This window comes from Callospermophilus lateralis, chromosome 1 (genome assembly GCF_048772815.1).
Source record: "Callospermophilus lateralis isolate mCalLat2 chromosome 1, mCalLat2.hap1, whole genome shotgun sequence".
Lineage (NCBI taxonomy): Eukaryota > Metazoa > Chordata > Mammalia > Rodentia > Sciuridae > Callospermophilus > Callospermophilus lateralis.
Genome location: NC_135305.1, coordinates 208,386,358 through 208,504,112, shown reverse-complemented (window position 1 = coordinate 208,504,112; position 117,755 = coordinate 208,386,358). Strand labels below are relative to the sequence as shown.

General features: G+C 40.1%; 6 protein-coding genes and 2 pseudogenes across 8 annotated transcripts; 4 read left to right on the top strand and 4 right to left on the bottom strand.

The window, feature by feature from the left end:
* Positions 1–16,238: 16,238 nt before the first annotated feature.
* Positions 16,239–26,681, top strand: LOC143392190 (uncharacterized). Of its 3 annotated transcripts, XM_076845092.2 has the most exons (5): positions 16,239–16,381; positions 20,943–21,002; positions 21,767–21,893; positions 22,381–22,441; positions 23,222–26,681. In XM_076845092.2, exons 3-5 carry the CDS (start codon positions 21,860–21,862, stop codon positions 24,630–24,632), a joined length of 1,506 nt encoding a protein of 501 aa, XP_076701207.2. In that variant the 5' UTR covers positions 16,239–16,381; positions 20,943–21,002; positions 21,767–21,859; the 3' UTR covers positions 24,633–26,681. The 3 variants fall into 3 exon arrangements, with proteins under 3 accessions (XP_076701207.2, XP_076701187.2, XP_076701197.2); XM_076845072.2 differs by lacking the exon at positions 20,943–21,002; XM_076845082.2 differs by lacking the exon at positions 16,239–16,381 and having other exon boundaries at positions 20,704–21,002.
* A 14,108-nt stretch (positions 26,682–40,789) lies between these two features.
* Positions 40,790–41,713, bottom strand: LOC143399804 (vomeronasal type-1 receptor 3-like). The gene has a single exon (XM_076856826.1). It carries the CDS (start codon positions 41,711–41,713, stop codon positions 40,790–40,792), a length of 924 nt encoding a protein of 307 aa, XP_076712941.1.
* A 7,675-nt stretch (positions 41,714–49,388) lies between these two features.
* LOC143399797 (cytochrome c oxidase subunit 6A1, mitochondrial pseudogene) lies at positions 49,389–51,999 on the top strand (annotated as a pseudogene).
* Positions 52,000–55,844: 3,845 nt separating this feature from the next.
* On the bottom strand, positions 55,845–56,783 carry LOC143399793 (vomeronasal type-1 receptor 3-like). Its single transcript, XM_076856800.1, has one exon. It carries the CDS (start codon positions 56,781–56,783, stop codon positions 55,845–55,847), a length of 939 nt encoding a protein of 312 aa, XP_076712915.1.
* Positions 56,784–75,035: 18,252 nt separating this feature from the next.
* On the bottom strand, positions 75,036–75,959 carry LOC143399788 (vomeronasal type-1 receptor 3-like). The gene has a single exon (XM_076856786.1). It carries the CDS (start codon positions 75,957–75,959, stop codon positions 75,036–75,038), a length of 924 nt encoding a protein of 307 aa, XP_076712901.1.
* Positions 75,960–89,336: 13,377 nt separating this feature from the next.
* On the top strand, positions 89,337–90,230 carry LOC143399785 (vomeronasal type-1 receptor 3-like). Its single transcript, XM_076856771.2, has one exon. The coding sequence runs from the start codon at positions 89,337–89,339 to the stop codon at positions 90,228–90,230; it is 894 nt and encodes a 297-aa protein (XP_076712886.2).
* Positions 90,231–100,896: 10,666 nt separating this feature from the next.
* Positions 100,897–102,657, bottom strand: LOC143409661 (cathelicidin antimicrobial peptide-like). The gene is made up of 4 exons (XM_076870099.2): positions 102,460–102,657; positions 101,808–101,915; positions 101,591–101,662; positions 100,897–101,028 (listed from the first exon to the last, which is right to left on the bottom strand). The coding sequence occupies exons 1-4, from the start codon at positions 102,655–102,657 to the stop codon at positions 100,897–100,899; spliced, it is 510 nt and encodes a 169-aa protein (XP_076726214.2).
* A 13,680-nt stretch (positions 102,658–116,337) lies between these two features.
* On the top strand, positions 116,338–116,752 carry LOC143409654 (DNA-directed RNA polymerases I, II, and III subunit RPABC3-like; annotated as a pseudogene).
* The last annotated feature ends 1,003 nt before the right edge of the window (positions 116,753–117,755 follow it).

Sequence of the window (117,755 nt, the reverse complement as noted above, 5' to 3'; positions counted from 1 at the left end):
GACTAAATTCTTCAATCAAAAGACATGGAGTATCTGAGTAGTTTAAAACAAAACAGAACCAGGATTGAACTATAAGTTTCTTATAAGAGAATCACATCTTTAAATATACACAGTAATAGAGGGATAGAATAAAGAAATTACCTGAAAATAGGATTCAATAGAGAGCAGGAAAAGTATAGTTATAGGAGATAAAATAGACTTTAGGTCAAACACTAGAAAAAAAAAAGAAAATATCATTATATATTAACAATTTCCTCTACAATATCAGTAACCCTAGTTATTTGCTGGTTTGTTTGGTTGGTTTTGTTTTTGTTTTTTTGGGTAGTTCACTTCCAAATATATATGAGATCATTTATACATTTAGTTATAGTTTTCTTTAGTTCTGTGAACGTATTTTAAATGTCTACATTGATGTCTTTTCCTGTCAAATCTGACTTCTGTTGTTTTCACAGTTTCTATTGCCAGCCTTTTTTTTTCTTGTTGGTACATGGGTATCACCCTTTCTTTGCAGTTATCATGATTCTTGTTGCAAATTGGACTATTTAGATAATACATTGGACCCTCTCAGAGTATTTCTATTTTTTTTTTTTTTGTGTACTGGAGATTGAACCCAGGGGTGCTTAATCACTGAGCCACACTTAGCCTTTTTTAAAAATACCTTATTTTATTTACTTTTTTTTAATGTGGTGCTGAGGATGGAACTTAGCACCTCACACATGCTAGGCAAGTGCTCTACCACGGAGCCACAATCCCAGCCCCAAACTCAGCCCTTCTTATTTTTTATTTTGAGACAGGATCTCACTAAGTTGCTTAGGGGCTCACTAAGTTGCTGAATCTGGCAATGAACTTGGGAAAGTTCCAAGAAAGCCTCAGTGTCCTGGGATTACAGGTGTGTCCCAACGCCACTGTGCCCAGCCTTATTTGCCTTTTTAGTTTAGTGACTGATGGTTATTTTGGTGAAATCCATTTCTGCCTCACAGTTGTCCCTGGTACAACTGGAGTGTGGATGAGACAGTTTTTGGAAAGTCAGCCAGGACATCAGTGAAACCCTTCACAGTTGTCAAGCTTTTCAAGGAGAGGTCGGTGGCTCCACTATGATTCTGCCCACAGTCATCCTGAGATGACATGGTAATAATGGGAATCTCTTCCTCTCTTGGACAGCTCTCAGGTGTTAAACTACATTAATTGGTGACTAGTGACTCTATTGTTTTCAACAAAATCTATGGAAAATTTGCCCTATAAATCTACCCAAAAGTATTGTATTATTTGTTTGTTTTAGAGATAGGGTCTTACTAAGAAGCCCAGACTGGCCTTGAAGAGTCTTCCTGCCTCAACCTGTCCTAGCTGGCATTATAAGTGTGTGCCACCATGTCGGGAAGTGACTTCTTTATAGAACACTGTCTATGGTTAGTGTTCGATACTGTTTCAGACCCTTAATGAGCTTCTCTTAACATTATCATTTCCTTGTTCTGTCCTACATACAAGCTGGCCGACAGTCTCAGCTGAATCTTCTTTAAATCCATGAATCCCCTGTAATTTGTCTTTTACCTCTATTTCCACCATCTGGAGTGTAGAGTGCCCTGTGTCTTGAATTTCTCACATTCTGTTGCAATGGCACTTAATATCTTTGACAAGCAACTAGGAGCTGTCTGTTTTATGAGGCATAATGACTCTAGCAGGGTTCTGAAACTTGAATAGGGACAATAGCAAGTTGCTTCCTAAGTAATTATCTCTTTCTAGGAACTAACTGCTCAGAATCTGATGTCCTCCTGGCATATCTCTCCTGGCTTGGATCTGAACTGGGGCAAGATGGGTCACTTTCCCAGTATTTTGAGCACACCATGCTCAAAGTACAACCTCCATTCTATCAGTAGGTACTGGGTGCAAGGTGTCCCCAGTTTTCAAACACATATACATAGGATATAACTCAGCAATGGATAGCTGGAGGTAGGTTGAGAATGTTCACATTCCGCTCTTTTTTCAAAAAAGCCCTCTGATTGGGTGCCTGGGGATAGATAGAGGACCTTGTGTCTTGGCTGCATAGTGTTCATGGCAGGGTTCACCTCACTAAGCTGAGATGCAGGAAGCAGAAAGCATCCAGGATTCTAATAACACATACTGTGATGTTCCTCACAGAATATTCATAGAGTTTTTAAAAATAGATGTCCCTCTGACGGGCATGGTGGCACATGTCTGTAATCCTAGCGGCTTGGGAGGCTGAGGCATGAGGATCACAAGTTCAAAGCCAGACTCAGCAAAAGTGAGGTGCTAAGCAACTCAGTGAGACCCTGTCTCTAAATAAAATATAAAATAGGGCTGAGGATGTGGCTCAGTGGTTGAGTGTCCCTGAGTTCAATCCCTAGTACCAAAAAAAAAAAAAAATGTCCTTCATTTGGTATTTAACTTTAGGGTGTATATTATCCCTAAAGTAAAGGGGGATAGTAAACCCCTATGTCCCTGAATTTCCCCTTTCTGTTTCCCCAAAACCTAGCCAAGTTAAGGGAACAATGAGAGCAAGCCTGAGCTGGAAAGTCCAAATACATATTATCCTGGAGGACAATGGCTCTTTTTTTTTTTTTTTTTTTCCTACACACTGGGAACTAGGGCAAGTGAGTGTTATCTGTAGAAAGCTAATTTCTTGTATGTTCACCAGGACAATTGCTACTTGGGATGCTGGTCATGCAAACTAACTAAGCAAGATAATGCTGATGATATTGCTGCTTCTGCAGCCTGTAAAACTCCTCTCTGAGTGAAGATGGGTGCAGAACTGAGGACACTGTAGAAAGGATATATGTCACTCCTCCAAAGTGCCATGAGGGACAGGGGTGCTATCAACCTGTAGCCACTGAACTCTTCTAGGAACAGTCTCTGATTCTTGTAAACTTCCCCCAAAACAATATGTCTCCCATGCTGTCTCCAGGTGCTTTATTTGGCCTTTCTATAGTCTACCCCCACTTCCCTGGCACAACTGGAGTGTCGATGAGACAGTTTTTGGTAAGTCAGTCAGGACGTCAATGAAACCCCTTTGAGCACAGATAAAAAGGAGAAATATATTGGGGGAACTCCTGGGATGGCCTTCTACCTCTAGTGGGGAAGGGTTGTGGCTATTATGGTTACTGGGAGGCCACTACATGAGTATGTCGATGTCCCCAAACACCCCAAAGATTGAGGGAATAATGTTGCTCATGGGCTAGCAATATGTGTATGAAAATAAAAGAGCCATGTAAGATAACAACAGCAGTGGGGTGGCCCCTCCTCATGACAGTGCAGGCAGCAAGGGAGGCAGAGCTACAGCCCAGGCCTGGGTGAACAACTGCAGGAGAAGTTAAAGCTGGAACTTGGAGCACATTTAACTCAACACGACTGAGAACAATTCCTTGCTCATGTGGGAAGTGCTGATACAAACTTGAAAACTCTAGCCTGCTGCTTTGCTAAACTAAAAGGTAAATGTTTATTAAAAGCTAGAGTAAGTCTGGTGGTTACACAAAAGGACTAGGACCCCATAAGTGGGACCCCTGTTAACCCAACATCTCAGAAGAGAGTAAGGACTGGGATGAGGCAATTAAGATGCTAGTGAGTTCTTTGAGCATGTTATGTGATCACCATAGACCAAACACATTTATGTCTTTCCAATCAGAATTCATTGAAAATAACAATAAACTGATAGGCTACACCACTTTTATCAGTGACAGTTAACTGAATACTGTGGGTCACTTGGTGGTCATAAGCTGGGCTACTGCATCTTCTTTATTCTAATTTTAATGTCTAATATTTAAATACTCAAGTCACACAACACACTTTAATATATATGAATAATATGTATATTATACACATATATATGTAAATATATATATATATATATATATATATTAGAAATGCTAAGAAAGGGTTAAGGAGGCCACAGGGGTTCAGGAGGCTGAACTGAAAGAAAAGGCAGAGAGCAGATAGGAATACAAAGAGTCACTGTAGGTGGCCAGATATGATTATGAATCAACCAAAAAATTTGTTCAGGCACAGAGTTGTCAAAGTGCAGGAACTTATTCTAGGCCAAGGTCCAGAGGGATGAAAGTTTCACTGTGTCAGCTTGAGATGGCAACTTGGAGTGGGACTTGTGTGATTGTCACAGCAGGAAAAACTGCACTCTGCTAAAGCTGAGAACAGAGATTCAGAGGTTTGTTGCTGTGACACTTTTCCTGGATGAGGTTTATGACAAGAGACCAGATGACCAGGTCAGGGAGCTACTGTGTCCAGTCTCAAGGTGCCCCTCTTTTTATGGGTCTCAAATGAGAGGGTTATATCTTTTGGCAGTCTGGAGTGTTCGATAAACTCATAGGCCTGGTTTTTCTGATGAGTTTAATACACCCATACATTCATGTACTTCTGATTAATTTGATATGTTCACAGGTGGTCATTCTTATTAGCATGATTAACTGATCAGCTTATGCTTCACGGTTGTACTAGACAGATGGTGTTTGTTTACTTGTACAAGTAAGGTGTGAAGTCATTTCACTCAACACCCTTCACCAAGGATATTGACACAGCCCAACATACTTCATAAGATGGTGGTAACAACTCTGGCCGGGTGGACAAAACTTGACACAGTATAAATGTGTCATTATATTGATAATGTGATATTAACTTCTAAATCTTTTTCCCACCAAGAGAAGGCAATTTAAACAGTGGTGGTGTATTTCCAAGAGAGAGGCTGGGCCTTTGACTTCTTCCTATGACAGGGTCCTGAACTGTCTGCCAAGTCCTCGGGGGTTATCTGGCTGGACACTCCTGTTACAAAGCCCAAGTCTTTCCCATTCTCACGTGGACCTTCTTGGGTGTGTTGAGATGCTGGCATGTCTACTTTCTATACTTAAATGTTAAAACCATCATGGGACTGGAAACTGAAATACCTCAAGGCCTCTTCTCAAGCAAAAATAATTGTAGAACAATTATAGGACTTGGGCATAGTAGTCCAGAAACAGCCCTATGAATTGGATGTTTTTTACTGTCCTGATGGTGTTCAAGTGTGTCCTGTGACAACAACAGGACAATAAATGAGTTTCCTTAGAAACCTGGTCACAACTATGAAAGGGGACAAAAAATAAAGACATTTAAAAACAAGTGCCACATGTCTGTGTGTTATATGGCTACACAGAGACAAGCCCCTCCACCAGGCAATCAGAAAATAAAGTTAAGTATCTAAAAGATGTACCAGCTAAGATAGTGACTGATTGGCTGTGTAAAAAGACAGGACACACACATACATACACACACAATGGCTAAGGACTATTACAGAGGTTCAAGATTAAATGGATTGCTTGGAATACAATAAACTGACTGTCCTCCATGGTCTCCTGTGACACCTATAACTGGCCACATTGGAACAATAAAAGTGGATGTTAATCTAGAACAACACCCATCACTCGTGGATGCAACTAAACAACTGCCCTATGGACTTAAATATAAATCTACCTTCTTTTAAGGACACCAAATATCATGCCTTCTACGTAGTGTGTAAACAAATGACTGTGGTTAAGCCTCTGCCGGGTTACACCATGTTTGACAGCTTGGGGTGACTAAGTGCAACACAAAGAGACTTTTTTTTTTAAGTTCCTTTCAAGGGCAGTACACCTCCATACCCTCTGTACAAATGAGTTTGAGCCCTGTCCATCAGTGTAATTTAGCCATTGTATTCACAGACACGAGACACTTCGGACAGGCAAAGTTGAACAGCATGAATGGCAGCATATTCCTCCCCTTGGTGGTGGTTATGGACATGTGGCACCCATGCCTGGCCATACCTGTCTCATAACTGGATTTGCTGATGTACTTGGGGAAGACTTTGGACATCAGCCTGCATACTTTTTATTTTGTCTATGGCTCCTACTAATTGCTACCCAGTAAAATCTAGGCATAGGGTGACTCAAGTTGCCTGGTAGCTTTGCCCACTTGCTGTACTTTCTCTTCAAGGACAAACATTGTCATTGAGTTTCAGGGTGAGGCTTTAGCTAAGTATTCTGCTGCTGCCTTTAATAATAGAGCCAGAACTTCACTTACTAAAGAAGCTACCCAAATATAAAAGGTGGTACTTCAAAGTAAAATGGTGCTACATATACCAACTGTAACAAAAATGTAACTGAGCCCTCATTAGAATAAAATGTAGTATACGTATCCCTGACAATTATTATAATGTGTCTGACTCTATGTTAAGTTGCAGACTCATAATACAGCCATAAGTATCAATCCCATTTCTATGTGGTTACAATCTCATTTCTATGTGGTTACAATCTCTTCCTGCTATCTAGAGTTATGTTGCATTGTCTACTTGTTCTTATAATAGGGCTTATCATGGCCCATTGCTCTTTGTATTGCTGTTGTGGGATTTGATTACATTGTACATCCTGATGTGCCACCCAAGGCACATGAAAAAAGGTGGGCACCATAAAATTGTAAAGACATTTAAATATATGGAGGGGGGGTAGAGTGTATCATCACTAATGCAAATGGGGACAGTGAAACATCATGTCTCTAAATTCCTCTTTTTCTGTTCCCCCAAATCCTAGCCAAGTTAAGAGACAATGAAAGCAAGCCGGGGCCCAATAGTCCAGATGCTTATTATCTTGGAGGACATTGGCTTTCTCTTATACACTCTAGAAACTAGGGGAAGTTATTGTTATCTATAAAAACTACTGGTTTACATGTGCATCAGGGCAGGTGCTCCTTGGGATGCTATTCATACCTAAGTAAGCTAATTCTTTTTATTATTATTTTTAATTTTTTTTAGTTGTTGATGGACCTTTATTTTATTCATTTATTTATATGTGGTGCTGAGAATCAAAGTGTCTTACACATGCCAGGCAAGCACTCTACCACTGAGCCACAACCCCAAACCTAAGTAAGCTAATTCAGATGCTGTCATTGCTTCTATAGTCTAAGACATAAAACCCCTCTCTAAGTGGGGAAAGGCACAAAACAGAGGACCCTGCGAAAAGGATTCATGTCATTTTTCCAGCTGGCTGCCACTGGGTAAAATGCCACAAGAGAGGAGAGGTATTGCTTGGCAAAGCACCATGAGAGACAGAGGTGTTCTCTATCAGCCTGTCACCACTAAACTCTTGGAACAGTTTCCAAGCTCTTATGAGCTTTCCTCATTAAACCATAGGCCCATGCTGTCTCATGGCCCTTTCCTTGGCCTGTCTGCAGCCTACCCTGAGCTGTGGACAGGACAGGGTGATCTTCAGAGGCTTTACATAGTTGTTTTGAAATACTTATTGTCAGCTTCAGTTTCCTTTGTACTACTTTCCAGTTTGCTGGCTCTCTGATCGCTATATTCATGGGTCACTGTATCTATAACGTTGGTTAAAACTACACCATTTCCTTTCACATACACCCTATTTGAGATTAGCTTTGCTTTGCAAAATTGCCCCTTATAAAGTTATTTGTGTGTGTGTGTGTTTCCCCCTTTGCCCAGCATTGTAACTTCTAAAAGAAAAACCCTACTTCAATGACCTATATGCTACCCACTAGAATCAACTATTCCAGGAAAAGAAGATGAAGAAAAAAACATTGATCTCCAGACCACCTAATCAGTAATCTTTCTTTAGTTTTTCAGAATCCAGAATACCTGATGGTCTCAAATAACATCAAAATGTAGGCCATGAATGTACTAATCCTGTTGTATAATTAAAAGAAGAATGTTTAACTTGTATGAAAATGGAGTATTCATCTAAAGGATTATAGGACTGGCCCAGGAATCAAATGTCATTTGTAATCATGGGAATGTTCCAAATAGAAAAACAAAATCCCCTGAAGATGTTAACTGAGCAGAAGCCTTTCTATCCATTGCCTCACTCCTCTTCCTCATGAAAGCACTTGTGCATGCCTCAATTCTTTGAAATGATCATTAGGACAAGAGTCTGGCCATTTTCCTGATAAACTAGCTTATCATAATAAAACCTGATTTCTTTCACAATAACTCTTTGTGTCTCAAATATTTGCATTCATGCATTAAGACAAGGGCAGCAACAGCTATAATGACACTTGTCATTTAATTTACAAACAAAATTGAAAAAAAAAACATTAATTTCTTATGGTTTTAAAACATTGTACAGCTTGGCAAGGTGGTGTATGCCTATAATCCTAGCAGCTAGGAAGGCTGAGGCAGAAAGATCACGAGTTCAAAGTCAGCCTCAGCAATTGGTGAGGCCCTAAGCAACTCAGTGAGACCCTGTCTCTAAATAAAATACAGAGGAAAAAAAAGGAGGGGGGTGCTTAGGATGTAGCTTAGTGGTTAAGTGCCCCTGGGTTCAATCCCTGGTACAAAAAAAAAAAAAAAAAAAACGATGGGGGGAATAAGCCATGTTCCCAGCCTGCTGGATTTCTCACACTGAACTTGAACATGCCATCTCAGATGGGCTTTCCTGGGAGCTGAATCACCTACCCCTAGTGTCCTCTTCATCTGGTTTATTTTCTCTGTCTGACCCTTAACTTCTCCCTACATCAGCCCAGATACAAGACTTCCCTTACTTGAGCCACCTCTATCCCTGAGTTCAACCTTGGGTTTTAAAAAAAAAAAAAAAAAAAAAAAGAATTAACACATTTTTTAAAAGTTATAAATTATTAAAATAGCGTTAATGTGAAATTTATTGAATTTATCATTAATGGTATACAAGAAATATTGATTGAAAAACTCAGCCTGAGGTTTAAGAGTCTGCCTGAAGACTAGCAATTTCATTACCTTCTTATAAATATTTTCAGCATTTATGTGAAAAGAAGCAATTTAAGCTATATACTTATCTTTCTTCCCTCTGCTATAAGAGGGAAGATAAGATCTTTCTGTGTTGCCCAGGAGATCTATAATGTCTTATTCTCTTCCTATTAAGAGAATTGTGCCAACAATTCTTTGTCACTTGTGCTGGAATCATTTTGTGGTTGCAATCATTTGAGGTAACTTCCATATTTTTCATTTTCTTTTGTGGTTTTCACCCTTTATCACTCTCTTTTTTAAAGAATATTTTAGTTATAGATGGACACAATACTTTCAATTAATTAATTAATTAATTTTTATGTGGTACTGAGAATCGAATCCAGCACCTACCTCACATGGGCTAGGCAAGCTCTCTGCCACTGAGCCAGAACCCCAGCCCCTCTCACTCTCTTCTGTGTTTAGTAAATTCCTGAGTATTACTTCTAGTTTGCTGATTCTCTGATTGCTATGTTCAGTTTGGGTCTTGGGGGTTTTACAATGCATTTAATGTATATATTTTAGCTCAATCAGTATGTCTTTGGTTTTCATGATTTATAATTTCAGTACATCATGTCTATCTATTCTTGATTTGCAGAGGTTTGTTTTTATTTCACTATTGTTTGTTGTAATATTACTATTCAGAGATGCCACAGATTCTTTGCTTTTTTGAAGAGTTTAAATATACTTCATGTAAATTCATCTTGACAATATCCTATTTATTGGATTTGTTTTGAAAGACCCCAGCCCAGCAACCTTAGGCTTAGTTACAAAATTATTAGGGCACGTCACAAACCTGCAGACAATGTGTTTTTCAGATAATCAGTTAAGTGTGACCGATTGAAAAGGAAAAAACAGGATGGTTGGGAAAGAGCAGAAAAACAGATTCCAGGGCATGCCTGAATAAACAGGGGCTAATAAGCAGGAACAGAAAAATCAGAATGCTCATATGTAACTGTCATGTGGTATTGTTCCAGGAACATAAAATGAAAAATAACTTTACCCTTTAGGTAACCTGTATGCTGGGTTCAAAATAGCCAATAAGAAACCTGTTGCTTACCGCACGCGCGAAACCTGCCCCTTGACCCTATAAAAAACCTGTACCCCAAAGCCCGGTGTGCCAGCTCACCGAAGCTCCGGCTGAGGTTTCGCTGAGCACCCACAGGCGCCTGTGTCTGAATAAACCTCATGCGTTTGCAGCCAGTGCCTTGTGCGTCTTTCCTGGACAGGGAATCGATGGGTCTTTCAGTTTCATGCTAAGTGAATTCACCAACCAACTTATAATTATTTTTGGTGGTACTGGGAATTGAACCCAGGGGCACACTACCATTGAACTATTTCCCAGCCCTTTTAATTTTTTTTTTTTTAAATTTTGAGGCAGGATCTTTCTATATTGTCACAGTTGGCACATGTTCTCATGAATGCATAATAATGGAGGAACCCAATGTTGTAGGTATAGAAATGGATCCTAACTGTAAAGTCAGGTAACTGCGGCAATCAAAAGGAAGCATATTTAAAAAGGCCACTGAACAAGGTTTTATTGAGATTCCACTCCCAGGCAGAACTCAGACCCACAGATTGGACAGCAAGAGGGTCTCAGGAGAAACCGCATGGGGGCTCAACTGGACTGGAATTTTATGGGGCTTAGGGAAGGAAGAGAAGGGCTTGGAACAGGAAAAGGGGTTTTTAGAGTCCCTTGTCCAGCTGGAGTTGGTGGTGGTGGTGAGGAACTGGCTGAGATCCAGGATTGGCCAGGAGACCCCACTGATTGACAGGCAGTTCCATCAGTGCCTGATTGATGTTTCTTTTGGGTATGGGCTGCTTGATGCTTTGTTCCTAAGTCACCTTTATCAACTTGATACTCATAGTATATTAAACAATGGGATCAGCATGGCTAAAAAACTGAGCACTGGGAAAGGAGATTAAATTTTATAACTAGAATGCAACTTAAAAATTTCTTCATTGATCTTGAGTTTGGACTTTGTTGGGAAAAGTATAAACGGCAGCCATACCCCAGAGAAAAAACCCCAACATGGCGTCTAAGGACCTCTTCTTCCTACCTTCTTCTTCCCTGCAGTGGCGAAAAGTTCCCGCCCGTGTGAACTCTCCCACCGGCGCCAATTTCAAACCTCGCTGGCGCCAATTTCAAACCTCGCTGGCGGGGAATCTTAGCTCCAATGAGAACTAATTCCTGAGCTTCAAAGCTGATATCTGGAAGAACTTGCCAATAAACGGGTTGTCTGGTACTTATCTAAGCCCTATTATCTCCCCCTTAGGTCTATATAAGCACACAGCTTTTTGCAATAAAATTGAAATTCTCCCGGCGAAGTGTCTTTGCGTGGGGAATTCTTTCAGACTTTCTGAGCTCAGTGTAATTAAGGCTCCTTAGATAATGGGGAACATATGTGCCTATGAGTGTTTCAGCACATGTAATTGGTATGCAAACACATGTGGGCCACACAGGGAAAGTTCTGTGACTGTCTAGAACCCCAGGTAAATGAAGCTGGACCTGCCTATCTTGAACTTTGGAGGGCAGAATGCCCAAAGTTTGACTGAGCAGGGGCCCTGTGATATTGAATCCTCTGATGCAATCCATTTGCATCATCCCAAATGGCATTCATACAAATGGCCTATTGACACAGCCTTGGAACCAAGTCTGCCCTAAAGGAGATGGTTCCTGGGGCCTTGCTATCAGTGGACTTAAGGAAATCCTGGTTCCTAGGGGTAAAAATTAAATGCAGGAAATCTACTTTCCAACATGTGATTTTCACCTGGGTCTTGATCCAAAGCCTCAGAGCAGAAAATGTTGCAGATTCTTCCAGGGGAGTGGAAGAGGCTTGACTGAAAGGAGTCAGGGACATTAGAGTGTCCACCCTGACAACAATAACACACACACATACACACACACAATATATATGTTTACCTGGATGACACTGCAAGTTTCACCTTAACTCAGACTTAGAGATTTATAGACACTTCTAAGATGTTCCCTTTGATTATTACTTTGCTTCTCCTGCAGTTTTCTTTGAGTCTACTTCATCTCACATTTGAAGGAAAGAAAATGTGCATACAAGAATGTGGTGATTGGTGGTTTTTTTCCCCTTTATTCATTTTTTAAACTCATTAGTAAGCCTTCTATAAAGCCTGGCAAGGATTCATTCACTGTAAATGGGTATGCTCTTTTTTCACTTATTCATTTTCTGCTTAATTACCAAGATAGATAATGCCTGGGATCTGTGAATGGACACATCAGTGCATTCTGTATCCCTATCCAGTTTCCTAACCTTCACTTGCACAGAGTTTTCCCCAATTTATTTTGTCTCTTCCTGATTTCCTGTCCTCTTTGAAAGTAGGAAGATAGTTATCTCTTTGTCATCTTTGTACCTTCCCCCTTTTAGGGCTGGAAGCTGAGGGTGACATCATTCTTCACCTTATTCCATTATCTCTGTCCCTCCTTCTGACTGGGCTGGCCCTGCGTGGGGTCAGGTGATATCTCTTAGAAATAAAATCTAAGCCATTGGTTAGAGTTCAGTACTAAGAGGCTGCAGGAAAGTGTCACTTCTTCACAGTCCAGGGTCTATACATAGCATTCCTAATCATTCTATAGAATGGTCACTGCCATTTAAACCCCCACGGGTTTAAGTATCTATAGACTTCGTCCTATAGATATTTAGTTAACTCTTTCAAATAATCTGTGTATAATTATTTCATGCCTAGGATGCTCCATGCTTGAAGAAAGCTGCAAGCCAGGTCAGGAAACAGATCAGTAATCTGTGAGAATCTTATTCCCTTCAATTTGACCCTGCTTCTCTCAGACACAGGCACACTCTCTGTTTTCAGATATTGCCACTGCCAATTCTGTAGCCACAGGTCTAGTTAATGAATGGATGAGGTAAAGTGTCAGAAGATACTTGCAGGTATCTCCTGCTCCTGCTCCTGGGCAGTTTCACCAAAGGAGGTGATTGCTTATGTTTTTTCCCAATACTGGAGTCACAAGTGTTCCCTGTGATAGCTGCCCACCTCGGGAGCAGGGGTGGCCTGGTTATGACCTATCTCATATACCTTTCCGTGTCCAGATGTTTGCTTGTCTTTTTTTATTCTTAGACTCTTTCCCCGGGTTTCTGTGTTTATTCATTTCCATAATTTTCCAAAACTCTGGTTTTGCGTGTTGTAGTGAAAGTGTTTATATGTGCACATTTCAATTCTGATGGCTGATGCTGATTGTTGTTTCTTGACTGGTGTTGGGTCTGCAGCATTTGGGATGGTTGAGTGCCGCAGTCTGGCTGGGCACAAATCACGAGCCACCACACAGCTTGTAGATTCAAACAGCAATTCTTTATTCCCGATCTCACACCGGCCTTCTACAAACACATTCTGGGGAAATCCAGGTTCTCTGCCCAAATCCACACTCCACTGGGCTTCTGTCTCCCAAAATATACTGTCTGACCCTAAGAACTCAAGAGGAACTCAGGCAGCAGGATACACCCTATTCTAAACGGGGAACGCCCTAATCTCCTATTATGCTAAACCAGGAACGCCCTAATCTCCTATTATGCTAAACCGGGAACACCCTAAACACGGATCCGCCCTGGTTCTTGAGCAAGGTCACCTTACATGCAATGTTGCTGCAAAATGTTCTATTTCCATGAGTCCTTCCACTAAAGAAACATGGGGGTACACTGGCAAGGAAATTGTCATACCTACTTGGCTGATGGCTCCTAGCAGTTGAGTCTGATTATGCTCTGATCAGGGCATAACCATTGGTACAGGAACCTCTGGAATGGGGTTTGGCATTGGGGAAGAGACATTGGACTGGATTCTGAGTACTGCATGGGGTAGTGAGAGTTAATATCCAAAGAGCAGTTTTAGGGTCAGTGGATGGATCATTACTAATAGACAATGCAGGGATGAGGAGGGATTCTGGCTAAGTCAGCCTACCAGGATTCTGTCCAGTGTGATTGGACATCATCTGGGGACAGAGAAGGATGAGGAACTGACTAGATAGCATGTGATCAAGTTTCAAGATATCTCAGCAGGATTCAGAATGAAATTAGATAATGTAGAGGCCAACACAGAGTCCAAAAGATGTTGAGGAAGAGCTCCTGGGAGGAGGAGCAAATCTTTGTCAGGGCAGAAGGCAAGGTCACCACTGGTGTCCCAGTTGCCCCAGGCACCATGGATGCTGGAGGGAGATTGTATTTCCTGTCTGCTGAGAGCCATAGCCAAGTAGGAATGACGCATGGCATTTTTGGTTGAAAGGTGACCCCAGCAAGCCAATGAGATGATAATGATTATGTTAAGATGCACATTCAATTGGAGATGAGACCCCTGCTGTCTGCCCTGGCCTGCTACTTTGGAGCTCTCCAGGGACTCCAGGGGAGTTCCTGTTGGTTGGGGAAGTGCGGTAGGAGGGAATTCTGGAGGAGTGTGTCCCGGGAGGAGCCACCTGGCGTGGTTCGGCATTTTTCCCGGGAGCGTGTGTGAAGTGTGCTGGTGGAGCTCAGAAATAAAGTTTGTTCCTGCTTCAGTGGCTCATGATTTGTTCCCAGCCAGACTGCGGCACCTGTCCACAGAAGGAATGGAGAGGAAACCTGCCCTTCCTCTATGCTCTCCACACTCACTAGCTCAGGGGACTATTCTGCTTCATCAGTTGGCTTTTTGCAGCCAGGCACTGGAAGCTCTGTGTCTGAAAATAAACTTGTAATTCCAGGAGGTTTTTGATCTCTGGACTGACTTATCCACTAGGAACAAACTTTCAAGGTTCAGGAAAATGTTTTAGTTTCTCCTAAAATCAGAAAAAAGAACTTTAGGAAAAAAACATATTCATATATCAAATTTATATATTAATCTTTATATCAACATTATGTTGAAAAATGTAATTTCAACATTTTTTAAAATGGAGAATGTGGCCTATGTTATGTAATTAGTGCCTGGGCCTCAAAAATTATAATGAGGTCTTAATAATATCCTCTATTTTCTCTATTCATCTATGATGTGAACTCTCAGAATCACAGAAACTTAATATTAAGTTATTGATGGTTATCTCCATACTGAGTACTAATACAATTTATCTCTATCCTGATGTCCACGCACATACTCCACTCCCAAACTCTCCACATGTGAGTCTCAATTCAAATATATTTTTTTCAGAGATCCCTTTCTTAAACTATTATTTCAGGAGGTTTTTCTTCTCCTCCTCCTCTTCGTTGGAAACCATCAGCCCACTCCTCTAATATCTCCCTACACCTTTACTTGTTTGTTCATTTATTCACAGAAAGTTGAAGCACACAGTAACCTGTTCTCAACAGCCATTGCCTCTCCAATGCCAACAGTCAGATTAAATAATCTTTTGTAGATTAAAAATTAAGTCCATTGTACCTTTAGGGAAATTGTCCTCCACTATTCACAGGTACCAAAGTAGATGTCAAAGTTGTGTGACCAACTCATCCCTGACTTGGTGGTTACCACACTCATGATCTCAGAGCTTCATTTTATACCTAGAAGCATTTCACTGAAAAATGTGTAGAATGAGAAAGAAGTTGTGAGCAATCCTTGGCATGCCTCATTCCCCAGTGCCTGATCCCTGGAGGACCAGGGACTTGTGCCCAAGCTGTGGACTTCTTATGTATGAAGTTCACAACCACCTGAGTGTTACAACCCACAGGACAGACTCTGTTTATCTTGGCTTCTCACCAAGATAAATGAAATCAAGTTATGGTAGCGTTAACCATTTCCCCTAATTTTGTATATCATTCAGATAAATTAAATAAAAACACAAGGGAGTCCCTTAATCCTGTCAAAGTTGTAAAAACCATTAATAGCAGTCACCATGTCTGCTCAGGGGTCTGTCTCACTTCTTTGTAGAATATTCCTCAGCAAACTTTCTTTGTGAGGGTCTTGATGTTTTAGTTGCCTGGGTGACTGAGGTTGTGATAATTTTGGTGATAAGAGAAGGTCCAGGCCACCTGATTTGTGTGACAGGGTCTTGAAACAATAGTTTTTTTGTTGTTGTTGTTTTGTTTTTTAAGGGGATATAATTATGGCTGGAGGAAGTTTTGACATACCAGACCCCCATCTTCCAGGTGCCTGTCAGTTTGTCCTCCCCAGAACCACCACCCATTCATGGCTGACTAGCTACTTATCAGTAATCACTCTACTGGATACTAAGTGTAAATTGATTGCACACACTTGTAAGCCTGTGTCTAAGGGGGAAGAACGGGAATTGCCCACCGAGTACAAGACAACAATGCGCACCCTGGAAAGCCCGGAGCAAGTTCCTCTTAAATCAATTATGTCCGTCTCCCGGCTAGGTCACAGTTGGGGAGGCAGCTGGGCCAGGGAAGGGCTGGGGTTGCTCTGGGTCATTTCAGCTCCGCTCACTCTCGTACCGGATCGCTTTTCCCGTCAGTCAGGCCTCAGGGGGTGGGCACTGGGTCACTAGCCAATCAGGCTCTCGGGGGCGGGGCGGTCTTGCGGTCCAAGCAGGCGCGCTCAGGGAGGAGGGGTGGTGCCGCGGCCGGCGAGTCTGAGGTTCTCTGCCCGCGCCAGGCTCCAAACCCAGTCTCAGTTTTTGTTGGCTGTGAACTCCACTGACCGCAGGAGCTGAAGGGAGGACGCCAGAGACTCCTCCCAAGTCGGAAAATGGTGAGTACGGGAGCCAGGTGTCCCCGTATCCGGGAGGACGGGCTTGTCGCAATCACCAAGAACCGGCTGTGGCAGGACCGGCCTCTCCGGCGTCAGCTCCAGAGTCTGCGGCCGAGTCCGCAGCCGGCGCCGCTGGGCCCTCGGTCCCCTCCTGCGCAGGGTGGGGCTGGGCTGTCCGTCAGAACTCCCGGGTCCTCTCTGTTCCCAGCGCGGCGACTTGGGCCCGGCCCCTGGCCCTGTCGCGCAGCGCTGTGCCCACAGCTCGCGTCTCCCCGGACCACGCAGTGAGGACCGGGGAGGCGCTTTTTGCAATCAGCATGTTTTAATTTCATTGAAGTCTAGGTTATCAGTTTTCTTATTCTCACATCATGCTTTTGGTGTCACATCTGAAACCTCATTGCCCAAACTCAAAGTTGTCTGGTTTCTGTTTACCTTCCAGAAGTTCTAGACTTTGCATTTTACATTTCGGTTTGTGGCCCAGTTTCAGTTTTGTGAAAGTTGTCAAGTCAGTTTCTTCACCTATCATGTCCAGGTGGTTCAGGAACGTTTATTGAAAAGATCATACTTTAGTCATTTAGTTTCTTTTGCTCCTTTATCAAAGAACAATGGATTATAGTTTTGTGGGCTTATTTCTGTTGTTATTATTATTTTTTTCCCTTCTAGATTTTCTGTCAATGTTTATTTGTTATCCACCTACCTCAGTCTCCCAGGCCGCTGGAATTATGGGCGTCACTCCCTGCTAGAAGAGGGTTTTTTTTGTTGTTGTTGTTTTGTTTTGTTTTGTTACTGATAATGTAACTTGTTAGGATTTTTTATTTGGATTATGTTGACTTTGCAATTAAAATGGAGAACATCTTAAAATATTGAGGCTTCCTACTCGTGATCAACTCCACAAATTTATTTATTTATTTATTTTTTCACTACAAATTTGTCGGTTTTGTTGTATTTGTGACAATCATGTATAAGTATTTCTCTCTGTTTTTATCCTTGATGCTATGCAAGTAATGTTGTATTTTTAATTCCAAATCCAGTTGTTCATAGTTGATATACAGGAAAATTAGGGACTTTTCTATATTGATCTTGTGTTCTACAACTTTGCTATATTAGCTTACTAGTTTCTTTTTTAATATTTATTTTTTAGTTGTGGTTGGACACAATATTATTTTATTTATTTTTATGTGGTGCTGAGGATCGAACCCAGGACCTCGCATGTGCTGGGCGAGCCACAATCCCAGCCCAGCTCATTAATTTCTTGAGGTTTTTACTGATTTGGGGGATTTTTTTTTTTTTTAAAAGAGAGAGTGAGAGAGGAGGGAGAGAGAGAGAGAAAGAGAGAGAGAGAGAATTTTTTAATAGTTATTTTTTAGTTATCGGCGGACACAACATCTTTGTACGTGGTGCTGAGAATCGAACCCCGGCCGCACGCATGCCAGGCGAGCGCGCTACCACTTGAGCCACATCCCCAGCCCAATTTTTGGGATTTTGTACAACCAAAGTCCAGTCCTGTCTTCTGTGGACATGTTTGTTTATTCTCAATCTCAATGTCTTTCCTTCTACTTTTTTGAAATATGGGTTCCTTTTCTCTCTCTCTGTCTCTCTCTCTCTCTCTGTCTCTCTCTCTCTCTCTCTCTCTCTCTCTCTCGCGCGCGCGCACCCGCACACTCTCGCTCTAGCTCTAGCTCTAGCTCTTATCCTGTATTGGGGATTAAAAACCAGGGATACTCTCCCACTGAACCCATCTCTAAGCCTTTTTTGAGACAGGGCCTGGATACATTGCTGAAGTTGGCCTCAACTTGCACTTGAGATCTTCCTGCCTCAGCCTCCCAAGGGCTGGGTACTGTGTGTTTTTTTTCTGCAAGTATTGATATGATCATATGATTTTTCTTATTTCACTTGTTAATATAATAGTTACACTGATTTTTTAGTTTTTTCTTTTGGGGTGCTAGGGATTGAATGTAGGTCCTTATACATGGTAGGCATGTGCTGTACCACAATTTTTTGATTGTTGAACTCAATCATCCCTACACACCTGTAATAATCCCCACATGTTTGTAATATATAATTTAGCAAATGCATTTTAAAATTAACTTGCTAACATATATTGAGAATTTTAACATCTGTCTTTCTGTAGTTTTCCTTTTTTGTAGTGTCTTATTTCTTTTTGTTAATAGGGTAATGTTGGCCTCATTCCATGAATTAGGAAGTGTTTGCTTTTATTTTCTGTAAGGTATTTTAGAGAATGGGAGTCATTTCTTCCTTAAATATTTGGAAGAATTCACCAGTGAGATCATTTGGGTCTTGGCCCTGCCTTTTCATATATATATACACACACACACACATACACATACACACACACACACACACACCCATACACACATACACACACATTAACACATACACACACATTACACATACACACACACATATACACTCACATACATATATACACACAGATATATATATGTATGTGTGTGTGTGTATACATATATATCTATATCTATATATAATATATATATATATATATATATATATATATATTTTTTTTTTTTTTTTTTAAGTTGTAGTTGGGGGTTACTGGGATTGAACTCAGGGGCACTTGACCACTGAGCCACATCCCCAGTCCTATTTTGTATTTTATTTAGAAACAGGATCTCACTGAGTTGCTTAGCACCTCGCGTTTGCTGAGGCTGGCTTTGAACTCATGATCCTCCTGCTTCAGCCTCCTAAACTGCTGGGATTACAGGCGTACACCACTGCTCTTGGCTTTAATTTTTGTACTTCTTTTGTCAAGTTGAAACCTATACATTTATTTGGGTGCTAATTTAAACTCATTTTCTTAAGGGTATTTTTAGGTATTCCATTGTATGTGTGTTGAAGTACAATAGAGTTTGTGTATTTTGTTCTTTTTATCTTGGTGAACAAATATTCATCTTGGTTACTTCCAAGTTGTGAAAATTAGTGCATGATGCTGCCCTCCACAGCTTGGTGCCAGTCTTTGTTTGGGACTATATTCTCAACTCATTTGAGTGCTAATTTACATGGGGATTCATCTTTGGGAGTTGGTTTGGGGTTGAGCCACATGGGATGGGGTTGAGAATCATTCCCTCTATGAAAATCAAGTGTCAATGAGTATGTGTGTGTGTGTGTGTGTGTGTGTGTGTGTGTGTGTAATGATTTTAATGATCACATTACAGGAAATAGCAGTGGAGCGTGACACTGGACATTTTCATTTATCCACTTTTTTTGTTTGCTAATGTTATCACCAGTTGATTTACCTAATTGACTATTTATCCTTCTAATAAATGTCTGAGTCATCTACTTGACATTTTATTTGGCTATTTCCTCATTACAACAATGGGATTTTTTTCTATAACTTGTCTTTCTTTCATCTTCTGTCAAGTATGCTTTGGTTATTTACCATTTTTAAGCATGTGCTCATCATATTTACTCTGCATGTGAATCCTTTTATATTGCATGTATTCAGATTTTTCCATTCTGTTTTTGTCTTTTTTTTAATTTTTTTTGCCAACGGACCTTTATTTTCATCTATTTATATGTGGTGCTGAGAATCAAACCCAGTGCCTCACACTTGCTAGGCAAGTGCTCTACCACTGAGCCACAACCCCAGCCCTGTTTTTGTCTTTTAACTGTCTTGATTTTAGAATATTTTAATTTTTTACTTTCTTTTTTTCCTAGCACTGGAGATTGAACCCAAGGCCTCACACATGCTAGAGAAGTGATCTACCACTGAGCTACATCCGCAGCCTCAGTTCCTTTCTCTATGGCTTATTCTTCATGTTATTTAAAAATTATCCTATTATATCCAAGAAACTAGTGACTGCTGAAGGTGTTCTATATTTATTTTTTATATTTGAATCTACAGTGGATTTTTTACTATCCACAACATAGGAGGGAATAGAATGCATATTTCAAGTAGAGACCAGTTTGCCTTGCTCCATGTTTTAAAGTGCTTGTGCTCTCTCCTAGAGCTCCACAGTGCCTGCTGTATTATTACTGTTATTATCATTGGTGGGTACAAGGCATTGACCTGAGGGCCTTGTGCATGCTAGGCAAGTGCTCTACCACTAAACTATACTCCCAGACCCACCTACTCTATTATTAATCAACATTCTATACAAATGCCACCTCTTGGTCTCCTTTTGCTATTTGTTTTCTGCTAATACTAGGCTGCTCTGAATATTTGGTTTGTGAGGCAAGCCATCACTCTCCTTTAGAAAACTTTGATCATTGTTAGACATTTGTTATTCTTTTTAGTTTATTAAAACAAACTACTGAAGACTGCTTTGAAGAGTTATGGGATTTTTGTGAGGTATGGTTCGGAAGAGGTGATATTAATGATGATATTGAGTTCTTTCCAAGAACATGTATCATCTACCCACCGATTTGATTCTGCTTTGACATTGCTCAATAGAAATTCAAAAGTTGTTCTATAAGGTTCATTAAATATTGATCACATATTATACTTAGTACTTTATTAAATTTGGCCTGGAGTAAAGTGTTTATAAGTCCCCAAAGGATCTCTCTTGTTGTAATCACATAGGATGAACTCAGTTCCCCAATGGACAAGTTGTGACAACATGCATGAAATAGCGTCTACCAGGTAATTAGCTCATTAGACACTCAGTGTGCACAGTGTTTATGGGGTCTAATCCTCTAGGCACCTCTGTGAGCATGGAACAAATTAATAGATATTAAGAAGAGAAACAAGAGTTCATAAACAACTATGGTGTTTACATAGATCATTTAGGTGCAGTGAAACATTCTTATGATTTATGTTGGTGAATCACTCCCAAAGTTTCAAGTTCACTGGTACTAGCAAAGTTTGAACTATGTGAGTACTTCAGTACTTAAGACTACCTTTTTTTTTCGATCAGGGATTGAACCCAGGGTTACTTAACCAATGAGCCACATTTCTACCCCTTTTTATTTTTTATTTTGAGACAGTGTCTTGCTAAGTTGCTGAGGCTGGCTTTGATCTTGTGATCCTCCTGCCTCAGTCTCTCAAGTCACTGAGATTACAGGTATGTGCCACCATGCCTTGCTAATGTTAACTCTTCATATCAGGTGGTAGGGCTTTGATATGACAGACACTAAAAACAAACTCTACAAAGAGAAATGAAAGTGACCCAATAACACATCTTACTCTCTGAGCCCAGAGAAGGGCTCCTACTTGCTATTTCCTTTCTGAAGAGCTCAATTCTAGTACTAGAACTGCTGTGTAGGAGGGAGTGTCATCCAAGAACAATGACCAAGTCATGATGGAAATGTTTGGAAACCACAGAATCATGTGACCCTCTTATGAATTGAGTGTAGGTTCTGGTCGGTCGGACTCATTCTCCTGTACATGTATGTGGAATGTTTTAGGACTCAGTGGCTTTTCAGGATGTGGCTGTGGACTTCACTCAGGCAGAGTGGGCTTTGTTGGATCCTTCCCAGAAGAATCTCTACAGAGATGTGATGTGGGAAACTTTCAGAAACCTGGCCTCTATAGGTAAGACCAACATCATTCCTTTACCTAGTCAGTTATAGCACAAATGTTTCTTGGTCATGCATGTGGTTCTGTGATTGGAATGTAAAAAGGGAAGAATTTGGTGAATGAGTCAGAAAAGGGAAGAATTTGGTGAAGAATCAGGCATTGTTACAGTGTACATTGAAACTAGAAATGAATAATTTTTCTAAAATTTCTTCGTTGTCTTCTTTTTTTTTTTTTTTTTTTTTTTTGTGTGTGTGTGTGTGTGGTGGTACTAGTAATTGAACCTAGGGATACTCTACTATTGAGCTACATCCCTAGACCTTTTTATTTTTTTTTAAACTTTGAGCCAGCATTTCATTACATTGCCAAGAATGGCCTTGAACTTGCTATGCTCCTTCCTGAGCTGTAATTACAGATGTGCACCACTGCACACTGTACCTGACAGTTAACAGTTCTTCTACAACTTTTAATAATTCACGATAATTTTTCTTTGTCTACATTTTAGGAAACAAGTGGAAAAACCAGAACATTGAAGAACAGTTTAAATTTCCAGGGAGAATTTTAAGGTAATTTTCAGGTATAAGAGGAAAAAAAAGTCCTTTTAAGAAATCCTAGCATGTCATAGAATTTTAAAAACAATTAAAACAAAACAAACACAATTTTTTTCCCTGGTACTAGGGATTGAACTCAGGAGCACTCAACCAGTGAGCCACATCCCCAACCCTATTTTGTATTTTATTTAGAGACAGGGTCTCACTGAGTTGCTTAGTGCCTCATTGCTGAGGCTGGCTTTGAACTTGCAATTTTCCTGTCTCAGCCTCCCAAGCTGCTGGGATTACACAGTGCCTGGCAAAAACAAACACATTTTTTTTTTTTTTTTAATTTTTTTAATATTTATTTTTTAGCTTTTGGCGGACACAACATCTTTGTTTGTATGTGGTGCTGAGGATCGAACCCGGGCCGCACGCATGCCAGACGAGCACGCTACCGCTTGAGCCGCATCCCCAGCCCCAACAAACACATTTTTAAGTTTATTTATCATTAGAAAAATTTTCCTTGAAGCTACTATGTACTTAAATGTAACAAAGATGTTCAATGCTTACAAAATAGTTCATTTGTAAACTAAGAACTAAGTACTAAGAAACTGAATGTTGCTGTTTTGATAATAGCCAAGTGGGATTCATGTTGCAGAGTATTTGGTCCATGTACTTTTAAGTCTTTTTGCCACCCGTGGGAAAAAATGTACCCTGTCCTTGATGTGAGGAGCAATGGAACTCCAACACTTACTAATAAATACATTTTAATAATTGAACCCTTGCTAATGCATTCGTCATTATTTTTTACAGAAGTTATGTAGTAGAGAGACCCTGTGAAAGTGAAGAAGGTGGTCAGTGTGGTGAAACCTTCACCCAGGCTCTAAATCTTAATCAGAGCAAGAAAATTCCTTCTGGAGTAAAACCATGTAATTGCAATGTGTGTGGAAAAGTTTTCCTATGTCTTTCATCTCTCAAGAGGCATCTGAAATCTCACTCCAGATACAAGGCACTTGAGTATGAGGAATATGGAGAGAAGCCACATAAATGTGAACAGTGTGGGAAAACCTTCATTTCTCTCAGAAGTGTTGGAAGACATATGGTGACCCACAGGATAAAAGGCTCTTATACTTGTGAGTTATGTTTGAAAGTCTTTGATTCCCCCAGTTCATTTCAAATACATCAACAAACTCACACTGGAGCCAAACCCTCTGACAGCAAGCAGTGTGGGAAGACCTTTCTTTGTTCTAGTTCATTTCAAATACCTGGCAGAATTCACACTGTAAAAAAATCTTATGAATGCAAACAGTGTGGCAAAACCCTCAGTTCTTCCTGTTCCCTTCGAAGGCATGAAAGAAGTCATAATGGAGAAAAACCCTATGAGTGTAAACAGTGTGGTAAGGCCTTCACACGTCATGGTTACTTTCGAGAACATGAAAGAATTCATACTGAAGCAAAAACCTATGAATGCAAACAGTGTGGTAAAGCTCTCAGTTCTTCCAATTCCCTTCGAATCCATGAGAGAACTCACACTGGAGAAAAACCCTATGAGTGTAAACAATGCGGGGAAGCTTTCAGATGGCACAGTGACCTTCGAAAACACGTGCGATTTCATATTGAAGAAAATCCCTTTGAATGTAAAAAATGTGGCAAAGCACTAAGTTCTCCCAATTCCCTTCGAATACATGAAAGAACTCACACGGGAGAAAAGCCCTATGAGTGTAAACAGTGTGGAAAAGTCTTCCGATTTCAGACTTCCCTTATAAGGCACGAAAGAGCGCATGCTGGAGACAAATCCTATGAGTGTATACAGTGTGGCAAAACTCTCAGTTGTTCAAATTCCCTTCAAGTTCATGAAAGAATTCATAATAAAGCACGACCCTATCAGTGTAAGCAGTGCGGCGAAGCCTTCAGATTTCACGTGGCTCTTAAAATGCATGAAAGAACCCATGCTGGATATAAACCTTACGACTGTCAACAATGTGGTAAAGCCTTCAGATGCCGCGGCTATCTTCAAAAACACGAAAGGATTCACACTGAAGTCAATCCCTATGAATGTAAACAGTGTGGCAAGGTGCTCAGCTGTCCCAGTTCCCTGCGATATCATGAGAGGGCTCACACAGGAGAAAAACCCTCTGTGTGTAAACAGTGTGGTAAGAGGCTCAGTTGTTCCAGTGCCCTCCAAAAACACAAAAGAATTCACACAGACAGAAAAACTCTGTGAATGTCAACAGCGTAGTAAACCCTTCAGATTTTCCATTCGTCTTCAGATGTGTGAAAGAATTCATGGAGGGGAATACGGATGATAAAAACTTGTGGTGAAGGCATCAGTTTTTTCAGATCTTTTTGAACACATGGAAAGACTCACACTGGAGATTAGCCTTATGAATATATGAAATTTGTTAAATTTGTTCCAGTTCCATTTGAAGATAACAACAACAAAAAAAAATGCATTCAGCAGAAAATCTCTATAAAGGGCCGGTGGCTATACCTTCAAAGGCCCAAAATGCACATTGAAGATAGATGTTATACATTTCAGACTCCAGTAGTTTGGAAAATAAAGGAAAGCTTTTGATTTTTATGATTGCTTTAAAAGTCAATGGGAAAACTCCCATTGGAAAGAAATCTCATAAATGTAGGTGATATTGAAATCTTAATGCAAATTAATTATTACATAATGTTCAGTTTCTCTACATGAACAAAATTTACATAAATTATGAATATAATATGTTTATCAGTGGCCCATAGTTAAAAGTTCTCAGGTTTGCATTTTCCATTTCTTTGTAAGGATACATAAAGGTGAGGATTCTATAGGTGTAGTTGTGTCAGTTAACAAAGGGATAAATTCAGAGAAATGCCTCGTTAGGTAATTCTGTGTGAAGATTATAAAGTGTAGATGTACAAATCTTAGATGGTATAGTGCACTACCAACAAACTTAGGCTAAATGCTGTTGCCCATTTCTTTTGGGCTCCAAACCTGTACATTATTGTATTTAGTACTGTAGGCAACAGTAACACAATGATAAGTATTTGTGTATCTAAACACACTGAAAAATAGAAAAGCTACAGTAAGGATATAGTATAAAAGATCAGGGTAGGGTGGCCCGTGATTGTAATCCCAGCTGCTTGTGAAGCTGAGGCAGGAGGATCACAGTTCAAGGTCAACCTGGGTAGTTTCTAGGGGAGTAGCTCAATGGGTCGAGGGTCCCTGGCTTTGATCTCCAGTACTGCAAAAATAAAATAAAAGATACCTGTGCAAGATACTTACTGCGTACAGAACGTGCTGGAGTACTGGTGGGACTCTGCTGGGCAAGTTTGAGTGATCAATCAGTGATTGAATGTGAAGGCCTAGGACATTGCTGGACACTGCTATTGACTTTATAAACACCTGCACTTATGTTATACTAAATTTATAAAAATAATTTTATCAGCAAGAATAAATTAACCTTAGGTTAGTGTAACTTTGTCACTTAATAAACAATTTTTTCATCTTTTTCACTGTTCTGTAATAAACACATAGCTTAAAACACAAGATGTCTGTATAAAACATTTGTTTATTTTATAAGCATTTTTCCATTTTAATGTTTTTGTATACTTTTTAATGTATTTTGTTAAAGACTAAGAAACAAACGCAGTAGTCTAGGCTCACACAGCTCCAGAATCACCAATGTCACTTTCTCCACCTCCTCATCTGGCCCAGTGGACATTCTTCAAAAGCAGCAACATTTGGAACTGTCATTTCCTATCATGACAGTGCTTTCTGCTGGAACCCTTTTTGTTGTTGTTGGTACTGGGGATTGAACCCAGGGGTGCTCTGCCACTGAGCTATATCCCTAGCTCCCCACTCCCCTCTTTTTTTTTTGTGGTGGTAGATGGATAAAATGCATTTATTTTATTTATTTTTATGTGGTGCTGAGGATCAAACCCAGGGCCTTGCACATGCTAGGCAAGCACTCTGCCACTGAGCTACAGCCCCAGCCCATGCCCCCCAGCCCTTTTTATTTTTTTACTTTGAGATAGAATTCTCAGGCTGACCTCTAACTTATGATCCTCCTGCCTCAGCCTCTCAGGTTGCAGGGGTTACAGGCATGTGCCATTATCCCCACTGAAATCTTTTTGGAAGGTCGTGGATGTCTGAGGCTCCTCTTGGGAAATGTCACTCTTTTCATAAATGTTTATATGATGGTTTTCTTGGTTTCCTTTTTATCATAGACTTCCTTGTAAGCAGATAATATATCATGAATATTCCTCTCTGTTGATGAAAACTTTTTGTTACGGGGTCCATATGTTTAGGCTTAAAGGATCTTAAAGTCTACAGAAGTTTCTACTAAACTGCTTACCATGAATTTTCTTGGGTGTTTTCTTATTTTCCTTCAGTTGTTTTGTTTCTTGTCTGTTCATCTATGCATTGATTATATGATAAGGCATTTTTTGGGGGGGGGTACTGGGTATTGAAATCAAGGGTACTTTGCTAGTGAGCTACATCCCCAATCCTTTTTATTTTTTATTTTGAGGCAGGGTGTTGCTAAGTTGCTGAGAATCCTGCTAAATAGCCCAGGCTGGCCTTGTACATGCAATCCTCCTGCCTCAGCCTCCCGGGTTGCTAGGTTTACAAGCATGTACTACTGCACCTAGTTGTGATAGGCATTTTTTAAAAAAATATGTTTCTAGTTGTAGTTGGACACAATGCCTTTATTTTATTTATTTTTATGTGGTGCTAAGGATCAAACCCAGGGCTTCTACATGTGCTAGGCGAGTGCTGTACTGCTGAGCCACAGCCACAGCTCCTGTGATAGGCATTTTTTTTTTTTTTAAAGAGAGAGTGGAGAGAGAGAGAGAATTTTTTAATATTTATTTTTTAGTTTTTCGGCAGGCACAACATCTTTGTTTGTACGTGGTGCTGAGGATCGAACCCGGGCCGCACGCACGCCAGGCCAGCGCGCCACCGCCTGAGCCACATCCCCAGCCCCTGTGATAGGCATTTTTAAGACCCATTATAATGTTATAGGCTCACCATTGTATATGAGATCCATTGTTGACTGAAATGTGTGATATACGACTGTACTCTTCTAAGTTTAATGAGTAGTATCTTAAGTCAGTTAACGAAACTTTTCTCTATCAACTTTAAAGTGTGTTGGATCCAAGTTTTAGTTGAAATGTATTTCTACTATATAAGTAAGTTCAATATTTATATATATAATTGTCTTAAGTGTTCTGTGATTGATGGATGGGCCACTGAAAAAGAAGTCTTTGTTATTTGGGAGGATTTTCCTACTGTTGTGTGGCAGCTTCTGTATTGTCACACATTATATGTCTTTTACTTTTCTTATGGGAAAAACTACCTTTTTGAAGGGGTATGGAATTTATTTCATTTGTTTTTTGCTAATAAAGATTAGGTATTGGGCTGGGTTTATGGCTCCACAATAGAGCGCTCACCTCACACGTGCGCAACACTGGGTTTATCCTCACCATCACCTAAAAATAAATAAAATAAAGGAATTGTGTCCAACTACAATTTAAAAATAAAAATAAAAAAGATTAGGTATCATAGTCTGAGGATATACCTCAGTGGTGGAGTGCTTGCCTAGCATGCCCAAGGACCTGAGTTCAATCCCCAGTACTGCCATAAAAAGAAAACCATAGATGCCATAGCCAGGTGTGGTGGTACATGCCTATAATCCAATCTACTTGAAGGCTGAAGCAGGAGGATTGTAAGTTTGAGGCCAGCCTTGGCAATTTGGTGAGATCCAGTCTTAAAAAATAAGGATTGGGGTGTAGCTTAGTGGAAAAGCATCCCCAGGTTCAATCCCCAGTATCTTGGGGGAAAACAGATAAAAGAGAGTTGATAACTATTTTTAAGTCTGTCAAGTTTATCACATACTCTTAGGTGAATTATTTTATCTGTTGCCTTTTACTTTTTAAGATATTTTTAGTTGTACATGGACACAATACCTTTATCTAATTTACTTCTTAAAATGTGGTGCTGAGGATTTAACTCAGTCCCTCACATGTGCTAGGCAAGTGCTCTACCACTGAACTACAACCCCAGCCTTGTTGCCTGTTATTTTTTATCATTATTTCTGGCTGTTACTTGTATAATTCACCTTGGATTAAGGAGAAAGATCTGTGGAAGAATTACATGTTGTGTCTAATCTGAGGAGAAAGCTTTCAATCTCACCATCAAGAATAATGTTAGCTGTAGGGTTTTTGTTTGTTGTTTTTATAACAGTACTGGGATATTCTACCACTGAGCTATACTAATTTTGGGGACAAGGTCTTGCTAATTTGCTGAGTCTGACCTTGAACTTGTGATCTTCCTGCCTCAGCCTCCTGAGAAGCGGGGATTATAGGTGTGTGCCATCATGCTCTAAGAGTGGGTTTTTTAATCAATGCTGTAAAGCACATTTAGAAAGTTCCCTTCGGTTCATTTTTTTATAAACTGGGGTTGAACCCAGGGTCGCTTTATCATTGAGCTACATCCCCAGCCCTATTCAGATAGAGGCTCACCAAGTTGCAGAGACTGGCCTTGAACTGGCAATCTTCCTGCTTTAGCCTCCTGAGTGGCTGGAATTGCAGATGTGACTATGGTGTGTTTTATTATGAAAGGGTGTTGATTTTTTTTGTATGTTTTTTCTGTATCTCTTGAGATGAACTTGTGGTTTTTGACATTTATTCTAATAAGTTGAATTACATTCATTGACATTCATATATGAAAACAGCACTGCTTTTGTAAGTTAAATTTCTCTCAGGGAGTATAAGTCTTTATATATTGGTAGATTTGCTTTTCTAGTATCTTATTGAGGCTTTTTGCATCTATATTGAAAGAGTTTTGTGTACATTAACAGCATATAGCATTATCTAGTACCTGAAATATGTACATGTGTGTATAAGCATGTATATAATATGTAGTATGTAGTATAGTTTTGTATATATGACTAGATTGTATGGCATGTAAAGATGCAATTAGTATAGAATATAGTATACTGTAGCATTATAGGATTAGTCATCAGTCTATAATCATGCATTTCTGTTCGCTGTTGGATGACAGAATTTTTCCAACAAACCTTTCACATTCTCTCCTGAGAACCAAGAAGCCTCTCAACTTGATACCCAAAGCCTTCTCCCATCCCACCTGCTCTGTGCTCTGAAGTGTAGTCCCTGGGCAGGACTACATGCCTTCCATTACTTACCTTCCACATCCTGACTGTGAGGGTCACTAACTGATAAGCTCCTGACAACCTTATGTGTGCAGCAATGGTGAAACAGAGCTCCGGCACTTGCTCATTTGAAGGATGTGCCAAGGGAATTAAGACAGACATGTTATCTGATGAAGCACAGCCTAGTCTACATGTTTATCACCTGAGTTTTGTTTCTATAAATTGTAATCGTTTCTATTAATCTAGCTCTTCTCCCCAGTTTGATCAAAATGTACAAAATTTCTTTTTTTTTTTTTCCATTGTTCATTTCTCATGTGGGTAGACAGCCAAATCTGGCCACCCAGGTTCAGGCTGGCTCCCTGACTGGGTTGCAGGTAATGATGGATGTCATGAGTTCAAATCTCAGCAGCCCTAAGCTGCTAATTTCTCCCTCACCAATGGAGTGAGTGTGAGGTTACGTAAACAAATGGCAAGAAATACAGGATGGACCAACTGTGACCAAGTACATTACTCAATTTTAGCTAACAACTCTGGGCTACCTGACTCCATAATACAGTCAATGTCACCTGAGTGACAACCACCAACGGCTCGTTGGCTTTCACTTTGGTCTACACAGGGCTTTGTGTTCTGTGTCAAGTGTGGCCACTTTGTCCCATGTTGAAACACTCATCTGGACACAAATGGCTAATTGACTGACTGCTGCAGTGTGACTTGATAGGTTCATCCTAGTTGGTAAGGAGTTTTTGAGGCACTTACCTATCAAGGCAGCAAAACCATCACCTTAACTTGATTGGTACTTCAGTCCTGATTGCCAAGAATCTGGTGACTGCTTAGTGGTCACTGCACTGGTTGTCACTTCTGGATGCTTGGCATGGCCATGTAAAAAATGTTTATTATTGTATATCCTTGCAGTATGCTCATGGATGATTGTGAAGTCACAAAAAAGGGACTTTTTTTTTTTGTACTGGGGATTGAACCCAGGGGCACTTAACCACTGAGTCACATCCCCAGCCCTTTTTTTTTTTTTTAATTTAGAGATAGGATCTCACTAAATTGCTGAGGGCCTTGCTAAGTTGTTGAGAGTGGCTTTGAACCTGCAATCTTCCTGCCGATGGGATTACAAGCATGCACCACGGTGCCCAGTCCACAGAATTAAATATTTTACCCAGTTGCCTAGAAAGTCATTGTATAGGCAAGAGTAGCAGCAATGACTTTCTGGTGCTGCTGATTCCCTTGCTGTAATGTGCACTCCTGGATCCCCAAGGATATTGGAAATAAAGGAAAGGGGGGTTAACCCCTCCTAATTTTAGGTGGGCACAATATCTTTATTTATCTTTACGTGGTGCTGAGGATTGAACCCAGTGCCTCGCACATGCCAGGTCAGCATGCTAGCACTTGAGCCACATCCCCAGCCCAGGAACTAGTTTTTAAATAGAAAATATGTGACTCTTTTCCCAGTTGAAAACCCCTAGCCAGTATATGGGCTTTCCTTAGCACTGTTGATCACCAGCATGCCCAAATACAAATCTTAGGATCACAAGGCTTGAAGGCCTTCGACAAAAATGACCTTATTGTTTGTGGACTCTCACCCAAGGAAGGCTGAGTGGCACTTCCTGGAAGCTGAACTTCTTGCCCTTTATCTATAGGGAACTCAAATAAGAACTCAAACCTGGGACTGGGGATATAACTTAGGGGTAGAGTACTTGTCTCATGCATAAGGCCCTGAGTTTAATCCTTAGCAGTGAAAAAAAAAAAAAAAAAAAAAAAACCCTCTATAATTTTGGAGTTACTGTATAAAAAAACAAATATACTTTTAACCATGCAAAAACATCTTGCCTAAATTATCCATATTATGGAACCCTTAATCTTCATGGATTCCATTCCCTGATCTAGTGAGTAATGGATTAAAATTGAGTATTTGCCACTTCCAAATATTCTTGACAAAATGGCAGTCCCTTCACCCCCACCAGTTAAAATAAGGTTACAATGGCTAAATTGAGGGGTTTTTTTGGGAATATATAAGTTTGGGGAAGTTTATTGAGTATTGATTCCATTTCATTAATAGACATAGATCTGCTCAGATAACCTACTCTTTTGTCAGTTTTAGTAGACTATATCTTTGAAGTAATTGGTTCACTTGATTTGTGGTCATGGAGTCCTTCCTAATATTCTTTTATTATTCTTTCAGGGTCTATGGGAGGGGTATAATGTTCTCTCTTTTATTTATTTTTTTTTCAGAGAATTTTAAGAATATTTTACATGCCCTAGAAGGGTATTTCTTGTCCCTGGCGCATTCCGCACTCTCGCTCTCCTCCTGGCTGCCATGAGCTTGACAGTTCTCCACCTCATCCTTCCACAAGGATGTGTTGTGCCTCACCTGAGACCCAGAGCAATGGAACCAGCCAACCATGGACGGAGAACTCTGAAATGGAGGCTAAATAAGTCTTTCCTCCTTTAACTTGTTATTATCAGGTGTTTGGGTTACGGGGATGAAAAACTAACACAATGTTTTAAACCATTTTCTAGATCACATCACTACAGTCTGCCCAACTGATTCATCTCCTTTTTCAGGTGAATTTCCATGAGAAGTATAGACAGTCTGCATGATCCAAGCCATGTGTGAGTCTCCTTGGCTCTTACAGGCAAATACAAATCACCAATAGAAGTTTATTGACCATTGTTTCAAGAATTTCAATGTCCTTTATTCTAACTTACTAACTTTTTCCCTCCTGCATTCACAGCCACTCAGTTGGTTTCTATGATGAGAAACAGTGTGTTGGGTTTGCTTTTTTTTTTTTTTTTTTTTTTTTAAAGAGAGAGTGAGAGGAGAGAGAGAGAAAGAGAGAATTTTTTTTAAATATTTATTTTTTAGTTATCGGCGGACACAACATCTTTGTTTGTACGTGGTGCTGAGAATCGAACCCGGGCCGCACACATGCCAGGCGAGTGCGCTACCACTTGAGCCACATCCCCAGCCCCGAGTTTGCTTTTTGTTTGCCCTTAAAAATTCTTTTTATTGGGATAAAATTTACATTTCACAAAATTTAACATATAACCATTTTAAAGTACAAAATGCAAACTTTTTTGTTTTTTTCGCAATGACATATAGCCAACACCACTATCAAATTCCAGATCACTTTCATCAATCCCTCAAAAAAACCTCACAGCCATCAAAGAATCACTTATCACAAGTCAATAAAGACTTGTCTAATGTGGGGAATTCACACAACAGCATCATACTGATGTGGCTTTTTATAGTCCATCTTTGCTCAGTGAGCATGGCATTTCATGCGCTTATCAATGTTGTAGCACATATCATTCAGTCCTTCCCATGACTGCATATTGCATTGTGGTAACTCTCTCACAGTTTGTCTATCTAGTCATACATTGATGTACATCTGGATTTTTCCTACTTTTTTTTTTCTTTTTTCTTTTTTTTTTTTATACTTGGATTGAACCTAGGGGCACTTAACCACTGAGCCACATACCCATCTTTTTTTGTATTTTATTTAGAGACAGGATCTCACTGAGTTGTTTAGGACCTCACTAAATTTTGAGGCTGACTTTGAACTTGCAATCCTCCTGCTTCAGCCTCCCAAGCAGCTGGGATTACAGGCATGTACTACCATGCCCGGATTTTTCCACTTTTGGAGTTTTGCTATTATGCATAATGTTTCTTTTAACCTTCATATACAGGTTTTTGTGTGGAAATGTTCTCATTTCTTTTGGTTACGTAGTTAGTAGTGGTATTGCTGGGCCATGTGGTAAACCTTCTATGGAACTGACAAACTGTTTTCCAAAGGAGCTGCCTCATTTTGTAATAACACTAGCAGTTTAGAGTGGTTCTGATTTCTCTGCATATCCATACTTATTATTGTCGTTTGACAATTAGATGTATTGATTATACTATGATTTTCCCTAATGAATAAGTTTTTTAGGCATCTTTTCATATAGTCATTGGCTACTTTTATCATTTATTGCCATAACATTATATATTGTTGTAAATAATATTTGAAATATTACTCAATAGAATATCTTTATGTAAATTTTATAGCTACAAAATTATTTACTTAGTGTGATTGACTCATTTCATTTTAATATGTTAGAGACTATACATTGATTATCTTATTAGCATGTCTTGTATTTCTGAAATTAACTCTCTTTAAACTAATTTTGTATGTTTACACATTGTTTTATTTTATTTTTTACACATTGTTTTATATCCCAATTAATAACATATTGAATTAGTTTCAAAGTTTTGGTATAAATATATGTAATAGCCAAACAAAATCTTCCAGTAGCTTCTTTTTTCTTTTCTTTTTTTTTTTTTTTTACTGCTTTATAATATAGATTTGAAAATGTTGAAAAAGTCAGGTGCAATGGCACCTGCCTATAATCCCAGAGACTTGGAAGGCTGAGGCAGGAGGATTGCAAGTTCAAAGCCAGCCTCAGCAACTTAGCAAGTCCCTAGGTAACTTAGTGACAACCTGTCTCAAAATAAAAAGAGCTGGGGATGTAGCTCAATGGCTAAGTGCCCCTGGGTTCAATCCCTAGTACCAAATAATAATAATAATAATAATAATAATAATTTTTTAAAAAAGGTTTATTTATTTCTGCTATCAAAGAACAGAATTATGACAGTGTAATTTAACAATCCTAATTGGCTTCATTTTTAATTTTAAAATCAGGTAACACTTCATTCCATAAAACAGAATCAGTTTTCCTATGAGCCAAGCACTCATCAAAAATAATTTGATGAGTTAACATCAGATTATTTATTTTGCTTACACAAAATAAGGACAAGGGAACTTCACTATTTCGCCTGTTGAGAATGGCTGTTCTTCCTCCAATCCAGATTTCTCTTGGAGGACCAGATGTGTCAGCTTGGTTTGACTGACTCCATGTTGTTTTTTTCCCCCCTGGAATATTGTCTCTGTTGAAAAACTGGCTTCACAAAGAAGGTGGCAGCAGGAAAACTTCAGAATCCAAAGCTTAAAAATAAGTCTTGGGTGGTATGGGATTATTTTCTGTCTCTGGGAGGGATCATCCAGTGTCTGAGGCCTGAGGATAGAGGCAAAGTCCCCAGCCTCCCATCCAGAAGATGTCACTCTCAGTAGCATCTAGTGTCCTGACCTTTGCTCGCCCAGGATGACAGTGAGTAAGGAGCAGCAGGTCACAGGGGCCCCCTGACCCTCTGGGCAGACCCCGGGGCTGAGGGTCAACGACTTCCTGCCTGTGGTCCCTGAGGTCCTGGGGCAGGGATATAGGAGGCAGCTAGTGTCATAAGACGTCCCCATCCTCAGCCAGGCTGGGCGCCTGGCTAAGCAAGGAGAAAGATGGGGGCCTGGCCCCTGCACCTGGTCTCACTTCCTCCCTGGCACCGTCTGGAAGGGGAGGAAGTGACACCCAGGGGAAGGCAGGGAAGTGAGGCCACAATCACATTCAAGATCAGGGTGCAAGAGCTTAGTTTGCCCCACAACAGGCCCCATACTCAGCTCCCCTTCATGGGTCAGGTCCCTTCTGAGAGTCACGCCCTGCCCTTTATAGGTAAAGGACCCAGAAGTTCCAGGGACACGCCCATGTTTAGGCCCTCGGATCCGGAAGTGCCTCAAGCATCCATATTTAGGCCTCCAGATGAGGATCCAGAAGTTTCAAAGGCGCACATCCATGTTTAGGCCATAGCATCTGGAATTGCCTCAGGTGCACATCCATATTTAGGCTCTAGGATCCAGAAGTTCCTCAGGTGTCCATGTTTAGGCCCACGGATCCAGAGGTTCCTCAGGTGCATGTCCATGTTTAAGCCCCTGGGTCCGGAAGTTCCTCAGCATCCATGTTTAGGCTCTAGGAAGTGCCTCGGGCATCCATGTTTAGGCCCCAGGATCTGGAATGCCTCAGGCATCCATGTTTAGGCCCCAGGATCCGGAAGTTCCTCAGGTGCACGTCCATTTTTGGGCCCTTGGATCGAAAAGTTCCTCAGTCCTCCATGTTTAGGCCCCCGGATCCGGAAGTTCCTCAGATGCATGTCCATTTTTAGGCCCCCAGATCTGAAAGTTCCTCAGGTGCACGTCCATCTTTGGGCCCTCGGATCCGGAAGTTCCTCAGTCCTCCTTGTTTAGGCTGTAGCATCTGGAAGTTCCTCAGGTGCATGTCCATGTTTAGGCCCCCAGATCTGGAAGTTCTTCAGGCTCACGTCCATGTTTAGGCCCCCGGATCCGGAAGTTCCTCAGTTGCACATCCATGTTTAAGCCCCCGGGTCCAGAAGTTCCTCAGCATCCATGTTTAGGCTCTAGGTTCTGGAAGTGCCTCAAGCGTCCATGTTTAGGCCCTCGGATCCAAGAAGTTCCTCAGCGCATGTCCATGTTCAAGTCCCCGGATCCGAAAGTTCATCAGTCCTCCATGTTTAGGCCGTAGCAACTGGAAGTTCCTCAGGCACACATCCATGTTCAGGCCCCTGGATACGGAAGTTCCTTAGACATCCATGTTTAGGCCCCCAGATTCGGATCCAGAAATTTCAAAGGTGCACATCCATGTTTAGGTGCCTGGATCCGGAAGTTCCTCGAGGGCACATCCATGTTTAGGCCATAGCATCCAGAAGTGCCTCAGGTGCACGTCCATGTTTAGGCTCTAGGATCTAGAAGTTCCTCAGGACTCCGTGTTTAGGCGCCCGGATCCAGAAGTTCCTCAGGTGTCCATATTTAGGCCCACGGATCTGGAGGTTACTCAGGTGCACGTCCATGTTTAAGCCCCTGGGTCCGAAAGTTCCTCAGCATCCATGGTTAGGCTCTAGTATCTGGAAGTGCCTCAGGTGTCCATGTTTAGGCTCCAGGATCTGGAATGCCTCAGGCATCCATGTTTAGGCCCCCCCGGATCCTGAAATTCCTCAGGTGCACGTCCATCTTTGGGCCCTCGGAGGATCCAGAAGTTCCTCAGTCTTCCATGTTTAGGCCATAGCATCCATAATAATAATAATAATATTGAAAAAGTTTTATATCAAATAATAAGAGCCAGATACAGTGACACACACCTGTAATCCCAGCTACTCCAGAAGCTGAGGCAGAAAGATTATAAATTCAAGGCCAGCCTGGGCAACATAGCAAGACCCTGTCTCAGAAACAGTTAATTCATGATTAATTTAGTAAGCAGAACTTTTTCTTGATTTTTTTTAGTTGTGGATGAACACAATACCTTTATTTTTTTTAAATTTATTTTTATGCATTGCTGAGGATTGAACCCAGTGCCTCACATGTGCTAGGCAAGTGCTCTGCCACTGAGCTACTGCCTCAGCCCCAATAAACAACTTTTGACTAATTCTTGTGAAAACACTATTTAAAATTTATGATTTTCTATTTCCTAATTTATCTTAATTCATCTATTTTATACAAGTCACTGTGATTTTTTTTTTTTTTTTTTTTTGGTGGTGTGGGGGATTGAATCCAGGGCCTTCTGCATGTGAGGCAAGCACTCTACCAACTGAGCTATATTCCCAACCCCTATACAAGTCACTTTTACCTCTCAGTTTACCCAGTTTATTACTATAAGTTTTTTCTAAGTGTCAATATTAATGCGAGTTTATTTTTTATTTTATTTATTTATTTATTTATTTATTTTTTTGAGAGAGAGAGAGAGAGAGAGAACTTTAATATTTATTTTTTAGTTTTTGGCAGACACATCTTTGTTTATATGTGGTGCTGAGGATCGAATCCGGGCCACACGCATGCCAGGCAAGCGCGCTACCGCTTGAGCCACATCCCCAGCCCTACTATAAGTTTTTTATATTGGTCCCTATACGTTTAAATTATTATATCACTAGTTTTAAATGCTGTTTATTCTTTATATTTTGGAAGTCCCACATTTTGGCAATATTTTATTATACATTTTATTCTTTTTAATTTTCTTTCATGTAATACTTGTTCTAACTTATACTTTACTATTACATGTTATTTGCATTTAGCTTTTTATTTTTTATTATTAAAATGTTTTAATTATAGATAGACACATACCTATTTATTTATTTGTTTATTTATTGTACTGGGGATTGAACTCAGGGTCTCTTACTTGACCACTGAGCTACATCCCCAGTTCTTTTTTCGTATTTTATTTGAGACAGGGTCTCATTGAGTTGCTGTTTTAGTCCGCTCTTTTGCTGCTGTGACTAACAGGACCTGACCAGCACAATGATAGAGGAGGAAAAGCTTATTTGGGGGCTCACAGTTTCAGAGGTCTCAATGCACAGACAGCAGGCTTCATTCATCATGGCAGAACATCATGGCAGAAGAGCTTAGTGGAGGGAAGCAGCTAGCTATGATCAGAAAGCAGAGACAGCAACTCCACTTACCAGACACTAATATATACCCCAAAGCCATGACCCCAATGCCCCGCCTTCTCCAGCCACAGCCCACCTGCTTCAGTTACCACTTAATCTCACCAGGTGATTGATTCACTGGTTAAGGCTCTCGTAACCCAATTGTTTCTTCTATGAACCTTCCTGCATTGTCTCACACATGAACTTTTGGGGGAAAACTCGCATCCAAACCATAACAGTTGCTTAGGGTCTTGCTAAGGTGCTGAGGCTGGCCTTGAAATGACGATCCTCCTGCCTCTACCTCCTGAGTCACTAGGATTACAGGTGTCTCACCATGCTGAACTCTTCCAATTTGAGGAGCAACTATGGTACAAAATTTTGAAATGGAGTATTTTCATTTCTTTATCTTAAAAATTATAATTATTTAATAAAATACTGTTCAGCTTTTTAGAGATTTTAATATTCTAAGTTCTTTAATGAACTATTTAAAAAATGGAAATGGGTAGAGAGTTATTCTCTAAAATTATTTTAAATTTTTTTCCATATGGGCTGAGAAACGTGATGTAACACCCATATTCAGTAGATAGCTGTTAGGTCAGGCTTGTTTATTGTTCAAATATCTGATTCCTCCATGTTTCTCATATGCTTTTTCTCACAAATCAAAAAAGATCTTGAAGTTATTCATCATGATAAAAAATGTCTTATGATTTTATCAAATATTTCTTCATTGGTTGTTTCAGAGCAATCATATTCCCCTCAACACATGGAAACATGAAGTTTATGCCCAGATATCTTGTCTTACCCTTCCCTGGACAGTGATTGATTCCACTGAACATTCATTTCCCAAGGTTCAGAATATGAGGTCCACCCAGGTGCTTCTTTTTTTTGTAGTTGTAGATGGACAGCATACCTTTATTTTATTTGTTTATTTTTTATGTGGTGCTGAAGATCAACCTGGTGCCTCACACGTGCTAGGCAAGTGCTCTGCCACTGAGCTACAGCCCCAGCCCCCAGATGCTTCATTTTGAACACATTGAGATTATTGCTTAAGAATATTCTGACTTATTTCAAAGACTGACTTGAAAAAACCTGTAGGTTTTCTTTATAACTCTCGTGTTTATGAGCTACAAATTGAATTTTAAGCTTCTTTATGTGATTCTTGTGGATACTTTGTCCCATCCGGGTCATTCTCTATTTCAGTATTTTTTAAATGTACCTCTCTCTCACCTACTCCCCAAATGTCACATATTTTAAATGGCTAAATTTCTTAGATTTAAGGTAAAACTGGTCTTTTTTGGTACAGGGGATTGAACCTAAGGCCTCTTAATCACAGAGCCACATCCCAGCCCTTTTTTATATTTTATTTTGAGACAGGGTCTCAGTGAGCTGCTTAGGGCCTCATTAAATTGCTGAGGCTGGCTTTTAACTCATGATCCTCCTGCCTCAGTCTCCTGAGCAGCTGGGATTTCAGGCATAAGCCACCATGCCCAGCTACCTGGTCTTTGATATCCCCCAATATCTGATACATGATTTCCCCTCCAGCTCCAACCCAGGATACTCTTGCAGAGCCTTCAGGTTTCTTCCTGCTTTATTTTTAGTTGTAAATGAACACAATACCTTTATTTATTTATTTCTATGTGGTGCTAAGGATTAAACCTAGTGCTTCAACCGTGCTAGGCAAGCGTTCTACCACTAAGCCACAGCTGCAGCCCCTCTGCCTGATTTCTTTTTTTAAAAAATTAATTTGTTTATTTTAATTAGGTATATATGACAGCAGAATTCATTTTGATTCATTGTACACAATGGCAGCACAAATTTTCATTTCTCTGTAGTGTCGCACCACATGTACAGTCATACATGTGCCTAGGGTAATGATGTCCATCTCATTCCACCATCTTTCCTTCCCCCATTCCTCCTCTCCACCTTTCCCTCCCCTTTGACCCATCAAAGTGCCTCTATTTTTTCTCATGTCCCCCCCCATTATGGATCAGCATCCACTTATAAGAGAGAACATTCAGCCTTTGTTTTTTTGGGATTGGCTTACTTCACTTAGCATGATATTCTCCAACTCCATCCATTTACCTGCAAATGCCATAATTTTATTCTCTTTCAATGCTGAGTAATATTTCATTGTGTATATATAACACAGTTTCTTTATCCATTCATCTATTGAAGGGCATCTAGGTTTCTTGACTGATCAAACTCTGGCTCTTCTATTTCATTTTAGTTCATTTATACTTTTGTATCCAGAAAATTTCAGAACAATTTTAGGTGATCAATTTAAAGTTATATACTTGGATAATATTTCTATGTTTACAAAGTGCTTAGAAAACCCATTTTTCTCACAAATTCTTAGACTTTAAACTTCTCTCTTGCAACATTTAATAAGAGATTATAAAAGCATTTTGCAAAATCTTTAGTCTGTACTTTACATTCTTAGTTCATGATAAATCCAATGAAGGGAGAGACTTGGTCTATCATTTACATTCTCTCTAGTGTGAACATCTTTGGGTGCTTAAAGCACTACATAAAAGAATGAAGAAATAGCTTCACATTACAGGAAAATGCCAAGGCAAAAAGCATATCAAAAATATAGCTCTGGAGGCAGGGCGGCTGGGGTTGTGGCTCAGTGGTAGAGTGCTCGCCTAGCATGCATGAGGCACTGGGTTCGATCCTCAGCACCACATAAAAATAAATAAAATAAAGGTCTATCAACAACTAAAAAAATTTAAAAAAAAAAAAAAAAGGTATAGCTCTGGGGTCTGGGGTTATAGTTCAGTGAGGGAGCACTTGCCTAGTATACTTGAGATACCGGATTCCATCCTCAGCACCACAAAATAAAAAATAAATAAAATAAAGGTATTGTGTTTGTCTACAACTAAAAATTTTTTTTAAAAAATTAAGTAATGCTCTGTGACCATCTTAGCCTGCTCTATTCCTTCCACAACAGAATGAGTGGAACCCAGATATTTTGAGGTCATTGCTCATGAGAATAAAGGGGCTGACTGTAGGGAAACAAGCAGGGATTAGTGCAGAGATGTTTGCTAGCCATTCATTGGCATCATCATAAAAAGACAAAAAGAATAAAAACAGGGATGAGAGGATATAAAATGATACAAAGGTGCTCACTAGGACAAGGATCCTTTGGGTGACTCTGGTCTCAGGGGAGGATCTGAGGGAGTGTTTGGTACTGTGAATGTGTTTGACCTGCTGCTTGTGCCTATATAAGATGAAAACCATGGAGCTGCTGGCCCAGATCATGAATCCCACACACAAAACATCATAGGCTAACCATAATGCTGTCACTAGGGATCCTGTTATTTGGTTACTGATTATTGCAGAACAGAATCCCAATTCCTTTTTCTTTGTTTTGTTTTTATTGTTTGAGTTTCCAGTCACAAAGACAGGGATAAAACTATTCACCAACATGTTCAGGATCCAGCACAGGATATTGGAGAACCCAATGTATTTGGGAATTTGTAGCCGAAGCTCTGCCCACCTGGAGGTCATAGGGCTGATCATGATGGCCTGGAAGACGCTTAAGAGGCAGGTGCTGCCAATGCACACACCCCTGCCCACTCTGTGAACATAGAACACAAGTTTGCATCCAATATCACTGAAGAAATGTTTCGATCCAAAAGCAGCCATTGTCTGTGGGACTCCTTTAGACAGCAGGACTAAGGAGTTGGCCACAGTCAGGTGCTTGAGAATCAAGTCTGTTGGCCTTACTCGGCATCTGGTAAAATAAAGGACACTATAATGGGAAAGAAAGAAGATATTTCCCATAAATCCCACTGTGGTCTGGAATAAGAAGATTATTCCTGTTGCCAAATCCTTGGAAGCCATCTGACATTTACAGTGATGGATATTCTCATTCAGGGCAAGAAGATCCTGCCTGGAAACATGAGATCTGTTTTATTATGGGAACTAAAATCCACCACCGTATACTTCTTGTTTCCAACCCATACATTCCTTATTAATGCACATTTTTCTTTCTCCAAGAGATTTTCTATAGGAAGAAAAACATTCTCACAGTAAGAGAATTACATTAATGTTTTTCATATAATATTTAGAGCAATTCTTTGAAGAATTTACAGGTGAGGTCATCTCAAGCACAGGAAAGCTGACTGACTTGTAAAATCACCTCCTTATAAGAGACATAACCACTATGGATCTCAACCTCAGACATAGTTATCTTTTTACAATACTTCATACATTTTCTTTTTTTGGTATATCATGTCAGTTTTTTTTTTTAACAGAATGATTGATTATACTGGAACACATTATGATTTTAGCAAGTTTTCATTTAAATAACTTTCATTGGCAACGATCTCCTGTCTTGATCCAGAGGGCCAATTAGAATATAGATTGCCCAATTTGGGATTGATGTTCAAAGAATATTCATGGAAGATCAAGTGAAATCTAATGAATGCCCAAATGATTCTATGTTGGAATTAAAAGAGGAGACTCTTCTCCATCTTAATTAAGACGTCCAGGCATAGTGATGCACACCTGTAATCCCAGCTACTTGGAGGTTGAAGCAAGACGATTACAAGTTTGAGGTCAGCCTGGGCAATTTAGTGAGATCCTGTGACAAAATTAAAAAAAAAATAAAAAGGGGGCTGGGGTTGTGGCTCAATGGTAGAGTGCTCGCCTAGCATGCACAAGGCACTGGGTTTGATCCTTAGCACCACATAAATGTAAAATAAAGATATTATGTCCACCTAAAACTTAAGAATAAATTTTTTTAAAAAATAAAAAGGAAAAATGTTGAGGATATAGCCCAGTGGTAGAGCACTTTCCTAGCATATGGGAGGCCAGAAAAAAATTGTTTTTTTGGTCAGGAGTATAAATATGTTAAGTAAGCAGTGGGACATGAAACTTTAGGGAGAGTGGGAGATAAAATATTGAAAAGGAAAAGCTAAATTACCATTAATTGGGGGGATTATTTGTGGATGCAGAAATGTTAAGTGAAATTATTTTAGTGTCAGAATTCTTACTTTAAAACATGAGCTTACTATGCAAAAGCAGAAGTGAAGGTAGGCTAATAAATTTAGCTAATTTGCTAATAAATTTCAAAGTTCTCAGCTGAGTATTGAGCCTAGCAACGTCATTAGAATTTTTTTTTTTTTAAAGAGAAATTATCAGGGCTTGCTTTGCATGCACAAAGTCCTGGGTTCAATCTCCAGGACCACAAAAAAAAAAAAAAAAAAAAAAAAAAAAGAAAGAAAGAAAGAAATTATCAAAAACTAATGTAATTCTGAAAGCTGTTGAAATCTATGACTTTTTCCTCCTTTTCTTTCTTTCTTCCTTTTTTTTTTTTTTTTTGTAATATGAAAATCTAAGATCATAAAGTTGCCTTTTCTGGATGCTCCTTCCCTGACTTCTAGAAGTAAAGCAGTCCCAAGTAGCGAGGTATTTCCTTTCAACACAAAATCACTGTCTTGTGCCAGAGTGGATTCAAACAATCCTGAATTTGGGGAGGGTGTTGTAGCTCGGTGGTAGAGTGCTTGCCTAGCACATGTGAGGCACTGGGTTCAATCCTCAGCACCACATTAAAAACAATGAATAAAATAAAGGCATGGTGTACACCTACAAAAAGAAATCCTGAATTTATCATTTTTAAACAGAATAAGGTAATTCAGTCAGCTACATCTCATACATTACTACTGGCACAGGGGTATTGTAGAAATATCTATTAATCCTACTGATCTTGTTCTTAATTTTTTTTTCAGGAATAATTAAAGAGATAGCAGATTAATTTCTTAAGTATACTAGAGCATTTTGAACAACAAATCTTCACACATTGAAAATCAACAACAAACTGGATGACATTAAGTTAAATTAATAGTGATTAAGGGGCAGCTTATGGTCTTGGACCTTTATTCCTCTTCCACAAGTTCAGCCCATAACTTAGTAATTATTTCCTACTTCTAACATGATTCTGGAAATCATTAGTTTTCAGCCTAGAAGATGGCTTACTTTGTGTCCTGATACGCTTTCTTCTCTTGCAGACTCTGACTTGCAGACCCAAATATAAAATGCCTGCTTCTTCCAGTTTTCAGGGTGGTGGGCACAGAGTGATGATCATCAGTATCGCCACCAAGCGCAGAGGGAGGCAGCCAGGTCTGGGACATGGGTTGTTATACTGTGGCCTCTCCTATCCACAGGACTGCAGTTATCATTTCAGCTGTCGTGATAATGACAGCTCACGCTTGGGGAACTGAAGATGTTTTTGGAAAACTTGGTCCCAGGCACCAATTACCAAAAACAATTACAGTTTTCTCCTGAGCTTCTACAGAGAGGTGAGGGTGTTTGGAGGAGGCTCTTCTTTTCTATAATCCCTGGAGGCACACAGAGGCTCATGCAGATGGAGAAGGGAAAGCTGAGGTCTGAAACAGTAGGAATTGCGAAGCTCTAAGTTCTGCCTGGATTCTCAAATTCCCTTAGATGTTCTTTAGCTGAAAATCAGGGTATTTTTCTTTTTTAATTTATTTAATTTTTTTTAGTTGTCAATGAACACAATACCTTTATTTTCTTTCTTTATTTTTATATGATGCTGAGGATCAAACCCAGTGTCTCACACATGCTAGGCAACTGCTCTACTACTGAGCTGCAGCTCCAGTCCCTGAAAATCCGTTTTTACCATTAGCCCAAAACTCTCTGAATTAAAGTATGATTTAGTTATGAATAGAGAAATTGAGTCACCCAAAGTGCTTGAGAAGGATGTGCCAACAGGGGTCAAGGCAAAAAAATTTTTTTGAAGTACTAAATTGATACAAGAAAACAAAGACAAATTTATTCAGTAGACAAATTTATTTAATTTAATGCAATGAACATGCAATGTAGATTATATATATACACACACACACAAAGCACAAAATTCAGAGTCCAGAAGAAAATTCTACTAATAAATTAATTAATAAACTCATGCTACTTAAAATTATTGAAGAATTGTAGTCAATCATCTCAATATCTTTTTAAAAAAAAACATTTATTTTTTAGTTGTGGGTGAACACAATAGCTTTATTTTATTTTTACGTGGTGCCAAGGACCAAACCAGTGCCTCATGCTTGCTAGGCAAGCGTTTTACCTCTGAGCCACAACCCCAGCCCCTCAATATCTTTTAGGAAGGGTGATATGAGAACTTTGCCTTGATTAAGCCATACAGAATATTATAGAGAAATAGGATATGTGAATTAAAAAGTAAAAATTTTAAACATTAGAAAACATTGTGTCAAAACTCTAAAATATTGTGTTATAATCAAGTATGCTTTGTACCAAGAATGCAAGTGAAATCCAGACTCAATAACTCATTTGACACAGTTAACCATATAATTGATTTAGGATGTCATGCATTCATGTTCATAGATGTAACACAGATATTGCCAGAATTGGTTCCCCCAATCTAAGTGTCATCAGTGAATGAAGGACAAAGATATGTGCTATCAGCAGGTCAATAGCATCTATGAGGTTGGGCCACAGGGATTGTTTAGGGACCACATCTGGATGCACCAATCCAGCTCTGTAGACCAGGATTAAAGAAACTACAACCCTGCATTCATGTACAGTAAGAGCTGGAAAATCCTGCACAAAGAAGACTGATAAAGGGAATCATGCTCTGCCTGACTTTATCTTGTAGTTCAAGCTAAACAAGTGCATTATCATGGATCTGGCCCCCAGATAGCAATGATTTGGAATAGAATAGGAAATTCAGAAACTGATACCAGTGAGAAACAAAGATTGCATTCCATCCAGATGATAAGTGTTTTATCCTATGATTGCTTTTTTTAAAAAAGAAGGATGATTATAAACATCTAACCATAGTTCGTTGTTTAATCCTTGATAGTACATCTATCCCAGAGAGACCTGGTTGTTCACAGAGTGACCTTCACATGCAGTTGTCCAAGGTTTAAGAGACTTATAATCTATCTAAGATACTGGAGAGACAACTTTATTAAAGGGGTCCACCATCCACTCAATCATGACTTCTACTGGGAAACCTCACATTCCCTCAGTTTTCCACCAATGCCTATCTTGCCTCTCTTCTGTGTTTGTATATATTATTCCAAAGCTTAAAGTGGTACTTCTTCATTGGTTGCTTGGTGCTAGGCACTTAGAGGTGTTAAATAAAAACTTGTGGGTGAATCTCCTTTATATAAGAATTATCTTTACTCATTTTTCTAGCTCTAGCACCATGAAGTGACAAGATTTGCCCAATAAATGCGTATGTTTCTTAATCTCTCCTTTAAGAATCAAAGTATAAGTCAGGCGTGGAGGTGCACACCTGTAATCCCAATGGCTCAGGAGGCTGAGGCTGGAGGGGCAAGTTCGAAGCCAGCCTCAGCAACTTAGCTAGGCAGTAAGCAACCTAGTGAGATGCTATCTGTAAATAAAATACAAAATAGGGCTGGGGATGTGGCTCAGTGGTCTAGTGCCCCTGAATTCAATCCCCAGTACCCCCCCCAAAAAAATAGTCAAAGTATAGCTACTTGGACAAATCAGCTATTAGAAGAAAAAAATGATTGGGAGGGATGAGTAAAGAGGCTCTTTTGGTCTAATGAGTTAAATTTAAACATAAAAGAGCTGTTCATCATGAAGACATGACTGTTTGCTATTTATTTTCTCATAATATTTGACATAAGCCAGGGGAGGAGCAAGAAAGCCACTTTGCTAGCCACCATCTTCCAGTTTAGATCTGAATCAGGCTCCTCCTCCAGTGTAACCTGGGCAGGATGAAGCTGTGTGACCAAGGGCTGGGAAGTATCAGACGAAGGTTCCACATACTCAATGTTTCTAGTATTCTGAACTACTTCAATTTTCTTTCACATTTTGAGGTGGAATTTGTACTTCTTATAGATATTTTAATTACACTGGCTAAATGAAAAGGGAAGCAATAAAAGGAGAGGAAGTATTTGCTAATACTTTATTTGCTGAAAAATAAAACTTATTATTTCCTTGCATATGTTCACACATCCGCCAAAGGCTAGGATCCAGAATATAAACAGAACTCTCAAAAAGAAGAAAACCAATGATACAACTATAAAGTGAAGAGATCTTTCACCAAAATAATATGAAGATGTCTTTTTAAATTTTTTTTTTTAGTTGTAGATGGAAAAAATACCTTTATTTTATTTATTTATTTATTTTTTTATGTGTACAGAGGATAGAACCCAGTGCCTCACACATACCAGGCGAGTACGCTACCACTGAGCCACAACCCCAGCCCCTGAAGATGTCTTTAAGCACATGAAATAATGTTCAACATCAGTGACCATTACAGAAATATATACTAAAGCAACAAGGAGATATCAATAATAAAATAAAATGCCAGAGAGAATGTGGAAAAACTGGACCGCTCATTCATTATTGATGGGAATGAGACTGCCTGGAGAATAGTTTTATAATTTCTAATAAAACAAAATTTGTGTATGTAAATGTTGCAGTGAAACACATTAATTTACATAATTATAATGTGTTAGTAATTAGAATATTAAAAAAACTAAAAATTGGAACTACCCTTTGATGCAGCAATTGCACTCCTACATACTTTCTAGAGTAATAAATATATTTTTCATACAAAATTTACATATATTTGTAATTTTTTTTAGTTATTGATGAACCTTTATTTTATTCATTTATTTATATGTGGTGCTGAGACTGAAATCCTGTACCTCACACATGCTAGGCAAGTGCTCCACCACTGAGCCACAACTCCATACAAAATCTTTTAATGAACATTCACAGAAGCTTTATAAAGAAGATTTTTTTATACTTTCTTATGGCAAACATTAAGAATATATTTTTAGAACAGATAATATTAAATATATATTTTTAGGAACAAAAATTGATTCTTGGGCATACAGAAAAATTTCAGAGGAAATAGGTACAAAGAACTGGAGTGAGTAGTTATGCATGTGATTTTTAAGAGCATTTTCAAATCATTTTTAGGTAACTCATTAATTTTGTATAAAATTCCTACTTACTTTAAAAATTTTCTTTTTCTTTCATAAACTTCTCAAACCCTTAATATTTCAAATCATTGATGTCAAAGGTAATTTAGATATAATAACACATGGCACCTATTACTGTAGTTAAATATGGAATGTTTGTGTCACTGACTTAGATATTTCTATTGATAATGATGACTTCTTTTCAGCTGCTACCTTCTTAAAACCAAGTGTTTTACAGCATTATATAAAGAATGATTTTATTACAGGTTCTGGGAATACACAGCATGTCCAGAGGCCACACACACACACACACACACACACACACACTCCTCAGCGAGATTGTGTGGACCCAGGGTATCCGCATTTATTGGGAATCCCACGTGGGGAATTCGAGGATCCAGGGAGGACAGTGACTATGAAGTTTAAAGGACAGAGGTATGAAAACCCTTTCCCAAAGTGAGGTGTTATCTGGCACCTAGGTTGGGTGAGTGGCTTTGGGATCAGAAGTATCTGTTCTCAGAGAATAGAAACAAATTTGTTTCCTCATCTCATGGCCAAATGTACATTGTATGATATCCACCACAGGCCTGAATACACCTACCATTGATACCTGATCAAAATCCTTTTCCCTCACTCTTGTTTGCTCTACCTCTACCAGAATCTTGTTAGGCTGGATTAGCAAGTATCTGAATACCCTAGATAGCTCATCAAGTCTCTCTTCATAATTTCCCATCCACCGATCACCTCACAGTGCACATTGACTAAATCCCCAACTCTCTGTTTTCATAGTTGATTCAGCCTCTGGGATGTTTTGCAAGGGTCATGACCTCTACTTACAATAGTCTGGACTAAAAGCTTCCTTGCCAGTTTGTAACAAGTTCCTGACTAAATTGTTTCCTTTAATAGTTCTACATTACAAAGCATGATTTAAAAACCTGTTTTCCTTCCCAGTATGACTGAAGGAACATGAAAGCTTTCATCTGCCTATACCTTGTAAGAACGTCTTCATAAACAGGATGGGTAGGAGTGGAAGATCATAATGACTTTTACAAAAGCACTATGTTCCAAAATTTGTAGGTCAAAATTGAGTCTCTATAATGGGTTGGGATTGTTGCTCAAGTGGTAGAGTGCTCACCTAGCACACATGAGGCACTGGGTTTGATCCTCAGCACCACATAAAAATAAAATAAAGATATTGTGTCCGGCTAAAACTAGAAAGTAAATGTTTTTAAAAAGTTGAATATCTGTAAATCAAGGAGTCAGAATGCTTAGATACTATCATTTTGATACAAGGGATCCCTTTGAAATCCTTTATGATTATTTTTGTGAAAACAGTCCACACAAAATAAAACTGATGATTGTAAGAACGAAATATGATAAAATTTATCGTTAACTAAAAATAGATGTAAGAAAAAAATATTTTTGAAAATTCTGATTTTTATAACTTGACCCAGAAAAGTTGAGTTGGTAAAACCATGGTCCTTTAGGAAAATTTATAATAGCAAAATCTGAAGTTGGTAAATTATGATGTACATTAAAAAACAAAATCATTTTCATAAAAAAAAACAATGATCCTGATAAAAGTAATTTTGTTGGGCAGGGGAGGTAGCTCAGTTAGTAGGGTGCTTGCCTCACATGAACAAGGCCCTGAGTTCAATCCCCAGTACCATACACACACACACACAAAAAAAAATTTTTGTTGAGTTAAATTTTAGAACAAAATAACTAGAATTACTATTACTAGAAATATAATTACTGTACTGTATTTTTAAAATGAATAAAGGAATTTAAATGGCATATCAAAGTTCTCTCTGGCAAATATTTTGTAAATATTGCTACTATTCTGGCCTTAATTTAAGCTTTTTTTGGGGGGAAGGGCGGTACACTGGAGATTGAACCCAGGAATACTTAACTACTGAGCCACATCCCAAGCCCTTATTATTTTTTAATTTGTGACAGGTTTCACTAAGTTGCTTAGGACCTTACTAAGTTGATGAGGCTGGCCTTGAACTTGGGATCCTCCTGTCTCAGCCTCCCAAGTTGCTGGAATTATAGGTGTACATAATAGTGCCTGTCTGGCCTCGATACATTTTTTTAAATTATTATTTTAGTTGTAGATGGACACAGTACCTTTATTTTACCTATTTAATTTTATGTGGTGCTGAAGATGGAACCTAGGGCCCCACACATTCTAGGCAAGCACTCCACCTCTGAGCCACAACCACAGCCCTGCTTCAATACATTTTAAGGCACAGAATGAAATCATCTTGTGTGGTCTTCTCTGAAGTAAAATAGGTTAAATATAAGAGGAATGTCCAATTTGACTTTTGTTATTTAAATGTACTGGAAGTATTCCTATTTAAATTAATCCTATGATTAAGGTTTTTGATTTTCATCAGTTTTTTTTTTTTTTCCATCAGTTAGGTTATGCTGAAGAACCATCCTCACAATATTTGATGGATTAGTACTGTTTTTTGTCTTCAGGATTTTTTTTGTTGAGATGGTGTTCAGATATGACAAACAGCAGTTCTGCATGAGGTCATTCAGAACCCAGAGTTCTTCAACCATGTGCTTCCGGGTCCTTAAGGACTTCCTCACCATCTGTGTCCAGGAAAAAGGAAAAGAGGAGCGGGAGGGGAAGGAGGGGGAGGAGGAGGAGGAAGAGGAGGAGGAGGACTAAATGGGCTGTATCTGGAAGTGGCATACAGCAGATGTGTTCTTCCATTGGCAGAAACTGGTCAAATGACCACACCCGGAAAAGGAGTTATAAATGACCAGTGGGTACATAATAAATGCTTAAAAATCAGTAATCATCAAGGAAAGACAGATCAAAACCATGGTGAGATATCACCTCATTCCAGTAAGAATGACTATGATCACAAAGAGTAAAGATAGTAAGTGTTTTTGAGGATGTGGAAGAATTTTGAATATTTTTGTCAAAAAAGAAAAGATAAATGTGCTGACTGTGGTGGCACAAGCCTGTAATTCTGGCTATTCAAGAGGCTGAAGCAGGAGGATGACAAGTTCAAAACCCTGTCTCAAAGTCAAATAAAAAAGGTGTAGGGATGTAGTTCTGTGGTAGAGTCCTTGCAAAGCAAGTGAGGCCCTGGATTCAACCCCCAGTACCAAAAAAGAAAGAAAGAAAGGATAAATGTTTGAGGCGATAGATATGTTGAACCTGATTTAAGTATTATACAAATACCGAATTATGCATGTTGTGTAAGGGTCCGGCGAAGCGTCGGAGAAAGAGACCACAAGAGACCAGCCTCATGCAACACGCAGGGGAAGCTTATTAGGATCCGGTTCAGCACGCTGAGGCTCCAGGCAGGCTCACACAAAAAGGGAAGAGCAGCCCAGAGCACAGAGCAGAGGTTAAGCAGAGCTTAAGTACAATTTTTGGGGAAGGTGGGGGGCTTTGCATACATCAGAACAAATCATCACGGGGCGCAGGAAAATTGAACAACAACTCTGAGAACTGATTAGTACATTCATTGGCGGGAACAGATTGGACAGGGGTGATTGGTTACTTCTAAGCGGGGTGCACATTTAAACTGATTGGTTGTGGGACTTGTAATGTCTACATGCCATTTTACACAGAGTCCCAAGTTATTAGACAACCAGAGGAGCCAGTGAGAATGTTTACTGGGCAGTTCGGGTATTGTTCTAACAGCTACAGAGATTACAGGTTCCGGGGGTAGCAGAGGAATTGTAACAATACTTAGTCTTTTACTCTTTAACCCAAGCCTTGTAGCCTAGAAGATTTACAATGTCCGGTCTTTTACACTTTAACTCGGGCTCTGTGACTTAGAACCAGCTTAAAAATTTCTCCTTTACATTTGGATCCAGGTCAAAATGTTGGCGTTGGCTGTGTCTGGGTCCTGGCTTTCTAGCTGGTAGGTTGGTCTTGCCCACAGGTGGGGTGGCCTATGTAGAGCAGTGCCCACGGCCAGCAGGACTCAGCTAGCACGTGGAAGGCCCTCACCTACCTCGTGGAGCTCAGGGGAGGGGGTGGGACATGGTGAATGCTTTTTTCAAGCTGCACTATGAAGAGCACGAAAGACCATCGCCTATCTCCATCTCAGCATCAGAACCAAGCCCTTTCCCTGGGGAGATGATAACCAAACTGTATTCCATATCACTCATGTGAATCCACGTCCAACTGGCTCTGAAGATGAATAGCGCATCTGGACCATTACCTAGGCACTGGGGACCACAGCACTGGTTTGGACCAATATTCTTCAAAGTGGGGGATTTTTTTTTTTTTTTGAGAGAGAGGATTTTTTAATATTTATTTTTTAGTTTTCGATGGACACAACACACAACATCTTTATGTTATTTTTATGTGGTGCTGCCACACCAGGTGAGCTCACACCAGGTGAACTCACACCAGGTGAGCGCACTACAGCTTGAGCCACATCCCCAGCCCAGTATAGGGAATCTTAATCTCACCTTACTTGTATCAAATGATGACCATTATACTGATCTTCCATCCCTTTGTGGCAGGAGATGGCTTAAATAAATAATGGTACCCATTAATATGGACTCTTTAATGTATCAGTTAAATAAATTTAAATAAATAAATTTAAGTTTAAGAAATAAAAATAAATATGTGTTATGGATTAAATCTTTATCAAAATTATAAAATAAATAAATACAACCATATGCTCTATCACCTCTTATGTTTCTTTTTTAATTGAGCATCACATATTCACTGTTGATCCATGTCGAAGCCAGTATCATGCTGTGTTCTTTTTTTGACTTGATGACATTCCATTGTATAAAAGTACCACATTTTGTTTATCTGTTCCTCCACCGATGACCATTTCCACTGTTTTTTTTTTTTTTTGCTATTACAAATGATGCTTCTATGAACACTTATACACAAGTTACTATATAAACATATGCTTTTTTCAATTTATTTATTTATTTATTTATTTGTATGTGGTGCTGAGGATTGAACCCAGTGCCCTTACATGCAAGGCAAGCACTGTACCACTGAGCTACAGCCCCAGCCCCTAAATATTTGCTTTTATTTCTATTGTGTGTACACAATAAAATAAATTTTAAAAAATAAAAAAATTAAATGAGCCAACTCATTTTATTTTTTAATAAAAAATAAAATGGAATTGATGGACCTATGATAACTCTAAGTTAAACTTTTGAGAAACTGCCAAATGTTTTCCAAAGTGGCTGTAATGTTTTATAACTCACTAGCACTACATGGGCATTCTAATTTCTTCATATATTCACCAATATTGGGTATTATCTGTCTTCTTTTGGGAGGGGGGGTTACTTTGTTCTAATTAGTTATACATGGCAGTAGAATGCATTTTGGCACATCATCCATAAATGGAGTATAACTTCTCATTTGTCTGGTTGAACATGATGTAGACTTAGGCAAGTCATGTAATCATATATGCATATATGGTAATAATGTCCAATTCATTCTACTACTGTTCCTGCCCCCATGCTCTGTCTTAAGTACAGTCATCTGAGTGGGTATGAGGTGGAAGTGAAATCTCATGATGAGTTGGATTTGCATTTTCCTAATGAATAAGGTTACTGGGCACTTTTTAACATTCTTACTGATCATTTTTGTCATTTATTCCTCTAGCTTGATGCTTCATCATTATTACTACTTGAGATTTTTTTTCTGTTAGATTTTCTAAGTTAATTTACTTATAAATATTTATTAGGGAACAAAATTATTTACTCAGTAAATTCAGTTTTCTCACTTTATTTTTAAATTTTTTAAATTTATTTTTTAGTTTTCAGTGGACACAACATCTTTATTTTATTTTTGTGTGGTGCTGAGGATCAAACCCAGCGCCCCTCGCATGCCAGGCGAGCACGTTACCGCTTGAGCCACATCCCCAGCCCATTATTTTTTAATTTTTTTAAAATATTTTTTTTAGTTGTTAATGGACCTTCACTTATTTTTATTTATTTATTTATTTACATGAAGTGCTGAGAGTCGAACCCAACGCCTCACACGTACTAGGCAAACACTATACCACCGAGCCACAACCCCAGCCCCATGAGTTGATTTTCTCATTGGCATGTCCTGTATTTCTGAGATAAATACTTCTCAATCATTTTGTCTACATATATATGCTAATTTCATATCCAAATACATAATTTATATTGACCTAGTTTTAAAGTTTGGGTATAATGTTTATAATAGCTACACACAATTATTTTAAGGTTTTTCATGGCAATGAAAAAATAATTTCTTTGGCTTTCCTGGCAGTAATTATTCCTTCTTAAAAAAACAAAACAACAACAACAACAACAAAAAAAAAAAACAGAATCATGAGGGGCTGGGGTTGTGGTTCAGAAGTAGAGCGCTTGCCTAGCATGTGCAAGGCACTGGGTCCCATTCTCAGCACCTCATAAAAACAAATAAATAAAATAAAGGTATTGTGTCTATCTGTAACAACAACAACAACAACAAAAAATGGAATCATGAGCCTCATCCCTTTACATCTTGTCCATTGCTTCTTTATAAATAATGAAAGCCTCCACTACAGACTCATTTCCCAAAGCTCAGGATATGGGGCCTACCTTCTTTCTCCTGAACAGGCCAGTTGGAATCATTGCTTAATACAGAATAGCCTACATTTTTTATTTTTTATTTTATTTTATTTTTTGTAGTTGTAGATGGAGAAAATGCCTTTATTTTATTTGTTTATTTTTACATGGTGCTAAGGATGGAACCCAGTGCCTCATACACGCTAAGCATGCGCTCTGCCACTGAGCTGCAGTCCCAGCCCAAGAATAGCTTACTTTTGAAGGTTCCAGAAACCAGTTGGTTCCTTTGTAACATTCATATTTATCAACTGTGAACTGAATTTTAACTAAAACCTCTTGATATGATTCTTATGTTCACTTTGTTCCATTGAGGTCATTTTGTCTATTATATCTGAAAAAATTTGAAATACACTGTGTTCCTTCAACACAGGAAAAAAACAACAACACACATTTTAAAGTACATTGAAAAGACACGGTCTTTGAGATCCTGCAGCGTTTCATGCATGATTTCCCTTTCATCTCCATCAAAGGACATTTGCTATTGAGTCATTCGTTGTCCTTCTCACTTTCTGGACTGAGTTTATCACTCAGGCTTTTCTGTCATTCAATTCTTCATTTTTTAAATTTTTTTTCTTAGTTGTAGTTGGACAAAATATCTTTATTTTTTATTTATTCGTTTTTATATGGTGCTGAAGATCGAACCCAGCACCTTGCATGTGCTAGGCTAGCGCTCTACTGCTGAGCCACAACCCCAGCCCCTCATTCAATTCTTTTTATGTGTGTTCCCAGTTGATTCTAGAATATTTTTAATTAGTTGGTTGCAATGTTAAATTCTCATAAAAGCTTTGCATTATTCCCAAATTATCAAAGGCCCCATTTTATAATTTTTTTTAATGTTTATTTTTTAGTATTTGGCGGACTCAACATCTTTGTTTGTATGTGGTGCTGAGGATCGAACCTGGGCCGCATGCATGCCAGGCGAGCGTGCTACCACTTGAGCCACATCCCCAGCCCCCCCATTTTATAAATTAAATGTTGTCTTCTGAACTTCTCCACTGCAACTTTTTTTTTTTTTTTTTTTTTTTTTTTTTTTGGTACCTGGGATTGAACTCAGAGGCACTTGACCACTGAAGCCCCATCCCCATCCCTATTTTGTATTTTATTTAGAGATAGGGTCTTACTGAGTTGCTTAGCATCTTGTCTTTGTTGAGGCTGGCTTTGAACTCGTGATCCTCCTGCCTCAGCCTCCCAAGCCACCGAAATTATTGGCATGAGCCAGCTCCACTGCAACATTTAATATCATGAAAATTTTGAAACCACTTTGCAAAATATTTAGTTCCTACCGCGTGATGAATTCTAAGAATTAGACTCACTTTGTTGCTCATACATTCTTTCTTAGGTGACTACTCAATAATGTGGGTTTAACCACCTTCGATGAGAGAATGAACGCCTGCATATTATGAAAACCAAGACGCACCACGTAAAACATACATCTATGTGAACAGAGTACGGAGTGGTATGCTCCTTCTGAGGCAGGCAGAACTGATCCTGAGGATCCTGCGGTCACGGATCATGAGAACAAAGGGGCTGACTGTTGGAAAACAAGCTGTGATCAGTGCCGAGGTGCTCACCAGCCACCAACTAGGATTATGAAAAAGAACCATATACAATATCAGGATGTGGGAGCTGGTGTAAAATGATACAAAAGTGATCACAAGGACTAAGATGTTCTGGGTGACTCTGGACTCTGGGGAGGATCTGGGGGACAGGTTGGTGCTGTGAATGTGTTGGACCCTCTGCTGGTGCCTATACAGGATGAAAACCATGGAGCCACTCGCCCAGATCATGAGTCCCACACAAGATACATCATAGGATAATAAAAATATATTATGTAATATATGTGTGATTCTGTGGTCAACTACCCCATAACAGTATCCCAAATCCATTTTTCTTGTGTTGTTTTTGTTGATCCACTTATGAGTCACACGCATGGGAATGATGATACTTACTAGCAGGTTCAGGATCCAGCACAGGACATTGGAGGGGCCTAAGAATTTATGAGTTTGAAGTTTCAGTTCTGCCCACCAGGAATTCGTGGGACTGATCGTGATGGTCTGGAAGATACTCAAGAGACAGGTGTTGCCAATGCATACACCCCTGCCCACTCTGTGAACATAAAAAACAAGTTTGCATCCAATATCATTGAGGAAATGTTTCAACCCGAAAGCAGCCATTGTCTGTGGAACTCCCTTAGAGAGCAGGACCAAGGAGTTGGCTACAGTCAGGTGCCTAAGAATCAAATCTGTGGGCCTTACTGTGTATCTGGTGAGTTCTAAATAAGTATAATGGTATAGAAGAAAGAAATTCCCCAGGATTCCCACTATGGTCTGGAATAAGAAGATCATTCCTATTGCAAAATCACTGGAGGCCATGTGTCATTTTTCAGTGACTGATATTCCCATTTTCTGTGAAAGGGTTCTGCGTGGGCACATCAAGTCTGTTTTATTAGAGCAACTGTTATCCAATATTTCCTGCTTAGTGTTGTCTTCAGTCCATATTTCTTATCAAAAGCCATTTTCTCTAGAGTCTTTCCTATAGAAAGAAAAATACATATGTGTAGTATGTATCTCCACTAAAAAATATACTACATTAGTATTTTACAAATAACTTAATAATTTTATGAAATAAGAGTCTATTATTCACACTCTATAAGTGTGGAGATTTTAGATACAGGTAAGATGGATGACATTTCTTAAGCCACCACCCTGTAAGAGGGAGAGTCAAGAATTGACAATGTGCTTAACCAGGGTGTTATCTAAACCTTGAATGTGGCTATGTTTTCTAATACTTTATACATTTTAAATGTTTGTACTTATCTGTTTTTAGATAATTTTTTTACTTTTTTAAAAAATTGTGAATGTGGCTATTATCATTTAAATCTAATTGCTTATATTATAGAAAAATATCCATTATGATTTAGAGCTCCCAGTACGACATAGAGGCTGCAGTTTTAGAATAATTCTGAATGAATAATTGTAATGAGGGAATGGAATTTACAGAGTGTATAAATGATTCCATGATGGAATAAAGAGAGGAGACTTTATTCTGTCTTCATCAAGAAGGAGCACACAATGAAATGACTGTGTTCTAAGCAAGGGGACATGAAACACTGAGTAGGAGATGCTATATTACAGAGGATAAAATAAATGACCATTAATTATACAGAGCATTGGGCGGGGGTTGTGGCTCAGTGGTAGAGCGCTCGCCTGGCATGCTTGAGGCACTGAGTTCGCTCCTCAGCACCACATAAATGTAAAATAAAAATCCACTTAAAATTAAAATATAAATATTTTTTTAAATTATACAGAGCATTAGTACTTGTGAATGTAAAAATAGCAGATAAAATTATTTTCATGTCAGAACTATTAAGTATATTAAAATGTGAAACCATTATGGAAAAGAAAATCAGGGGTTCTGAAAATTATTCACTAAATGCATTTAGATAATACTAATACAAGCATTGAGCCTGGGAATGGCATTAGAATGTCTTTTTTATTTTTGGTACCAGGGATTGAACGATTGAACCCAGGGGAACTTAACCACTGAGCCACATCCCCAGTCCTTTTTATTTTTTATTTTGAGACAGGGTCTCATTAAGTTGCTTAGGATCTCACTAAGTTGCTACTTCTGACCTCAAACTTGTGATCCTTCTGCCTCAGCCTCCTGAGTTCCTTGGATTACAGGCATGCACCACTGTACCTGGCCATTAGAACATTTTTTTGAAACTAGATAAAATAATCACAAAATAATTCAATTCATAAAACTGCTGTAGTCTGATGTCTTTTTCTTCTAATATAAAAACTTAAGTTCAGGGCTGGGGTTGTGGCTCAGTGGCAGTGTTTGCCTCACATGTATGAGGCATTGAATTTTGTTCTCAGCATCACATATAAATAAAAAAATAAATAAAGATCCATCAACAACTAAAAAAACTTTAAAAAAAAAACAAAAAAACCTTAAGTTCAGCTGGGCCTGGTGGTGCATACCTGTAATCCCAGCTACTTGGGAAGCTGAGGCAGGCTGATCACAGGTTCAGGGCCAGCCTCAGCAACTTAGTGAGGTCTTAAGCAAATTAGCAAGACCCTATCTCAAAAGATAAAAAGGGCTGAAGATGTGGCTTAAAGGTTGAGCATCCCTTGGGTCAATCCCCAGTGCTAAAAAATAAAAATAAATTTAAAAAAGAAAAATAGTCTGAGCGTAATGAATAGATACCAAATATGTTGTCACCACACAGTTACTGTTTCCATTAAGAATATAATATGCCCAGAAGTGAAGACCCCATATTTACAATTTCTGAATAGAAGATAATTTAATCAGCTACTTCTAATACATTAGTATAGAAATGTACACAAATACCTCTTCTGTTCCTGGAAATGTTGTCCTTTACTTTTATAGAAAACATAAACTATCCAGCAATTTGATAACCAAATTTACAAATTTAAACAAATTATGTGGATTCATACAACAAAAGCCAGTAACCACAAAGAGAGGATTGTGTTAAATTAAGAACTATCAGGAACCAGCGAATGTTCTTGAAGTTCCCGTCTTTCTCTACCATTTTAGCCCACGACTCAGTAATTATTTCCTCCTTTCTTTCTGGGCTTGGAATTGGTTCAATTTCTAGACCCTTTTCCAGATAGGAATGCTTACTGTGTCTCCAAACATACTTCCTTCTCTTGCAGATTCTGTTACAGATCAAAATAAAAACTCACCTGCTGTCTTCCTGCTGCCAGGCTCGTGGGCTCAGGGTGATGGTCAGGACAGACTGTGTGCAGGGAGCAGCCAGCTCTGAGATATAAGTTTGTGATCCTTTGAATTCATCTCTCTGCAGGAGTGCAATTATCATTTTACCTGAAGCATCAATGATACTTTACCCATGGGAGGTTTAAGATATTTTGAAAACACTTTGTCCTACGTAATAATTACTAAAAGCAATCCCAACTTTCTAATGAGCATCTCCAGAGAGATGAGACTGTTTGGTGGAGGCTCCTTTTTTTTTTTTTTTTTTTTTTTTTTTTTTCCTGTCTGGTGATCCCTGGAGGCAGACAAGGGCTCCCGAGGAGGAAGCAAAAAATGCTGAGGTCAGTCTGAAGCAAAAGGGACTGACAGCAAAGCCCATGTGACTTACTGGATTCTCTGTTTTCCTGAGATGTTCTTCTGGTGAAAATCTAAGTTTGGGTAAATATGAATCATAAGAGCGTATCCTCAAATAAAATATTTTATGATTAAGCATGTCAAATAGGTTGATATAATTTCCTATCTGCAGACATCATTATCAAAAGCAAATATCAGAAGCATTTCAATAAAAGTAGGTAAGGCTAAGATGGGACCATTCATTCACCACTGTAAGAGATGCCCAAATGGAAAGAGGAGGGAATGGGAAGAAAAAAATCCAAAAACTTGAGTTAAAGAACTTGAACTGCAGTTATCCACAAAGGACATGAGTGCAAGCAAGAAAACAAGAAGAATCTATTTCAATTTTAAGATTAAGAACGGCCAGAGGTGGGGTCGTGGCTCAGTGGTAGAGTGCTTGCCTAGCACAGGTGAGGCACTAGGTTCAATCCCAAAAAAACTACATAAACAAAATAAAAGTATTAATAAAAAAAGAATTACCTGACACAGTGGTGCATGTCTGTAATCCCAGCAGCTCAGGAGGCTGAGACAGGATGATTCCAAGTTCAAAGCCAGCCTCAGCAATTTAGCTAGGCCCTAAGCAACTCAGTGAGACCTTGTCTCTAAATAAAATACAAAATAGGGCTGGGGGTGTGACACAGTGTTGGAGTGCCCGTAAATTCAATCCCTGGTACAAAAAAAAAAAAAAAAAAAAAAAGGTCCATCAACAACTAAAAAAAATTATTAAAGAAAAAAACAATTGGAGGAAGTCATCAAGTTAGATATGAACTTATTACTTTATATATTACCTTAAACTTTAGATTTTATCAAATGCAAGATAAAGACAAAATAAAAAGAAGGAATGCCTTAAATAACTTTTTCCTTTTCTATTTTTATTCTTCATTGCGTTATGCTTTTACATAATTGTAGGGTTTATTTTGACATATTCATGAATGCATATAAGAGAATTTGCTCCATTTCAATCCCCAGAACTGCCCCTTTTCCCACTCCTCCTCCTTCCCTCATCCCCTACCACTACTCTATTGGACTTCCTTCTACTAATTAATCTTTTAATTGATACATTATTGTTATGTGCACATAACATAAATTTGGTCAATTGCATCCACAGATCCTCCTCTTCCCCTTTCTGTCATTTCCCTCCCCAACAATTCCATTCCTTCACTCCACTATTCTTTTCATGATTCCCCTTTTTAAAAAATTCCTTGTTTCTTCATATGAAAGAAAACATTCAACCCTTGGTTTTCTGAATCTGGCTTGTTTCACTTAGCACATGTTTGTTTCACTTCCAACCATTTACCAGCAGATGAGGTGATTTTATTCTTCTTCATGGCTAGGTAAAACTCCATACGTCTATATATATTACATTTTCCTTATCTATTCATCTTTTGAGGGACACTTAGACTGGTTCTATAACTTGGATATTGTGAATTATGCTGCCATAAACATTGGAATGCATGTATCACTGTAGTACTCTGATTTTAATTCTTTTGGATAAATACCATGGAGTGGGATAGCTGGATCATATGGTGGTTCCATTCCTAGTCTTTTGAGGAATTACCATACTGCTTTCCAAAGTGGTTGTACTAATTTATGGTCCCACCAACAATGCATAAGTATAGCTTTTTCCCCACATCCCCACCAGCATTTATTGTTATTTGTATTTTTTATGATTGTCATTCTAACTGGAGTGAGAGGAAATATAAATATAGTTTTTCATTTGCATTTCCCTGATTGCTAAGGATGTTTACATTTTTTCATGTGTTTGTTGGCCATTTGCATTTCTTCTTTTCAGAAAAGAAGATTTAGTTAATTTGCTTATTTTTTGTGTGTGTGTTGTTCTTTTTTTACTTTTGGTGTTAAGTTTTTTTTAGTTCTTTATATGTCCTGAATATTAATTTCTTGTTGAAAGAATAACTGACTGGTGTATGCCTGTAATCCCAGCAGCTTGGAAGGCTGAGGCAGGAGGATCATGAGTTCAAATCCAGCCTCAACAACTTAGCAAGGCCCTAAGTAACTTAGCAAGACCGCGGGTTGGGGATGTGGCTCAAGCGGTAGCGCGCTTGCCTGGCATGCGTGCGGCCCTGGTTCAATCCTCAGCACCACATACAAACAAAGATGTTGTGCCTGCCGAAAAACTAAAAAATAAATATTAAAAAAAAAAAAAAATTCTCTCTCTCTCTCTCTCTCTCTCTCTCTCTCTCTCTCTCCACTCTCTCTTTAAAAAAAAAAAAAAAAAACTTAGCAAGACCGCATCTCTAAATAAAAAATAAAAAGGGCTGGGGATGTAGCTTTGTGGTTAAGCACCCCTGGGTTCAATCTCTAGTACCAAAAAAAAAAAAAAAAGGAATATCTAGCAAAGATTTTCTCCCATTCTATAGACTTTCTCTTCACACTTCTTAATTGTTTCTTTTGCTGTGCAGAAGTTTTTAATTTAAAGTCATTCCATTCATTGATTCTTGTTTTTATTCTTTGACCTTTAGGATTCTTATTAAGGAAATCAGCGTCTGCACCAATATGTTGGTGTGTTGAGCCTATGTTTTGTTCTAGTAGTTGCAGTATTTCTAGTCTAATTCTTAGGTCTTTGATCCACTTGAGTGGATTTTTTTGTGCAGGGTGAGAGATAGGGATCTAGCTTTAATATACATACAGTTTTCCCAAAATCATTTGTTAAAAAGACTGTCTTTTCTCCAATGTATGCTTTGACACCTTTGTCAAGGATTGTTTGACTGTATCTATGTGGATTTGTCTCTGTGTCTTTTATTCTATTTCATTGGTCTTCAAGTCTGTTTTGATACTAATATCATGCTGTTTGTTCCTATAGCTCTGTTGTATAACTCAGAGTCAAGTATTGTGATGCCTCCAGCATTACTTTTCTTGCTCGGTATTGCTTCACTATTCTAGGTATTTTATTCTTCCATAAGAGTTTTAGGACTATTTTTTCTAGTTCTGTGATGAATGTCATTGGTATTTTGATGGGGACTGCATTGACTGTAAGAACATTGGAGGTCTTTCCATCTTTGAATGTCATTTTCATTTTTTTCCTTTGGTGTTGTATAGTTTTCATTGAAGAGTTCTTTCACCTCCTTGGTTAGAATTATTCCCAATTTTGGTGGGGGGGCAGCTATCGTGGACAGAATCATTTTCCTGATTTTTTATTAGCAAATTCATAGTTGTAGTATAGGAAAGTTGTTAATTTTTGTATGTTAATCTTATATCGTGCTACTTTGATGAATTTGTTTATCAGCTCTAAAAGTCTTCTGGTGAAATGTTGTTGATGTTGTTTTTGTTTTTGTCTTTTACATGGAGAATCATATCATCAGCAAACAGAGATAATCAAATTATCTGTTTGTATCCCTTTAATTTCCTTCTTTTGCCTGAATTTTTTGCTCTCAAGAACTATATTGAGGGCTGGGGATGAAGCTCAAGTGGTAGCACACTCACCTAGCATGCCTGAGGCACTGGGTTCGATTCTCAGCACCACATAAAAACAAAATAAAGATATTGTGTCCATCTAAAACTAAAAAATTATATATATATATATATATATATATATATATATATATATTAAATAGGAGTGGTGAGAATGGAAATCCTTGTCTTGTTTGTTATTTTAAAGGAAACACTTTTGGTTTTTCCCTGTTCAATATGATGTTGGCTTTGGGTTTGTCATATAGTGCCTTTATAATGTTGAGATGAGTTCCTTCTATCCCTGGTTTCTTTAGAGTTTTTAACATAAATGGGTTCTAGATTTGTCAAAATCCTTTTCTGCATCTTTAAAACCATCTTTTAATTTTTGTCCTTAATTCTGTTTATGTGGTGAATTGCATTTTTTGAATTTTTGATTTGTGTATATTGAACCTACCTTCCATTCCTGGAATGAAACTCACGGGATCATGGTGTATAATCTTTTACATGTGTTTTGAATTCAGATTGCTGATATTATTAAGGATTTTGTGTCTATATTCTTCAGAGATATTGGTCTAGAGTTTTCTATCCTTGATGCATCTTTGTCTGGTTTTGCTTTCAGGGTGCTACTTGTTTCATAGGATGAATTTGGGAGTGTTCCCTCCCTTTCTCGTTCATGGAATAATTTGAGGAAGATTGGCATTAGTTCTTTAAAGCTCTGGTAAAACTTGGCTGAGAATCCATCTGGTCCTGACTTTTCTTTCTTGGAAAGCTTTTAATTGTTGCTTCAATGTCATTGCTTGATGTTGGTAAGTTTAAGTTTTCTATATTCTCTAGGTTCAATTTGGGTAGGTCAGCTGTGTCTAAAAAGTTATCAGTATCTTCTAGATTTTCCAGTTCATTGCAGTATACATTTTTTAAACAGTTACCAATGATTCTCTGGATTTCATAAATGTCTGCGGTGATATCTCCTTTTTCATTTCTAATATTGTTGATTTGAGTTTTCTCTTTTGGCTAGTTTGGTTAAGGTTTTATCCATCTTGATTATCTTTTGAAAGAACCAACTCTTTGTTGCATTGGTCCTTTGTATTGTTGGTTTTTTATTTTCAGTTTCATTCATTTTTGGTTCTTATCTTAATTATTTCCTAACTTCTACTGATTTTGGAAATAGTTTGTTCTTGCTTTTCTAGGACCTTGAGGTATAACATTAGATTATTTATTTGGGATCTTTTTTTTTAATGTAGGCACTCAATGCTACATTAAAGTTCCTCAGAACTTTCTTCATTCTATCCCAAAGACTTCAATATGTTGTATCTTGGTTTGTTTCTAATTTTTTTTTATTCTAGGGGTTGGGGATATGGCTCAGTTGTAGAGTGCTTGCCTAGCATGTACAAGGCCCTATGTTCAGTCCCCAGTACTGCCAAATTTTTTTTTTATTCCAATTTTTTCCATGACCATTTCTCATTCAAAAACACATTATTCAATCCCCATGTGTTAAAATGCTGGATTTTTAAAAAATATTTTTAGTTGTAGATGGACACAATACCTTTATTTTATTTTTATGTGGTGCTGAGGATCAAACCCAGTGCCTTCCACATGCAAGGCAAGCACTCCCTCACTGAGCTACAACCCCAGCCCCCCATTTTTTTTTGTTTGTTTGTTTTTTAGTGTGGATGGACACAATATCTTTATTTTATTTCTGTGTGGTGCTGAGAATCAAACCCAGTGCCTTGCATGGGCTAGGCAAGCACTCTACCACTGAGCTATGACCCCACCCTCCCCTGTTTTTTAATCTTATTATTGATTTCTAACTTAATTCCATTATGGTCTGATAAGATGCAAAAAAAAAATTCTATTTTTTTTGCAGTTGCTAATATTTTCTTTGTGTCCTAAAATATAGTTTATTGTAGAGAACGTTCCATATGCTGTTGAGAAGAAAGTGAATTCAGTTGTTGATGCATGAAATATTCTATTGATGTCTATTAAGTCAATTTGGTTAATAGTATTTTTCAGTTCTGAAGAATCTTTACTTCGTCTTTGTTTGAGCAACTTATCTATTGGTGGGAGAGCTGTGTTGAAATCACCCAATATTATTGTATTGGAATCTATTTGAATCTTTATATAGAATAGATTTTGAATCTTTATATAGAATAGATTTTGTTTTATGTGCATAGATGCACCAAAATTTGGGGCACAAACATTTACAATCATTCATTCTTGCTGCTGGATGATTCTTTTAACTGTATGAAGTGACCTTATTTGTCTTATATAATTAATTTTGGCTTGAAGTCTACTTTGTAGGATATGAACAGTAGCTACCCCTGCTTGCTTTCAGTCTTCATTTTCATGGTATATCTTTTTTCATTTTTCACCTTTAGTCTGTGGATGTCTTGCCTGTAAGGCAAGTCTTTCATAAATAGTATATGGTTGCGTCTTGTTCATTTGTTTGTACCAGGGATTGAACTTGGGCACTCAACCACTGAGCCACACCCCCAGCCCTATTTTGTATTTTATTTAGAGACAGGGTCTCACTGAGTCTCTTAGCACCTCGTTTTTGCTGAGATTGGCTTTGAACTTCCATTCCTCCTGCCTCATTCTCCCGAACCATAGGGATTACAGGCATGCACCACTGTGCCTGGCAATCCTTAAACTTTTTGATCCTGGTATTAAAAACTAAATTCCTCTTTTTCCCTTCAAGAGGTAGTTTGTATTCAACATTTTTTTAATTCCACATTAACACATATTCTTTGGACAACTGTTTCACTTTTTTAAAAAATATTTTATTTTTTAGTTGTAGTTGGACACAATACCTTTATTTCACTTTTTTTTTTTAATGTGGTGCTGAGGATCTCACATGTGCAAGGTGAACGCTTTACTGCTGAGCCACATCCCCAGCCCTGTTTCACTTTTTTTGTTGTTTCCATTTATTTTTAAATATAAGTATAATTATCACTTTTGTTGTTTGTTTCTACTAATTTTTATATACATTTTTCTAAATCAATAGTTCTCAAACTTTACCATGGATTAGAATTATCTGGGGAGGCACTTAGTGAACAGTGAGATTTCTGGAATTTACTCAGATTTTCTAATTCAGTAGGTGCAAGTGGCACCAGAGGATTAGCCCCTCCATATGGTATTGGGAAGAAGGTCCCTCTGCCTAGTCTTGCTTCTTCCTTTCTCTTTCATCTCCCAAGCGTAGACGTGTATGACAGTCTGCAGGCTATCCCTTTTCTTTCTTCTTCTTATAATATAATAGCAATTTCATGTGTTTGATTTGAAAATTCATTTTGTTTTCAATCCCCCAAAATAACATTTGTATTAAATCAAAGAAATGAAAAGGGACACTTCCATTCTTGAAAATATGGAGGATTGCATATTTTAAATAACTTTATCCCGATAAATGATAAAATATTTTATAAGTATCACTTCAATCCCATCCCTGAATTTGAACAGTTTGTCCTAGGAGAAATCTCTAAGGAAGTGAGTTATAAACACTTAACAAATTTTAGGTGAACAAAGAACAGAGGCCAGTAGCAGTCTGAAAATGAAAGTATTTGCTTTAGGTTTTCAACAACTTAAAGGAAATGAATTAGAGATTCTCCATTTAATTTAGACTCATGGAAAGGAAAATAAGGCCACTCAGTGTGGTGTCACCTCACATGACTAGAAGCAGAGCCAGTGCAGTTCTTTGCAGAAAAAGATCATTAAAGTGAGACCTCAGGTTATCCTCACATTAAAATCATACAAGAGAAGCTGGAGCTGTGGCTCAGTGGTAGAGTGGTTTCCTAGCACATGTGAGGCACTCAGTTCAATCCTCAGGACCAATAAAAATAAATAAAATAAAGGTATTATGTCCAACTATAATTAAAAAATAATAATTTTTAAAAATCATACAAGAAGGAGCTCACTGCCACTGTTCACTCAACACACAAGGACATCAGCCAGCATTGATTACAGTCAGCAAACTAAAGCTTTAGATTAAGATTTAGCTAAAGATTAAGATTTAGACTCTTAATCCTTCAGCTGTCAAATATACCAACCTCAGAATATAAAATAACTACTTATAAACTGTAAAAATAAAAGATCAAACTCCATAGATTAATCTGAAAAACTCTCAACAATGATATATTTGCTAAAGAACCATGTAGAGCATTTTAGAGATTCAAACCTTTGTAGATAGAATAGGTCAAGTGAGGACACACAGCTCAATGTTTATTCTAAAGGAAACAATCTAGCATAGAAAAAACAAGAAACTATAAAACATTAAAGAGAAGTTAGGTATGAAATAATTTTTTTAAAAAAGACTTAAGAAATGCAGAAAAATACACTCTGAAAGAAAAACACATAAATCATGAGAAGACACCTGGGAGTTGAAGGGCCCATGAATTGCCTAGGAGATGAGAAAGTAGATCCAGTATTGACGGTGTTATTTAGTTGTATTTTGCAGGATAAAATAGAATTGGGGTATGCAACTAGTAGAAGTGATATAGTGAAATAACAAAAACAAGTGCAAATCAACAAATGAATAAACAACATAGAAAATGAGGCCATTGCTCACAAAGGTCCAATTTAGATAGCATGTCTTTAAGTACATTATGAGAAGAATGCTTTTATGAATAGACTATAAAATAAGAAGTATTAATAATAGCATTTCTCACTGCCTTATAAAGAAGATGAATAATATTGTATGGAAATGATTCTCCATGTAACATTCTTTCACTTTGTGTCTGGAACAACAAAGGAAGACAATTTGGCTCAATTAGTCCAGTGAGCGTCAGGGAGCTGTGAATAAGAGAGAAATCCTGAACCTGTACTGGTGACAATTTGCATGTTTCACCAGATAAGGAGCAGCATGGGAAGTGTCCAGATCATGAATATGCCAACATCCCCAAAACTGCTGCCTCCAAAAGACCATGATGTTTCTGGCTTATGAAGAGCCCTCCGGGAAGGTCCTAGCTGGCAGAGTCCTGAATTTCTCTATTCTCACAACTATTTTTCTTGGGCTTGTTTATGAAGCCCTGAGACACTCCAGAAGCCTTGAATGCTACTTTGGCTCTGGGGGACATCTTCTGAAACAAAACTGCTGAGAACTCTACTCAGTGTGAAACTGGTCTGTAATGGGTGATTGAAGACTACTTTTTCTTTAGGACTGGCAACTTAGGAAGCCAGCTGCAAGAGCTTGCAAGGAATAAGCCATGGTGTGTCATTATGCAAGAGAACCAAGTCTTGGAAATTTCAGAATCATTGGAGTTGAGTGCACATGGGACACACCACTGCTCCCCTCCTTTAGTACAGATAGCTGTGACCTCATGCCACGTCCCTACCACCCCCATATCTATGTGGTCTACAACACCCCTGCCTGAACTTCCAGGGGCTCCCCACTCTTGTGAGACCTACAGAAAAAGTGGGTCATTCAGACTCTGACACAGCACTCACTGTGTCACTAATCAAAGCCAAAGAAGCCATAGGGGAACTACACTAAGACAGTCACTTTCAATTAAAATCAGCACTACACAACACACTGATTTCCCAGGGTACAGCATCTCCCTAAAGGAGGGCCTCACATAAAAGTAGAACTGATGCATAAATTTCAACATAGAAATACAAGAAATATGAAAAAAACAAAGCAATATGACTCCTCCAAAAGTTAGTAACTTTCCAGTAATTGGTTCCAGATATATCAAGGTGGGTGAAATTCAGGACACAGAATTCAAAAGAATTATATTAAAAACAAATAATGAGGGCTGGGGATGTGGCTCAAGCGGTAGCGCGCTCGCCTGGCATGCAGGCAGCCCGGGTTCGATCCTCAACACCACATACAAACAAAGATGTTGTGTCCGCCAAAAACTAAAAAATAAATATTAAAAATTCTCTCTCTCTCTCTCTCTCTCCCTCTCTCCCTCTCTCTTTAAAAAAAAAACAAATAATGAGTTTAAAGAGAATGCAAATAAACAACTGAATGTATTAAGGAAGAAAATGTAGAATATGAAAGAGTAATTCAATAAAGAGATTGAAATTCTGGAAAAGAATCAAAAAGAAATCTTGGAAATAGAAGGCTCAATAAAGCAAATTTAAAAAGAAAAAAAAAAAAAAACAATGGAAAGCCCTACCACAAGATTAGATCAATCAGAAAAAAAGGATAACATGGCTTAAAGACAAGATTGATGAATTATCACATTCAGACAGTAATAAAGAAAAAAATGAACAGAATATACAAGATCTATGGGACACAGTTAAATAGCCAAACCTATAAATAGTTGAAAATAGAAAATGTATTCAGCGAGATAGTAGAAAATTTCCCAAATATTGGGAAAGATAAGAAAATCATAGGGTTTGGGGTTGTGGCTCAGTGGTAGAGCACTTGCCTATCATATGTGAGACACTATTCTCAGCACCACATATAATTAAATGAATAAAATAAGGTCCATCAACATCTAAAAAATATTTAAAAAGAAAAGAAAACCATGTACAGGAGGCATTTAGAACTCCAAATAGAGATGACCAGAAAAGACACATTATAGTTAAACTGCAAAAGTATAGAACAAAGAAAAAGTCTTAAAACCTTCAAGAGAAGCACCAAGTCACATGTAACAGAAACTCATTAGTGTAACAGTAGATTTCTCAGCAGAAACTCTAAACATCAGGAAAGCATGGAATGATGTGTTTCAAATCCTGAAAGAAAATAATTGCCAATCTAGATTACTATATCCAGAAAAGTTATTCTTCAAATCCAAAGAGATTTTCTAAGACAAGCACAAACTAAAGGAATTCATGAATACTAAACTAGCATTACAGAAGATAAATAAAGGAATTCTATATTTAGAAGAGGAAGAATGATAAACAGCATCATGAAGGCAGGAAGAAGAATAAATCTCACTGGAAGAATAGATAAGCAAATGAGAATTAGGAAAGAGATTCAAATATTATTAATTCAGTAAACTATCAAACTTCTAATGAGTGAAGGAGAGAGAATAAACATAGATGGTTTAAAACAACCAGACAGGAACAAAAAGACAGAAACTAGTACATACCTTTCAATAATAACCCTGAGTACAAATGGTTTTAATGTTCCAAATAAAAGATGAAGACTAGCTGATTAAAAATCAAGGCCCGACAGTTTGCTGCTAGCAAGAAACTCACCTTACAGGCAAATATATATGTAGACAGAAAGTGAAGGGATGAAAATGATATTCCAAGAAAATGGAATCAGAAAGCAAGCAAGAGTAGCCATACTCATATCAGTCAAAACATACTTCAATTCAGTTATTAGACACAAAGGTCATGACATATTGATAGAGGAACAATACATCAAGAGGATATAATAATTGTGAATATATATGCAACAGATGTTGGAACACCCAATTTAATATGACAAACACTTACTGGACTTTAAAGAAGAGAGAAACACCCCAACATAATAATAGTAGGTGACTTCAATACCCCATTCCCACCACTAGGTAGATCATCCAGACACATCAGAGCTAAATAACACTATATTGGGCTTGGGTTGTAGCTCAGTGGTAGAGTGCTTGCCTCTCATGTGTAAGGCTGTGGGTTCAATCCTCAGCACCACATAAAAATAAATAAAGATTAAAAAAATTATTTAAAAAAATAAATAAAAATAACATTATAGACCAAAAGACTTAACAGACACCTATAAAATATTCCATCAAGTAGCTTCAGAATATACTTTTTTTAAATCAGCTCATGGATTTTTTTGTAAATTATATCATATTTAGGCCATAAACCAAGTCTGAAAAAACATGCACACACACAAAAAGAATAAATTTCTTGCATCCTATCATATCATAATGGAATGAAAATAGAAATCAAATGCAAGAGAAAAAAAGAAACTAAAAAAATTAAATTATAAAAAGAAAACTATATGAACACATGGACATTAAATAATGCACTTTTGAACAAACAGTTGATCATTGAATAAACCTGAGGAAATTTTTTTAAATTCTTAGGATCAAATGAAAATAGAAACACAATATACCAGAATCTGTGGGATACATCAAAAGCAAAACAAACAAGGAAGTTTTTACCTCTGAATATTACATTTAAAGAAAGAGAGGAAGAGATCTCAAATAAACAACCTAATGATGCAAACCAGTCCCAAAAATTGGTAGAAAGAAAGAAATATTAAAGATCAAAATGAAATAGAGACTAAAAGAACAATGTAAAGGATCAACAAAACAAGAAAAACAAACCCTTAGCCAAACTCATGAAAAGAGAGAAAATAAATAAATAAATTAAATTAAAAGTGAAAAAGGAGTATTATAAGAGATATTACTGAATCCCAGGTGATCGTTATGGAATATTTCTTGAAAAATTATGTTCTGAAAAACTTGAAAATGTACACAAAGAGGGCAAATTTCTACGTACATATGACCTATAAAAATTGGCCCAAGAGTATATAAAAACCTAAACAGATCAATAACAAACAATAAAATTGACAGCAATAAAATATGTCTCAAAGGAAAGCTCAGGACTCCACAGTTTCACTGCTGAATCTCACCAGATTTTTTAAATAACTGGTACCAGTACTTTTCAAACTATTTCATGAAATAGAAAAGGACGGGACACTTCCAAATTCATTCTACAAATCCAATACTACCTGCTCTCAAAACCTGTTAAGAACACAACAAAAGAAGAAAACTATATGCCAACATCCTTGATAAACATACATGCAAGAATTCTCAAATACTTGAAAATCAAATTTAACAACACATCAAAAACATCATACATCTTGACTAAGTTGGTTTCATTCCACAGGTGAAATATTCTCACAGAACTAGAAGAAAAACTATCCTAAAATTTATATGGAAGCACTAAAGACCCCAATAGACAAAGCAATCCTTAACATAAAGGGCAATGCTGTAGGTACCATAATACTGGTTTCTAAATGTCCTGCAGGGCAACAGGAACAAACAGTATGGTATTGGAATATGGACCAAAGGAATAGAATAGTAGACCCAGAAATAAACCCATGCATCTATAGCCAACTGATTCTTGATAAAGGTGCCAAAAACAAACACTGGAGGAGAGATAGCCTTTTCAACAAATGGTATGGGAAAATCTATATATAGAAAACTGAAACCAGATGCTTCTCACCTGTACTGTACTCAACTCAAACTTGAAAAACTTGAGTTGAGTTTATTAAAATTTATTATAAGACCTGAAACTTTGAAAGTAGTAGAGGAAAACAGAAGAATATATTAGCACAAATATATTTCCTGAATAGGATTCCAATAGCTCAGGAATAAAGAACTGATAAGGTGAATTTTATCAAACTAAAAAGTTTGTTCACAGCAAGAGAAATAATCAATAGGGTAAAGAGACAATCTACCAAATGGGAGAAGATCTTTGCCAGCCATTCATCTGACAGATTAATACCCTAAAAATATTAATAACAAAATAACAAATAACCCAATCAAGAAATGAGGTTCCGGACTGGAGTTGTGGCTCAGTGGTAGATCGCTTGCCTAGCACACGTGAAGCCCTGGGTTCGATCCTCATGCACCACATAAAAATAAATAAAATAAAGATATTTTTTAAAAAAAGAAAGCTTGAAATTAAAAAAAAAGAAAAAAAGAAAAAGAAATGGGGTTCCAGTCTAAATGGACACTTCTCAAAATAAGAAATACAAATGACTAATAAATAAATGAAAAAATGTTCAACATCTTTAGTCATTAGAAAAATACAGATCAAAACTACAGTGATATTCTTAGGCCAGACAGGATGACCATTTTTAAAAAGCACAAAAAACAAAAATAAATACTGTAAGGATATGGATTGAAATGAACCCTTATATACTGTCATGGGGGGATGTAAATTTGTAAAGCCACTGTGGGAAACAGGATGAATATTACTCAAAAAGCTAAAAATGGAACTACCATTTGATCCAGCTATCCCATTCCTAGGTATATATATGAAGGAATTGAAGTCAGCAAACAAAAGAGATCCCTCCAAACCCATGTTTATTGCAGAAATATTCACTATTTCCAAAATTTGGGATCAGCTTAGATGTCTATTAACAGATGAATAGATAAAGAAATATACAGACACAATGGAGTATTATTCAGCCATAAAGAACAATAAAATCATGTCATTTGTAGAAAAATGGATGGTACAGAAGGTCCTCATGTTAAGCAAAATAAGCCAGACACAGGAAGACATGTATTTCATGTTTTCTGTCATATGTGAAAACTTAAAAAAAAAAAATTGAATGATTACCTGGAAGTAGAAGAGAGATTCATAGGGAAGGGAAAATGGCTGAGGTGACAGAGAGAAAGAGAAGGACAAGGGTGGGTACTAGGAAGGTTGGATGAAAAGAAATCACAATATATGCATCTGTGGAAATGTCACGGAGAAACCCATCAATCTTACAATTGAATAAATTACAATTTTAAAAAGCAGACACAAAATAGGCAGCAAGAAAAATGTTGACATTAAATAGTAACTTTATAAGATTTGAACATGGGGGGAAAAAAAGAGGAGCCAGATGTGGCATCACATGCCTGCAATCCCAGTGGCCCAGGAGGTTGAGGCAGGAAGATCACAGATTTGAGACAAGCCTCAGCCACTTAGTAAGACCCTGTCTCAAAACAAAAACTAAAAAAAAGGTGATACTATAATCCTAGTGACCTGGGCGGCTGAGGCAAGAGGATCATGAGTTCTAGACCAGCCCCAGCAATGTAGTGAAGCCCTGAGCAACTCAGTGAGACCCTCCCTCAAAATAAAATACAAAAAAGGGCTGAGGATGTGGCTCAGTGGTACCCCTGGGTTCAATCTCCAGTATGAGTCAGAAAGGAAGAAAGAAAGAAGTTGAAAGAATGAATCTTAAATCTTAATAATATGGAAAAAGAGCCTTTTAAAACAGTCAAAAATTTTGGTTAATACCTCCAAACATTTTTCCACTTTCTAATTTGTTTTAATTCAAATTTGGTATCCTGTATCACTATTTCCTAACTTTCTCATTTATTAACATAAACTTCTTCCTACTGTTCCCTAGATATATAAACAAATTCATATGAATAGTATTAAATATTGTTTGTCCTTCATATTGTTTAAATGTATCTTTTCACATTTTCTTAATATTTCATCAGTTCTACTTCATCACTAGGTTTTAATTTTTTTTCATTTTATTCCTTTAAAAACTTATTATAACTTTCATTATATTTATTATTATATGTTACTTGCATTTAGACTAGTTTTTGATTTTTTTAGAATATATTCCCAGGTTTGAAATCTAGCACTTAGGTTGTCAGGGCATCTTCTCCTACTCAAGTGGAGTACAAATTTGCAGTCATGTCAGGTGTGGTGGTGCATGCCTGTAATCCCAATGACTCAGGAGGCTGAGGCAGGAGGATCGCAAGATCAGAGCCAGACTCAGCAAAAGCGGGGTAGCTAAGCAACTCGGTAAGACCCTGTCTCTAAATAAAAGACAAAGTAGGGCTGGGGATGTGGCTCAGTGGTTGAGTGCCCTGGTAAACCACCCCCACCCCACCAAAAAAAAGAAAAAGAAATTTGCAGTTACTGTATTTCCCCATCACAACACTAAATCGAAGCAGTTCAAAAGTTTAGTATGGAGCATTTTCATTTTTCAATGCTACAAAGTTAGAATTATTTATAAAAATATTGCTCATCTTTAGCCAGGCACAGTGATGCATGCCTGTAATCCCAGTGACCTGGGAGGCTGAGACAGAAGGATCAAGAGTTCAAAGTCAGCTTAGACCTCTTGTGCTTAGACCTCTGAAGGAAAGAAGAATTGAATGGTGCGATTGAAAAAGATAAACCAGGCATAGTGGCACACACCTGTAAGCCCAGCAGCTCGGAAGGCTGAGGCAGAAGGATCTTGAGTTCAAAACCAGGCTCAGCAAATTAGTGAGGCCCTACACAACTTAGCAAGACCCTGAATATAATAATATATATATATATATATATATATATATATATATATATATATATATATAAAGGGCTTGGGGTGTGGCTCAGTGGTTAAGCACCCTGGGTTCAATCCCTGGTACAAATGAAAAAGTGAAAAAAGAAAAATAAAAAACATGTAAAATCTAGAGCTACTTGGATCATTTAGAGGATAGCATACTCCCTCCGCAGCAGGTAAAGATGAGCCTGGATATCCTGGGGTCACGGCTCCTGAGAACAAAGGGGCTGACTGTAGGAAAGCAAGCAGTGATCAAGGCAGAGCTGTTCACCAGCCACCAACCTGGATCATTTAAACGAGCCAAAAATAGTGAAAAAATGCAAGAGAGAGTGTAAAATGATACAAAGGTACCCACTAGGACAAGGATGTTTTGAGTGATTCTAGTCTCAGGGGAGGATCTTGGGGAGAGGGTGGCGCTATGGAGGTGTCGGACCTGCCGCTTGTGCCTGTAGAGGATGAGAACTATGAAGCCACTGGTCCAGACCATCAGTCCCAGACACAAAACATCATAGGATGACAATAGTGCTATAAGTAGCACACCCGTGACTCTGTTATCAATTACTGCAGAACAGTATCCATAATCTATTTTATTTGTGGTGTTTTTGCTGTTCCACTTGCCAACATACATAGGAACACTGATGTTCAACAGCATGTTTAGCATCCAGCACAGGATGTTGGAGGGCCCCATGTATCTGGAAGCTTGCGGTTTCATCTCTGCCCACCTGAAGTTCCTAGGGCTGATCATGATGGCCTGGAAGATACTCAAGAGGCAGGTGATGCCAGTGCCCACACCCCTGCCGACTCTGTGAACATAGAAAACAAGTTTGCATCCAGTATCACTGAGGAAATGTGTTGCCCCAAAAGCAGACATGGTCTGTGGGACTCCTTTACAGAATATGACCAAGAAGTTAGCCAAGGTCAAGTGCTTGAGAATCAAATCCTTGGGCCTTACAGGACATCTGGTAAGATAAAGGAAATTATGGCAGAGAAGAAAGAAATTCCCCAGGAATCCAATTATGGTCTGCGATAAGAAGACCATTCCTATCACCAAATCACCGGAGGCCATGGCAGTTTCCAAGAATTGATGGTTCCATTCGCTGAGGGGATCCTGCATGGAAAACATGAGATCTGTTTTATTTGGGCAACCCAGATCCACTATTGTCCCCTACCTTTGTTTCCAATCAATAATTTCTTATCATATTCCTTTCTCTAAGTGATTTGCTATTAGAAGAAAAACATAAAGAATACTATTATATCATTTTATGCAACAAGTATAGTAATCTTTTAATACTTTACATATAACTTTTACAACAATTTTATGAAGTAAACACTTCATCATTCTCAGTTAATAAGTGAGAAGATCTTAGGCACAGAAAACTTGAATAACTTTTCCAAAGTCCCCGCCTTATAGAGTCAGTCAGGAGCTGAAAATTTACTTAACCCAGTATGTTCTCCTAAAACTCTACATACATTTTATGATTTTGTGTATCTTGTCAATATTTTAAATAATGGTCGTACTTTTTTTTTTACTAATGTGTTTGACAATTTTCCACTTAAATCTTTTTGTTTTGTTTTGTTTTGTTTTGGTAGCTGGGGATTGACCCCAGGGCCTTTTGCATGCAAGACAAGCACTCTACCAGCTGAGCTATGTTCCCAGCTATCCACTTAAATCTAAAAGCTTCATTTATAGGCAAACACCACCTAAAATAATTCAAAAGAGGACATAGAGTCTGTGAACTTAGTAAAACCCTAAAGAAATACTTATAACCTGGGCTGGGGATGTGGCTCAAGCGGTAGCCGCTCGCCTGGCATGCGTGCGGCCCCGGTTCGATCCTCAGCACCACATACAGACAAAGATGTTATGTCCGCCAAATACTAAAAAATAAATATTAAAATTCTCTCTCTCTCACTCTCCCTCACTCTTTCTTTAAAAAAAAAAATACTTATATCCAATGAAATGGAATTGACTGAATGTACAACTCATTCTGTGTTGGAATTAAAGGAAGAGAATCTTTTCCATCTTAACCTTGTGTGCTAAGCAATGGTACATGGAACATGAATAGGATGATAAATTCTTGTAGAAGGGAGACTAAATTACCATTAATTATAGAGAAAGTTAATATTTGTTTATAAATGGAAAATATAAAATAAAATGAATTCAATTTCACAATTATTAAACATTCTAAAACACAACTGTATTGTGCAAAAGGAATATTGGTAGGGGAAATTATTTCCTGAATCAATTTAAATAACATTAAGATGAATATTGAGTCTGTGAATGGCATCAGAACATTTTTTGAAACCATAGAAAATATCATAAAATAATGAAATTTTGAAAATTGCTTAAGTCCATAGTTTTTCCTCGGGGCGGGGGGGGAACTAAATCATCAAGTTAATTTTCCTTAAATGCTTCTTCCCTGACTTTAATAATGAACAAAGTCTAAATGTAATCTGCAGATGTTAGATATTTTCTGTTGCTGCATAATCACTGTTTCTATGAAGTGATTATATTGCTTACTATTTCTAAACAGAAGTACATCAATCAGCTACATCTTACACATTGTCACAGGCATGGAGGTACTGGAGAAAAACTTGGACCAACTGAAAATGTTCTTGACTCCTGTAAAGCAGATAGAAGAGCTAGCAGATGACATTCTGAATTACATGAGAAAAATCTTAAAAGCCCATATTCTATGGCTTCATCAATCAAAATCCAATGATGAAGAATGAGTTGAATAAAATTAAAAGCACTTAGGAAATTTTTTGATTTTGGTCCACCATTCCTTCTCCACAGGTTCACCCCAGGATAAGTAATTACTCTCCCTTTCCTCCATAACTTTGGTACCATTTAGTTTATAGTGCAGAAGACTCCTCTTTTCAAACAACAGCTCTTACTGTGTCTTCTGATGCCCTTGCTTTCCTTGTACACCATGCTTCCCAGAACAAAATACAAAATATTCACCTGACTCCTTCCTGCTGCCAGGCTGGTGGGCTCCAGGCATTGATCAGGACGGCCAGAGAGTGTGTGGAGGGAGACAGGCAGGTGTGGGATATGGGTTTGTGATCCTCTGACCTCATCTCCCCACAGGACTGCAATTATCATTCCACCTGTACCAACACTGACAGCAGACACTGGGAAATCAAGTTAATTCTGAAAAACTTCATCCCAGTTACCAATTACTAAAAACAATTATAACTTTCTAGAGAGCCTCTCCAGAGATCTGAGAATGGCTCTTCTAATCAAACATCCCCGGGGGGCACATAGAAACTCTTGGAGAGAGCAGGAAATGCTGAGGTCTGAGACTGGAGGGACCCAGCACCTGTGTCTTAGTGGATTTTGTGCTTTTCCCAAGATGCTCTTCTGCTGAAACTCAGTCTGTGTTGATGTGCATGTTCCTGAAACAAGACAATCATCTAATTATGAACAGAGAAATGGTGAAAGAATTACAGGTCTATTTCACTTATCTTGGGAAAGCTTTGGTATAAGGAACTGAACCCAGGGGCACTATACCACTGAGTCCCATCCCCAGTTCTTTTTTTTTAATATTTTTTTAGTTGTAGATGGACACAATATCTTTATTTGTTTATTTTTATGTGTTGCTGGGGATCAAACCCAGGGTCTCACGCATGCAAGGCAAGCACTCTACCACTGAGCTACAGCCCCAGCTCCCCCAGTTCTTTTAATTTTTTTTTTTTTTTTTTATTCTGAGACAGGATCTCTCTACATTGTTGAGGGTCTCACTAAGTTGCTGAGGCTGGTCTTGAACTTGTGATACTCCTGTCTCAGCCTCCTTAGTTGATGGAATTACAGGCTTGGACCGCCACACCTGGTTTATATAATTTTTTTTTCTGGATAGCATGGCTTTGTTTAATTTATTTTTGTATGTGGCACTAAGAATTGAACCCAGTGCCTCATGAGTGCTAGGCAAGCACTCTGCTGCTGACCCCAGCCCCAGCCCTAAATTTTAATTTCATAACAACTTTTATTTTGATTTATACAGCCATTAAGACAAAAGAAGAAAACTTTTAGAAACATTGTGATTTTGTTGACAGATTTTTCTGGTTTCCTATAGAACATTCTAGTGGCTACTGTCTGTCCAGTATCCTTAAGTTTCATTTTATTACTGTTCTGAAATTTCTCTCCCACTTTTCTATAGGTTTCATAAAATCTTTATTTTCAAGCCTGGCTTCTACTACTTCTTTTTTTTAAAATCTTTATTTTATTTATTTATTTACTTATTTTTATGTGGTGCTGAGGCTCGAACCCAGCTCCTTGCATGTGCTGAGCCACAACCCTAGCCCTGGCTTCTACTTCTTAATAGAAATAAGGAAAATGGAAAATGTAAGGCTGGGGTGGTGGCTCAGTGTTAGAGCGCTCACCTGGCACGTGTGAGGCCCTGGGTTCCATTCTCAGCACGGCATAAAAATAAATAAATAAAGGTTCATTCACAAATAAACATATAAAATTTATATGAAATATATAAAATAATATATATAAATATATATGAAATATACTATGAAAAAAGAAAATGGAAAATGCTTACACTTCATTTATTCAAGCTAGATTATATATAGGCCCAAATATAAAACCAGAAAACTAGGAACCATTTTCCCAAAGCTGTTGTCTTTGGGAACTCGCCACCCAGCCGCCAGCCCTCTTTGAAGGGCTCTGATCCCCATCAGAACAGAGGGCTCCTCCAATTATGTTGCTCATTCCCATCAGCACTGAAATTCCTGTGCTACTTGTCACCATCAATCAAGTGGGGTCCCCACACTTGCCCTCAAGCTCGGGTCAAAGAAGAGGCTCCTGCACTGCTGCCCTTGGGAACATTTCCTACTTCAGATGATGTCATTCTAATTTATCAACAGTAGTGTGGGCCTGAGGAGGTGGTGGCGCCATCATTAAATGAGATATGTGTATGCAGGAATCAGTTTCCTTAAGTACAGCAGCACAAAGGTTTGTTGATAAGCCCTGGGATGGAATTTCCAGTAAAGAGACAAAATTTCTGCATTGGAGGTTATAATGCTTCATGTCTTCATCTCCCAGGAGTATACAATGGCAAGATTATTCTACAAGAGTGTGATTTTTATCCACAGCTTTTATTAGACTTTTGCAATACTAAACTATATCACCTCTTGTTAATTGGAGGTTTGGTTTTGTTTTTGGTTGGGGGGTACCAGGGTTTGAACCCAGGGACACTCAACCCCTGAATCACATCCCCAGCCCTATTTTGTATTTTATTTAGAGACAGAATCTCACTGAGTTGCTTAGCGCCTCCCTGTTGCTGAGGCTGGCTTTGAAATTACGATCCTCTTGCCTCAGCCACCTGAGCTCTGGGATTACAGGAGTGTGCCACTGCACCTGGCTTAATTGGAGGTTTTTAAAAATGGGATCCAAATGCATGGGGCATCCCATGCTGATTTGGAATGGTGAGAGTTTATGCACCCCAAAGGTGGTAGACTTATATTCATAAGTACTATAGGTAAGGTAAAAATAATTTCGAGGTTTTTAGAAATTTTTCTAATTCCAGATGAACCATGATAGAGATTTAACGAGTGGGACTTTCTAGAGAAGTGATTCTGGAGCATGATCAGCAAGGTGGTTTCCTCTGTCCTCTATAGTCTAATTTTAAAAGGTTTTGAATCTTAATAATGTCCAGGCAATATAGGTAGCATTATTTCATCTTATACATCTTTACATATAGTTCATTTTTAGTCTTTGCAATTCCAAATGAATACCAACAATCTATATAGACACAAGACTCTATATGGTGGCTCATTACTGTTCTCATTTGGAATATTTATTTTATATTTTCTTTCTTTATTCTCCCACCCCCTTTCTTTTATCCAGTACTGGGATTTGAGCACAGAGCCTTGCTAGGCAAGCACTCTACCATTGAGCTACACCTGCAACCCTCTTATGGGTTTTGAAGGGGACTGTTGGGACTTTTTAAAATCTGGTATCAATCTGTTTTCTAATCTCTAAGCTATTTACAGTAATGAAGGAGGCAAGGAAGATTTCATCTGTGGGCTTCCATCTGAGGTAGCTGATAATCTGGGCAGTTTTCTTTGTAACTAATATCCTCTTGAGTAAAAGCCAAATGATTAATCAAAGCATAGACACAGTTCCCCATTCCAAGGTGGTTTTTTCAACCAGTTAGGGGAGCTCTAGAGTTAGGACATTCACAAACAGAATTAAAAGTTACTTGACTAAAATCAGCATCCATAGGGAGGCCAAATTTTTATTTACAATGTCTTGAAAATAGCTGTAATAATCCCAAAATGGATTCATTAAGATTCCTGTGTACAAACTTGAATTTTATTGTGGTCTAAGCCCTTAGGAAATGCTTCAAGGATAGATTTGTGGAGATGTTTGGTCCATCTTTGTGCTAGTTCCCAGAACTGGCTGTCTGTTTCTCAGGGTGAATCCAGTCAGGCTAAGCCTCCAGGGTCTGTCAGAAAAACTCGGCAGGAGGCCTGGATTGCCACATTGCCTTGTCAGCAACCTGATGAGGTCTTGGAAATTTCTTGACAGTTGCCTAGAGGTTAGTCTTAGTCCAAGAACACAGGAGACTTGGAGTTTAGCTGGGTCATTAGGTGGGTTTTATCCTAAAGGCACAGGTTGTAACAGGACCCAGTTGAGTGCGGTGAGAAGGGAAGAGTATGGAAATAAAGGTTGTTCAGTCAGAGAAAGAGGAAAAGGAGGGGGAAATGGTAGGAAAGGAGGTGAAGACTCTGCAGCAGAAGGTGTCTGGATCTCGTTGGTCTTTTTATCTTTTTATTTCATTTTTGCAGTTCTGGGATTGAACCCATGACTCAGAACATGCAGAGAATACACTGTACCACTGAGCTACATCCCCAAACCGTATCCTCTTTTAATTGCTTATTTTCAAAAGTTGGCTTCTAGACAATATACTGTAGTGAGGTAAATTTTAAATCTTTTTTTTTTTTTTTTTTTTTCGGTACCGGGGATGAACCCAGGGGCATTTAACCACTGAGCCACATCTCCAGCCATTTTTTTATATTTTATTTAGAGACAGGGTCTCACTGAGTTGCTTAGAGCCTGGCTAAATTGCTGAGGCTGGCTTTGAACTCATGATCCTCCTGCCTCAGGCTCCCGAGCTGCTGGGATTACAGGCGTGCACCACTGTGCATGGCTAAATTTTGAATACTGAATGCAATTTAACAAACACTTTGAAATACCAGTTGAAGGATGGATTCCATTCAGATTAATGTTGTTGCCACAGTTTTCTGGTTTACTTCTAAGGAAGATAAGTTTGAGGAGTTCAAAAGTTCTTCAATGAAACAACAAATTACCCTTGGTATAATTTGCCCATTAGTTTTAAAATTTTCACAAAGAGGGGCCATGATGTTTAAATAGATAGCCAGCCGGAATCTCTGAAGGGACACCGTCTTTGACTACCTTAGAATCTAGGGATCTTATTTCTTTTCTTTAAAAAGAGGCACATAGAAGAAAGCAGAATAAAGGAATTATAAAACAACATCCCAAATAAAATAAGAGAACTCAAACAAAAAGAGGGATTTCAAAATCCAAGAGAAAAATTCATGGAGGGTGAAGGACTTCCTAGATGTTGGAGCACCAAGGGCTCCTCAAGTGGGGACCGCACACAATTCAAGGGGCCTTTGTGTTTTCCAAGGTGACCAAGGTGATCCTACTTGGGATCCCACTTTTGATCCATTTTTTTTCAGTCTAAAAGTTAACAGAGAGAAGGTTCTCCAGAACATAAGATTGTAATTGGAAATAGCAATGGCATGCTGGTTTGTCCGTGCCACTCAAAGCAGCAGCAAATCCTGGTAAAATCAGAACAATAGGGGATTTTGAGAGATGAAGAGGAGTTGATAAAACATGCTTACATCAAAGCTCATTTGTCTTAGGAACACATTGAGCATTGGTGTTATTTCTTTAAAAATTAAAAAATAAAATAAATGAATAAAATATATATATATATATATATATATATATATATATATATATATATATATATTTGTAGTTGGACACAATACCTTTATTTTATTTATTTATTTTTGTGTGGTGCTGAGGATCAAACCTAGCACCTTGCACGTGCTAGGCAAGCGCTCAACCACTGAGCCCAAGCCCCAGCCCTGGTGTTATTTCTTTTAACAGATGTGGACATTTCTGGTGTTATAGGGATCTATCCTGCCTTCATCAAAAGGCAGTAATGATGCCATAGTCTTTAAACATCAAATCGCGTCTGAGGGCCAGATGTTCTGCCGTAGACAGGAGGGTCAAAAAAAAAAAAAAAAAAAAAGATAGACAGCCCCAAAATATTATGAAATGCAAAACTTGTCAGCCATGTCTGAGGCAATGCCTGTCCTTTTATCCGGGTACCTATCACACCAGCTAAAAATCTCCCAGCTACTACTTCTGATTTTCTTCAGCCCTACCTTTTCTTTCCTTTTTTTGTGGGGTAGGGGGGTACCAGGGATTGAACTCAGAGGCACTCAGACACTGAGCCACATCCCCAGGCCTATTTTGTATTTTATTTAGAGACAGGGTCTCACTGAGCTGCTCAGCACCTCACTGTTGCTGAGGCTGGCTTTGAACTTACAATCCTCCTGCCTCAGCCTCCTGAGCCTCTGGGATTACAGGCGTGTGCCACCGTGTCCGATGTCCTGCCTTTCCTTATGACTATGGGAGTATGTTTCTTGAGGTTAATCAGAAAATCTTTCTTTGTCACTACCTTGGAAGCAAATTTCTGACAAATACAAGGAATCAGTCCAGCTCAGTCTAGAAAGTCTACTGGTGTCCCTCCCAGCCCATCATCTAAAGAAGATACTGTGTCTCATAACGAAGGATGCTTATACTGTGTGTGTGTGTACATATACATATAGATATAGATAGATAGACATGTATGTATATATAGCTTTTGTATATATAGCTTTCTTTTTTTTAAAATAAATAGTTGTCATTTTAAGCCACTACATTTTTTTTAAAGAGAGAGAGAATTTTTTAATATTTATTTTTTAGTTATCGGCGGACACAACATCTTTGTTTGTCTGTGGTGCTGAGAACCGAACCCAGGCCGCACGCATGCCAGGCGAGTGCGCTACCGCTTGAGCCACATCCCCAGCCCTATAAAGCTTTCTTTTTCAAAAGAAATGTGGCATCTTCTTCCTATATTGGTTGGGGTATAGATTAAGAGTTTCCCAGCTTGAAGTAGCCTGTCTCAATATCTTTATTTAATTGGTCCCTCCCAGGACTGTTCACAGACTCTTACTATATCTAGATATAGATGGGGGACAGAAGACCCTCAGATGATCTAAAATCAGGCAAGTTAGAAACTGAACAAATGGGAAGAATTTCTGTTTTAGCTAGCTCTTCGTTGCTGTGACCAAAATATCCAATAAGAACAACTTAGAGGAGGGAAAGTTCATTTGGGGCTCATGGTTTCAGGGGTCTCACTCTATAGATGGCCAACTGCATTGCTCTGGGCCCAGGATGAAGCAGCACTTCCTGGGGAAAGGGCCCAGCAGAGGAGAGCAGCTCAGCTCATGGTGGGGTCAGGAAGCAGAGGGAGAGAAGGGAAGGGATCACAGGCAAGAGGCACCCTTCCAGGGCAAGCCCCTAGTGACCCACTTCGTCCAGCCACACCTGACCTGCCTCCATTACCACTCAGTCATTCCACTCAAACTAGGATGGACTGATTAGGTTACAGCTCTCATGAGCCAATCATTTTACCTCTGATTATTCCTGCATTAACAGGAGCTTTGGGGGGACATCTCATATCCAAACCAAATAATTGCTGAAACAACATCTGGCTGTTCCCAAGTTTCAAATGGAGAAAGGAGGTCAGCATGGGTCACCAAGCTTTTTGCTGATGTTGATGACATCTCACATGGTAATACGCTCACATGGGAACATACTGGGGACCTGGAAACAAACTGAAAACAATTGACAATGCAGTGAGCCTGCAGGAATCACTTACATCCAACAACAGTCAAAGATGCTCTGGTTCAAAGGTTAAATGTCCCTTTTTCCTGTGTGGAAACACGAGGCATGAGGGAAGCAAACCCATTGGGAAGTTTCAGTCCCCAATAAACAGAATCCACATGCCCTTTTTTACTACTGTTGCTTTCATCTTACAGTATATTTCCATGTATGTTTTATTCTATTTTTGAAATTTGTTTTTCATTAGCCCACTATTTGAATGTCCAAGGCTTTGTTATACAGGGAAGCCACTCTCTTTTTGTTTCAGACTTTTCATGGATAGTTTTGCTTATTCTTCTTTGCAATAAAATTCCTATTTCTAGAACACAAGCACATGGTAGCAATACTGGGGTGTAACTCTAGAAAATGATTAAGAGATTATTATTTCCTGATACCTTTGAATTTTCCTAGATAGGTGATGACATTATTTCTAGTTGTAAGATTTGTATTTTCATGGTTTTTGGAAATGTTTTACACTAATGTTGTATATTACTGATTTTTTAAAATATGAATTTCTGTTGAATTCTGCTAATGTCTTTTTTTGCATCTATGAACATGAATGCATAGCATTCTATGAGAATTGATTCTATTGCAAATATTATTGGATTTTCTAATGCTAATTATCATTTCTATTCCTGGTATAAATGGTGGTTGATTATAATATAATTTTTTTAAATATTTATTTATTTATTTGCTTTAGGTGAACACAATATATTTATTTTTTATGTGGTGCTGAGGATCGAACCCAGTGCCTTGCACATGCCAGGCCAGCGCACTACCACTTGAGCCACATCCCCAGTCCATAATATAATCTTTTAGTATGTTAACACATGGTTTCTAATATTTAAAATTATAACTTTGAGGTCTGGGGTTGTGGCTCAGTGGTAGAGCGCTTGCCTAGCACAGGTAAGGCATGGGTTTGATCCTTGGCACCACATGAAATTAATACATAAAATAAAATTATTGTGTGCTGGGATTGTGGTTCAGAGGTAGAGCACCTGCCTAGCATGTGTGAAGCACTGGTTTGGATTCTCAGCACCATATAAAGTAAAATAAAGACATTGTGTCCACCTATAACTAAAAAATAATAATAATAATAAATAAATAAATAAAGGTATTGTGTCCATCTACAACTAAAATTTTTTTAATTATACTTTGATGTTTATATACTGTGTTTTTTTGTTTTTTGGTTTTTTTTTTTGTTTGTTTGTTTGTTTTTTTGTTTTGGTGTGTGTGTGTGTATGTGTAATTCTCTATATGGTTGAATCCAGACAAAATTCCATCACCCTTCTATAATCTTCTTAAAGCTATTGGGAAGATTGAGAATTTTATAACTCCTGAATAATTTAATTATCATTGATTTTTCAATAAGTTTATAAATAGAATTTCTCTCTGGACTCTTTGAACTTGGTTTCATTTTTCCTGTTGATATCATTCAATTTATAATTTCTGTCTCTATAGGGTAAATGCTGACAAAATGTATATTCTTAGAATGTGTGTCATTCTAAGAATATTAATGTGCATAGGATTGCAAAATTTTGTTCCTACTTATTTCATATCAATAATTGACTTCAAATTCTTCTTTGCACTGTAACTTGACATATCCTTCTCAAGCTCTTGTGTGATCTCATCTCTCTTCTTATATTTAAATGACAGTTTAACTCAGGAATCTGAGGACTAAAGAGAATGAGAGTTTCAGATGGACACCTGGGGAAGGAGCAAATGACACATCTGATTTGCTGCGAGTCCCTCGTGTCTCAGATTGCAGTATTTTCTGCTCTCTCCTTGTGAGACCCTGATTGCCCTCAGGGATCACTGACAAGAAGAGCTTCTCTCAAATACTCTCATCTCTCTGGAGATGCTCAGGAGAATGTGACAATTGTTTTTGGTAATTGGTAATGGGGACTAAGTGTTCCAAAATAGCCTTTACTTCCCTGGTGTGTACTGTCAGTATTGGTTCAGATGGAATGATAATTGCGGATCTGGGGGGAGGTAAGGTCCCAGGACAACACACTTATATCCAGACTGGGCAGCCTCCCTCCGCACACTCACTGGACACCATGACTCTTACCCTGCGCCCAACTGCCTGGCAACAGTAAGTCAGGTGAACATATTTTGTTTGGTTTACAAGGCAGAATCTGCAAGGAAGGAAGTGTGTCGGGAGGCAGAGTAACTGCTGTATTTGGAAAAGGGGTTCTTTTAGGCTAGAAACTGAGCCAAAGCCACACAGGAGGGGGGAAATCATTACTGAGTCACAGGCTGAACTTCTGGAGAAGAAATGGAAGCCCAAGACCAAAAGCCTGTCCCAAACTGCTCCAAATTTAATTTAATGTAATACCTGTTACTTGTTAATGGATTTTTATTTATTTATTTAGTGTCCATATATGTGGGCCTATTTCTGATCTTTCAATTTTTTTTTCTACTTTTAGTTGTAGATGGACACAACACCTTTATTTATTTTTATGTGGTGCTGAGGATCGCACCCAGTGCCTCACATGTGCTAGGCAAGTGCTCAGCTATAACCCCAGCCCTTGTTATTGGATTTTAATGCATGAAACTGTGAAATGTTTTACTAAAGTTTAAATAACTTGGATGGCTGGGAATATAGTTCAGTTGGTAGAGTGCTTGCCTCGCATGCATAAATCCCTGGGTTCAATCCCCAGCACCACATAAAAAATAAAAAAATAAATAAGTTGGAAATTAATTTATTAGCTGTTATTTCTTTTGAGAATCAGTGGCAATATTTCCCAGATTAGCAAAATTACTTCTATAATACTTTCATGCCTATGATAATATATATGGTATAGCAGATTGAAGCAGCTTATTATGCAATAAATAGTAAGTATGGAGTGTTAATCCACTCTGGGCATATAATATATTAAATAGAGGCAGTGCTAGTATGGTTAAGAAAATATTTGGTACCTGTGGGTTATATTTAGAATGTTTTTCTTTTTGAAGACAGGGAAGCAACATTCAAGTAAAAGTAACAGTTTTCAGTATTGCATTATATTGTAATATTTTTTCTGGCTTCAAAAATTTTTTGAATGTCATTCCCAGACACACTACTCATTTGCAAACTTTTAAATTATATTCGGTGAATAAGTCTCCTTAAAACATATTTTCTTTTGCATAAAATTCCTAAATTTTAATATAATTAACAATGCTAATTTTGAAATAATTTGAGTTTTTTTCATTCACAAATACTCATTTTCTCTCTAATGAATGGTAATTTAGTTTCTCCTCTGCAATATATAACCTTTTACTTATTTTTCATATCCCTTTGCTTAGGATAAAATTGGGTACTTTTCTTTTGAAGTGCTGGTGAACAAACCCAGAGCCTAGAGCATGTCAGGAAAGCCCTAACATTGAGCTATACCCTGTCCCCTACACTTCTTCTTCTTTTTTTTTTTTTTTAATTTGTTCTAATTAGTTATACATGACAGTAGAATGCTTTTTCCTACATTTCTTGATTAAGAGAAAGAATCTCTCTTTTTAAAACCAACTTGGAATAATTTGCACACTCACTAAATTTCACTTGATCTTTCTTTTAGAATTAGCTGTAATCAGGACACATATTCTAATTGGATCTTTCAACCATTTTGGGTAATATTTACCTATATAAGAAGCAATTTGAACTAAATAAAAAATTGCCACAATCACAATTTTTGTACATAAGCTATAAGCACTCTTGTAAAAACTGGCACAATGTACAAAGGCTTGAAAAATTGTTTGAAAGATTTAAAAAGCATAACTACATCAGAGGTTTAGACACACAGTAGTTAAGTACATTGTCTATTCCTAGCTCTGCTACTTACAAGGAAGTGACTTTAGAAATGTCATTCAGCTTTCCTGTGCCTAAGATCTCCTCACCTGTAAAGTGGGAATAATAAAGTCATAGAATTGTTATGGTTTTAAATATTTTTGGGTTTCAATGGACCTTTATTTTATTTATTTATATGCAGTGCTGAGAATTGAACCCAGTGCCTCACACATGCTAGGCAAGTGCTCTACTAACTGAGCTACAACCCCAGCCCTAGAATTGTTATTAAAGATACATGCAAAGCACTAATATAATACACTAATATTGGAGATATATGTGTTTCTCTTTTTCACAGAAAAACACTTGGCAAAAAAATTGTGTTTTAATAAGAAAATTATGGGCACTTGGTTGTAGTAGCGCATGCCTGTGGTCCCAGCTGAGGCAAGAGGATCACAAGTTCAAGGCCAGCCTGGGCAACTTAGCAAAACCCTGTTTCAAAATAAAAATAAATAACAAGGATTGGGGGTGACGCTCAGTTGTAGAACACCCCTAAGTTAAATCCCAAGTGCTGTAAAAGGAAAAGGAAAAAAAAGAAAATGAAATTTATGAGTTGAAACAATGATAATTGGACAATAGTAGATTTCAGCTGCTGCAGAAATCCATACAGGACCATCTCGCTGTGAGTGGGAATGTCAGTCACTAGAAAACGACACATGGCCTCCAGTGACTTGGTTATAGGAATGATCTTCTTAACCCAAACGGTTGTAGGATTCCTGGGGAATGTTTTCCTTCTTTACCATTATAGTTTACCTTACTTCGCCACATGCAAATTAAGGCCCACAGATTTGATTCTCCAGCATCTGACTGTGGCCAATTCCTTGGTCCTGCTCTCTAAAGGAGTCCCTCAGACAATGGCTGCTTTTGGATTGAAACATTTCCTCTGTGATACCGGATGCAAAGTTGTGTTCTTTGTTCACAGAGTTAGCAGAGGTGTGTGTATTGGCAGCATCTGCCTCTTGAATGTCTTCCAGGCCATCATGATCAGCCCCATGACCTTGAAGTGGCCAAAGTTGAAACTGAAAGCTTCCAGATGCATTGGGCCCTCCAACACCCTGTGCTGGGTCCTAAACATGCTCGTGAACAGTATGGTTCTTATTCATGTGACTGGGAAGTGGAATAGCAAAAATAACGCACAGAAAAAGGATTTAGAATATTGTTCTGCGGGAGTTAGTAACATTACAAGAAGATCACTATACGTAGCGGTGTTATTATCTTATGATGTTTTGTGTGTGGGACTGATGACCTGGGCCAGTGCCTTCATGGTTTCCACCCTGTACAGGCACAAGAAGCAGGTCCAACATATTCATAGGACCAGCCTCTCCCCCAGATCCTCCCCAGAGTCCAGAGTCACCAAAAACATCCTTGTTCTGGTGGGCATCTTTGTATCATTTTACACCTTCTCCTCTATCTTTGCATCATTTGTAAGTATTTTTCATAATCCCAATCGGTGGCTGCTAATCATCTCTGCACTATTCAGTGCTTGTTTCCCTGCAGTCAGTCCCTTTGTTCTCTTGAGCCACAAATCCAGGTTATCCAGGCTTCATTAGGGAAAAGACAAACGTTGCCCTAAACTGCTCAGCCAGCTCCACGTTCTATCTGGTTTGTATCTTTTTTGCAGTCTGTTTTTCTTTCCTTGTAGAGGTTTAGCACTGTAAGGAGCAGTAACAAAACAGAGTAACTAACAGATCAAATCTCTGCCTGCATAGGATCTATCATGCATTGGGAACCACAGTAACAGATTAAGGGTTTTGTAAAGTGCTTTTGGAGTTTTCATTTCATTAAATGTTGCAATTGCGAAGTTTTGATGCTGGGAATTTGTTGAAAGAAGAACAAGACCTCTAATAATTTGGAAACAATACAAACCTGATATGAGTATGTAACTTTAAGCCAATGAATTAAAAATGCCCTTAGCACCGAAGTATAAGAATTCTTTAATAAAATGGAAAAGCCTACATAACAGCCAATTGGAAGGTGAGAGGTGAAAACAGTGATTCTGTAGCAAATGACCTGGGAGAGAGCTGAAGGACTCATGTATCAGTCATTGCAAATACCAAAGAACTTTAAGGTGTGATGGTGCATGCCTGTAATCCCAGTGGCTCAGGAGGCTGAGACAGGAGGATCCCAAGTTCAAAACCAGCCGCAGCAATGGCAAGGCGCTAAGCAACTCAGTGTATTTTGTATTTTATTTAGAGACAGGGTCTCACTGAGTTGCTTAGCGCCTCATTTTTGCTGAGGCTGGCTTTGCACTTTCAATCTTCCTGTCTCAGCCTCCAGAGCCAGTGGGATTACACTAGCTCAGCAGATTTCTTCTTGATCAAAGACCTTTTTCTGCAGTATTCTTGCAGTGAAAGAAATCAATCTCCATATAATCTTTAAATTCTGTTGTATTTTAATAATATCTATTATTTATCCCTAAGTTGCTATTTAACTCTGTTCTTACCTCATCTTTTTTATTTTTTTTTACCCTTTTTTTACTTGTTCTTTTTAGATGCACAACAGTAGAGTGAGTGTATTTTTGACATATTATACATACATGGAGTATAACTTATTGTAATTAGCATCCCGTTCTTGTGGTTGTACATGATGTGGAGTTTCACCTCATTGTTTTTCAATCATATATACTTAGGGGAAACTTATTTTTATTTGGGAAATACAACTCTAGACATGTTGTTAATACAACTCTAGAAAAACAGGATTAATATTGACTACTAAAAATAACACTGAGATGTGTATATTTTCTAATTATAGTATTTATATAGAACATAAAATATATTCATTTACAAAAGAATATAAATATTTACAAAACATTGTCTTGAAAAATGTAGTTTGACAAAATTTCAATTTGAATAAAATATTAGTCTTTTCAGTAAACCATTTATTTCATTGCTAATGAATAACAATTCAAACTTTCTGTGAAAGAAATAAAAGTTCCACACTCTTTGGTGAATCCCAGGAAGTAGTGTTATGGTAATTTTAAAGATTCAAACATGAGGGGCTGAGGAGACAGCTCAGTTGGTAGAGTGCTTGCTTCACATGCACAAGGCCCTGCGTTCAATCCCCAGCACCACCAGGGGAAAAAAGAAAAAGAGTCAAACATAAAGAGGTTCCTTGCTGCATCCAGGATGTGGAAGTAGAAGAGGTCCACCTGTGAGGAAGGGCCAGTCTGGACCCACTGACCTCAGTGCTCCCTCTACTCTCCAATACAGTCCAGTTGGGTGGATGCAACCTGGTAGCTCAGCAGGCCTGAGTGGAGAGGAGGTGGTGCTTTAGGACCAAGGCCCACTCCTGGGAAAGGGACAATTGGTATGCATGAATCTTGGCCTCCTGGAAGGTTTGCAAAAGTACCTTGTGTTGTGGTGTTTTCCATAGATGTTTAGCATCTCAACCATCTCTCCTTGTTTTGAGCAACTGGACCTTTTCTCCTTCTGGTTTTGTTTGTTTTGTTACCAGAGATTAAACTCAGGGGCACTGGACCACTGAGCCACATCCCCAGCCCTGTTTTGTATTTATTTAGAGGCAGAGTCTCACTGAGTTGCTTAGTGCCTCACTGTTGCTGAGGCTGACTTTGAACTCGCAATCCTCCTGTCTCGGTTTCCCAAGCTGCTGGGATTACAGGCATACACCACCATACCCTTTTTATTTTGAGACAGGGTCTCCCTAAATTGCTGAAACTGGCCTTGAACTTGGGATCCTCCTGCCTTAGACTCCAGAGTGGCTGGGATTACAGATGTAACCACCACAACCATGCTGGCCCTCCTTCAGTTCTTGAGCCAAGGAAATTAATTCCTCCATCAGCATCAAATTAGTGCTCTTCGCATCATTCTGTAAGCATCAATAAGGCGGGATATATTTAAAGGCTTTTTTTTTTTTTTTTTTTTTTGGTATCCTGTCATTCTCTAGGGATGACTAAATCTCTGCATACTCCTTTTTAGCAGCACTAAAGTTCTCAATAAATTGGTATTTTTAAAAGTCTGTGTAGGCAGTGTTTCTGCAAGCTGCTTTTCATATCAGCTTCTAATAGGCTGAACAAGTATGAATAAAAATAACAGACCCACCAAGAAACAAATGACACGTCGACCTACCAGGCCATAAAAATTAAGTTGTGGATTCAGGTTATGGGGCAACAGCTCCAGCACCCTTTTACTCAGCTTGCCAAATTTGGATCAGCCTAAACCAAAGCTCCATAGAGGACCACAGCCCTCCATGTCTCTGCCCAGGAACCCTGAATCTACCAACAGCAGCAACCTCAGGGTGCATGCAATATTCTATCTGGAACCCAATCCAATTTGAATTGGTCAGTTAAATGGTTGGTAGTAGGGGGAGATTTGGAAAATTAAACATGCCTGTGTCCATTTTGTTAATGAATGATCTTTCTTATTTACCTCATTCCTACTGGCTTCTTATCAATATATGATCAAAATACAGTGAAATGTGCCAATCATAAGTACATGAGTTGACAATTTTTAAGACTTTATACCTCTCTGTAGTATCCAAAATCTTTATCAATGTATAAAACATATCCATTAACAAAGAAAGTACTCTTTTTTTTATCAGTACCCACTGACTCTGACCTTATGCAGGTTTGATTTCTATTAATATAAGTGACTTTGACCAGTTCTTGAACCTTATAGAATGGAATGAATCACAATGTACATTTTTGATGTCTGCTCTTTTTTGTTCAAAATAGTGTTTTTCATGTGCATCCGTGTTTGTCTGTGTTAAGTGCCTAAGTGCCTAAGATGTGACACTGTATAAATATGTCACAGATTATTTGATGGACATTTGGATTGCTTTAAGAATAATGGGTTCTAAGCCAGGCATGGTGGCACATTCCTGTAATTCCAATGGCTCGGAGTTGAGGCAGAAGAATGGTGAGTTCAAAGCCAGCTTCAGCAACTTAGTGAGGCCCTAAGCAACTCAGCAAGATGTTGTCTCTAAATAAAATATGTAAAAGGGCTAGGAATGTGGCTCAGTGGTTAAGCAACCCTGGGTTCAATTGCTGGTACAAAAAAAAAAAAAAAAAAGATAGATGAAAGAAAGAAAGTTAAAAAAGAATATGGTACTAGCTGGGCCTGGTGGTACAGGCCTATAATCCCAGAAACTCAGAAACTGAGGCAGGAGGATCATAAGTTTGAGGCCAGCCTCAGCAAATATTAGTGAGGCCCTAAGCAATTTGGTGAGACCTTGTCTCAAAATAAAAAATAAAAAGGGATGGGTTGTAATTCAGTGATAGAGAGACCTTGGGTTCAATTCCCTAGTACCAAAAAAAAAGTCAAAAGTGATTCTAGGGGGCTGGGGTTGTGGCTCAGTGGTAGAGTGCTCACCTAGCATGCATGAGGCATTGGATCCGATCCTCGGCACCACATAAAAATAAAATAAAGATACTGTGTCCACCTAAAGCTAAAAAATAAATATTAAAAAAGTCATTCTAGGGATAATTGGGAAAATATTAATCTAAACAGGATGTCAGAATATATGCAATTATTAATTTTAGTTGATAACAATAGATGTGATTGGGGCTGGAATTGTAGCTCAGTGGTAGAGCACTTGCCTTGCACATGTGAGGCCCTGGTTCAAACCCCAGCACCACATAAAAATAAACAAATAAAAATAAAGATTAAAAAAAAATAGATGTGAGATGGATGGATACAGCTTGATATATAACTACACCCATCTGAGTCCTAACCACCATAATTACCCCTGAGAAACCCTAGCTAGTTTTTTCTGTACTGTTTCCCAGTAAACCGTAAATAAATAAAACCATTAAAATCACACATTGGCTTTACAATCAGATCCTGTATCCAGGAATGTGCCTGACTCTTCAATAAGATAAGCCAGGTACATTCCAGCCAAATAAAGAAATTTTTGTCTTGACCCATAAATATATCCCTCTTTCTGACTCAAATTGCAGGGATCCAACTGGTTTTGCTGCCGCCTAGAACCAGGCTTCCATCAGAATTTCCCCCAATAAATTGCATTCTATGCAATCTTCCATCTGTCGGCCTCTCCTTAGACTCATCAATCATAAACTAGAACTGGGTTGTTCTAGAATGTGAGAGAATGTCCTTATTTTAAAGGGATGCATGATGAAATACTTAGGAATGAGGTATCATGAGCTGCAAACTTACATTTACAGAATTTAACCCCATACACACGAAATGCATATGTCAAAAAGTAAAGGAGGGTTGTGGCTCAATGGTAGAGCGCTTGCCTAGCAAGTATGAGGCACTGGGTTCGATCCTCAGCACCACATAAAAAAATTAAAAAATAAAATAAAGATACTGGGGGCTGGGGATGTGGCGCAAGTGGTAGCACGCTCGCCTGGTGTGCGTGCGGCACGGGTTCGATCCTCAGCACCACATACAAACAAGGATGTTGTGTCCGCCGAGAACTAAAAAAATAAAATAAATATTAAAAAAAATAAAATTAAATTAAAAAAATAAAAATAAATAAAGATACTGTATCCATCTACAACTAAAAAATACTTTTAAAAAAGAAAAGGAATATGTTTAATATTAAAATATTAACAACTGCAAAATCTAGGTGCAGGACATGTGGATATTCACTGAACCATACTTTGACCTATATCACATGTATGAAAATTTCATAAGACTAAGTTGGGACAGAAACCAACTTTAATATTGTCCGGATAAAAACAAAGAAAAGAGGCTCACAACCAGAAGCCGAAGAAGAGGCACAATATATCTAGAGGAGCAATGAAAATAATCATAGCTGACATCTCTTCAGAAGTTATGCAAGGCAAAAGACAAGCCAAGGACATCTTAACCTGCTAAAAATGAAGAACACCAACCAAAAATTCAATACACAAGCAAAATTTCTTTTACAAATGAAGGATAAAAAGAGGTCATTCCCAGTAAACCTGAACTACAAGAAATGTTAAATGAGGCTGGGGTTGTGGTTCAGTGGCAGCGCGCTTGCCTAGCATGTGGGGGGCACTGGGTTCAATTCTTAGCACCACATATGAATAAATAAATTAAATAAAGGTCCATCAACAACTAAAAAAAAATATTTAAAAAAAGAAATGTTAAATGAAATACTCCAAACTTAAAATATATACTAGTGCTGGGGATATGGCTGAGTGGTAGAATACTTGCCTAGCATGCACACGGCTCTGAGTTCAATCTCCAGCACCACAAAAATGAAAAAATAAAAAATAAATTATACTAGACAAAACTTATATTTCCACAAAGAAATAAGAAGTGCTGGGCTGGGGATGTGGCTCAAGCGGTAACGCGCTCGCCTGGCATGCGTGCGGCCCGGTGTTCGATCCTCAGCACCACATACAAAACAAAGATGTTGTGTCTGCTGATAACTAAAATAAATATTAAAAAAAAAAAAAAAAAAGAAATAAGAAGTGCTGCAGCTGGTGATGTAGCTCGGTGCCTATATGTATGAGGCTCTGGGTTTGATCCCCAGCACTGCCAAGAAAAGAAAAAATAAAGTTTACCTTCATTTATGCCATTTCCAGTGTGTTTTTTCAGTGCTGGGAATTGAATCCAGTGCCTCACGCATGCTAGGCAAAGTCTGTGACCCTTCTTTGTAATTTTATTTGCTCCAAAAGATAAGTAACTATCTGAAGAAAAATAGTAGCAATTAATTGTGTCATTATAGAGTATATAAAGATAAATATATAAAAAACTAGTAAACATGAGAAACAAGCCTGGTGTGGTGGCCCACGCGAGTAATCCCAAAGACTCAGGAGGCTGAGACAGGAGGATCACAAGTTCAAGACCAGCCTGGGCAACTTAGACCCTGTTTCAAAATGAAATATAAACTGGGCACAGTGGTGCAGGCCTGTAATCCCAGAGGCTCAGGAAGCTGAAGCAAGAGGATAGAAGTTCAAAGCCAGCCTCAGCAATTTAGTTAGGCCCTAAGCAATTTAGCAAGAACTTGTCTCAAATTTTTAAAAAGGGCTGGGGATGTGGCTCAGTGGTTAAGCACCTTTAGGTTCAATTCCTAGTATAAAAAAGAAGGATGGGGGAGAAGAAGAAAGAAAGAAAGATAAAAAGGGACAGGCCTGTTACAGCAGGGGAGAGGGTTTGGGCTCTGAATTGGTCACTTGCATATGAAAGCTGGGCTAGAGGGAGAGCTTTAGGCTATCTCCAGGAGTCTGCAACCTGCAGGAGACAGTCCCCGTCTACAAGGCTCCAGCTGTTAAAACATCAGATACAGAAACTAGAAAATGTGGTTTATACTGGATCATTCACACCCTCGGTCCAGGGTCACGCTGAGTTAGCTTGGAAGCAGAGCCTGAGATGGACATTCACAGATGAGATTCAGAGAGGAGGCGGAATGTTCTGAGTCTGAATCTGGTAACTCAGAGGCATAGATTCCACTGAGGGGTGTTCTCAGGAAGGGGAGCAAGGGAAGCACAATGCGGCAGAAGAAGGAGCTGAGCCAGGATGTCCACACTGACCCCACAGAAAGCCCTGGAACAGGAATTGCACCATTTCCTTAATCCTGACTTGAAGCAAGGGGCCAGGCTTTTAAACCCTCTTCAGTCACTGTCCCCAGGGCAGAGGGAGCACAACCTCCCAGACATCCCTTGGGGAGGCATGAAGAAAGTTGTGAAGGAGCAGCTGTGAGAAACAGCTGTGGGGTGGGTGCCCCAGCCGCTAACAGCATCTGCTACAACACCCTCGCCCAGTGCGCCACTCAGGAGCCACATCCCACTGGCGCTTCAGAGATAATGTGTTCAAAGCTGATCTTGTCACCTTCCCCCCACACTCATCTCACCCACACACCCCAGAAATCTGCCACCCACAACAATGCTCTCAGGAAGTGCCACCACCTCCAGCCCACCAGGGAATCAATCTGCCTCTCTCTTCTGTGGGACAGTTCACTCCAGTCAGCTCCACAGGGCTAACTCTGGGCCAACTCTACCTCTCCCCTCTTTCCTCCTCTTTTTTTGGCTACTTCCCTGAGAAGACACATCCTGGCTTCTCTCCCATTCCAGTCTCCCTTATCACATGCACTGAGCAGGCTAAGAGGGACACAGAATCTCACCCTGCTGAAGCTATCATCACTTGCTCCCTGTGGCTCTTCAGGACCAGGGCCTGGGGTCTCACTCCAGTCCCACCCTGCCCCGCCATCTTGCATGCCCGCCTTGAGCACTAAGCACCCCAACCGTGCCTCACTGTGTCTCTGCTCAGGTTGCCTTCTCTCTCTGGAACACTCTCCCTTCCCCCTTGCCAGGCTGAGAATCCCTCCTTTACATTCCCAGAAAACTTTGTGCCCATGAAACCCACCATCCAGATCTTCCCTGTCAAGGTGAATAGACAAGCTCTGCCTGATTGTCCAGTGCCATTCGTGAAAGGGACTAATGTGTGTCCTCTCACCAGTCTAAGAATCAGATGGCAGATTTTAGAGGGCACTGACAAGGCCTGTGGACCTCCCTGCAGGGGACCAGTTACAGCTTCATGATCAAGGGGAGCTGGCAAAGATGTAAGCATCCATTCCTTTCTGGAATCAGGGGTCAATTGTACATGTTGCTGGTATGTGGCCAAGGCCCATGCAGAATACCAAAGTGCAAGACAGGAATGGGAACCTAGGTTGCCATGGTAACAAGAGGGAACATCTCTGGGAAGAAATTAGAAATGGATGCCATTAGCTCAGGCCCATATTATCCTTGTAAGTGATGCCTCTCCCAGTCAGGGAAAGGGTGTGTCAGCATTTACAGACTCCCCTAATGTACCTGATATAAAGACTCTCTCCCATCATAGCCCAATTCAAGTCACTAAAAGTCTTTTGGGGGTTTGTTTTGTTTTGTTTTTGGCACTGAGGATTGAACCTAGAGTCGCTTTACCACTGAGCCACATCCCCAGGACTTTTATTTTTCATTTTGAGACAGGATCTCACTAAGTTGCTGAAGCCGACTTTGAACTTGACATCCTCTTGCCTCAGCCTCCTATGTAGCTGGGATTACAGGTGTGCACCACTGCACCTGTAGAGCTTAACACTCAGCTCAAAAAAACAACAACAACAAAAAAAAATCCAGGAAATTTAATAATTGACTCTGACACAACACAACTTCCTGGGTTCTGCCTGAAATCTATCAAACCAGCTCACTAAGAGAGGTGAGCATGACAGGTAACAAAGTAAAAGCCCTGTGAGACTCTGCCACCTGCTCCTCTCAGGCAGGGGTATCTGCATTTTACTGGGTTTGGGCTTGAAGCAGGCCTAAGGCAAGATTCAGGCAGGAGTCATTCATTTGAGAGGCTACTGCAAAAAGCCCCAGCATTGAGTTGGGGTTGTGGCTCAGCGGTAGAGCACTTGTCTAGCACGTCCGATGCCCTGGGTTCAATCCTCAGCACCAAATAAAAATAAATAAAATAAAGATATTGTATCCAACTACAACTAAAAAATAAATATTAAAAAAAAAAAAAACAGCATTTCAGAGAAATGAAACAGGACAAGGAATCAGAAGAGGATGTGTCCCCTGTTGGTGGTCAGGGCACAATCTAGCTGAGGACTCCAGGAAATGAGTTGCTCCCTGGATCAGGACCCCTCTAGTTCTTTCTGCTGGCAAAAAGCCATAGATGCTTCCAGTCAGCCCCAGAATGGCTGGTGATTAGGACACGGGCAGTTTGAAATGCCTGTGCAACAGAGCTGGGACCTGGCCATCCCTTAGCACATGTCTTCTAGCCCGAGCTCCTCATTCCACTGAGTGGGATTCACATTTGTTTTTTGTTTGTTTGTTTTTTTGTTTGGGTACCAGGAATTGAACTCAGGGGCACTCAACCACTGAGCCATATCCCCAGCCCTATTTTTTTAATATATATATTTATTTTTTAGAAGTAGTTGGACACAATACCCTTATTTTGTTTATTTATTTTTATGTAGTGCTGAGGATCAATCCCAGGGCCTTGCACGTGCCAGACAAATGATCTACCGCTGAGCCACAATCCCAGCCCTCCCCAGCCCTATTTTGTACTCACTGAGTACTTAGTGCCTTGCCATTGCTGAAGCTGGCTTTGAACTTGTGATCCTCCCTGTCTCAGCCCTGGGAATACAGACGTGCACCACCATATCCAGCAGGATTCATGATTTTTTTTTTTTTTTTTTTGGTACTGGAGATTGAACTCAGGGGCACTGGACTACTGAGCCACATCCCAGCCCTATTTTGTATTTTAATATTTAGAGACAGAGTCTCATTGAGTTGCTTAGTGCTACGCTTTTACTGAGACTGACTTTGAACTCCTGATTCTCTACCTCAGTCTTTGGAGCAGCTAGGATTACAGGTATGTACCACCGCGCCTGGCCAGGATTCACATTTTATCTTATTTTTTAATATTTATTTATTTAGTTGTAGTTGGACACAATGCCTTTATTTTATTTATTTATTTTTATGTGGTGCCTAGGATCAAACTCAGGACCTCACATGTGGTAGACGAGAGTTCTATTTCTGAGCCACAACCTCAGGATTCACATTTTAAATGATACAAATTATGGGTACCATTTGGTCCCTAACCAATAACCCATATCTCAAATCTGCTTCCCAGCTGAAGAAACTGTGAGGCTTCCCCAAGCCAGAGGAAAAGCCAGGAAAGGTGGACTTTACAGAGATAAGATTTTCAAGAGGAACTAGAACTTTATGGGAATTGTACCAGCAGGACAATAGAACCTGATCATCTGGCCACCCAGGAGACCAGACTGTGTTGATGTGTTAACAAAGGGCCTGGGTGGGCTGGGGAGATAGCTCAGTTGGTAGAGTGCTTGCCTTGCATGTCCATGCCAAGGCCATGGGTTCAATTCCCAGCACCACATATTAAAAAACAAACAACAACAAAAAAGGGCCTGGCCCCACCCTTAAGTATCACCTCTGTGAGCAGAAGCAGGTCCACAGCATTTCCACCATAACTAGACTTAGGAGACCTCCCCAACTGCCTTCTGGGTTTCAACAGAAGAGGGCAGCAGCTGTACAAAGGGCCTGGGGAGGGCCCTGAGGATGAAGATGCTGTCCTGGACCTCTTGACCCTGCCACCACAACCCATGCCTCTTGCATGAAACAGCCACCCACTCACCTCTGCATTTCATTCACACACATACATGCCCACACACATGTGCATGCACACACAGGCCTCCAGAGTTGAGGACTCCCTTGTAGTGAAGGGGAGGAAGCAAGACAAGTGAGACAGAAGTTGCTTTCACACAGTTTATTTCTCAGAGTCCAGAGGCAAGGTGGGACAAACTCTAGGACCGTAACCTGGGCACAAGACTCTGAAAGAAATCCTTGATTTTCCTGCCAATGTTCTCAAGTTTTTCACCAATCTTCTCTCCACCTTTTTGGAGGAGCCCACCTAGCCGGGCAATTTTCTTGAAATGCTGGGGCTGTTCAACAGGAAGAAACAAGTTCCTTATAGGACTGCACTCAAGGGTGCAAGACCCCTCTCCACTTAGACCTCCCTCAGGGGATTTGGAGCACCAGTTCACCCTCTTCTGACTGTGAACTTTGGAGCACATAGCTGAATCCCTACTCTTAATAAAAAGATGAAAAAAAATTGAGGCTCAGAAATGGTAAGGGGCTCCCCAGGGTCCTCAGAGCCCACTACCCTAAGTCAGTGTTCTCAGTCTTCAGCAGGAGTCAGAATCTCCAGAAGAGCTTATTAAAATACACATTGCTGGACCTCACCCCAGAGTCTCATTCAGTAGCTGTGTGTGGAGCCCAAGAATGTGCATCTCTAACAAGTTCCCAGGTAAGGACCAATCTTTAAGAACCACTGCTCTAAGGGATTGCAGGGTCGGCCCTGGATATGGGATCAGCCTAAGGGAGGACCCAGGGTAGAAGGAGGTTTTTCCTGCTCTGGGTAAGGCAGTGGCTGACCGGTGGACAGATTATCCATGTGCCATTCTCATCAGCCCCTGCATCCCAGAATAGCCCACTCACCCCGTCACAGTTGATGTCAAAAGAGTCCCTGGCCGGGTCCAGGGTGACTGTTCCCACACATCGCTTCACCAGCTAGAATGGGAATGCTCAAAGTCAAACTGGAAACCCTTTACCATAACTCCCAGCCCTGCCTTGGTGGCTGGAAATATTCCCCAAGGACCCTTTATCCACTCCTCAGGAGGTACCTACCCACCAGCACCCCCAGCCCCAACCTCACCCCATCCTCTTTGAAGTCACACTGCTCCAAGGCCTGCTGGGTCTTCTTGGGACATACTGTCTCCTTCACTGTGAAGCTCACAGGCTTTGGGGTATCTGAGTCCTCATCCTGGTCAAGGAAAGAAGTGGAGAGTCCAGGCTCGAGCCCAGTTTTTCTTTCTCTGATCAGTCTTCCTGACCCCCATTCAAGGGAACAGCCTTTCATCAACATCTATTATGTGCCAGGCACTGAGAACAGAGAGGAGGAAGATAAGCCCCTTTCTGACCTCCTTAAGCAGCCCTAATGAGGGGTATCTCCCCTCTGGGGGAGAGGGAAACCAAGGGCTTCCTGGAGCATGAGACCATCAGGACCTCAAGCCTGGCCAGAGCCCTTCTTTATACAGAGAGACAGAAGAATCAATAACCTCATCCTTGTCCCTGGAGGTCCCAGAAGTCCCTGAAGCCTGTGTGGGGTAGGGATGGAGTACATCTGCCACAGCAGAATGCTAAGGTTGAAAAACATCACACTAGGAGAGGACTTAGCTCCAGGAAGTTTCCCTGGAAAAGGGAGGATCACACTAACAGGAGGCAGTGCTTTCCTGGCAGAATTCAGAGCAGAAGCCCAATGTGGCCAATCCTAGCCAGAGCAGAGTCAGCCCTCCCTGCCAGCTCACCCCCCGGGACTGGGAATCCAGGCTCAGGAGGCGGTAGAGGTTGGCATCTGAGGACTGCTGGTTGAAGCCATCCACAGCACGCAGCACAGCCTCCTGGTAGCTGAGGGTCTGGGCTATGGCTAGAGGCATCATCAGGCCCAGCAGCAACAGCAACAGTGACTGCCACTCCAGAAAAGAGCCTTCTCTCTGGGTCTGCATGGTCTCCAAGACTGCTTCCTCCAACCCACAGGAGCCTCCTTTATGCTCAGCCTGAGCCTGATGCAAAGACCCAACCACAAACCCTCCTGACCCAGCCCCATCTTGGGTTGGCCGCCAGGGCCTGGGCTGCAGCTCAGCCCCACTGTCTGCTGTCATCTCATGGGGGCTGGGCAGCGCGCCAGATCGGCCTGATGTGCAAGACAAAGAAATAATTTCCCCATCTCCCTGAAATGGCCTCAGGAGATTTCATGGCCTGGGTTGCTCAAGAGAGTTGAGTCCCTGAAAAGAGGAAGAAAGCCAGTTCCTGCCCTGCACACTGTCGGAGTGGACACTCAATTAACATTTTTTTTTTTTTTTTTTTGTACCAGGGATTGAACCCAGAGGCACTTGAGTACTGAGCCACATCCCCAGCCCTTTTTTATATTTTATTTAAAGATAGGATCTCTCTGAGTTGCTTAGGGCCTCACTAAATTACTGAGGCTGGCTTTGAACTCATGATCCTCCTGCCTCAGCCTCTTGAGCCTCTGGGATTATAGGGGTATGCCACTGCACCTGGCTTCAATTAACTTTTGATGAATAACAGTATCTGTGCCCCTACCCTAGATACTCTCCCACCCAAGGGAGAAGTTTTCCCCACACTCAGTTCAAAGCTAGACCACCCTGTTCCCTGTACCTGGCTTTCAGTCAACTCAGGGACTTGGGTCCATGTCTCCCTCTCCTGGATCCTTCTCTGTTGCCTCTTTTCAGTCTAAAAATGTCCTGGGACCCCTCCCACCCAGCAGATGTGGCTTTGGCCCTAGGTCCTCCCCACCTGAGCCTGAGGCAAAGCTGTCTATACTGGATGGATCAGCTTTTTCACTCACACTCAAGCCCCAACAGTCTGGCCAGCCCTCCCTGGGCCCAGTGACCACTCTCAAGTCTTGTCTTACTGTATATATGGTGCAGGTGACAGATTCTCCACCTGAAACTGTCCTGGCCCATCTCCCCGGCTGCCATTCTCATGCTTTCCCTACTGTCTTTGCCTCTTCCAAGGGCTGCCCTCTTAATATCAGGGGCTTGGGCTGCTTCTCTTCCTAGTTCTCAAGTCTTCCTGGATACATCCCCTCCCAGGACACCAGTTACAGTGAACCAGACACCACCTGGTCTATGTCTCTGAGTTCAAAATTCCCATGAATCCCCTGGTTGTCCCCACTGAGCTCCCTCACCTGATCTGTTGAATACTCACTAAATAAGCCCTGAGCTGAAAATCTGAGGAACAGCCCACCTGCTCCTTCCTCTCCTGGGGACACAGCCTCAGGTGTCCCCTACCATCCACCTTCTCTATCATGAATTGCCACCCAAACCTCCAGATTCCACTTTCCCTGAGTTTCAAGGTCTCCCCAGACCGCAGTCTACCCTCTACACCATTGTCCAGGGTCTCTTCCTAACCACTGCTTTGGCCATTTCAAGCCACTGATTTTAGAAGCCTACACACGCTGGGCCTAGCATCAAGACCTGTAGCCCTGTTTCTCCCCATGGCCCTCACCACAGCCCTGCACACCCCAAGTGCCAGGCTGCCACACACATCCCAACCACTTTGGCTCACTAAGCCTCCTGCCCTTTCTCCCAACTGCGCTGCGTCCTTCTGTTTGGTATATCCTTCCACCAGCAAAGCTTTCCCTGGCCTCCAACCAGACATAGCAACCTCTTTCTCTTTGCTCCTGCAGCCTCCAAAAAGTCTCCCCTGACTTGGCCTCAAATGATTCCTTGTCCAGTAGCTGAGACTATAAACTGAGGTGGCTGGGTTGGGCCGGGGGGGAGAACACAGCTGTGAGAGGGAATGAACCAAATTAGGGTTCCAGTTCCTCTGTGGACTGGCCATGTGGCCATGAGGCCTGGGGTAACTTTTGACCTTTGATGATATGGGTTCCTCAGGGGCTTGGACAGAACACATTGAAAGGACACACTGATGATACACTGGCCTGGGAGGAGGAAGGAGAAGTGGACTTCTGTGCAACCTGGTTTCACAGTCCAGTGTTACCCCGGTGGCCTATTGGTCAAGCCCAACTTGCACATCAAGCCCTTTATAACAGCTGGGGAAAGGATCATCCAGAAAAGGGACATCGGGCCCCTTCGGGCTCTGCTGGTTCCTTTACTTCGTCACCAGCTTTAGAGTCCCCAAGAAGCCAAACTGGGACAGAAGTGGGCGTGAATGTTATCCTTAGACTAGAATGAGACCTACCTCCTCCTGCATTCCTCTAGATAGGATCCAGCACTGTCAGAGTCCCTCCTAGTCAGCGATAGGGGACATTCTACCTCAGCCATTTTTAGGCTGTCCTTTCTCCTAGAATCTTTCAGAGCCCAAATGACTGACACCAGTCCCATGATACAAGTTAGAAGTCTGGGGATGGAAATAGCTTTCAATGGTAGAGCACTTGTCTAGTATGTATGAGGCTCTGAATTCAAATTCCAGCACTACAAAAAAAAAAAAAAAAAAACACAGAAGTTTGGCCTTGAGGGCACACATCTCCCCTGTGGGCCACAACATGGGGCCCAGGCTTACCAGATTCATGAGAGAGTCTCCTCTAGGGCTGGGTATATTTGGTTGGAGTCCATCATGCCATCATGTAAGACAGGGAGGCTGACCAGAGCCTTAGAACCCATAGAAAGGAGAGAGGTTCACACCAGCTTTCCTTTTCATATGTCTCACCCTCTAACAAGGTAATCAGGAGGTTCTAAGAAAGATCAGAATCAAGGGGGAAAAAGTGAAACTTTTCACATCAAGTCTTGAGAGCTGGAAAAATATCCCTATGTCCCAACATCAACCCTGGCTCCAAAGGCTCCTCCCACCCTGCAGACCAAAGAGGCACCAGCTCCTATTCATTACAATCAGAGAAACAAGCCTCTAAGGCCACTGAAGGCTCTGGAAGATCTTCCATGAATTAGCAGATGCTGGAGTCCCTTCCCATTCCAAAATCCCTCTCTCAATGGGTGACAAGAAAAAGAAAAGAGGGCTGAGGTTGTGACTCAGTGGCAGAGCGTTTTCCTAGCACATGTGAGGCACTGGGTTTGATCCTCAGCACCACATAAAAATAGGTAAACAAAATAAAGGTATTGTGTTCATTTACAACTAAAAAAGAAAAGAAACAAAAAGGAACTGGATTGGAGATATAACTCAGTGGTAGAGTGCTTGCCTCGCATGCAATTCCTGGTACCAAAAAAATATATAAATCTGCCCCTTGCACCAGGCTGCCTTTGTTCAGGCCTCAACCCTGCTGTGATAGCTGTATGGTTTGTCCTGAACACAGGCATAACTGCTCTGCACCTTAGTCTCTTTCCTTGTAAAAATAGGGATAGCATTTACAGGGAGGACCTGTTTATAGAATTATTTTCTGGGCCAAATGCAGCATCGGTGTGTGGTCAGTATATATGAGTTGCTGCTTTAGTTGTTGTTATTGTGAACCCTTAGATTAATACTTCAGAAGTAAATATGGACCCCAGGAGGGAGTGAAATTGGTGACTTACGCCATGAGCAGCTGATGTCTCTCAGGGAAGTTGCAATCCTCCAAATGAAGGTTTTACACAAGGTGAGCTCCAAAAGGCTTTTGAATTTTTATAGGATCAAACAAGAAAAAAAGAAAAGAGACTCTGATGATGGAATTTCAAAGGCCAGCTTAAGTACAATATTTTATTACAGAATCTCAAGTATTATTGCTAGTTGGAGCCAAGAGATAGTAATGGCTCCCAAGTCCAACCATCACAGGAATCTCCCTATGCCACACTACAGAAGCAAACATGTAGGTCACATGCCTGTGTGACCCCTCCAGCAAGAGGAGGGAAGCAGTTAGATGTAAGACATCCCAACTTGCTCAGTTGCTCACAGATATGATTTAACCTCCCTCACTCTGCCATAGAATGAGGCCATAGAATGAAGTCCCCCTGAGGATCTGTGTGGACTGCAGTGGCAAAGAGTGTGCACGCAATACCTGACACATAGCATGTGTGCTTAAAGTGCCTGAGCAGTCAGCCCTCCCTCTCCCACAGACCCCAATGGACTTCCAACTCTGCAAAGCAGCTAAGCGAGGATGACACAGGGGATGGCCATGCACAGGTAGCTCAACCTTTACTTCTAGCAAGCTACCTTCCCTCCCCGAGTCTGTTTTCTTGAGCAAAATTGGAAACAGTAATTCCAACTCTGCTGGACAGCAATGCACTGGGGTCAGATGTATGTTCAGAGACAGAAGTTCCCTTCCTGTTCCTGGGCCACGGGCAGAGTGCACTTGTACTCTGTGGCCAACAGAGGGTGCCAGCCACAGGCTCTACCCAGTCTCTGCACAACACCCCCTTTCAGGCTTTATTTCTTCTCACTGGCAGGATTGCTTTGCCAGAAGACCTGAGGTAGGGGGGTCCCAAGCACCATCAGTCCACCAGCTGCTGGACTTGGAGCAAGTTGCTTTGTTTTCCTGTGAATGTTCTTGTCTGTAGGATGGGAATGACGTGACCTGCAATTCCTGTGTGGGGACAAATGTGACCATGGGTGAAAAATTCCATGTTCATTATAAAGTCCTAGACTCCGGGGCATTTTTGTGAGTGAGGTCAGGGTCAGGTCTCTTTGTTCTGCACTTCCTTAGCCCAACTGACCCAAACAGACACATATATTTGCAGAAAAACTTGAAAACTATGCCCCAACGTTGCCAACAATTGCTCTCACTGACCCAAGCCCTGGACACATTTTCAGAGCCAACTTTTCTAGGAAGTTTGCCCAACATTACCTCCAGATAGCATCCTCAGCAATGCATCCCCGACCCCACCCCAACATCAGACTGGAGACAGCTCACCAATCCCACTTTCAGTCTATGTGTATCTGTCAGACAAGTCCCCAGGATGGGGCCACCTGTCTCCTCAGGCAAGAGTCACAGAGGCCTGTGCTGTCCCTCAGACTAGCACTCTCCAAGTTATCCCTTCTGTTCAGGCTTTCAGTGAGGGGCTACTCCTCCTCCCCAGGCCAAAAGTTTCACTAATGTGGCAAACTTGTCTGTCCCTCAGACAGGAGCTCCCAAGGACAAGACTGTGTACTCCCTTCAACCCACAGACTTCCTAGGTGTCCAGGGACCCTTTCCTCTTTGGCACCTTCTCAGGACCTGGCACTGGTGTTAGGTGTAGGACAGGCTGAGTAAGCTGTCTGCAGGGCATGCCAAACAAAGTTAGCTGCAGGATGACCTGGCCACTCAAACCCTCTGTCTGGTTCTTTATCACCTGTTTGCTTCAAGCCCAAAGGTCCAAGCCCTCGCTCAAGGCTGAACACTCAACCCCCTGCTCAAGGCCAAGCACTTAACCCCCTGTGTGCCAACAAGGCAGCTTGCAGACCCAGAGGCCCCATTAGATTTGGGCTATAAAAACTCCCTCCTGCTGGGCCCCTCTCTCTCTTCTCTCTTGCTCTCTCTGTCTCCTTTGCGCACATGCTCTCTCTCTCTCTCTCTCTCTCTCTCTCTCTCTCTCTCTCTCCCCTTCTCTTTCTCTCTCTTCTCCTCTGTTGCACTGCTGCAATAAAGCTCTCTTGGTCGCTCTGAGTGTTATGGTCACTTTCCTTTCAACTGGGCTCTGCCCTCAGAAAAATTCAGATAGATGAGGGCAGCTGCTGGCAGATCCAGAGCCAGGTTCAGGAAGGATTTGTCAAAGGAAAGGCTAAAGAGTATAAGTAGCATTGGGTAATTTCTGGGAAAAAAATGCCTTTATTTCTTGGAGTGATTCACAAAAGGGTCCTGGACACAGTGTCCAGGGAGGTGGGAGCTCTGTCCAACCATGAGGGGGAATCTGGGCATTGCCTAAGTTCTCTCTCTGGCTGACAGGACCCCTCTGTCTTCCATTAGTGGGGATGGGGAATATCAAACCACAGCTTGTTTTCTCCTAGGAAAAACCAAATCAGTCATTCCCTGTCCTATCCAGGAATATCCACCAGGGCCAGGGCACATCACATAGTCTAAATTCCCATCCCCAAATTTGCCACCAATGAGGAAGACAAGACATCAAACTTCTTGACAGTGACCTTTCTCTAAGTCTGTTCCCATTCCCAGCCCTGAGCAGCTCCAACTTCTGTGCCTCTAGGTGGCCAGGGACTGTGCCAGGCTGCTTGCTGCTCACCTTCTGCTAGTGACCTCTAGACCCACACCACTGGGCTCTCCACCTCCTCTCCAACCCTAGCCCTAACAAACTCTTCTCACCATTCCCAGCTCATCAGACCTTGCTCATTTCTGCTTTAATGCAGTCAATTCCCTGCAATGGCCAATACTATAGCCAGTAGCGCATATGGTTATTCAAATTAATTAAACTTAAAAATTAAGTGTGAAGGCTGGGGATGCAGCTAGTGATGGAGCATTTGGTAGCCTGTACAAGGCTTTGAGTTCAATCCCCAGTACAAAAAAAAAAAAAAAGTGAAGCTTAAAATGGAGAGAAGACCCTCGTGACAACCCTGGTTGAGAAGGACCTGTTTTGTCCCTATGACATGCAGGTTTCCTATGAATGTTTCAGTAGCACCTGCTTGATGCCTCCAAAGGCAACCACTAATGTGTGGGAGGAGTGATGAGAGGTGGGTGCTGGCTGGAAAAGGCTCCATCACCAGCAGTCATGGTCATCAGGGTGGTTGATGGTGCATGGTAGGTTCTTCCCAGGTGGGGTTAGTAACAGGAGTATCACCCTGGCTGCAGTGAAGAGGAACAGAGTTTCTGGGAACCCCAAAGTCATGGTGTATAAGAACCTATCCTATACTGACCACCACCCCATGATCATTGCTGCCCCCTGGTACAGGATCTCTTTCCCCAAGATGACCAGGGAGTGACCTTCCCCTTGGCCTGGAGGAGATACCAGGTGCCTGTAGCATGAGTCATGAGGAGCAAAGTCCCCTGGAGGCCAAGCCCCTCTGTACCCCATTTTTTTTTTTGGTACTGGGGATTGAACCTGTGACTTTACATATGCTAAGCAAGTAAGTAAGTGCTCTACCACTGAGCTATATTCCCAGTCCTTAGTACCTTTTTTTTTTTTTTTTTTTTGGTACCAGGGATTGGACTCAGGGGCACTTAACCATTGAGCCACATCCCATCCCTTTTTATTTTTTATTTTGAGACAGGGTTTTGCTAGGTTGTTTTTCTAAGAGGCTAAAACGGGCTTCAAACCTGCCATCCTCCTGCCTCAGCCTCCCACTCTGGGATTATAGGCCTATGCCACCACACTGGCTCTTGGTCCCATTTTTATTTATTTATTTATTTTTGGTACCAGAGATTGAACTCAGGGGCACTCAACCACTGAGTCACATCCCCAGCCCTATTTTATATTTTATTTATAGACAGGGTCTCACTGACTTGCTTGGCATCTCGATTTCTGCTGAGGCTGGCTTTGAATTTGAAATCCTCCTGCCTCAGCCTTCCTAGCTGTTGGAATTACAGGTATGAGCCATTGCACCTGGCTTTTTTGGTACCATTTTTGAGCTGGGGATAATGCAGTGGGAATTACCTGCTGTCCACCCTGGGCACAGAGTCTCAGGGGTTTGGGTTAGGATGAGAGTCAGGTGACCTTTGGCTAAAATTCTGTTTCCTCTTTCCTGCTCACCACTCCTGCAAAACACAAGGAGCTTAAAGGAAAGTCAAGAGGCTGATTAATCATTCCAACCCTGTCAACCAGACTGGGATTGCCCAGACATGGACTGTGGTGAAGAAGGTCAACTAGCAGGAGAGTAGCCCTCCTAAGTAGCCTCGCTAAGTTGCTGAGACTGGCCTTGAGATCCTCCTACCTCAGCCTCCGAGTGGCTGGGAATATTGGTGTGTACTACCACACCCAGGTCTTCTTTGTCTTTCTTGACTGGGTAACATTAGCTAATTTGTTCTCATTCTCTGAGCCTCAATTTGGATTTAACTAGTGGCTGGTGGCAAAGGTCTTCCCAGGGAAGCAGGCCCTAATTTCCTCACCTGATGTGATTCAGATAGGATGATCTCTGGATCCCTTTACAATTCGTACTGTGGCAGACAGAGATTCCTATTGTCTCCTTGCTTGACAGGATCAAACATTTCCAGAACCACGGTTATTGACCTTCACCTTTAAAGAGACAATGCAAGAAGGAAAAACCTCATGCCTAACCAGTGTCCCTTCAAGGACAATAAGGCAAGGTCCTCAAATTCCAGTTCTCCAAGCCCATTTCAAGGCTGCAAATGTCTGGCTCTGTTCTTCAGCTTCATCTGTACCTGGAGCCCAGTATTCCTTGGTTCTATGCTACACGGGGTCCCCTGAGAAAGTTGTCATGGTCTGAACCTGTTCTGCTCCCCCTCAGCAAGTGCAGAACGGCTAGGCTACTTCAAGGCCAATGAGAAAGGCTTCAGTATAGTGGCTACCTGCAAATCCCAGAAGTCTGCAGGCATGAGTCAATGCTGCAGAAGGAGTAGAAGGCAGAGAGGCAGAACCCAGAAGTCAGAACTCAGCTGGGAGGCCTGAAAGACTGGACTGTCACTTGCTGGACAGGCTCTTTTGGGGGCTTTTAGACTCTTCCCAGCCCTGAGGAGTCCTCAGAAAACATGGTTCCTAACTGAGCCACTGTTCTACTTAGTGACCTGGGAAATCCAGTTCACTACCCTGAGCCTTGACCTCCACAGGGCAGAGGAGGTCAAGGTCAGTCCATTGTGATCACTTGAAAAGAATTTGTAATCCCAGGCCACAACCCTGCAGTCCAGTTTGTTCTGGCATGAGGTCAAAGTCAAGAATTTTTGGGCTAGACAATACAGACAGCCTTCCCTGAATTAAGTGCCTAGTGAATTGTAAAAAAAGAAGTGGAACTGTGATTACAAATTTCACACATGCACTTACCCAGGGATACACACACACACACACACACACACACACACACACACACACACACTTTTACAATCAAGAAAACTAAGATTCCCCAAAGAAGTAATCTGATAGTTACCCAGTGAGTTGTTGATTTAGAACCTGGTTCTCAAACTATGGACCTCAAACCAGCATCATTATCACCTTCTGGGAACTCAGTAGAAAAGGAATTCTCAGCCAGGCCTGGTGGTGCATGCCTGTATAATTCCAGAGACTCAGGAGGCTGAGGCAGGAGGATTGCAAGTTCAAGGCCAGCCTCTACAACTTAGTGAGACCATGTCTCAAAATGAAAAATAAAAATGACTGGGATGTGGCCAAGTGGTTAAGCACCTCAGTACCCACCCACCCACATACCCCACCCCACCCACCCCCTCCCCCCAAAAAACAAATAAACAAAATTCTCAGGCCTCACCCCAGACTTACTGAATCAGAAACTCTAGGGGGGATGTTGGTTTTTGCTTTTTGGTACTGGAGATTGAACCCAGGAGTGCTTTGCTACTGAGCTACATCCCCAGTACTTTGTTTACTTCTTATTTGCCTCAAACTTGTGATCCTTCTGCCTCAACCTCTGGAGCTCTGGGTTTACAGGCATGGGCCACCATGCCTGTTCAGAAATTCGCAGTTGATTCTGATGCACAAAGATGTTGGAGAACAGTACCTTAGAACAATAGAAGCATCAGAGCAGAAAGAGACACCAGCTTAGAGAGGAAACCAAGGTTTTCAGAGGTTGATTGATATGCCCAGGATAATATAGTAAGACAAGCAGAGGACTGAGTAATCTCCAGGCCTCCTGGCCAGCCTGGAGCATATCTATGCTGCCAGCCTCCTCCATACCCTTGACACTTTTTCCTCTCCTAAGGACAATTTAGGGGGAACTTGTCTCAAAATAAAAAATAAAAAGGACTGGGGGTGTTGCTCAGTGATTAAGTGCCCTGGGTTCAATCCCCAGTACCAAAAAAAAAAAAAAAAGAAAAGAAAAGAAAAAAGAAAGAAAGAAAAAATCCAAACAATCCCAGTATAACAAAAGTCCTTTTAACAATTTGTAAACCCTTCCCACACACTCACCCCAGAACCCGTGTCAAATAACTTCCATCAATTGGGTGGGTGTGGTCTCCAACTTTTTCAAGACAATATATATGTGTGTGCGCATATATATTTTTGGTGGGGCTGGGTGTTGAACCCAGGACCTCTGGTAGGCTAGGCAAGTGTTCTACCACTAAGCTACATTCCCAGTCCTTTTTATTTTTTAAATTTTGAGACAGGGTCTCATTAATAGCTCAGGGTCTCGATAAGTTGCTGAGGCTGGCCTTGAACTTGTAATCCTTCTGCCTCAGCCTCCAAGTTACTGGGATTACAGGTGTGTATCACCATACCTGGCTATGATGCTTTATTTTTAAATGTATCTTACAAGCATGTTTTTTGGTAGCAACACTTCTCAGGTATGTTAAAGAGGATGAATGCTGAGTTGGGGAGTGAATTCTTCTTAAGGATTTGTCCTTTAAATATAGACAATAAACATTCATATTTATTATATAATGAAAATTTTCTTTCCTTTTTTTTTTTTTTTTTTGGTACTGGGGATTGAACCCAGGGGCACTTAACCACTGAGTCACACCCCCAGTACTTTTTATTTTTTATTTTGAGACAAGTTTCCCCTAAATCGCTTGGGGTCTCACTAAGTTGCTGAGGCTGGCCTTGAACCTTTGATCATCCTGCCTCAGGCTTCTGAGTTACTGGGATTACAGGTGTGTACCACCAGGCCCAGCATGAGGTTCTTCCTTTATTATTATGAAAAAGAATATACAAGAAAGCTAGTGAAAACCCCAAATAATAGAAAAGTGTATGCAACGAAAAGTAATCTGGGCCCCGACCAACTGCTCAGAGAAAACCACAGTCAACCTGGCCTGTGTGTGCTTCCAATAGGTCTCTACATTTTCCATTCTGAGGCCCTGGGCCATACAAACTCTGGTGGGCACAACAAAGGTGGTCCAGAGGCAGGGAGCTCACATTCAGTAGGGATATGGACAAGGACTTAATGTCTATCTTAAACCTGGAGGGCCATGCCCTGGAGCTATGGGAGACCCAAGAAAGCAGCATTGCCTTAGCAACCAGGGAGGACACAGGCAATCTAAAGGAGGAATTGTATACTGCCTGGGTGAAATCACAGCATGTAGGGACATTGTGAGCCAAGGCATGATGTTCAGAAGGTCAGAGCAGGTTCTGTGGGCAGCAATGAATTGGACATAAAGAGTACAGCCTGCCACAGGCAGGGAACAAGCTGGCTAGCCCAGAGGCCTTGAGGGTAGGCCAAGGCCAAGAGGGTGTTGAGCTTTCATGGGCATTGAGCATCCCTAGATCCTGCCCCAGGACACAAAGCTGGCAAGGACATTGCAACCTTCTGCCCAATTCTGTGGACAGGAGTCATGTGAGGAAAAGTCCGCAACTCCTGACGCGGGCCAATTCAGTCCAGCCCCTTGATTTCTACTATATCCATTAAAGCTGAATTTCAATCTCTTGATCCAATGGGCTATGGAAGAGAAAATGGGCAGAGGTTAAAGATGAAGAGGGCTGGGGTGGGGATTCTGGTATTGAAGGATGGGGTACAGTGAAATAGTGCTCATTCCAGGAAGAGAGGGGCAGCCAGAACACAAATTCAGGTGACAGAGACCAGACTTGCTAAGACCTCCCTCTGTGACCTTAGGCAACCCCCTCTCTGGCCTAAGTTCCCTCCTCCACCAAATGGCAATAGTGGTCACCCCTTCACAGGAGTGCACTGAGCCCCGTGATAGCACAGGAACCCCATGTACACGCCCAGGTGCAGGTAGCTAGAGTTCAGGGGCCACATGTCCAGGGGGGACAGTCATGGGTATAGATCTCCATGGCCCCAGGAACCCTTTCAAGAAGTTGTTGAAGGACTCTGGCTTCTGTCTTTGGTGCCCAGAGCAGCCCTGAGGGCTGTTTTCAAACTCACTGAGATAAGGCTAGAGAAGGCAGGCTGCACAGGCTGGGCATGGTGGCACAAGCCTATATCCAGGTACTTGGGAGGCTGCGGCAGAACAGCAAATTCAAGGTCAGCCTCAGCAATTTAACAAAACCTGTTTCAACATTTTTTAAAAAGTAAAAGGGCTGGGAATATAGCTCAGTGGTGAAGTGCCCCTGAGTTCAATCACTAGTACTGCAAAAAACGGTGGGGGGCGGGGGGGAGCACCTACTCCTCTCCTCCATGGGGAATCTCTTTCTAGCATAGGGGACCTCCAAGGTGGTGGCTTCATGCTCAGCAGAGACAGTCACCAAACAGTCTTTCATTAACTTCAGGAACAGTAATGGTATTTCTCAGGGCCAATACAGGGATGTGTTCACCTGTCTCTCCAGCTGAAGCCACTAAAGAATCACAGCCAGAGTGAACCCATAAAAATACATATACACATTTCCCACCACAAACATGTAATCACACACATGTGTACACACACTTGTCCTCACTCTCAGGCCCAACCCATGCACAGACAGGAGGAAAGCTCCCCCCACCCACCCACAAACACATAGCACCGTCTCTCCATACCTGGTCACCAAGAACACCCATAGGCATAATTCATATTCCTAGTGTTCTTCCAAAAGTTGTATGGCAACATTAGAAACTAGTTTCATCATTATTCTAATCAAGATTTATCTCTGGAGGCTGGGCATGATGATATAGGCCCATAATTCCAGAAGCTCACGAAGTTGAGGCAGGAGGATCTCAAGTTCAAGGTTAGCCTCAACAACTTAGTGAGACTGTGCTTCAAAAGAAAAATTGAAAAGGGCTGGAAGGGGCTGGGGTTGTGGCTTAGCGGTAGAGCACTCGCCTAGCATGTTCTAGGCCCTGGGTTCGATCCTCAGAACCACATAAAAATAAATAAATAAAATAGAAGGTATTGTGTCCAACTATAACTAAAAAAAATAAAATATTAAAAAAAAAAAAAAAAAAAGAAAAGGGCTGGGAATGGAGCTCAGTGGTAAAGCACCTCTGGGTTTGATCCCCAGTGTCACAAAATAAAATTTAAAAAGAAAAAGATTTATCTTTGGGGCTGAGGGTATAATTCAGTGCTAAGAGTACTTTGCATGCATGAGGCCCTAGGTTCATCCTAAGTTCTTCGGGAGATCTCCCTGTGGTCACTGGGTACAGTTGGGCTGGACTGACACCAGCAACCCTGTGCCTCAAGCAGTGGTGTCTGTTCAAATCCCATAAGGGAATGCTCTTCTAAACTTCCTAGGCAAGACTGCCAAGAAACAGGGTAAACCAGGCATGGTGGTGCATGTCTGCAATCCCAGCAACTCAGGAGGCTAAAGCAGGAGGATCACAAGTTCAAAACCAGACTCAGCAATTTAGTGGGACCTAAGCAGCTTAGCAAGACTCTATCTCAAAATAAAAATTAAAAAGTGTTGGGATGTGACTCAGTTGTTAAATGCCCTTGGATTCAGTCCCTGGCACAAAAACAAAACAAAACAAACAACCCCCCCCCCCAAAAAAAAAAAACAACAAAAAAAAAAAAAAAAAAAAAAACTGGGTAATGGACTGGAGATACAGGAGCTCTGCGATAGAGTGCTTGCCTCACATGCATGAGGTCCTAAGTTCAATCCCCAGTACTGCAAAAAAAAAAAAAAATTAAAAGAAACAGATAAAATTAATGCCTCCTGTTGCTGCAAGTCGGTGCACATGATCATTAGGCTCCGATGCTGCTGCTCCTCAGCCTGCACTTTTTCCCTGTCTCCTCTCAGCACAAGGGAGTGCGCGAATCCCTCAAGTCATGGCTGATTGCTCTGCGTTTTTGCTGCCACCATGGCCCCCTCACGATGGCTGGCATCCTTTTTGAGGATGTTTTGGATGTGAAAGACATTGACCCAGAGGGTAAAGAGTTTTATGGAGTATCTCTATTGCATTGTGAGAGTGAATCTTTCAAGATGGACCTCATTTTAGATGTAAACATTCATATTTACCTTGTAGACTTGCTTGACAAGTTCCAATTGGTCATAGCTAATACCTTGTATGAAGATGGTACCCTAGGCCTTTTGGGGCTGACCAATTTGAGTATGTAATATAGGGGAACATGTGCAGGATTGAGGGGATGAAATTGTCTATGGAAGCAGCAACACACATCTCTGCCTACATGTTCTATGGGGATTCACTCATGAGGGTGATGCCAACAACCTGCATGGATTTGGAGTAGATTCCAGGGTTTATCTGCTGATGAAAAAACTGGCCTTCTGAACTTCAAGGAATGCCACCTGCTGCTTGGTCACTCAGGTTGTGATCCTTGTTCAAACCTGAGTAGAAGCTGCTACTGTTTACCTGATAAGGAGGAACTAGCTTTCTGCCCACTGTTGTGCATCTGTAGCTAGTCTGAACTCAATGGGAAACTGACTTGTCCATGAAAAACCCAGTGGGAGAGTTTGATGTGAATCAGAAGTTGTTTTGTGTATATGACTTTTTGATTAAACTTTACTTTTTCAGGAAAAAAAAAAATCGTTGCTTCCTTTCCTCCCACCCAACACCCTATCCCCACCCAGCAGAGAACCATCAGTTGGGAGGAGCACCATGTACCCTCCTTTTTCCCAGTCCTGGCTTCTCTGTGATTTCCCCAGTCTGATCAAGGCCCCCTTGTGTCCTGGACAAACACTGTCAGCTTCCAGCCTTAAAGCTCCCTTGCTGAGGGGCTGAGGTTATAGCTCAGTGGTACAGCGCTTGCCTCGCACATGTGAGCCACTGGATTTGATCCTTAGCAACACATAAAAATAAATAAAATAAATAAAGATATTATGTCCATCTTTTAAAAAAATTAAAAAGGTACCTTGCTGGCCCAGGCTGGCCCTTCACCTTTCAGATACCCTGTCCCTGTGATGAGACCCTGAGTAAGAAGAGGGAGGTGCCCAGCTGGCTGACTCATCATGAAGGGCAGGGGGAGGGAGGAGAGAGTAGAGACCACAGGCCTGGGAAGGAGACTATAGGATGAGCTCTTGGAAGAGGTCACTCTCTGGTGAGGTCTTCACTTACCAGGTTCTCCTGCAAGCCACAGGCCTCCAGAGATCAAAACAGTTCCTCTTTGGGACTTACTGTCTCTAGGAGGATAAGTTTAGGGTCTGGTACAAATTCAGGTCCCTGTCCTGGTATATGAGTTAGGAGAAAGGCCTCACCTCAGATATTGTTCCTGGCCTCCCCACCAACATGTGAGGACAGATGGAGAACCTTGGATCCATGGGCCTGCTTGGGTCTC

Coding starts and splice junctions, on each gene's coding strand:
- LOC143392190 (XM_076845072.2), top strand. Junction 21,894..22,380: donor CAGAAACCTGGCCTCTATAG/GTAAGACCAACA, acceptor TCTACATTTTAG/GAAACAAGTGGAAAAACCAG. Junction 22,442..23,221: donor TTTCCAGGGAGAATTTTAAG/GTAATTTTCAGG, acceptor TATTTTTTACAG/AAGTTATGTAGTAGAGAGAC.
- LOC143399804 (XM_076856826.1), bottom strand. CDS start 41,713: ATGGCTTCCAAGGATTTGGCAACAGGAATAATCTTCTTATTCCAGACC.
- LOC143399793 (XM_076856800.1), bottom strand. CDS start 56,783: ATGGCCTCCAGTGATTTTGCAATAGGAATGATCTTCTTATTCCAGACC.
- LOC143399788 (XM_076856786.1), bottom strand. CDS start 75,959: ATGGCCTCCGGTGATTTGGTGATAGGAATGGTCTTCTTATCGCAGACC.
- LOC143399785 (XM_076856771.2), top strand. CDS start 89,337: ATGGCCTCCAGTGACTTGGTTATAGGAATGATCTTCTTAACCCAAACG.
- LOC143409661 (XM_076870099.2), bottom strand. CDS start 102,657: ATGCAGACCCAGAGAGAAGGCTCTTTTCTGGAGTGGCAGTCACTGTTG. Junction 101,663..101,807: donor GTGACTTCAAAGAGGATGGG/GTGAGGTTGGGG, acceptor TTCCCATTCTAG/CTGGTGAAGCGATGTGTGGG. Junction 101,029..101,590: donor TTGACATCAACTGTGACGGG/GTGAGTGGGCTA, acceptor GAACAGCCCCAG/CATTTCAAGAAAATTGCCCG.